Source organism: Pseudoliparis swirei, chromosome 13, assembly GCF_029220125.1.
Source record: "Pseudoliparis swirei isolate HS2019 ecotype Mariana Trench chromosome 13, NWPU_hadal_v1, whole genome shotgun sequence".
In the NCBI taxonomy this organism is placed as follows: domain Eukaryota; kingdom Metazoa; phylum Chordata; class Actinopteri; order Perciformes; family Liparidae; genus Pseudoliparis; species Pseudoliparis swirei.
Window position 1 is genome coordinate 19,057,465 of NC_079400.1, and position 114,842 is coordinate 19,172,306.

A 114,842-nucleotide genomic window follows, 5' to 3' on the forward strand; every position below is an offset into this window, starting at 1 on the left:
AGTCCCAGATTCTCCTCGGAAAAGTCTTTAATTGTCTGAGACCGGATGAAAACTAAACCAAGAACTGTAAAACTAAACCGAATACGCTTTTCAAAATGAAACAACATTAAAAGCTGATGGTGAAGGTCATAAAGGAAAAGTAACCCTGACATCAGCTCACATGTGTACAGTAGACCCGCCGGCCTCGGGGGCCCTCGGTGGCCCTCGGTGACTCTCTGGGGCTCTCGGGGGTTTCCAGAGTCCACATCGTCGTCATCGTCATGTTGGAAAAACGTCTGAAGAGCTGCACACGCTCCGGTTGAGAGCCGACAGACAGGTGGTTTGAATTCAGCGTATACATATATATATATATATTTATATATATGTATATATTTATATATATATTTATATATCTATAAATATATATATATATATTTATATATATGTATATATTTATATATAGTTATATATATATATATTTATTTATAGATATATATATATTTACATATCTATAAATATTTTTTTATAGATAGATATATTTTTATATTTATATATATATTTACATATATATAATTTATATATATATATATATATATATATATATTTACATATATATATGTATATATATACATATATATTTATCTTTATATATTTTTTATATATATATATATATTATTTATTGCAAGACTAATCATGGAAATGAGAAGCAGATGAGTGAGTGGATGGAGGTGGCCGGGTGAGGGGACTGATGGGAAATGTGTTGGATCCGTGAGGATGGGAGGAGTCAGGATGACGGAGTCAACAGACTCCAAGCCTCTCATTTGTAATTCCCTTAAACCCAAAACTCTGAGGAGCCATGAACTTTACTTTAACCTCACTGCTCATCAGTTATTTGATCGCACGCTGCAAAACGATCTGATATTTCTCAACATCGCTCACGTTTCATATCGGTTTAGTTTATCACTCACTTTTTTCTGATTCACTTGTTCAAATATATGCTAATATGTGGTAATATGCGCTAATATATGCTAATATGTGCAGGTCTGAACCACAAAAGACCTAAAACAGCTTTATCTTTATTTATCAGAAAATAAAAAGTTGTTTTCTCATGATCTGATATTTCACTCCATAACTTTTGGACATTTTGGATATAAATAAAGTCTCAGAAAGCCGGAGAGCGTCGGGTTGGATGTGAGTTACATCACTTAAACTTCCCCCTGAACACACATCGAGACTGATGAATACTTTCCAGTGTTTCAAACACACTATACTCATGTTCTGGGTTATTAAATAATGAATGATTCGTAAATACAGATGCACATGATGAATACATCATATGAGCGTATTCTGCCAGTAGAAATTGATCCTCGCCGTATGAATGGCGCCACACAGGTCACACAGCGGGAGCACTGCAGCTCTGGAGCTGTAACTGTGCCTCTTTACTCATATCAGGACAGTTCAACGTCTCCAGGGCCGATCCAGCTGTGACGCTTCAGAGGAAATGTGGATGGGATTAAGAGACTCGGGACCCAAAGATAAAAGATCATGACGAAAAAATGCACGCGTCCGTAGTGAAACGAGAACAATGAGTCTTAAAAAGGTGTTAAAATGCTCCGTGCAGCCGAGGGGAACTCCACGAGTCCATCCAGGGAAGTGACCAGGAACACATGCAGATGTTTCACATTAGACTGAGGGAGGGACGGTCACGCATGAGACTGACACATCAAAAGACACCAGATGAAATATGATATTAATATCGAAGGTCAAACATTTAGCAGGTTTCATTAAAGATGGTATTAGATCCTCATTGATATGTCGAAAAGTGCAAAACTGTCCTTCAAATTAAGATTAATCAGCACAACACGTTTTCTCCAAAAGCTTAGCGTCATGAAGTTATTCAACATTTTTGCATCGTTCCGTTACAGGATGCCAGAGGCACCACTGTGAAAGGCCTTCATTGGATTAGAGAGAGAGAGAGAGAGAGAGGATCAGAAACAGTGACTGTGGTCACATAAACTCAGCTTTAACTCTGAAGAAGAAGAAAACCCACCACTGTGCTTTCAGGACAGCTTTCCATCTTTCCAGTCCGCTGTTTGCACTCACAGCAGTTACCGTGGATACCGGGGGCATCAAAATACAGGCGCAATGACAAATACCAGCATCTGTGTGTGTGTGTGCGTGTGTGTGTGTGTGTGTGGGTCAGTGAGGTTCAGTCTGGGCGGTAATGTGAGACCGAGATGAAACACTCAGCCATCAGCACATTCCTATGGTTTTCTTCTGCATGGAGAGAGAGAGAGAGAGAGAGAGAGACAGAAAAAAACAAAAAATGGGACACAAAAATAAAAAGTGGTCAGTTTAAAAGCAAAAGAAGGGAATATGACAGCGAGCGAGCCGAGCAGCAGGAACATGTCAGCTGCTATCGGTCACGCCGCTGCCTCCTCTGAGTCGTGCGTCGGTCTGTCGGCGGCGTCTCTTCTCGTCATGAGGCGCTTCGCTGATCGGCCTCTCGGCCGCTCTGCTTCAAGATGGCGGTTGACGGTGGAATTTACTTCCCGCAAATATTGTCTGAATATCTGCGGACCAGACGAGAAACACGCATTGTGATGTGTGCTGCAGAACCCTAGAATAATAACACGCTCACTGTGGGTAATAGCCAGACTTTTGCTTTAATGAACGTTTATTTTTTGTTTGTTGACAAAAAATTAGGCTGCAGACAACTTTTAAAAGTTAAACAGCCTGAGTTTGAAAAGACTGCAACACGTTTCGGGGTTTTCAACACAGAGGACGAGCTAAGGAGCTAACGTGGACGTGGTGTTAGCTAACGGCGGCAGTGGTTTAGCTAACGAATTTTGAAGCTACCTGTCTTACTCAAGCTCACTCACAGCGATTGGCATGGGAGTGACGCAGCGATTCTTGTACGACATTTCGCATGCATTAAGAATGTCTTTTCTTCCTTTTTTTTAACGTGTCATTTGCGCGCCATGTAGCCCGTGCTAACTGCGGGGTTAATGCATCCGCGTGGTTACGCTACGTGCAGCAAAACCTGTGAGAGATGGAGCCGCTTACGGACGACTGGGGGAGTCCCGAAGTGTTATTTATTTGTTCTTAACTAATGTTAGTGACGTTTGTTTTCACCATCTTTCGGAATATATTTAATTAAGTACTAATCTGATGCCAACTTCCAGGGTTGGCCTATTAAAAAACATCACCCACGCAGCACGAGTGAGACAATAAATGGCGAAACAGTGAAACAAAAGTAAGTATCCCCATCATCATTATTTGGGATTTTGACCAGCCGGTGTCATAGGTTGTGGAATGATGCATTGTGGGTCAGTTTGTGACCATTGCAGTAAAAAGCTAGCAATCCAAGACTAACGGAGAAATGGAGTCAAAATACATTTTAAAAGGAGCTTTGAGTTGAGATCTGAGTCCCAGCTGCTGTTTTTCTTTCTTTTTGCTTTGTTCAGCTCAGTTTGAAAGACTGTCTGCCCGTCTGCCTCATTTTCTCCATTCTCTTTTTTTTCTTTTTCTTTAGGATTCATCCCACCCCTTTCAACCATCCCACATCCGCCTTCTCCTCTGCATAGAGGGGGGGGGGGGGGGGAGAATAAAACGCAGACTCCACAGTAATTATCCAGCTGGAACTGCTCATGGTTATTTGAGCTGTATTGAATTCATTACCGACCAGAGGAACAGATTGTGAGTACTCCCTCAGCGCAGAATGTGTTTTTATACACAGTATGCGACACCTCGGTTGATGGCATCCTTGGAGCTGGAAGGGGATGCCCAGATACACTTCGGCACACTTAAATTCAGGCCCAATGGTGCCATTATTTCCCGCCTCTTTGGTGCCTCTTTGGTGCCTCTTTGGTGCCTTTTCGGATAGTTGGGAGGTAGAGGTTGAAAGCTTGTGACCGGGAGATATGAAAACGAAGAAATGTCTGCTGCGATAAAAGCTACGTTAGCCAAAATGCGTGCATGGCTAGTATACTGGGCTAAACTGGGAACGGCACAGTTAGCTACTGGACAAATTAGCATGAATGGAGTAGACAGACGGGGACACCGAATCTTATCCGACACATGAGTCCAGGCAGAAATCCCACGCAGACACTCTCCGGTAGAAGCTTGGAAGTCAACCTTTATTGATACCGTTTAAAAAAAAGAAACAAGAAGTAAAGAGAGAATGATATACGTCTTTCATATTTGCTTCAGTTCTGCTTTTATACGTGTAAAAAAACACAGATTAACATAATGTATCTCATCTTGATTTAGGAATGACATTGAGCTCTCATAGCCACTGAAGAGGTTCCCCACTTCAAACTCTGGAATTACCGTTCTCTTGTAAAAAAACCCCTAAATATCTCAAATAATTGTTTAAAACCTTTAGTTTTTCACAATTTTGTGAATGCCCAAGTAAGCCATCTATTATCTGTGTGTTCTGATCAGAGCAGAGATCACACGAGGAAATCCCCACAGCGGAGTCCAAAGTAATAAAACGTTGCATTTCTTTCCAAAGCATTTTAAATACATTATTTTTAACGGAAGCTATCATGGGAAATGTAGTCAAGTGGGATGCTAGAAATAGCTAGCAAAACCGGATTGCCTTGTCCATGTTATGTATTAATGCTTCCCAATTCATTTATTGACATTTGTTTGACATTCAAATGTGTTCCAGCTGAGCCGTATTGGTATTTATAACAATTGTGAAGCTACTTTTAGCTCAGCTTTAAAGGCACTGAGAGCGATTATGAACGCGTGCAGTAAAAGATGACACGCTATAACTGATAGACGTACTTCAAAATGAAACAAACAAGAAACACAATTCCAGGAGGAAGTGGATAGAGGAGGAAGACCAGCGTTTTATAAACCTCTTTTCTACATGTCAAAATGTCATCGTTACATTTACGGCGGCCATTTCCCCTCCACACAAACTAGCATACTGCTAACACGTAGACAGCGGCGCCTTTTGCTATTAAGGTGGCAATTTCATTTGTTTTTAACAAATGAACCGTGTCGGGGTCACATTCCGTTTTAAATGTTTCTCCGTGTAGCTGAGGGGTTTGTAGAAACGCTGGTACGCCTTTTGTGACTTTTAACTGGCTAGCTGTTGCATTTCTAAATTCTGCGCACAGTGTCCGTCTCGGTGGTTGGACACCTTGTCGATATTAAAGTACTCCTCTATTTCTCTCGGGGAGTATAATAAATTATATGCTCTTTAAAACTGCCCTGCAGTTGCAATGTGACCGGTTATGATTAAACTGAAGACATAAAACACACATATATTGTTATTAAAGTACAGTTGCAGGATTGTGTGGGGAAAAAGTGTGAGGAGAGACGTGAACCGGATTTCTGGTTGTTAGATTTCAAAGTCCAAATGCGAACCCAAAAAATAATACACACTGTAGTATATTTAGCTGTTTTCTAAATTCAATTAAACATGAAAAGTTAAGGACAAAGCCTCAAAATTATCAACCAACGCATTTCAAAAACATATCTCAATCACATATTGTAAAAACATACGTTCCATATAACATCTGTACACTTCCCTCTCACCAACGGTACAAAAAGTGCTTCACAAAATCATGTAACTGTATAATTTCTTATAATGAAAGGGTGGGAATTTGTCGTATAGAAAAAACATCGTAAAAAAAGTTGAAGAAAGAAAAAATCCCTTTGTCACCGAAAACAATACTTAAAGTTCAAATTTCTTGCAAATTTGATATTTGACTGTTTTAACAACACCATCAATTGAAACTTCCGTGAAATCTTAATTCTCAAAACATCTGATTCGTCGTCACGGCAACGGAGAAACAGTTCAATCCATTCGAGGTTTTACCGGATTTACTCAGATTTTCATGGACAGCCTACTTTTCTTCGGGCTAACAATGGCCGCGCTCAGTAGTTCATCCACTGCAGTTTTCTTCTGTGGACTTCCTGTGCCTACTTGCTTTGCTGTCCAGCAACAATCCACCCTGATCTCACAAACGGCAACACCAAGTAAAATGTATGTGCCCGAATCACCCCGTTCATCCTTTGAATGGGACACAATGCCAAGTCAAACAGTGTTTTCTCTCAATCTGGGAAGGGGATGAGGGGATCCACTCGTAAACAATGACCAGATTCCCTGGTATTCCTACATTTATTCCTCCCTAGTGTATGTATTTTAGTTTGAAAGGCTAAAGTGACAGTTTGACTTGACAGTCTCCCATACAAGAAGAGGAACAAAGCACGACTGGGACTGAAAATACTGCTCATAGCAGCGAGGACCACCACCTTTATCAGAGCGGTCGGTCTGCGACATCAAAGCGGGTGCAATTTTTTTGGGGGGTGGGGGCGGGAGATTTTCTTTTTTATTTGTCCGTTCGATTCAGGGTCGGAGGCCGGGCGGGGGGCGCGACGGCGGTGCACAGGGAAGCCCCGGGGGTAGGCGGGACGGAGGCGGTCCTGGGGGCGCCTGGCCCGAAGGGGGTGATCTGGCAGGGGGGCTGGGGGCGGTGGGAGGCGGGGAGGTGGTCACCGGACCGTAGTCCGGTGGCGGGGGCGAGGGGGTGTGGATCGGGGTGCGAGGTGCGACCCTGGCCGCCGCCGCCGACTCTTCTTTCACTCGCGTGAAGTTGATGCATCGACCCTGAAGGGAAGGAAGAATAAATGTAAGTTTCATCTTGGACAACCTTTAGGTCCAAACTATTATATGTTAGGTAAAAATATAGACCTTTAGATGAATTATTATTACTGCTTTTAATATCATTGTTATTAATATCAATGAGATCATTAATAATAATAAAATATAATACAAAAGTTCAATATTAATAGCAACTATATCAATATTCATATTATGTTTTGATTCGTGTATTGATTTATCTTTTACAAATGTAGCAATTTATTCATGCGTATCTTTGCTAAAAAAAAAGATACGTTTAAAATGTAAACCCACACTTTAATACTACTTTTGACCAATAGAAGTAAGAGTGAAGAAACAGCGTTGCACACTTCCAGAACAACCGACCTCATGAGGACTGCAGTCCTCTGTGTAAACTCTAGGGGCGCATTCATACATAGTCACACAGGGTTTTGTCTTGAAAATATCTTTCATGGGGAATTCTTAGAAAACTGCATGGGGCATGTCTAGACACTGTTTTGAAGCTCCTGGGAGGGGTCTGACATTGGGGGACCTCATTCCCGGTCCCCACGGAGGCCCATGGGTCAGATAAAAGTCCCCACCGGGATAGAAGTACAAGAACAAACACACACACACACGTCTTGTCTGATGTTAAACTCAGACAAAACCGAAGTAATTTTAATCGGCCCTGAGCACCTCAGAGATCAATTATCTGGTGATGTGGATTCTGTAGACGGCATTGCCCTAGCATCCAACACCACTGTAAAGAATCTTGGCGTTATCTTTGATCGGGACTTGTCCTTTAACTCCCACGTAAAGCAAATCTCAAGGACTGCATTCTTTCATCTACGTAATATTTCAAAAATCAGGCACATCTTGTCTCAAAAAGATGCAGAAAAATTGGCTCACGCGTTCGTTACTTCGAGACTGGATTACTGCAACTCCTTATTATCAGGCTGCTCTAATAAATCTCTTAGGTCCCTCCAGTTGATCCAGAATGCTGCAGCTCGTGTTCTCACTAAAACTAAGAAAAGAGATCACATCACTCCTGCACTAGCTGCTCTGCACTGGCTCCCAGTAAAATCAAGAATCACTTTTAAAATTCTTCTCTTAACCTACAAAGCCTTGATTGGTGATGCTCCATCATATCTTAAGGAGCTTGAGTACCATATTGCCCCACTAGAGAGCTACGCTCACTAAATGCGGGACTACTTGTAGTTCCTAGAGTCTTAAAAAGTAGAATGGGAGCCAGAGCCTTTAGTTATCAAGCTCCTCTTTTATGGAACCAGCTTCCAATTTCAGTCCGGGAGGCAGACACAGTCACCTCGTTTAAGAGTAGACTTAAGACCTTCCTCTTTGACAGAGCTTATAGTTAGGGCTGAATCAGGTTTGCCCTGGTCCAGCCCCTTGATATGCTGCTATAGGCTTATAGCTGCCGGGGGACGTTTAGGATGCACTGAGTACCTATCTCCTCTTTTTTCTCTCCTTAAGGATGAATTTTCATCTCTCAATCACACGTTACTAACTCTGCTTTCTCCCCGGAGTCCTTTTGACTTCACGTCTCATGGGGTCATCGGACCCTATGAGACGACATAGATCCTATCTGCTGATGGATCATCGAGGTCTGGGTCGTGGAATTCCTGCTCCTGACTACGCCACTGTCCTGTTGAGACTCCGCCCCCTGTTGAGACTCCGCCCACTCCTCCTCCCCACCGCCATCTGCCTGATGGATCGTGGAGGTCTCCATCGTGGAATATGCCTACTATGAACTATTCATACACTCTGTCATATTCATTGAATGTATTTCAACTCTAAGTCTGTCCTTCTGTACACATTACACCTATTGCACCTGTCCATCCTGGAGTAGGATCCTCCTCTGTTGCTCTCCTCCAGGTTTCTTCCCTTTTTTCCCCCCCTGAAGGGTTATTTGGGAGTTTTTCCTGGTCCGATGTGAGGTTTTGGGGCAGGGGTGTCTATGTGTACAGATTGTAAAGCACTCTGAGACAAATTTGTAATTTGTGAAATTGGGCTATACAAATAAACTGAATTGAATTGAATTGAAGCACATCTGGGCGAAAAAGGCATCGGTGGTATAGTCACTGTCACTGCTCGGTGTGTGTGCGTGTGAGGGGCAGGCGGTAAAAGGTTAGAAGTCGAGTTGTAAAAATGTTTACCGTGTAAGGTCGATTTATCAGACTGTAAAACAAATTAATTGTTTCCGGCAGAAATCACATGTGATGAGCTGCTCATACAATATCAAACGAACCGCGAGCGTCACCACGGTTCACCGAGGTCGCCGTTACCATCGTAACGGCACTCGCTCCGGAGCTGCGTGCGGTCGGCGGCCAGAGTGAAGTGAAGTAATATTAATCTGTTAATAACCAGTGACGAGAGCCTCAGGACCCGGGGGTTTATTCTGTGGGAACTGATGTCACTCACAAAGCTGTGTGGAATGAGTCAGCTTAAAACTAAAACAATTTAAAACTCTTGCACCTGTGTTTTTATTACAAGCTTTATGCGAATGGAAAGGTCCATGGAGAAGAAGCACGAAGGCTCCTGGCAGGATTTAGTGAAAAATTAATGGATAATCGGGTTTTTCCCTTCTCTTTTTCACCTGGTCTGGGTGACCAATGCTAAGCTAAGCTAAGCGGCGACCACACGTTGGAGCGTACTTTGATAACCGCCACCTTTTCAAAGTTAATTCGATTACGAAGAAAGGGGCCTTTTTAAATGTGTGTGAACCTCGTTGCAGGTGATACTGAGAGAAATCTTCCACTGTTGAATTTTAAACATTAAATAGTGTTTGATAGCCGTTAAAAACCCAGCTTAGCTTCTATGTAGCCGCGGTTTGAATCTAGGAAAATGTTCCTGGACACTCACTTGTTCTTTCTCACTGACCTCCTCCTGCAATTGTCTAGGTCTGGGCAAGACTTGCGGGTGTGTGTTGGTGTGTGTTGGTGTGTGTGTGTGTGTGTGTGTGAGACATGGTTGGTCGGTGGAGACAGCCCCTGGCAATCGCAGGTATTACCTCATGTCCTTTAGCCGGCTAAATGCTTCCAAGGGGAGGCTTGTGTTTGGTGAGAGAGAGGGAGAGAGAGAGAGAGAGAGAGAGAGAGAGAGAGAGAGAGAGAGAGAGACTAGCTTGTGGACTAGCTCCACCTCATACTGGACTCTCTGACGTCAGTGGAATGGATGTGGTTTTGTGACACACCCGCACACACGCACACGCACATAATGGCTAGCTGATGCCTCGAATGTCGATAACTTCATCCTTGTGATTTACAATATACACACACACTCACACATACACACACAGACAGACGCACACACACACATGCTAAACGCACAAAATACACGCCGTTTGGAGTGTGAGCCAAACCATGAGATTCCTTAAGCCTCACATACACACACACACACTGACAGACATACAGACACACACACATTCACATAGACAGACAGGCAGACACACACACACAGACAGGCAGACAGACGCACAGACACACACACACACACACATTCACACAGACAGACACACACACACACACACATTCACACAGACACACACACACACACAGCTCTATATCATGCTGTACAGAGCCTATACTGAGCAAACAAGAGGAGGGGTTGTTGAGTTCATTGCTGGAAGAAAGAAAACGTGTGTGTGTGTGTGTGTGAGAGTGTATTCATTACAGTGGATTGGACAGCAAGAACTAACTCCCTCACTGCAGGCCGCCGGCGTTCAGGGTGACGTTGAGCTGTTGAGTCCGAGCTGAACCCGGTGATCTCGGCCTCGTGTGAGGAGCGAGCGGCGTTCCCCTTTCGCCCCGACGCTCCGTCACGGGGTGCGACTGCGAGGCCGTTAACACCGACTCAAAGGTCGTCACGGTACCTGGAAACGAGTCGGCCCGCTGGCCCGGGAGACGGTTCTACCGCATCGTTAGCAACCGCCAACGACTCGAGGAGGTCGCCGTCGTTCTGAGTGGAAAGAGCGGCACGGCGTCCTCGGGGAAGCGAGCGTTGCGTCATGCAGACGTCGCTAAAAGGAGACGTTTATTTACTGAGTGAAGCCACGCACAAAGCTGTTGTATCTGACCTCCAGTTGGCTTTGGTGGAGATGTCATCGTTCAGTGTTTTCTACCTGATTTGTATCGGGGAAAGCCCGAAAGCCAACGACGCCCCCGGGCCAAGAAAAACAAACTCTTAAACGTGGAATTCCCATAATAATACAAAAATAAAAGTACAAGAGGAGTTCCGTTACGTGTGACTCAATTTGCATATGCAACACGTCGTTAGAAAGCCGTAAGTCTAGAGTAGACGAAGGGATTGACAGTCTAACCTAACTGTTACGAATAAAATGTAGTCAAACAAAAACAGAGCAAATCACCGTGTTCATGGCCTGGCAAAGACAGCGCGGTCTCCTGGCTTCAACACGTTACTGTCAGTGAAGACACAACGCACCAAAAAAAAAGTTTAAAAAAAAAACTTTTTACCATTTCTGATTCCGCTAGCTCGTTGCTAACTTCCGCTAGTACTTCCGCTAACACCTCCGCTAATACATCTACTTAGAAAGTGTATTCTGTACGTTTTCTCCGTCGAAATGTTGCAAGACCCGACTTGCTGCGTTTATCGCGACTTTAGACATGGTGTGTTTGGGCTCCTCTTGTGAAAAATGATTACGAAATAAAAGCACATTTATATTTTCTTTGCAAAGATGAGGATGTGTTGAATGCTGGGATACCAAACATGCCCATGTTTATTGACGTGGTCTGCGTGAGCAAGCCGTTTAAAGGGAAGGGGAGGGTCTTAAGGACGCCGGCGTCCTCAGTGGAGTGGAAGAGGTTAAGGGCCTCCGTTTTTATAAAAATCACGTTAAGAAAAAGATCGCGGCCACCTGCGACGAATCTGTTCCAACTCCGTCTTCCCGTAGCGACTCAGCTCGCTTGGAACTTCGACCGACGTGGTACCAAAACAGAACCGGGGACTAGCCGCAACTTTTGCCGATAGAAAACCCCCCAAAAGGCCGACAAAGTCGAGCCTTTAGTGGTAGTTTGCTAATTGAGGGCGTACGTTTTTTATAAAAGTCACGTGAAGAAAAAGATGGCGGCTCAGCTCAGCTCGCTTGGCACTTGGCCCGGCAAAGACAGCGTGGTACCAAAACCAAACCGGGGACTAGCCGCAACTTTTGGCGATAGAAAAAAAGAACGTCGCCAAGCGGGTCGAGTAATTTGTCTTTAGTGGTAATTTGATGAATAAACGCGCCACTAGCGCGTCTAGAATCCAAGTTTATATCTCTCGTTGTTCATGTTCCTCTGAATTACAAAGTTTCCATCAAAAACCAGTGAAGTTGGGATTATAAATAAATCTCCAGAGCACATTTAAACCTTTCCCGACTTTGCGCGTCAGAGTGATTTAAAACCTCCCCGGAGAACCGTCTGGACTCAGTGACCTCACATCCCTCCAAACTCTTACCTGGGGGCTTTTTAAATTTTTTTTAGACACAGAGGCTACAAGCATTACAACTAAACCATGTGGCTGATACGAAGAGAGGGGGGGGGGGGTTACCATCTCACACACACACACATCAGGAAACGCTGCCGTCGGGCTACGAGGACGCCTGGGTGCGAGCTGCGGTTCTGCTTTGTGTTCTGGTTTATGGGGTCTAATGTGAAGCAGGCGGGGTGGAGGTGGGCCAGCTAAGGTGTTACATCGGGGGGGGGGGGGGGGGGGAGACGGAGAGACAGATGGAGGACGAGATGATCAAAAGGGTTTTCAGACTTTTACAACTCAGCCAGTTCGAGACATGATGCAGTTTTAAGATAAAAAAAGATAAGCCCCTCCCCCCAAAGGATGGATGATTGGCTCCTCCAGTGATGACCTCACCCACCGTTATACTTTCAAGGCCAAGGAAGCTTTTCTTACCACATTACTATTTTGGGGGGTATCAGAAAATAAAAAAAACCTTCAAGATAGCACATCAGCTACGTAGCTTAACAGCATTATATTACATTGAAATATGAGTCTGGACATTTTTGTATTCAATTTACCCAGGAAAAAAATCCAAGTACAGGTCATCAGAGGTCAAAACACTGTGGGTGAAAAGTGGTGAAACGCAGCACTCACGTGGTCCCCGGGCTGGGGTCTCATCAGGGAGACCTGGTCGTAGCCGCGGCGGAACAGAGCCCAGATGGCGTCCAGTTTACCCTGAGCAGGGCAGAAGGGGGAGCGGTTCAACATCCCATAAATACGGGTTTCTACTGTTTTTTAGTCCCAAACAAAACGCCACAGCAGCTGATTCTACTGATGAGTTCCTTCCTGTCCGGTGTAAACGCTGCTGATTAGTCACCGTGCATCTCTGGTTCATGTCTGCTTCATTATAGACGTGAACTTTAGTTCCCTCGGATTCATTTCCTCTGCTGCTGTAAAAAAAACTTCAAGGTGAATCTTTTGGTTGGACCAAAACAAGGCCGACCCCCGAGCCTTGAGAAGAAGTCTCTGAACTACCGAAATATAACGACATCTTGTGCTCCTTTTTTTCCTTTTGTCAAGACACAAAAACAGGAACTTGAGACATAGTTCCTGAAACACGACCTCACACAGCCTGGAGACTCTCTCTGTGGACGATGTATGATAAACATCGTCTGTACATCGTCCGTACATCGTCTGCTTTACGCTGAAAATCTAAAACACACCTTTTGGTTTTACTTCTAAAACACACTTTTTAAAACATAAAACACACTTTTTAACTTCTAAAACACACTTTTTAACTTCTAAAACACACTTTTTATTTCTAAAACACACTTTTTAACAACAAAAACACACTTTTTAACTTCTAAAACACACTTTTTAACTTCCAAAACAAACTTTATTTTGTGTTTCACTGTTTTATGTTGTATGGAAACTTTGTTTAATGTGCTCCTGCTTAAATGAATACAAAATTAATAAAATTACTGCAATCAAAATGCAAATTCTTGCGTTCTGAAAAAGCGGCCATTTTGTTTTACGGTGCAGCAATTGCTAAATGAATAAGTGTGTGTGTGTGTGTGTGTGTGTTTTGAATTCTGTGTTTACCCGGATGGGCGTGTACCACTTCCGGTCCTGAGGCGCCTTCTTGCTGTGATGTTTCCGCGGTTTGGGCTCGAAGGGCTCGTACTCCTGCTCCGGCATTTTCACCACGGCGTTCTTCGGCTTCTCCAGCTTGGCGCCCTCCTCGGTCGAGCCCTTCCCCCCCCAACGCACCTTCATGTACGCAGAGCACATGCGGGGGCGTGAACAAAGATAATAATGGAGGCAGGAAGTGAGACTCCCCTCAATTGTGATCGTTAGCGTCGGGCGTAGTCGTCACCTCCATCCTCTTGATTCCTCCGATTCCTCTTCCTCCGTAATAAGAGGCGTCCACGGTCGGCCATTTCTTCTTGGGCATGCCGTCCTCGTCATCTGAACTCTCCTAAACACACGAATAAATGATCAACTCCAAATAGGAGAGATGAACATGAAGGATTGCTTCGATCCATAGTCGCTAAAAGAACCATTTTCACCCAGAAATTGACTACTAATGTTTGCGACCGTCTTAGCTAACGGGGGTTTGTAATCCTAAATAAGTCCGTTAGCGGTGTAAAATGTAAAACGTCCCATATTAGCAAAATAAATTATGAAAGACTTCTTGCAAATGTGACCCAGATCGGCTTTTCATCCATCCGCACGACGACGTTCACAAGGTTTAAGTGGGGGAGGCAAACTCACTTCCTGGTTTCAAAGTGGGCGTGGCTAAGCCGTGATGGCCACGCCCACTATGAAACCAGGAAGTGAATTCACGAGTGTTACACGATACTTTTTAAAATGTGTTAATTTCATTGTCGCTTTTTAAAAACTGTACTCCACGCATCAGACACATAAATAAATATAATAAAAAAATATATTTATACATAAATACATTTATATATATATATTTATATATAAATATATATAAACATCAAAATAGTCTCCTGTTCCGCCTTAACAAATATATGTGTATATATATATATAAATATATATATATATAAATATATATATATTTATACATATATATTTATATGTATAAATATGTATAAAGATCAAAATAACCTCCTGTTCCCCCTTAATCAATATATATATTTATATATAAATATATATATTTATACACATATATTTATATGTATTTATATGTATAAATATATATAAAGATCAAATTAACCTCCTGTTCCCCCTTAATAAATATATCTATTTATATATGTGTTTATTTTATATATTTATACATATTTATTTATTTATATGTATTTAGATGGATTATTAAAAATATATATGTGTGTGTGTGTGTGTGTGTCTTTCTACTCACAGGCTCAGGAGGAGGTGGAGGAGGTGGTTCTTTGATCACCTGTGGAAACAAAAAGAGTTATGACAGTTATTCACACACACACACTCACACACTCACACACACACACACACACACGTTTTTCCCATCACCTAAAGGTCCGTTTGTTGTTTTTTTAAGGACCCCTAAGTTGCCTAATGCCTCCTTTCTGAAGCTCTGGATCACTATGATTTAAGTGCGGCCCACTTCCTGAATGTCGCTGCTCACCAGAGTGCAGCAGAGCGGCCAGAACCACCACATGAAGAGCAGCGCCAGCAGCAGGAACAGCACCAGCAGCGTGATCAGGAGGATGGTGCCGTCGAACTGGGGAGCGGGAAACACACAGCGGGACGTTACAAAGAGAGCCTCAGTCCTCCATACTCACCCTGCGGAGCAGCAGGGGACCTGAGGAGTGGAAAGGGGAGGGGCCACAACACGGTAGAATCACTGCATGCGCAGTGACAATCATTTTGGGAAAAAAGGAGCAGCAGGAGTAGCAGTGGGACGACGTAATACCCCAGAGAGAGAGGGAAACCGCTTCAAAGAGCATGGTTCTGTTTGTTTCCATGAGTTCCAACATATGTGATGATTTTTTTTTTTTTTTTGGGGTGTGATTTTAATTACTTTAAAATTGCTTTTAAATGGCATCTTGTTTTCATGAGGGATGATAAGTTACGTTCATCCAGAGAGTCTCAGAGTCTCGTCATCGAGGGGAAGAGGCTTTGCACAAGGGCACACTGGTGGGATTGAACCGGCAGCCTCGCTCCCCTCAACCACCTCGTCTCCTCAGAGGGTTCTGAGGATGTTTTTTGGGGGGGGGTGGATCGCTATACTATAAAACGAGGAAAAAATAACTACGAATTGAGAAAAAGAAGATGAAAGAGGGGGTAAGGAAACTCACGGCAGAGAAGAAAACAACGAGAGAAGAGAATAGAAGAAGAAATGGAAATACGACAAAATCTAAATCTACGATTATAGTTTTTAGATGGAGGTCACACACGGCTCCATGTTTATTACCTTCGCATTGAAAATGTTTTGATCGCTGTGTATTTATTTATTTATTTATTTGTATGCGTGTTATTCGCATAACTCAAAAAGTATTAAACCGAATCGCATGAAATTTGGTGGGATGATTGGTTATTATCCGGGGACCATTTGATTAGATTTTGGGATCGGTCGGGTCAAAGGTCAAGGTCAAGGTCATGAACAGGTCAAAATCTTCTTTTTTCCAATTGGCATGCAACTAATGCCAAAATGTTCATCATTCAATGCCTAATCTTGTGATATGCGACGGTATGCGCTCTACTGAGTGCCCGTTCTAGTTTAATAATGTCTCTGTTAGATGAGTTTAGACTTCCCATGCATGCGATCCGGCTGACTTACACACTCCGTGGTGGTGATGTGCACGTTGCTGCTGATGAAGGACAGGCCGTCGTTCATGCTCACCTGCAGGTAAATCACCCTGGAACACAGCAACACAACACACTCATCGTGTTTGACCGGGATGACGTCATGTGACCTCCCCTCCCCCCCGCCCCCAACGACCTGCCGGGCCAACTGTGAGGTTGTGTGTTTAGAAGTGAGAAAGCGAGACAGGAAACAACCAAAGTAAGAGAGGCGGGTTCTAATCAGAGTTCCCTGGACTCGGATCGGTTCTGCACGTCGTGGGTCCAACACAACTTTCTGTTTTTTTTAGAGCTCGTGTCATTTGTCATCAAGCGAGCCGAGACCCAAATGAACCGAAGCGTCTTCCAAACGGGTCTTCGATGGTCTGAAGAGCCCCTTCCTCCTCCTCCTCCTCCTCCTCCTCCTCCTCCTCCTCCTCCTCCTCGTGGGGAACTCATGTGAACTGCGGCGGCCTCTTTGGAGCCTGTCGTCTTCCAGCTCTTCAAAAACGTGTTGATCAAAAGGCGAGCATGTCCCCCTCTCTCTCTCTCTCACACACACACACACCCCTACACACACCTCACCACACCCACCCCCCCACGTCTTCTCCAGTGGATGGCAATGAGGCCTGGCAGATGGAAATCTTTACTCTGATTCAGTGAGATGTCTGTCTGGTTTGGAAAAGAAAGGAGGACGAGAGAGAGAGAGAGAGAGAGAGAGAGAGATACACCAGGCATCTCCTTTGTGTTGTATAAATGCCGTTTAGACAATTTCGAAAGTATGTTGAAAGTATGTTTCTAAATGTCGCGAGAATTAACAGCTAGAAAATAGCAGCTAAACTATGCTAACAATGCTAGCTCTCGGTGTCATGCTAGAGAGAGAGAGAGAGAGAGACCTTCCTGGTGACGCATCGTCATCTCGTTACGTTTTGATGGAGGAACACAAACGTGACGTAGATTTTAAGATGAAACAAAAAGAGGAACCTACTTCCCGACTTCCTCGATGACGGGAGCCGGACACAAGAGGAACGTGTTCTCCACGTCGGCCGGCTTTTCATCTGGGGAGCAGAGGCGACACTTTAGAAGCTGACACTGGAAACGGAGGACCTGAAGCTCGATGCAGGAAAACACGGGCGTCAAACTCATTTTCACCGTGGGCCACATCGGCATCATGGCCGCCCTCTTAAAGGGCCGGTGTCACTGAAACATAGGAACTATAAAATACTCCCAAACATATTGTTGAAAACTCTCGTGGCATTTGATTATTGAGTGTTGTGTTTATTTGAGTGTATAAATATTGTCCATAAAGAATATTTCTCTCATATTATAACATAAATCTATTTAATTTGAAACCTTCAAAATAAAAGCACACGATATTTGAGTATAAACTACTCCCGAACACACTGTTAAATAACTATTTGCATTTAATTGTTTACTTGAGTGTAGAAATGTTGTACATAAGAAGATTTCTCTAATATTATGAGATAAGTCCATTTAATTTGAAACCTTCAAAATAAAAGCACAGGATATTTGAGTATAAACTACTCCCGAACATATTGTTAAATAACTCTTTGGATTTAATTGTTTGCTTGAGTGTAGAAATATTGTACATAAGAACATTTCTCTAATACTATAACATAAATTCATTTAATTTGAAACCTTCAAAATAAAAGCACAGGATATTTGAGAATAAACTACTCCCGAACATATTGTTAAATAACTCTTTGCATTTGAATGTTTACTTGAGTGTAGACATGTTGTACATAAGAAAATTTCTCTAATATTATGACATAAGTCAATTTAATTTGAAACCTTCAAAATAAAAGCACAGGATATTGTTCCTTAAATATCTTGAAGAAAAGGGGATCGTATGTCTTTCAAACCGTCAGGGGCCACATGCAGTGACGTGGCGGGCCCGGTGTTTGACGCCTGTGTTTGAAACGGGCTCAAAGTGGGCGTGTACTCACTGACGGTGACGGTGTCGTTGATCTTGAAGCTGCAGAGCACCTGGTTGATGTCCCTGGCGTTCAGAAAGCCGTTTCCTCTCACCACCACCTGGAAAGACTCTGGTTGAACACACACACACACACACATGTTGTTGTTGTTTGACATTCCATACTGCATGATGTTCAAGGCTAGTATTCGCTTTAGTCTGTGTGTGTGTGTGTGTGTGTGTGTGTGTGTGTGTGTGTGTGTGTGTGTGTGTTTTCAGCTCCCCACCTCCTGCACACACGCTGGAGGGCTCAGCTGCCAAGATCTCAATGCAGGACTTCTCGATGATCTGGAGAGTGAACCGGGAGAAAGTCTTTGATTTTGTTCTCCTCTCACAGATGCAACAGGCAGGTGTGTGTGTGTGTGTGTCGAGATTTACAGCGATGAGATATTCACTCAGTAATCACTCCGTATCACTTTTTGAAAACGTTCCACTTCCAGAAAGTGATACTTTAAAACACATCAGTCGACTCGAGCGGTAAATCCGTCACACTCGTGGAAGATCGCATGACAGGGGAAAAAAAAAACTAAGACTCAAGGAACCCGATGAACATACGAGCTACACACTCACGAGCCACCTACACACGAGCTACACACTCACGAGCTACACACTCACCAGCTACACACTCACCAGCTACACACCCAGCCTGTACTGTACTCTTTAAATACCTCCACGAGCCCTCTGCGCACAAAGACTCACAGTCCTGCCTCACGCCCACCAGAACAACTCTGTTGGAGTTGAACCTTCAAAATAAAACGTGTCAGCGTTCCTTCTGCGACCCGATGTCTGATGAGCAACGAGGTTTTCTGTGCATTCATGTTTGAGTGAGTGTCATACCCTCCCCCCCCCCCCCCCCCCAATGCAGGACAGACTCGAGATAAACTCGTGAACGTCGTGAGCTTCAGGGGAGTTCATTTACCGAGTCGATGACCCCCCGGAGGGCGTGGAAGCCGCCCAACACAGGAAACACGTGCTCGATGGTGTCTGCAATGGTGGCCAGCTAAAGGAGGGGAGAGGGGGGGGGAGGAGAGAGAGAGAGAGGGAGAGATAAGTAGCTAAACTGAATGATGTTGGATAAGTTCATCGTGGAGAATAATGTACGATTAGAGAGACGTCTAAAACATTTAGATGACAATGATACGTCATAACGGGCCCCGATTGGCTCCACGTGTACTGGTGTGATGGACGACATGGACGACATGGTCTTTATTTCAAACCCGGGGGTAAAGCAGGTAAACACACACAGGTGTGTGACGTGGGCTCTACCTGCGTCTCATTGAAGTCTTTGACGCCGACGCAGTACACGATGGCTCCGAGAGACCGGGCTCGCTCCGCCTGGTGGACGACACAAGCCATTACAACCCGAGTACCATTCAAGCAGAGGAAGTGTGTTCAGGGTTCGTACGCTCATGGACAACCTGAACAGTCTTGGAATTTTAAAATGGATATTTCCAGGCCTGGAAAAGTCCTGGAAAAAAAATATCCAGAAAAGTTTGGGAAAAGTCCTGAAAATGTGTTATATGTTCATTTACGCTGAGTTTTAAATAATTAATATGCTTTCTAAAAGATACTTTGCTTTTTAAGAGTACTTTTCATACTCGCAGCACAGATTTTTCTCGCTGCAAGTGAACGCACCTGAACTGAAAAGACATAAATGTTTTATTCTTCTTATCAAACTGTTGTCTCTCATCCATTTGTGTCATTCAAGGTTCAGACTGTATGCTTTGGAATTCTCATTGTTAGTTTAAATACGACATTTTCTCACTTTTTCATGTATAAACCCATTTCACAAAATGTTTGGTCATGGAAATTTGGTTGAAAGTCCTGGAAACCCATCAACATGTGTATGAGTCCTGTGTATGAGTCCTGTGTGTGAGGCGTGTGTGAGGCGTGTGTGAGGCGTGTGTGAGGCGTGTGTTAGGCGTGTGAGCTACTACCTCCTGCTGCGCGGTGACGAGCTGATGTTCCTGCAGCTCTCCGTCCGTCAGCGCGATGATCACGCTGGCCGGGCCTGGAACGAAGCACGCAGACACGCTTTAACCTCGAGGTCATGAAGGAAGTGTATCCACAAGGAGAACGATTAAAAAAAAAAAATTTGAATGCGTACCGAAGTTCTCCTGGTGGATCTGCTCGTTCGCCTTGAAATGAGAAAGACATTCTCGTGGTGAGAAAAGACAGGAAACCAACGCTTCACATTTAAAAAAAAATTTTATTTAAAAGTTTGGGGTCACTTCGAAAATGTTCTTGCTGTTTAATGAAGTCTCTACAGAGGTGTGTAGAGGCCCATCTCCAGTGTTCTAATGGTACATTGTGTTATCGCCTTAGAAGACTAACGGAGGGGTAGAAAACCCCTTTTTATGTGAGCGCAGCTGAAAACAGTTATGCTGCTGGGAGAAGCTATAAAACCGGCCTTCCTTTGAGCCACAAGAAAAACAACATTAATATGTACACTAAAAATCATTATTTCTAACCTCATCAATGTCTTGACTAGATTTTATATTCATTTTGCAATTAATTTGAGAAATAAAAGTGTGAGTTTTCATTGACAACACCAAATTGTCTATGTGACCCCAAACTTTTGAACGGCAGTGTTATTTCTGGACTTCTCACCAGGTGCAGGCCGAGGTGCATGAACGTGTCTCCACCGGGGATCTCGTTCTTCAGAGCGTTCAGCCCCTTTCTGATCTTCTCTCTGCAGAGAAGAAAGGAAACGTTTTAAAACTGCATTTCTCTCTCCTCCGTTGTAGAAACTAATCCATATGACTGCAATTTATTGTGTTTTGCCTCTTTTGTTTGTTTCCTATTCCCTTCCCTATGTGCACAATGTGTGTCCTGTGCTCTGTTTTAGTCAGTGGAGACCCAGTTCCTGTGATCCAGGGTCAGCATTCAGCTCCATGTCAGCTCAGAGAGCATCTGCTTCCACTCTGTGCAGCAGTTGGAGTTTTCCTTTCTTTACGGAGGATCAATTCTTCTTGTGTGAGAAGAATATAACAACATGTATTCATAACAAGGAGAATCAGACTCGGACCGGTCGGTCGGAGTCGAGTCATCGCGTCAGTCGACACCGACGGCCTCGGCCAGGACTTTGTTTACCTGTTTTCCGTCAGCTTCATGATGGTGGACGCTCTGGAGGAGAACGTGATGAAGGACATCCTCAGCATGGGGCTGGAAGAGGACAAATTAAAACATCACACATTCACCAATTATTGATGATATGTGCCGAAAAATTAGTTTGATTGCATTTGGCTTCACGTTTTAGTTTATTCCACTTTGCACAAAAATAATAATAAAAATGTTTCGACCATCAGAAACAATTTTGTTTCCAAAGCATCTTATTGTTTTCCTCAGAAACATGAAACAACCGCCCGTAATGCATCATGTGCTTTACGACGCCAGACAAACACAGTGCGAATCATTACGAGGAAAACAACAACTGCGTGGCTCTCTCTCTCTTTTTTGGGGGGGGGGGGCCCTCTAACAGAGTCCGTATGAAATGCCTCGTCGCACCACGACATCCACGGAGTCGCCGGGATTCGAACCTTCTGCGTTGCGTGACAACGACTCAAAATAAGCGTGTACTCGAGCTGCATCGCCGAAGCCCTCAGATGTGGAGCGGCGCTTGTTATTTGTGTGTTTGTCGGGTGACATTTAAGGATTTACACGCCCGTAAACACGCACGCACAGCCCGTCCGAGGTGAAACACAAAGAACGTGTCGTTTTATTTGTGAGAGAACGTAAGTGGATGCAGATTCGCCGTTTTGTGAGACGCATCTCGTGTTTGTGAACAACAGAGGCTCCGGGGCGGCTTGGCTCTGACCGCACAGCTCCAGGTGTTGTTGTGGCCTTCCAGCGGGAAAAACAAAGCCACCCACAAGCTGAAGGCCAGCTGCTGAATTTTTGGCATTTTATACTCTATTGAAATATAAACACTTCATATTTTAGCCGTGCGAAGGTGCGGTCGTCTCTACAGCATCTTCTGAAGACAGTGAAACATCAGCTCCCATGCCGAGTGACTAAGCATATGGCCAGCTGCCGCTGTGGGGACAGATGTATTCATTTTACTGCGTAAAGTGTGTATTTCTCGATGCTCCAGGAAGTCCAGAGGCAGTGAAGTGGTTTGAGACTTAAAGTCCGGCTGTGAAACCTTTCCAAGCCTTTCAAATGTTTCACTATACAGTCACACACACCCCGACACACACTGCTGTGCTCTTCTTGACGGCTCCATCGTGTCGACGGGCGTGTTTGCCGATGCGTGACTTCTCTTACCTTTTGAATTTCTCAGCTAAATTCTCCACAAAGTAGTAGATTTCGTCCCAGTGATTCTTCACACTGCCAGACCTGAGAGACACAAAATCAAACAGCAATCAACTTCATTGACTTAGAATCCCAAAGGAAAACAACAGATTGATTGCTCATCAGGTGGCGAGCTGCTAATTAGGAAAGGAAGACTCTTGCAGAACGAGCAGAGCGTCGCACCTCCGCCAAAGGTAAGCGCTCCAGGTTCCCATGCGGGTAATATCTAGACCCTTATCCTCCGAATACAATAAAAGCATCCAAAATAACATACTTGTAAAACATCCTGAGTTGTGTTCAAATGAACACGGGTAGGCAAGAAAAATAATGTTTCCTAAATGGTTCTTTAAAAGGCTTTGTGGTTCTACGAAGAACCATCACCTACTGAAGAACCATTTTTTCATTTGAGACACCTGTATAGGTTCTTTGAAGAACTCTTTAAGGGAATGGTTCTTTAAAGAACCCTGGTTTGAAAGGTTCTTTGTGGAACCAGAAATGGTGCCTTAAAGAACCATTTTTTAGGGTTCTTTGAGACTAGGTTCCTTGAAGAACTCTTCAAGGAAATGGTTCTTTAAAGAACCCTGGTTTGAAAGGTTCTCTGTGGAACCAGAAATAACCAGTGTGAAGGTTCTTTGAGACACTTTTATAGGTTCTCTGAAGAACTCTTTCAGGAAATGGCTCTTTAAAGAACCCTGGTTTGAAAGGTTCTTTGTGGAACCAGAAATGGTGCCTTAAAGAGCCATTTTGTTAAGGTTCTTTGAGACACCTTTATGGGTTCTTTGAAGAACTATTCAAGCAAATGGTTCTTTAAAGAACCCTGGTTTGAAAGGTTCTTTGTGGAACCAAACATTGTTCTTCTATGGCATCACTCTGAAGAACCATTTTCGGTTCCAGATGGCACCTCCGTGTTTCTGTGTAGGCAAGAAAAGTAGCTCAAACCTAATCAAAATACAGCTAGCATAAAGGCTAATTCACCCTGAAGATAAGCGATAGCTGCAAAATATGATTTCTGTGTGATTAACACATAAAAGACACATACCACATCACAGTTGTTCAGCTCAAACAGTCAGAATACTGAAGCGTTAAGTGATCAGACACTAGCGTTGATAGTTTAGTCATACTAGATAAACACTGCTCTGCTAGCCAAAAAACTAAACAAGGGGCAGAATCATGAGCTCCAAAACAAGAACCGGCTGTTTGTATTCTGGACCAAACACAACTCTTTAACTTTCTGGCGACATTATTTGTCACGTTCAGTGAATAGAAGGAATATTATTGATACTACACCGTTTCTATCTATGGCTAGAATGCTATGTTAGCCGTCTAGCTAGCAACAGATGATAGTCAGCAGATCCTTTATTAACGTTTACGTATCCTAAACACCACTGGGACTTCAAACAATGAGCCCGTTCTCTACATTGGGGGCCTGTTGAGATAAAAGAGGCCGGTGGTGTCGGGTCGGGGGGGGATTTAGCACCTGAATGAGGCCCTGAAGGCTGAGGGAATAGGTCCCGATCTCCCCAGGGGAAACTCCATAAAACTGTTGTGAAAAACTCCTGAAGGAGCTACCTTCATTCCCTCTGGACAGACTGTGTTTGTGTGTGTGTGTGTCTTAGTGGTAATTTGTATTAAGTGTGAGGAATAACAGGGAGGTCTTCCGGTCGCCTATGAGCTGGAGAGATGAGACATGGGAAATGAGCTGTTTGACCGCGGTCACACTCGAGGCCTCTTGAGAGGCTTTCTTAGAATAAAGAGTAGGCTGACTCAAAGCTATTCTAGGTGCTGACTAACCTGGCCAGCATTGATGCGTTGAAGGTCAACCATTTTTTTTTTTTTACATTGCCATGGAAAAGCCAAATGTCTTTTTTCTTTCTTTTCATTGTTAAAATGGTCATGTTGAAACAGTTGCTTGTGTTGAAGGTCACATAAACCAGACTAAACATGGAGTCTGTTATCCTAGCTTACCTTCACAGGCTGTTCATGCCTTGTCCAGTAAATATCAGTATTAACAACGCTTTTGTTTTTTTGATTATTTGGATATTTGAAGATACACGAAACCTTGAGCCTTTTGAAAACAGCACCTGCTCCAGATGACTTGTGATTCATGTTATTGGCCTTGCCATTGAGTGTCTCAGAGGTTACACCCTAAGGTGTTTTTGAGTTATTGCTTGGCAGAGGAGGGGGTAATTATTTGGGTCAGGCCTCGGGAGGGTAGACACAGCCAAGGGATTTTTCCCATCATGCCTCAGTCATTCAAGGCTCTTTATCCTCTTTATACTCTAAATACTCGGATTGGTATAGACTGAAGAATACTGTGTGTTTGTAATCTTACTGTCTCCATTTTTTCCACATTTAAAGAGGCAAAAAAAAAATAAGTGTACTGTCGCACAGATCAGAGGTCGATCGGGTTGTTGATCAGCAATTACTGTTGCAGATGCTGAACTCTTAACACCTACCGGCATTTCAAGGAGAATCAACACAAGCAACAGGAGCTGAAAAGAGCGCCAGCTCATATTCAAACTTCATTGACTTAAAATCCCAAAAGAAACGACAGATTGATTTCTCATTAAGCGGCGAGCTAAGGAAAGAAAGACTCTTGCAGAACGAGTAGAGCGCTGCACCTCCGCCAAAGGTAAGCGGGCCAGGTTCCCTTGGGCCACCCATGCTGGTAATACCTAGACCCGAATCCTCCAAATACAATAAAAGCATCCAAAATAACATAAACTTGTAATGTAGTATTCTGTGTTTGGGTGGACTGAACACCTTGGCTCAGCCTCGGGCTGATTGTTGATCCGCTGATACGACTCCTTCTCCCACATCAAGGCTGACCGAGCAAGAAAGAAGACAAGCTCAACAAAAACCCTCCCGACAAAATAAAAAGCATGAGGTGAAGAAATGTTTGGCTTGGGTGTTCAACAAAATGTGCAGCGAAAACACAAAGTCACAAAGGACACACACACACACACACACACACACACACACACACACACACACACACACACACACACACACACACACACACACACACACACACTGACGGCCTCTGACCTGAAGTAATACTGTTGGAGGAGGGGGAGGAGAAGAAGGAGAAAGTCTGGTGGAACGTTCCTGCAGCTGATCGTCACATGGAGGTTGTGGGGAGTATTTATTTAACACTGGGGTGAATCTGAGGACTCACAATTTTTTTATTATTATTTTTTCATCTGCTCATCTTTTCTTCCTGAACCACAATGGCTTTCGTTTGCGTTGGATCGGCTCGACTGACCGAGGCGGCTGCAGCCGTGGGACCGAGACCCGAGCTTGCAGTTTTACTCACCTGTCCAAACAGCATTGGTGAAAGGAAGTGGGCCATTTCATCTTAGAACTCGTCACGGAACTATTTTATGTGGTGCCTATTTTATTTTTGTCTCCCTCCTAACTCCTTTGATCTAATTTTTTTAATAGTCTGAGTGGAGCCCTTTCGAGTTCAGTGTTTTGGGTTTTTTTTGGCCACGTAAAATAACAGGTTTCCAGAGGTGATCGAGAAGTTGCGTCACAGCAAAATCGGCAAAAAACAGCCGAGCGACAGTGTTCTCTCTTCGATTGGACCGGTTCCCTCGGAGCGGGATGAAGAGCATGTGTCTGGCCAGGCTCCCATCCGGGAGGGCCGGGAGGAGGAACAAGAGAAGAAGAAAAAAAGCTGGAAAGATGAAGATGGTGAGATAATGTGAAAAATCTGTTGGCTCCAACGCAAACCTGTCCGCCAGAAGGAAAACATGTCGGTGATTCGACGAAAAACCGTCGGGCCAAGTTAATTTTTTTCTCCGCCAACACAGCTGGCGCACACACAAAAAAGCCCGAAAGCGACGACACCACGCGACGACCAACGCGGAGTGTAAACAATTGATTACATAATGTGCGGTTAACGTGGCCTCTGGGTTTTATAAGGCCAGTCGGTCGGCGGCCATCTTTCTCCGCCTCCTTCTCTATTATCTCTCTCTTACATGCACCCCGCAAAAAAATAAAGAATATCCAAAAAAAGCTGGAGTCAACCTTGTGTTTCCATGTGGATTCTCATTTCTATGCAACCTATGCACTGATTATTGTTGGTATTGTCCGTTAAGATGTATCCAGGTAGTAAGATGCCAAAAAATATATTTAAAAAAACCAAACTGTTATTAATAAGACATTAAGGCTCCTGCTGAGGTCGGGTTTGCTTCATTGACCGATCATTCGACTGTAACTGACAACAGGTTTTGGCCTAAATTAGACAAGGTTTTGATATTTATGTCCCTCCGCTGCTCCACCAGTACATCCCACATCCAGGGTCGGTGATATACTGTTTCTAAATAAGCACAAAGCGAGGTTATATGCATCGTTACTGTTCGCCGATGCCAAACAGATGTCAAGGAGAGAGACAAGGAATTTGCAAGATGGTCCCCAATGGTCCAAGAAGACCTGAAGAATAAAAAAACAACACTTCTTTTTGTTGTATTAATGGTTTTTACTGCTGACTGGATGCTTTTGAAAGAGCTGGTCCCGCAGAAAATGAATCATACGTGTGTGTGTGTGTGTGTGTGTGTGTGTGTGTGTGTGTTGAGGGTTAAGGGGTGAGACAGAAAGACAGACAGAGCAGGAAACAAGAGAACATTTACTTTAAATGTACTCGGACCATTTTAAGATACTGTCAGGAGCTCCTGAGTTACGGGTGTTGTTTCTCTCTAACTTTCCAGTCGTTCTATGTTTTTTAAATTATTTCCATACAGCATGGAAATCAATTAGCGGACTCTTGAAGCATTCTTGTACTGTGCATCACGTCTTAAAGTGGGCTAGATCCAAATTTACGTTAACTGGCGTTATATTATTATAAAGCAATGAAATACAGCGAATTAAAAAAAGACTTTGAGGCCTTTCACATGAAGAGTTGCAGCCACATTACAGCGGCTCTATATAAACGTAAGCTCATAGTTTATATGATGTTCCACGTTAGACTTCTAACATTTGGGCTGCAGCAAATAAAATGTACGTGCTTTTTGCTCTTTACGGTTATTGCAGCTGCTTTTTAGTGAATTAAAAGAACTACTTTTTTTACGACCAATACAACTGAAAGAAAAACATTATATTTCGATGAGCTTGCCATTTGCTATTTGGGATGCTTTAACAAGCGTTCCACGTCATTACGCTGTGAAGGAGCCTCCAAAGGAGAAATCATCACTGATCGTGAAAAACGGCCATTTTGAAAGTCATGGATTTGTTGAGTATCCCTGTAATCCCTGTAATCCCTTAACTCCAGCACAGGATATTACAGCTGAAGCATGTTTGATATCAAGCCTTCTCTCTTTAACCACCCGGCAAGCTCTTCTCTCCCAGAGGGCAACAGGGATGACGGCACGTGGTGAAAAAAAAGAAAGAAAGCTCCATCGCTCTAAAGTCTCCGCGCTCTCGGCTTCATTCTCACGGTTCTGAAGTGTTGACGGAGAAAAAAGAAAGAAGAAAAATAAAATAAAAACTGTCTGCCATTCCAGCTGGGCCTATGCTACCCACACCACCCCGAGCCCGCAGCCAATGCTGCTGCTCCAATTGGTCTGACTGGGCACAAGGATTTGTTTGTTTAAAACCACTAACCTACTTTTACAGCCGCTGTGGAAGTCAAAGTCGTTACTGCGAGCTAATGCACGCACTCCTATTCCCAAACTGTGGAAGGATAACTCGCTGGAGAGAGAGGCATGTGAGATATGTGTAAAGATTATTCAGAGAAGATCCAAACTACATTGGTAGAAATTGCTTCATGGTGTGGCCAGGAAATGAAGAGCAATGACCTGGAAGTCTGATTCTTATAGACAGATGCTAAGTGGAAATAAACAGTTGTACCCCTCTTGAAAAAATGTCGTATAGTCTTAGAAAGAGATACAAGTTATTTTTGAATATCTAGCAGCCTTATTTGTAATACATGGATACATGCTAACGGAACCGACTGTAAATATTTGGAGCTCTGAATGATGCACTGTGTCATTGCGGTATCTCTGCTGTGTCATCATCCTATGCACCAACCTTTTATTTTTTCTCTTTCGGTGGGGGGAATTATCTATTTACGTTTAATTTTGTACTTGTGTGTTAATTTTTTTTTTTCTTTTCCGAACTTGCTGTGTAATTTTCTGTTTGATATGTTTAATGTCGTATGCTCTGCATGAAAATATTGTGAAAATAAAATATTACAACACTTTCTATTTAGAGTTAGTGGCGTTTTGACCCTCTGGTCTCGCCCTCGTCCTCCGGGGGGCTTCACACTACACGCTAATATTGAGCTCGACATTTATTCCCGCTCAAAGCGTCACGAGTGTCATTCCACAGCGACAACGTATTCCACTGAGAGACATATCCAAAATATTTATGCACTGCAGCTGCGAGTCTTGTTGTTTTTTCCCGCTGACGGTGGGCCGACCGGTGACTCCATCAATAACAACGTCTGATCAGCCGTGATTGGGTGAGATGGAAATGACAGTGAGTTGGCCTGAGAGAGGAAGATGACGTGATGAGGAACACGGATGAAGCACGACAGGGGAGTGGAAAGAGTGCAGCGTGTCGCCACACCTCCACGTGAGGGAGGGAGGAGTAAAGGGAGCCGGGTGGAAACAAAAGACAGAGAGCGAGAGAGAGAGAGATAACTCGAAAGAGAGAGAGAGAGATAACTCGAAAGAGAGAGATATAACTTGAAAGAGAGAGTGAGATAACTCGAAAGAGAGATATATAACTCGAAAGAGAGAGAGAGAACTCGAAAGAGAGAGATAACTCGGGAGAGAGAGCTGTAGAGATATAACTCGAAAGAGAGAGAGATATAACTTGAAAGAGAGAGTGAGATAACTCGAAAGAGAGAGATATATAACTCGAAAGAGAGAGAGAGAACTCGAAAGAGAGAGATAACTCGGGAGAGAGAGAGAGCTGTAGAGATATAACTCGAAAGAGAAAGAGATATAACTTGAAAGAGAGAGTGAGATAACTCGAAAGAGAGATATATAACTCGAAAGAGAGAGAGAGAACTCGAAAGAGAGAGAGAGAACTCGAAAGAGAGAGATAACTCGGGAGAGAGAGAGCTGTAGAGAGATAACTCGGAAGAGAGAGATATATAACTCGAAAGAGAGAGAGAGATAACTCGGAAGAGAGAGAGATAACTCGGAAGAGAGAGAGAGATAACTCGGAAGAGAGTGAGATAACGTAAAAGAGAGAGATATATAACTCGAAAGAGAGAGAGAGATAACTCGGAAGAGAGAGAGAGATAACTCGAAAGAGAGAGAGAGATAACTCAAAAGAGAGAGAGAGATATACCTCGAAAGAGAGAGATGTATATAACTTTAAAGAGAGATATAACTTGAAAGAGAGAGATTTAGAGATATAACTCAAAAGAGAGAGAGAGATAACTCGGAACAGAGAGATGTTTATAACTCGAATGAGAGAGAAAGAGAGAGAGAGAACTAACTCGGAAGAGAGAGAGAGATGTAGAGAAACAACTCGAAAGAGAGAGAGAGAGAGATAACTCAAAGGAGCCCTACGGAGCGTCAGTGACAACTTGAGAAATGTTTATTTTTGTTTTATTGGACAAATTGCTACCGTTAGCATGCTCCTATCAGCCACCGTTAGCATGCTAACGCGCTAAGATGGTTGCCGCCTCGGGAAGAAGCTCAGCGTAGGCTGTGGACGTCCCGTCTAGGTTGTGTCGGACTTTATTTCGGTCGCAGCGGCGGTGACGTCGGTTAATTGTGCGTTGTCGTCTCACGCAGCGTAACACCGCAACACAGGGACACACGCTGCTAACTGAGGGCTGGCAGGATCAAAACAACACTCGTTAAAAACCTTTTTGCTAACGGTTTGGAGTTGAAATCCACCTCTTTGGGTTTGTTTACTGTGTCATTTTGACCCAGTTATTCGTCCTATGGGTTAGCGTCCTCTCATTTGCTCCGCCATCTGTATCCTATGAGTCATTCGTACATTAAAGTCACAGTTTAGCACGTGTGTGTGTTTCTTGGACTTGAAGGGAGAACCAACCTCTACATTTATTTCATTCGTCCAGACACTGGATGTTGAGGTCCTGTGGGTAACGTCACTCTTTTCCTCTATTACGTCATACATAACTATAAAGGGCACTTCGCAGTTGAGGCTAGTGTGTCTCACTCAAACCCACATTTTCCGAAACCCAGTCCCGGATGTCCTCGATTCAAACTGGGAACAGTGGAGGCATTAGCCACCTCCTCCGGCCTGCAGCCGGCCTCAGAGAGCACTGTCCTCCACGGTGGAGCCGGGACATGTCGTCATCTGCCCGGATCTGCGATGAAGGTCTTTTTGGAGTTCGATGTTGAGAGCCAACGCAGCGGTTATCTTTTCTATTTAAAAAAAACAAATGAACCAATTCCATCGGCAGTGCCATGTTTCTGTGCGCGTTCTTTCCAGTTCAACACGACCAACCCCCGTCTGCAGACAGATGATGTTGGGACAATACTGCAATTTGAGAAGTCGGCAACTAATTGTCGGCCTTTGGTTGCCGTCGGTGACAAATTCCACCAATCGACGAGCGATGCGGCGAGTGTGAAGCAGATCGGATGAACGCTTCATGAAATGCGAAGGACATCACCACCTAAAGACGGACAGAGATTCCTTTCTGTATCGTAACACGTTAGCATTCTGACGTTAGCATTCTAACGTTAGCATCTAGCTCAAAGCACCGGGCCTCAGTGTACGGCCTCACAGAGCCATGACGTTATGGTTTCACCACATGAAGGCAACACGTCGGCCCCAACGGGCACGAAACACGCTCATAATGTCATTCGTATGGCGACTGGATCGGAAAATAGCCACGGCAGCTGTTTTCTGATTAAAACCGCCTCAACCACAAGTAGCTGATAAGTGACGTCACCATTTTGCGGCTCATAATATTAAAAACCCTCGGGCGTGTTTTCACCAAGTCAGTCAATGAACTGCCTGTCCTACATCCAGTTGAAACACATCCATGCAGGGTTGAAGTCCGATGATTCAAACTATCCCCAAAGTAGTCGTGTGTGCTGTACTTTGATGAAGTACCACCCCGCGTGGTTCAGGCTGTGGCTCGTCAACCCGACTCGGGGCCCGAGGGTTTGGGGGGTTTCTGTGAGGCGGAGGTCTCTAATGAGCTTCCTCTCTAAACCTGGTTAGTCACCCCCCAAGAGCCGGGCACCACTGGAGTGCCACGACATCTCTGCTGATACTGTGGGGAACATCTGGGGCGGAAGACGACCATAGAGCCATACACCCGAAATGGCATACGAGACGTTATCTAGTCGTCAAGGATGCTAATCTGCAAGAGATTTCTCATGTATACCTCTCATATCCTCACGGATGAAACCCCTCCCCCCTCCCCCTATCCACCCCCCCCAAAGAAAATGAGTTTTTAATTTAAAGGTGCTGCGTGCAACATTTTCTTCTCCAAATTAAGAACACATTTTCTATAAATGTGGTTGCTTCCTGTCCTTACTTGTCTCCCCCCCCTCCCCCCCTCCCCATTTCCCGACAACGCTCCATTAATGCGAGGAGAAGGATATACGAGCCGATGTCCAGCAATGTCCAGGACCGATACGCAACAGATCAGACGGCTGAGATGTGATGAAGGAGAGGTTCCCCGTCAAGTTACAGCCTCATGGTCTGACCACGGTGATGGATTGTTGGGTTGCATTAATTACAGTCATCATGTTTATCTTTGGGACGAATACACTATGTTATGTGTCCACTATGGCTTCCTGTATCCCATGATGTATGAAAACACACAGTTACATGTGCTTGAATGTACAGTGAAGACATTTAAAAGGAAACTTTTTCTCTGACATTATATTCTTTCTCTCGGGCTGCTGTCCAGCGCTGAGATGTCACAACCACAGCATTTTCCCTACGTGGGCGTAAATGAAAGAGTGGAAATGAAAAGAGTGAGAGAGAGAAAAAAGTCCCTTTGGGCCTGAGTTGGGGGGGGGGGGGGGGGGGGGGTTAACAGCCAGAAACCCAAGCTTTTAAATCTGCAGAGAAACACAGAGATATCATCATGGTCTCATCCTTCTTTTCGCTTATTCAGCAAACTGTACTCCGTCAGTCAGCCTCCTTTCCTGCGTCATCGCGCGCATGCGCACGAGCACGCACAACGGACCAAGTAGATTGCAGAAACTTTCCCAATGTTCCTACTTTTTTTTTAAACAAAAACAATCGCTTTTGGAGTATGACACGTTGGTGTCGTTCACCGTGTTTGGAAAATAAGTTTTTTTGTGCATGTCTTCAATAACATAATTAAATAAACGTGCAGCAATAAGAGGATTTAACATGAAAAATAAATGCAGGTGTTGGCTTATTTTTTGTGAGTTTTGCGAGTTTAGAAACTTCTGCATGGTGGTTTCCAAATGGTGTTTCTATTATGATAGAATTTTTATATATACATGTTTCCACTTACTTATCAAGCACAAAATACAGGTCAAAAGCGCCCTGACATGAACTCTCCTCCTCCTCCTCCTCTTCGTCCTGCTGCTCCGGCTCGGCTCGTGTGGATGGAGGAGAGAGCAACAATAATCCCAATAAAACCAGAACAACACGCATGTGCAATTTAAGTTTCGCCATACTTAAAAAAAAAAAAAAAAGTTAATTCCTTTTGGGGATTAAAAAAGAAGAAGAAAAAAACCCCACATTTGAGTGTCTTCTTACATCCCGGAGACAGTTATGTAATGAAGGAGATGCAACAAAGACAAAAGAGAGAGAGCAGTCCACGTCTCTTGTGAGTGAGCTCAGTTCACAGCCAGCAGCGTCCCGCAGACACACACACACAGTCCGGGAGAGTCCAACATCCACGTGCAGTTAGCACAGAAGGAAAAAAAAGTTTTAAAAAGCAGCATTTGCAGAAACCCCCCCCCCCTCCAAAAAAAGTCCAAACCCGCGTCGAGAGGCAGAGCGCGCGCTCCAATGGGTCGGTGGGGAGAAGAGAATGAAATAAAACAAAATGTATAAAAGTTTCCTGTCAAAGTGTCAACACGGAGAAAGCCCAACATGCAGCTGGGTAACGCGCTCCAGGAACTGTGTGTGTGTGTGTGTGGAGGGGGGGGACTGGACCAGGTCTCATGTTTCACACATGAGGAGGAGAGAGAGAGAGAAACGGGGAGGAACGTGGATCATGTATGCGCCTCCGTCACGTGGCAGACTGGCGCATGTTCGCAGGATGCGATGATGGTGATGATGATGATGATGAAGAGCTCATATGAACATACATGTCCCTCTTGGATGACGTCATATGTTGGTCTCCACTCCACACGCGTGCAGCACTTTGCCCTCGTTGCTCACTGTTGGCTTTTCTCTGGGGCCGTGAACAGCATCATGAAGCAGAGAACACATGGAACAACAACAACAACAACAACAAGCAGACACACAGTGGTGTTGTTGTTGTTGTTGTTATTCATCAAACCGATGGAGGTGATTAAAACACTGCTCATCAATTTTGCTGCGTAATGTTGATTATATCTTATTAAAAGATACTATAGTTGTGTTCCTAATCCCACGGACATCTAAACATGTATTTATCGAAATGTATACGACGAAAAAATATTACAGGCACATCATTTGCACGACTGTCCTCATAATATCCTTTGAATGATCCTGTACTGCCCCCAGGTCTGCTGTGGGGATATCTGTGATGTATTTCATGCTTTGAACTGTAATCCACAAGATGTTTCATCAAATGAAACCCTTATTTCAGTAACAGCCGTTGATTGTTATTGAGTCAGGATTCGATGGAGCCCTTCAGATCCTCATGGTTTACACATTCTACACAGAAACATGAAGGTGCCATATGGAACCAGATATGGTTCTTCAGAGTGATGCCATAGAAGAACCATTTCTGGTTCCACAAAGAACCTTTCACACCAGGGTTCTTTAAAGAACCATTTCCATAAAGAGTTCTTCAAATAACCTATAAAGGTGTCTCAAAAACCCTTAAAACGATAGTTCTTTAAGGCACCATTGATTAAATAGTTCTTCAAAGAACCATAAAAGTGTATCAAAGAACCTTTAAAAATGTTTTTTTAAGGCACCATTTCTGGATCCACAAAGAACCTTTAAAACCAGGGTTCTTTACAGAACCATTTCTTTAAATAGTTATTTAAAGAACCTATAAAGGTGCCTCAACAAACCTTCAAAATGGTTCTTCAAATGGTGCTACACAAAGCCTTTCAAATAACCATTAAGAACCATTATCTTTCTGTGTGTAGTCCAGTGCTTTCCAGTCCCCGGCTCCTGTCTCACATCCAGTATATCTTCATAGCCACATGCTTACAACACACTCATAAACACTCAAGTTCAGTGTATACAAGAAATACACTCATTACCCCCCCCCCCCCCTCTAAAAAAAACAGTCCTGGCTTTTTCAAGTTCATCCTAAAACAAGATTATTTTGGGGTATTTTTGGATTGAGAAATGTCAGGAGCTACAATCTTTACTTCTCCTTCCTGTTAACCAGAGAAACCCAAACACACCCAGTGACGGAGCATTTACTGTAACACCCGGTTCCGTTTCTCCTGTGTTCCGTGTCTCTGTCTCCTCTGTGTCTCCTCTGTCTTAATTGTTTAATTCCCTGCACCTGCCCTCAGCCACTCTTGTCTCGTTAGTCTGATGTCGTACACCTGTTTCCCCCCCTATATATTGTGTCAGTCTTTCTCTTTTCTGCTGTCGGATTGTCGTCTCTAGTTCCGTGTCCTTTTCCCGTCGTCCTGTCCGTGTTCCTGGTTCTGCCTGTTGACCCGGCCTCCCCTGAACCTGGATTCTCTGCCTGCCCCTTTTGGACCTTGCTTTTTGTAAACTGTTTTGCCTCATTAAAGAGTGCTTTTTTTGTTATTCATATTGCGTCCAGCCTGTCATAAGAACCTGACATTTACACCAACATGTTATTGTTATATTTGGGCTTCAACTCGTTGAATCTCGCCCATCTGATTATTAGGATGTGTGCACGATTAAACTAAAGTCTTTCACCATTTACAATACAAATTGTAAGCTACGGCTAATTTAAAAAGACACATGAGTTGAAATCACGTTATTTAATAAAAAAATATATTAAAAGACTTAATGTATGGATTGAGGTTGAAATATATTCTTTCAAACACTTTGTTTAATACAAACATGTGCTTTTTTATGGCCTCCAGTAAACACAACGATGAGTTCTTATCTCTTTTTTTTATTGCACTATAAAAAAAGACCACATGGTCCTTACAACACGAAAAATCTAAATTTATCCAAGACCAATCTTCTCTTGTCTGTTGGATGATTCCTTAGGGTACCAACACTTTCTTTTTGTGGTCTACGGATAAAGAAGTTATTAATGTTATTCTTTTATTATTATTTTACAATTTTACAGATACAGATTTTGTTTTCTCATCCCAGTTATTAATTAAAGGAAATTTCTTGCACAATTAATAGAAAAAGGACTTCTGTATTGGTACAAACTGATATGTTTGTGTCTGTCTGATAACCTTTTCTTCTTCATTTAACCCTCCTGTTACCTCCTGGTCCATTTGACCCCATTCAATGTTTAACGTCTCTAAAAAAAATGATTGACATCATTTTTTTTGCTTCATATTTCATGACTTTTCCTAATTTATTGGGGACAACTGGGAAAACATAAAATTCACATGATGATATGTTTTTAATGACCTGTAAACAACTTGTACGCATCGGTGTTCTTTGGGCTCAATTTGACCCCAGGCTGTTTTTCACTGTGTAAAACATATAAGGAATATCAACTTTTTAATTTATTTAAAGGGCTATTTAGGTAGTCAACAAACAAACATAAAGTACCTGACACTTAAACTCGGGAAACGATAATAATTCTAATAATTTTCTGGAGGTTTTAATTTCTGAGGTCAAATTGACCCCAAAGGTAAAAGATGTTAGTAAATTTGAAGGTAACAGGAGGGTTAAAACATGACCGACACACATTCTTTTTGGTCTTTTTTATTGTGCCTCACCACAGGAAATGATACAACCCAAGCAGGCCCACGTGGCATAATTGTATGTTTTTCCCATAACACGACGAGGACATTGCTCGATGGTTTTCGGGACCAAAGCAACAAGTGGATCACTTCACAGAGGGTTCCGATTCCTAAAAAATCCAATATAATGAGATATAAGAAGAGCAAACAAAGCTTGAAAGTAATTCTTCTGGTTTCACTCAATTCGTTTCCTATCATCTTACACGTGAAAAAAAAAGTACATTTTTAAAGTTGTTTTGATGTTACAACTTCTCAAACACGTCTCTATTCTAAACCTTCAATCTATTTGGCTGAACGAAAGCCCCCCTTGGGTTTTGTTCTACTTCTGGCCTGCAAAGTGCTTGTTGAAGATGCTCTTGGCGGTCTCCAGGGCGGCGTCAGCCGGGACGGGGATGTGGGGTGCGACGCCGGCGCCCTCCCAGGCCGGCCCGGCGGCGGTGTCGGAGTGCACGGTGGGGATGCCGAGGAAGATGCCGGTCTCGCCAACGGCGAAGGTCTTGGGCGGGTGGGAAGCCCCGGCGGTGGTCTCCCCGACGATCATGGCGCGGCCGAGCTTCTTCATGATGTAGACGAACTCCTCTGCGGCGCCGGCCGTCGCTCTGCTGGTCAGCATGATCAGGCTTTTCTTGGAGCCGTACCTCGAGCCTGAGGAAGAGGATACGACGGAGGCAGAACGAGGGTTAAAAGAAAATGTGAGGTAGACGAGTGACGGCCGGGTCGTAAACCTTGAATTGAAGAATGAAAGTGGAAAAAGGAGTCATGGATGAACATAATGATACCATTAGGGTCGTGAATCCCCGAAAGAAAAAGTCAAAGGTTGAGTAAATTAAGCTTTCTTGTTAACCGATGATGCCTTAAATAGTGACGACGACAAACATGACGACTTTTAAGACCCATCACTGATTCAAACAAAGCATCCAGACAGCTTCATGGCTTATAAAACAGCATAGCTGCTTCAATGTTGACCCTGCACCACCAACTCCTATCACATATATACTTTGTTCACTATCTAGTCACACTTTATTTTAATTACCTGTGAGTTCGGGTAGGGTCCGGAGCTCGGTGGTGGTCCTGGATGGTCTGTCGTACAGCTTGTCCAGCACAATCTGCTTGTCGGCGTCAAAGAAGTACGAGCAGAAGCCGGCGATGGCTGTCGTTGGGCCGCCGATGTTGTTCCTGCGACAAATCGGTGACCGGACAATCAGAGAAAAGGTTAGTTTTCCGATGGAATTGAATGCTCCTCTGGGGAACTTTAAAGTATGCAGGCATTGATGAAGGTTTTCCCATGTTATCTCATGTTGGCTGGGGGGGGGGGGGGGGTAAGAAGTTAAGTTCAAATGAATCGATACTCTAGATCGGTTGGTTGTCCATATTTGACGAAGTCCTTTGCCTCTTGAATAAGAAGCTTTTTTTCTGGCTCGATGAGCAGGATTACCCACCTGAGGTCCACGATCAGAGCATCAGTGTGGACAACCTTGTTCCACACGTGCTCAACAATAATCTGGGCGATGGCCTTGACCTCCTCAAAGTCTCCGAACATGTCGAAACGCAGGTATCCGATGTTGTTCTCATATATGTCAGTTTGGAAGGAGACTTTGATCAGCTCAATGAGCATCTCTGGAGAATAATCCTGAGGGTGAAACACAAACAACTCATGGGCAACATGTCTCAGTAAAAGTACATTCTTCAGATTTTCACATATGTATTTCCGATATAAAACATATTTGAATTGCTGCATGTATAATGTTAATATCATATCCTCCGTGGATTATTCCAGTGCAAATCATCTCCCCCACATCACATTGTTTTGTAGCTGTACAAGTAAACTATAAATGACAAACCCAAAGACCATCATCTCATGTACAAGGGACTCACCATGGGTGGCAGGGCTGGGGTGTTGCTGGTTGTCTTCAGGCTCTTGTCCCCAGACAGGGTCTTCAGGTCAGCGGAGAGCTGCACCTCCAGTCCGTCCATGGAGACAACCTTGCTGTACTCGCCGTTTGCCAGGAGCCCTTTCAACTTTTCCGCAACGTCGGCGCCGATATCTTCAAAGGCGTAGTTGTCGGCAATCAGGGCCGCCGATCCCTTAATGATGGCTGGGACTTGGGCACGGAGGTTGAGGATCTTGATTGCGGTGGCGAGGGCGTCCTCGGCGTTGACCTCCACATCAGGGGTTACGCCTGTAACCTCCCAGGTGGAGCCGGTGATGGGGTTGATGGACTTTGCAGTTGGCACTGTGACGTAAAAGTCAGTGTCGCCCACTTTGATCTTATCTACTTTCACCGAGCCCCCAGCGGTCTTCTCGCCCACAATGGTGGCCCTCTCCAGGTTCTGGAGGCAGTAGGCGACATCCTCGGCAATGCCCTTGGTGTTTTTGCTGGTGAGGATGACGAGGGGTTTGGTGATGTTGTATCTCTCTCCCAGCAGCGCTGAAATAGAAAACAGCTTTGTGCTGGTGTTTGAGGGACGGTCGTACACGGTGTCGATATGAATCGGAGACTCGGAATCGGTGAAGTAAGACACAATGTAGGGGATTCCTGAGATGTCCCCGCTGCTGGTGTAGCGCAAATCAAAGATAAGAGCTGAGGTTGGCAGGATTTTATTCCAGACCAGGTCTAGAAGCAAAGGGCCAAACTTGTCGGCGACCTCCTCCCCGAGGATGTGATCGATCCTGAGGTAGCCAATGTTGCCCTCCAGGATATCGAGCTTGATCGAAGTTTGCAAGATGGCAATTACCTGGTCGGGGGGCAATGGAGGCATCTTCGGGGCAACCACAGGGACATAGTTTGGCTCATAGGAGACCATCAAACGTGGGTCACTGACTGTGGTCTGGACACCAGCACTGAGCACATTAGCCAAGGTTTCAGCGTCCGGGATGTTGAGAACCTCCGTGTTGCTGCCGGCTGCTTTGATTGCCTCCTTCATCCCCGCCAGCTTCTCTGGTGAGCAGTAATTGTCGATGACGATTTTTGCTATATCTACGATGAGGTTGGGGGCAAACCCGGCATGGCTATTGAAAACATTCACCAATACAAGCAGAGGTGCCACTAGGAAGATTAGCTTCGCCATTTTTTCGTCCGTTTAGCCGGACAAGAAACGAGTAGACGGAGAGTGGATGTCGTTGAGCCGAACCTTCTCCGCAGAGGTGCTTTGTCGAATGGCACTGTTTTGGCTGTACGGCCTCTGTTAACACATGCACACATAAGAGGATTGGCCCCACAATAATCCTCTAATCGCATTATTTTGAGTGTTTCTGGAAAGCGATAGGAACCTAGCCAAGTAGGTGTAGTAACAAAGAGATGTTGCCAAAGATAATCGTCTTAGTTTTACACAAGGTATCATATGCGGTGTCATATAAGGCCAGCTTTGTACCCAATTATCGGGGAAAGAGTTTGAAGTTCATGTGGGTTCACTTATTAATCCTCTTGGTATTGGTATTTTTGAGTGGAAGTCATTTTGTGCCATTTTTGAAGATGAAAACGCAAGAAATTGTTGAAATAGAGCATGTGAAAAGTAATGATTGCCAAAATGCTGCTCATTAATTTCTTCATGGTCAAATGTTCCTATCGATGTCTGGAAAGTAAATTAAATCTAAAATAATTCCACCAATAACCACCACTTGTATTGTCTGTTTTATACATTTCATAGTTCAGTTCGTGGATGTAGTCTCTCTTCGGCAGCTGGTTGAAGGGAACAGAGTCAGTTTAGGTTTGTTTGGTACTTCTTCCCTCTGCTGGTAGGTGTGCAGTAATGGAACAGGGAAGCTGAAACAACATTACAGGATACTGAAAACCCCCCAATGCAGACAACTAAATAAGCGAGCAATCACATTTTCCTATCAATGACATGATAGATTGTCCAATATAATGAACAGAGATTTACATAATGATCAAATCATTGTCAGAAAACGACGCTGTATCGTAGCTAGGCAACAGGTTAAACACCACGTAGGCTGGGCCTGCAATTCCTGGCAGAGAACTATATTATGTTGTTGTGTTCTGAATTTGGTCATACATTGTGGAAAAAACGACGTCTGCAGAAAGGACAGTATAAGGCCGAGAGAGGTAGATGAGCCACCACGGTGATAGCGTGGATCCATGATCAGGTTGTTAGTGCCTTTGAGGAGATTCGATACCTTTTTAGCGATGAGCTCTGCTAGTTTAGGCCCCTGCAGACGACTTGAGAAATGTGTCATCGCCAGTAATGTGTGGATTTTCCACTTTGATCGTTGTTTCTAGCAGTTATTGTATTGATTCTAAATCCTCTGGAGAGTCAGCAATGGCTCTTCAGACATAATCTGGAGGTCCTGGTTAAGTGTGACAGCTATAGTTCCTCCTCAGATAGGACAGAGAACAATTCTGTAGGTTGCAGATGTTGAAGGAAGTGTTTAAAGGCTGGAACTCTATAGGTGAAAGCATAGAACCTCCCGGTTCTGTTGGCGGTTATATATATATATATATATATATATATATATATATATAACATGTAAATAGCTGACCATTTTCTTTTAGATACAAAGTAGGGAGAGGTCACATGTATTAGGGGTGGACTGATTGATACGAAGGCCTGGTCAGAAACTCTCACGCTCCCTCACTCCCCATGTTTGTTCTGAAAGCTTACGGTGGTGTGTTCAGGTGCCCGTTGGTAGCTTTAAGGGTCATGTCTGGGCCGCTCCACTGGTGACATGATTACAGAGTTTACAGACACGTGGCAAAGTCTTCTTAAAACACATGCAGGATCAGAATGGGGAAAAAGACACAAAAACACACAAACACACTGGATATAAAAAGAAACAGTCTTCATCTGGATTGAATGCTTTGTCATTTGCGTATCTTCCTTTTTTCACCCTGAGTTGTTCTCCTTTCACAGTAGTATTGTTAGTTTTTTCTTTCTTTCAATCAGAATTATTTATTTTTCATTTGGTGGACCGTGAAAGAAAGAAAAAGTCTTCCATTTTCCGTCAGCCAAAGGAAAGTCCCAAGTTGACAATGAACTCAAACTATATTTGCTGAAGTGTTAAAAAAACTATACTTTTGAGGTTAATAATGAGTGGTACCCTAATCCAGGCAATTTCGCAACTCAGCATTATGCAGCCAGACGCCATGTCCTTCCAGATACGACAGCGCACTGTGCTCGGCTAATCTCAACGGCTTAACTTTTAATATACTGCCTCACGCTTCACATAATACGTCCTCTTTGCCAACTCTCAGGACACCGATCTAGTTGAATTGTAGCTGTACAAATATTCTCTGAAGGCAAAGCTGAAGTAAACTCATTGGATGATTTGCACAGTAGCTGGCAAGAACAGCTACCCGTTAGCTATTTCAGTAAGCTAGGTAGCCTGCAGAGATTCCAACATCATAAATTCAATAATAAATATCCCCGGCTCACAACTTTACCGCTCTAATCTCATCAGCATCACATTGAGTCAGATTTTAGTGTAAAAAAATCACCTCAAAAATACTATACACTCCCTGTTTATGCACAGCTAGCAGCTAGCTTGTAAATATTGCGTAATTTTTGTTGGAATTTAGCTTCGCTGTCTCTGTGTCATTTGTGTACATTCTTATTTCTTCTTAACCAAATAAACCACAATGTGGGATTATTTAATCAAATTGAGGCAACACATGTCCATCTTCTGGGAACGCTTTGATTACATTGAGAGACGGAATTATATCTTGTGTGCACAAATTCGTAAATTGAGGCCTCAATATCAATTTCTTCTCTCTCTATGGACACTTCAAGGTCATAATTTGTAACTTTTGAGTCTCTGCTTCTCTCAATTTGACAACAAAATTAAATGAATGCAGTCTTATGATGTAATATTGTACTGCAAATCCAGACCTTCTGTTGTCACAAGCTGGTGGGGGCAAAAGTCAACCGAGCCAATTATTTTCTGGGACATTGAAATAGTATTGCATGCCTTGTTACTGATGCTATTTTGAGACGAGAGCAATTATGGGTCACCCCAGAAGGACGCGCAAGTGTCTACATGAACTTGCCCCCTCGTTGGTCTTATCGCAGAGTTTTCAGTATGTGTCACTGACTTCAAATATTTACAAAATTGACACTGTGCATTAACACGGAAATATTTGGTCCGATTGAAAATGAGTTTTGTCATACTTATATGTACATGTGTTTCCCTTTATGTGGTACAAGTCCTGTATCACATATGATTTACAGATTTAAGGTGATTCAGGATTTGATTGGATATTGTGAATGATAAACGTGCAGATTATATTCATAACTTTTCTGACCTTATAAAATATTGCAAATATTCCGAATACTAAAAAAATCGTACATCACAGAATTCAACATTTTGCAAAAATTAAAGGCTAAAAGGAACAATCACAATGCAGACAAATACGCATTTACCGTACATATATTGTTCTTAACTGAGCCATTCGGACCGTTGAGCTTATACAGTACAATAACTTTGCCAATTTCACAGAATGTAATCTGCCATATAGTCATTTGTCAGAGTCCAGTCACTGCTGAACGCTGTTTTCACTTATGCTATTTTCACTTATGCTATTTTCACTTACGCTAGTTCACTTACACTATTTTTACTTTCCCTATCCTCTAACGAGCAGCTATGATTCAATACACAAACTCAGTAATCCCAACTGCTACTGGCATTTATTTACTTTGAAATGCAAAAAAAGAGCTCCCAATCAACTCACTCTTCCGATGCAATTGTTGTATTAGCTTAGCATCTTTTAAAGTTATGATTGGCGAAAGTATTAATCAGTCCTGTGAATCTGGGTTTATTAAAAGCAATGCTGATAGTTGCCTACAAGGTGATTATTGTCGACTTTAGGCAAGAAAGCCAGTTGCATTTGGTCTCACTCGTCTACGGTGATGCTATTGGTTGGAGTAATTGGACAGAAAAAGACATTCAGTCATGCAAAACAAAGTTATTGAATGCAGTTAATGCAGGATGAGCTGAGAAACTCAAATAAGATGTCCTTTTGTGACAAGATCTTTTTATTCATTTAATGGGAGGAAAGCCTCAGAAACAAATGGAGACATCATGAGACACACAGTACAATACAATCTCTCCACTCAGCAATGTATGTATGCATGTTTAAGCTGAACAGTGATTTACACAATACCACTAAATATATATGTATATATATTAATATAAACAAATTACATTTCCAATGGTAATGTACAGATTTACACTAAAACTAGTACATGATTAACAGGTCAATTAATTGATTAATTTCATAATTGTATAGTTTCATAGAGGTCTAATAACATAAAAAAACTTGCATGCTTTTGTTTTTAGATTACATTTTTACGAAAATATTTCGGGGTTTACTTTGTTTGCCCTTTTTAACATTATTCACTGCATACAATTACAATTATTAGTTTTGTATGAAACGTATTAGACCAGTGTACGGGCAAGCTTTTTTATGTACATATTATCTAGTATTAAATACACAATGCAAAGATATCGGTCTCCTTTTGGCTTCCTGCTGGGTGGTGGATCCCATGACTTTGCATCTAGCGCCATCATCAGGTCAAAAACATCTTTTGATTTATGGAAAATCTACCTACAATAACTAAATACCTCAGCTGTAACACCAGATCAACATGTCCAACATCATACCTGTAACATATACAGTTGCATGGGGGAGGAATATACTTTTATTAATCTACAACCTTTATCAAGAAAATAGATAGGTAGGACGCATCCATGCTTCAAGAACTCTTTTCTGGGGTACCTTTCCTCTAGAGCGGACCAATCCTCTCCGACTACCTGCAACCGCACTCCGCCACCTTCATCTCCTCATAAAGGTATCTAATCGTGAGGCGTCCGTTCTCCTGATACATGACCGTGATGGGGTCCAGTTTGATGGGGACGCAGCATGCCATGTTTGCCTTCTTGGGGTTCCTGATGTTCATCAGCGTCTGGATGAGGGCGTGTTTCGAAGGCGTCGACTCGTCCGTCAGCGGGTGGTAACACAGGCCCCGGCATTCGAAGGCGTCGTATTCCGGAGGCGCCACGATCCAGCTGTCCCAGCCGATGTCCCTGAAGTTGACCTTGAGGGAAGTCCGCCGACAGTATTCCATCTCTGCCTTTCTTTTCGGTCTCCGTGAACGCCGAACGTCCGGGATCTCGTTCGACAGCCGTCCTCCTTGGTTCCAGTCGGCGCCGGAGTGCAAGATGGTTTCTTCTTCGTGCAGGATCATTTCTTTTAATTCCTTCTTTGTTTCCCTCCTCCTGCTGCCCAGGTCATCCGAGAAGACGATTAAAGCCGCCGAAGTGTTATCTCCGACGGACACGCTCACGTTCAAACAGCCTCCGCCTTCGGAGGCGCCGCAATTCTTCCGATCCATTGCGATGTCAAACACAGTCGCTCCGTGGCCCGACTCGATCCATCTCTGAATAGTGGCGGTTACATCAAACGTTTCCCACGTGCCCTCCGATCCTCTCACCTCTTTGCCAACCAGCAGTTGGGCGGCCGACGCGAGATCGTCACGATCTACCTCGTAGACTTTGATGGCGGCCTTGGACGTGTGGAAGAGGACCTTTGATCTGGCTTCTTCTGGGAAGAAGAAGAGCTGCAGTTCGGCCGTGGTGACCTTCTCGTGGTTGGGGATGCTGATGTTGAACCGCAGCCTGTGCTTTGACTTTGTTCCGTTTGTCACAGAGAGAGGGATGTCTGTTGGATAGAAACCAAGAGGTTAGAGGGGTTTATATGAGTCAGCTGCCGCCTGTCTGAGGTTAAAGTCCCAATATTCAATTCAATTCATGTTATTTTATATAGCCCAATATCACAAATTACGATATAAACGATATTTATCTAGTTTGTTTTATATCAGTTTTTTAGAGAATAGGGGGTCAATATAATATATGTCTATGAGAAAATGACTCTACTTCTCTCTACGTGACACGTATGTACTGTCCATGAGAAAATGACTCTACTTCTCTCTACGTGACACGTATGTACTGTCCATGAGAAAATGACTCTACTTCTCTCTCTAAACATTGTAAACATGAGTTTATGTTCTCAATCTCTAGTTTAAAGTCTTCTTTAATACAGCATGATGTTCATTTAGATAAATCATGTTCCCATTTAGAACAAAACAGACCATAAAGCAGAGTAGGCTTTAGGGGCGGTCCTACCTTGTGATTAACAGGTCGCTCCCGCTACATGCCACTCTGACGTTAGCCAAAACGGCTCAACTCATGGCTTCAAAACGTCCACAAACCAACAGTTAATGTCTACGTCCACCACTTATTAACAGTCTAGGAAAGTAACCTACAAAGTAGTTTTTCACAATCACAACTAAAAGAGAGACTTGTGTTAGACTGCCTGCTTTCTATGAAATTTGTGCTACATTTATCAATCTAAGCTAATTAGCTGTTGCTTTTAGTTAGCCTAGCTTGAGTGAAATACAGATTTATTCACGCAATGGAACCCTCCATTTTTAAAGGTTGCCAGATCTGAATTTGCTAATGTATGACTACCAACACTAACATGGGTGTTTTTATCAATGTTTGAGTGCAGTTTTACAACTATTCAAGACTAAATAAATGGAAATCAGTCAATAATTTAGCTATTCAGGGACAATATATTACTGTAATATATTATTTTTCTATGAAAAACATGTTCTGAGACACTTTGGAGCAGTGGTGGCAGGATTGTGGGCCCCCACAGAGATACTCAAGGAACTGAGGAACCTAAAAAAAGGCTTAATTCTGCTTCTAATTCTGTTTGCAAGTAAACATTCGTTCCTTTTAAATGGGTAACAGGCCAACAATTGGTTTAGAGTTTTACATACTTTAAAATCCGCACAAAAAAATCAATAATTGAAGAATATTACTATCAGAGAAACTACTGTATATAAATTTGAAAATCTAGATATATCCATTGTACATGTAGAGACGTTCAAATATTGAACTCTGTGACTATTGGGATTACAAATGGATAATAGAATAAAACTCCCGTAATTGACTTTCATATCATACGTTGCATGACGAGTTAAACTCATGTACCTTGGACTGTGAAGCTCCGAATGACATCCGACTGAGGGTTCGCCGAGCTGTCCGAGGCGTACTTGTTGTAGAGCTCCATCATGAATTGAGGAGGGCAGATCTTGCTGTTCTCCTGAGGAACATCCGACAGGTTGAGTTTCCTCAGAAAGCCCTCCTTCATTGTCCCCAGGAGCTTCTCCACCCTGGATTCGGCATCTCCCTTCTCCAGAAGGTCCTCCTCTGACAGCTGGGAGTAGAGCTCCTCGCTCTGGATGTCGTTGCCGAGAGGTTTACAGGTGGAGGAGCCGATGGAAACCGCCAGACCCAAACACACCTGGAGCACGAAGGATCTGGAGCTCTGCATTTTGAAAGTAGATCCTTTTTTCTAAGCCCGGCGCAAACCTTACCTTCTGCCCCCGGGCCTAAAAACAGACTTTGCGTCGGCAAGGTTGGAAAATGGAGATCTCCAATGCGAGGACCGCGGTCCTGACGTCCGCTCCCATGCTCCCAGAGTAAACAGGGGGGGAATGGTGTCAACCCAAATAGTAGCGTGGCCGAGCTTATCGCTGCCATTGATGCCTTCTTTTTGAGCGTCGTTATCGCCAGAGGGCCGGCCGCTAATGAAGACTCTGTAAACACTGGACGGCGATAACAGGGAGGCACTGGATACTGTGAGGTTACTGACAAGCAGACCCTTCCATTGAAATAGACTGTTCCCAGCTTGAAGGCGACAGCGTTGAGGCTTAACACTCGTGTTTGTGTCAACTCACATCCAGCCACTGTACATCGCAGACAGCAAGATGTCTGATGACCTAATGAACCCTAATATATAGCTATATACAAACTATATTTGACTTGACACAAAAAATTATGAGAATGTGAAAATTAAATAACCTTGTAAACCAGTTGGTGACAAAAAGCAGTCACAAGTAGCACTGTTAATTAATAATTTCAATTCAGTTTATTTTGTATAGCCCAATATCACAAATTACGAATTTGCCTCAGAGGGCTTTATGATCTGTACACATACAACATCCCTGACCTTTGACCTCACATCAGATATGGAAAAACTCCCAAAAAATAGAAAAAAAACCAAAAGGTGGAGAACCCTTCAGGAGAGCAACAGAGGAGGATCCCTCTCCAGGATGGACAGAAGAATAGATGTCATGTGACCAGAAGGACAGATAAGAGTTAAAACACGTCCAATGAATATGACAGATGATATAGCTAATACCAAACACTATGAACGATAGTGTTTCCACCGTTATTGAGGCCACACATATGATGCTCGTCAATTTAACAGACATACACACATCTCTCGCGGTTGATGACCATCTTTCTTCGTGGATCTTTCGGTTCCCCTTGCAAATGAAATAAAGGCATGAGGATGGTGGCCTTCACCACTACATCCTGTGTGTCCCAGATGGATGACGGAATCTGCACCCTTGTTGGGGGGGGGGTTCACGAGCCAATGTGTCGGGGGACGTTGGCCCAAGTCCGGCCTTTCTTGGAATTCCTGTCTTTCACCAATGCAGTCGCTCAGTACTCGGTTTCTTAAAAAATGCTTTTCATTACGGCCCGTTCATTAAGACCTTACTGGCACGGACATGGCCGATAATGTCGGAAAACAAACACAGCAGGGAAAACTGGACTGAGAACTATGTGTTGTGAGACTTACCAAATTACTGTGTTGAAAAATATGCAGTAAAAAAAACCTGTACTTTAATTCTACTCGGGGTTTGGCATATGTGCTCTTTAATGGCTGATATTGACGAGGCTTGTGATGGATAATGTCTGGTGCAGACGTTTCTGTTTCCAAGTCAAGAAATCCAGAAGAATGAAAGTGTTTCATCCAGAATTTCTTCATCAGGGTGAACAACGCTTTGAAAACAACGGTTTTAATATTCATTTTTTGGGGAATTCTCGGGCTGAGGAACACGACATTGACTCGTTATCACCGCGTGTAATTGATTTGTCCAACTGGTAGCAAATAGTTGCTTAAATCCAAATCCAGCAGACAATCTGACAAAAATATGTTCAATATTCTACCGATGAAGTGAAGTGGGTTTATCATTTAAAAATATATATATATGAAAACAGCTGCTTTCTGTGTGGGCCATAAAAAAAGAAAGAAAGAAAGAAATGCAGCTTCAACTATTATCATTCTTTCAACAAAGTCGGAAAACAAATGGACATTAAACTATATTAAATAAACAATATAAAGAATAAATCATCACGATCACGCCACTTCCACAGACCCAATACCTGTTATTTTACATCTATACGTATGTGAATGCATGTGTGTGTCTGTGTATAATGTATGTATGGTAGCAAGGTATATATAATCTAATGCACACAATGTCTGTGATTTATATTTTTATGAAACCCAAGGAAGTCAGCAAAGTGTCTTTAACCGTATGTACAATTCAGTTTTATTTCCTTCCCACTCACACGTCATGACGTCTACGATGTGAGCTTCACATCACACGACTATTCAAATACACTTTGAGAAATACAGTTATAACGTCGGATACATTTATCCCTTTTTACTTATTATGGAAATCTACGTCTCACCTTTCGATAAACAGTATTTATGTAACAAAGGGAAATAGGACGTACTAAAACGTTCTCCTTTTTAAAAGTTCCCACAAATGCCCAGCAGGTGGCAGCCACGCACCGCTCCTTCCGTCTCGGTAGGTGTCCAAACACACTCGCTCCATCCAAGACAAACAAATGGCTATTGAACTACAAGGAAGATGTCGCCTCTCATGCATGAACGACGCTCCTCGCTGACATACGGGAGGCGTTCCAATGGCAACAACGCGAGACGTCGCTTGAGAATGAGCACCGTTTAGTGCGCGTTAGTAACGACAGTATTTACACGGCGAGGGGTGTATCGATGCAGCTTCCGGGTCCCTGGGGACCCTCCAGAGTCCGGGTGTCGGCGTGTCCGAAATGTCCGCTCACTCCCGGCGAGCGGCGGAGGAGGCGGATGGCCGAAGGTTTCAGAAGGCTTTTGAAAGCCGGACGTTTGAGCTTCGTCGAGTTGGAAGCGTTTCCAAAAAACCAGGCCTGAGACCAAGGATCAAGTCTTATCTCGTCTGGTCTCGAAGCCGGAGGGGAGATCACTTTATAAAAGTGTACGGGTGCTGAAGTAGACGAAAAGGACTATGAGAGATCAACAGAGATGAAGATCTACCACCAGGAGGTGTTTTCAACATCCAGACGGTCAACACGTTATACATTATTACATATACAGGTTTGCGTGTGGGCACTTCTTTAAACTGCTTTTTGGATGAAGGGGAGAAAAAAGAAATGGACGGCGGCGAACCCGGGTGGAGGGAAGCTCATTGACCAACTATTCGTCAACGAGTCCGAGTCCCGAGCTCCAACAGCAGAGTTCTCACACCGAGACGCACGAGTCCCTCCTCTTCATCATCGCTGGTCGTCCTCTTCAACGTGGAAAAATACCACCACCTCCGGCATATACGCTCCCAACGTGTACGTCCTCCTCGCAAACCTTTCCGTCTTCTTCATTGATCGGACGTGGCGGCGGCGGCGACGGTCGCCCTACCGACAGGCGCAGGTATCCACGGACATGCCGGGGTAAACCTTCAGCGCCATGTTCCTGTCGGTGTCGAGGAAGAGGACGCCGAGGGGGCTCATCTTCTCCGGGACGCAGCACGGCTCGGGGACGCCGGGCACGATGCCCACCGCTCGGACGATGCTCTGGATGGTGGCGTGATTGGAAGGACGCGCCACCTGGGGGAGAAAACGGGAATCAACGTGGATAGAACTCACGATTATAACTATAAAGATAAAAGGCACGAGAAAATCAATCGGGATCAAAATGAAGAGGTACCTTCGGGATGGGGAATCCGCAGGCCCCGGCGCAGTAGTAGGCGTCGAAGGACTTCGGCGCCAAAACCCACTCGCTCCAGCCGATGTCGGCGAAGTCCACCCGGAGGTAGCGCCTGGAGCAAACCCTGGGCTCGCTCCACTGCCTCCTCCTCGCCTTTTTCATCGTCCTCTCATCAAAGCTCAGCACCTGGGGCTTCCCCGGCGTCTCGCCGCTCCCCGTGCCCGGCTTCCTGCCCGGCTCGGCGCCCGCTTTGGCTTTCGCCGGAAAGTACGTGTTCTGCCACAGCTCGTGATTCTTCAAGGTGTCGTACGGGACCTCCGGGATGTCGTTGGTCTGGATCCGGAGATGAAGCTCCCTCCGGATCCTCGAGGCCGAGGTCGACGCGTCCTCCGCCGCCGCGGGGGAGGGCCCGTACCTCTGGAGCGACGCGGCCACGCTGTTCGGCTCGTCGATGGCTCGGTCGTCGGCGTAGAGCACGATGTACGGCAGGTTGGCCGGAGAGAGGCGCTCTTGGCTCCTCTGCTGTCCCCGAGCCGACCCGGACCCCATTTCGAACTCCGCCGTGACCACGAGCTGCTCGATGTCCCTGGCGCGATTCAACGCCGTCGTCACATCCCCCGTTTGCCAAGAGCCTTTCTTGAAAGGGGTCAGAGTTATGTTCCCCAGCGGAGTCGTGAAAGAGGAGTTTGCGGAGGACGATCCGTGGAGGACAAGCCGCGGGGAGGGAGGGGGGTGGCGAGGCCTTCGGAAACGCCACGGCTGCTGCTGCTGCTGCTGGTGCTGGGGGCGGGGCCTCTTAAAGAGAAAATGAAAAGAGGCGAGGAGTATGACCTCCGACTCTTGGAGGGTGGATAGGTTGAACTGGAACACGTCTTTGCCATCCATGACTCCTGGAGAATTTGAAAAGACAAATTGGAAGACGGATGAGAGAAAAAACAAGCTCTTCGATTTCAGAACTTCGGAAGAAGACGACGCTTATTATCTTTCCATGCTTTTACAAATGTATCTGACGGCTTTCAGAGATCAAGTTGCCCTTTCTTTCTTTCTATCACATCATTTTGGCACATTTCACACGAATATCAGCCTCCGATATACGTTTTCTGCTCAACGTTGCTCAACTAGTCGGGCGTGAGCCGCAGTATATGGAAAGCATTAAGCGCGGCACGCTTAAAGACCTCCTGGTCGGCTATGCGTGCTCGTGAAGTTCGCCCCCTCGTCTCCCTCACTTCCACCACAGCCTGAAAGACAAACATGGGATCGGTGCAGCAGGTCCGTCGCTGGCATATGGAAACGCTTACAGCGGAAAGAGCTCCTCTGAGGCTTCTCGCTGTGCCGTCGGTGTCTGGGTGTGATCATAATAAGCTCTCGTCTAACACCTAGAGGCGGTCGCAGCTACCGGAGAACGAACAGACTTAAACAGAGGAGCGTTTGGGGTGAAGACGTTTCGGCCCAAAGGGAAAGCGAGAGCAGAAACCTTCTAGAAACACCTGCGTGTGGGAGCTGCACGGATGGTTATTATTAATAAATAAGGGATCACTTTTCATCACGTTGGACTATTCAAGTTTTTTTACACAAACTTTCAGCCTGTTCAACAGTTGATCTGTAATGAAATGGACTCCAATAAAAGTGGAGAAGCAAATTTTTTTTGGATTATATGACATAAGCAGTAGCATAACATTATAAAAATAAAACTTGGCGAATATGCTCGTTCACCATGTTCTTGAGGGAATAAACAGTTTGTCTGTTTTCTGAAAGCTGTGATGATTTTTTTAAATAATAATGACCACCGACTGGGTATCAGGTTATTCATTTTAAGATGACATAAACATTTAGAAGGGGCAACAAAAAAGCTAATTTAGACTTTTTAACAAGATGCCCAATCAATAGATGTATTGTTCTATAATATTACCATAAGCGAAACATATCTGATGGATGGTTAACCATTTAAATAAACATGTATCTATTTGGACACACTTTGGCTTACTAACTCGCACCGTGGTGATTATTATTGTGTCAAGTCACGTGGATAAAAATAAGGCTCGTGGTCACTCACTGCGGACGGCCTTAAAGCTCCTCACGGTGTTCCCGTCCCTCTGGCTCTGCGGCTCTTTGCTGTACTTCTCGTACACTTTGAACATGTGGATGGAGACCGCGTCCCGCCGGTTCGCGCCGTCGTGCGTAAAGACGCGCGGCTCCCCGGCGACGGAGACCTCTGCGCCTGGACGCGCGGCTCCACCGAGACCCCCAGATACCATTTTACCCCAGCTCGACTCCAGCACGAGCAATATGTGCAGCGTGTGAAGAAGCCGGCTCGCCATGGTCAGTGTTCTGAGAAGGGATTAACAAAAAGGAAAAGCCAATATGAAAAGCAGCGAGAGGAGTCGCTGTGAGCCTCTCCGCGTCTCGCGCTGCTTGATGCCCACCCAGGCTTCTCCAGCCGGTATATAGGTTATCCTGTCCGACCCGCGCTCCGCGGTTCACGGTCTACAGCGGTTCCTACTATGGGAAGGAGACGGGAGGGGAGGACTCATGCACGGAGCTCCGATGGTGACGCCTCGGCGCGCGCAGCCAACGAGAGACACGCAGTGAAAGCAGCTTCCCACGAGAATAATAAACCTAAGTGCTGGGAATATGCAGCACCCACTCAGGTGAAGGACCACCTCCTGTTAGAGGTTTTAAAGCTGCAGAGGTCAACATAGAATCACTAACACGACGACACTGTGCCAGAGTCAGATATAGTCATACAGCATCTTCTTAGGCCCTCCTCTGCAACACAATAGTTTCCCTGTGAGAGAGATGGCAGCAGGTTAGAGAGCCACGGGTCGGACGGCGATTAAAATACCTACTGGTCCTGAGGGGGTGGGGGGTCACAAGGGGCCCTTTGACACCGCCGTGTCTTACATGGGATATAAAAGGACTCTGCTGGGATGGCTTCAACGAAAGAGCAGATAGCATCTAGGAACTGCTTCATCACTCACCGTGGGCCCCGCCTGATGGGTCCTAATGGGTCTGAGGGTCTTCTTTTGATGGTGTTTCAGTCTGAGGGTCTTCTTTTGATGGTGTTTCAGTCTGAGGGTCTTCTTTTGATGATGTTTCAGTCTGAGGGTCTTCTTTTGATGGTGTTCTAATCTGAGGGTCTTCTTTTGATGGTGTTTCAGTCTGAGGGTCTTCTTTTGATGATGTTTCAGTCTGAGGGTCTTCTTTTGATGGTGTTTCAGTCTGAGGGTCTTCTGTAGATGGTGTTTCAGTCTGAGGCTCTTCTTTTGATGGTGTTCTAATCTGAGGGTCTTCTTTTGATGATGTTTCAGTCTGAGGGTCTTCTTTTGATGGTGTTTCAGTCTGAGGGTCTTCTATTGATGGTGTTTCAGTCTGAGGGTCTTCTTTTGATGATGTTTCAGTCTGAGGGTCTTCTTTTTATGGTGTTTCAGTCTGAGGGTCTTCTGTAGATGGTGTTTCAGTCTGAGGGTCTTCTGTAGATGGTGTTTCAGTCTGAGGCTCTTCTTTTGATGGTGTTTCAGTCCGTCCTCACCGCCATCAATAATGGCGTCCATTATTTGATCGGACACTCAAAAAAAAAGACCAACGCTCGGGTTTTCCGAACTTGCGGTAATGCGAATAACGACTTCTTCTCTTTCAGAGGCTGATGGTGACTGCCCCCCCCCCTTATGAATGAGGTCTCTCCCTCCATCTGGATCCGTCTGGGTTCTTGCGTTCCAATTTTATGCATAAATAGTCATCGTATTTCTCTTATTATTGCTCACTGAAGCCACTATCTTTGGTTTTTAGAGACCATGCCTCGGAGACCCACAGTTCGTCTCGTCTTGTTTCGTGGCCCCCCGAGCCAAAACTGCCCCTCCATAGTCATTCGCCGCTACTTCAAAGGTAATTTAAACCCGTATATGAGTACCTGTCACACCCAGACACAAACTTCACAAGACCTCTGACGGCGTCACCCGCTATGAGAGACGTGGAGAAAATGTTTAATTCGATTTGAAAACCGCTGAAAACCGTTGAAAACCGTTGTATCCAACGAGCATCAATTCTCGATGATCTTAAACGTCACCTCATTATCGTGGCTGAGTGGAGAGGAAGTGAACCCAGAGAAATGGTCATTAAGTGTTGAAGCTCAAATAGTAAAACAAGGCTGTGGCTTTATGTTCCGCGAAGACATTTTAAATATCTCAGCTCATCACGTTCTCTGCGTTGAAAGAAAAAGCTCAACACATTTGAGTAATTTATAGTGATTTAAAGTTTTATTTCAGAGCGTTAGATGAGAACATCGATTCCACCCAATTATCTGTCCGTTGAATAGGTAGCTAATACCAGTAGCTAGTTAGCTTAGCTTAGCATAAGGTCAGGAAGTGGAGGGAAACGGCTTGAGCGTATCAAAACCTACCGACACAAACATGCTTGCTGAGAGGAAGATTGAAACACTCCCCATTTCTATACACAAAAAATAGGGATGCAGCTAACAGCTAGTTAGCTTAGCATAAGGTCAGGAAGCAGATGTAAACGACTTGAGCGTTTCAAAACGACACCAGCATGTTTCCTGAGAGGAAGATTCGGACACTCACCATGTATGTTCACTAAATATTGGGATACAGCTAACAGCTAGTTAGCATAGCTTAGCATACGGAACTGGAAATGGGGAAACAGCTAGCTTAGCTTTGTCACCTCCCAGCGCCTCAAAAGCTCATAAATAACCACGTTATGTTTCATGTAAAATTGGGGTTAAAGGAGAGATAAGGATCTAAAAGCAGCCACTGTTCCACCCGTCTCCAGGCTTCGTGCTAAGCTACGCTAAGCTAAGCTAAGCCATTCGAGCCGTGTGGTTTTTTCCATTTTTAAAGAGCTTTTTCTGGACCACGCACACGAGTAACACACCGTCACTGGGCTCTTCTTCCAGCTCTGTGGTTCAGTACCAGCAGAACCAGAACCACGAGCAGGCCAACGCACACGTCCTCTATTACACATTGAGACTCATTAAAACAAAATGTTCATCTCGTATGACATCATGAGATGAGTCACCATCTCCTTCACCTCGCAGGGGGAAATGGGACTTCAAGCACCCCCCCCCCCCCCAAATGCTCTCATTCACAGAATATTTGCTTGGGGTGCTCATCAGGACAGGGAGGAGGACGGCCGAGACCGCCGTGTTTCTTTTGGCCCGAGACCCCATCCTTCATCCCCCCCCAGGCCCCCCTCCCTCCTCTTCCTCCCTTTGACTTGTTTTCATACTGCTGGCTGGAGCTGAATGACCATTCATGCTCACTGCAGTTGGATATGGATGTTTATGTATGTATGTGTGTGAGAGAGAGTTTGAGGGGCATGACATCCCCTCATCTGATGTCTGCCAAGCCATCACACACACACACACACACACACACACACACACACACACACACACACACACACACACACACACACACACTCCCCTCCAGTCTGGATCCTGTGCCATATTACCTCCCTCATAGAGAGCCACAGTCATGCCACTTGAGCTCGCATCAACATCCCTCAACCGAGAGTGACAGGTCCACACACACACACACACACACACACACACACACACACACACACACACACACACACACACACACACACACACACATCCATCCCTCTCGCTCTCTCCGGGAGACATCCGGCTGTCTCATGCCTCAGTGTTGCGTGTCGCTTCAGCCGTCAGAGGGGAAACGGTACGACTCCAGATCACTGCACATCTGAAACCAGAGACATCTGATGAGGATGAGGACACACATCTTCATCCTCGCAGCACCTGGGCAACTTAAGCTAGCGATAAGTTACACTTCTTTGGAGCTTAAACAATCTGCAGGATATCAGGATAGTTTGGTGTCAACAGGTTTTCTGCAGAAAACTGGGTATAAGATGCAGAAGCGCTCCACTGTAGGATCACGGACGCTCATCATCCATGTCGGTCGCTCTGCTCGACCCTTTGAAGGCAACGACGACTTGATGAGACGTGCTGTGGGAATATTTTGGGGATCTCAGCATTACTGGTTCCAGTAAGCAGGGAAAGCGTGCGTTGGTAGTAAAGTGACGTGCCGGTGATACACAGCGATGTATAAGTGGTGGAACACGCAGGGCGTCTTAGAAATGTGAACGAGAAGTTATCCTCTCAACAACAACGCCACATGTTCACACATCTCCTGCTGCCAGAGAAGACGATGGAGAGACGGAGAGACAGAGAGACACAGAGAGATAGAGACAGAGAGAGACAGAGAGATAGAGAGAGACACGGAGAGACAGAGAGACACAGAGAGACACAGAGAGATAGAGAGAGACACGGAGAGACAGAGAGATAGAGAGACACAGAGAGATAGAGAGAGACACGGAGAGACAGAGAGACAGAGAGACACAGAGAGATAGAGATAGAGAGAGACACGGAGAGACAGAGAGACAGAGAGACACAGAGAGATAGAGAGAGACAGAGAGATAGAGAGACACAGAGAGACACGGAGAGACAGAGAGAGGAAAGGAGAGGGTGTTCTCGCTCGGCCTCAACCCGCCGTCCTCGTGTCGGCCTCGACCCGCCGGGCCGCCACGAGGACCGGGCTCATTCATCATCCGTGGAGCTGATGACTCAGCGAAGTGTGTGATGAGGGCTTCTTCCGGAGATCCAACTATAGCATGTGCAGGATCCAAAACCACAAGAAGAACCCCCCCCCCCCCATGCGGCTCTCCACGCAGACTAGGCCAGCAATCAGCGTGATGGATCAGCTCACGACGAGCTTCTTTTCCTCCAGCGGCCCAATTAGGAAAAACAAAACAAAACTTTCCTTATTCTTTTTTTCCGCTCGTCCTTTTTTCTTTCTAACAAAAGCTCAACGTCCTCGTCGTGTCTCCGACCGTCGGATCGTGCGGTCGACGAGCTGTCGGCCTCAGAAGATGGATGTGAGCACATTTTGTTTCATTATGGTAAAGAATAAGAAGTAATGGGGGGGCAGATCTCAAACTCACAAAAACCCCAAAGACACGCCGGCTAACAACTTGCAGACAGACCAACACTCACTTTAAAAAATAAAAAAAACACCAAATGTGCCGCGCTCTCGGACGGCGGGCATCCACGAGGAGTTGTAGCCGACGCCCACTTCGCTCTCGCTAATCATAAGAAAACATGTCATGGAGGAGCCTCTTCTCTACGAGGCCTCCTCTCGACGAGGCCCTCACCGTCGGGGGCCTCTCTAAGCCTCATGTCGGCGTGTGCCCGGCTGACGGATGAGCCCGACGCCCCCGAGGAAGAGCTTTCATTAGCTCACCGTCATCACTCTCCTCCGGCGGGTCCTTCGAGAAAAAAGCGGACTTGTTATTTGGCAATTCCTCCTGGGAGCCCCCCCCCCCTCCCCCTTCCCCAAACCCCCGTCTGAGAACAATCATCCACCGCGTGTTTGTCAGTTATTTGAAAAATTGACAACGATCTCAAATTGCACCTATTTTATGTTCTCAGGCTTTCTGGAACAGCTGCATTTAAAAAAAATTTGAGTTTTTTTTCCAGCCACGTCTGTGTGCCAGTAGAGGGAAACGGGACGCGGCCCACGCCACACGGAGGACCCGCTCGCCGTGGGCTTCACCTCCAGACGACCATGCGGTTGTTGTTGTTGTTGTTGAGCAAATCTAAACCCACCAATACATGCTAAACGTTATGTCATCATCACGTATGACCTGGAGACGCTCGTTCATCAGGACGCAGAATGAATGGAAATGTGGATCGTGAGCGCGTCGACGTCCTGGCCTAGAGGTCAATATGAGCGACCCCTGGATTCACATTCTCATGAGCACATTTAGGCGTGAGTGCTGTCCGGTGATTAGAGCGTTGACTTTCAGTAAACTTCTACGGTTTTATTCTCAAGTCTGAGCAGACTCCGAAAAGTTATCTCACGGAAACAATAGCTGACGCACTCTGGATCGGTTCGGCTCGGTATCTCCTTACAGGAAAGCCCCCCTCCGATCCCCCCCCCCCCTCACCCCCTGTTGTTTATGCCTGTAATGAGCCGAGGGAGCAGGAACCGGCCAATCGAGTGCTGCGCTCCGTCCTCGCGGCCATACATCACGGAACCCTGCAGGAAAAGAGCCATTTCTCCACCACCGTCCCTCCGTCAGGGAGGCCGTTACTCTTCACCGGACTGACGACTGGCACCGAGCGCTCTCCATCTAACTGCCCCCCACCGCCCCCCCTCACTCTATTACTTTGTATACTTTCCCTCCCATCCCCTCTCTCTCTCTTTGCTTCACCCTTTCCTTGTTGTTTTTTTCCGGCGTCTTGGCCGAGCTCTCCATAAATCACTTGTCATGTGTCGCTGTGGCGTCCCCCCACTGAGGCGTGCCCACAGTGCCCCCCCCCCCACTGAGGCGTGCCCACGGTGCCCCCCCCCCCACTGAGGCGGCCCGCGGTGCAATTGAGCCTGGAGTTGATTTGTCGTGCAGTGATGATCTCTGCGTGACACAGCGGGCTGTTTTTTCTCCATATAATATATTTTTTTTATTGCTTGCTTGACTTGGTTTTTGCCTTTGTTTAAAAAAATAGTTCATTATGGACGCGGCTAAGATTAAACTCACACGACTGAAACGCCTGTTTCCTCCTTTACAGACACATCCCATAATGTGAGACTGCTTGTCATCCGATGCTGAAATGAAAAGAGAAATGCAAAACCAATTGAAATCCCAGAAGCTCCACTCTTGTAGATGAGTTAGAAGGTCGAGTCGACCTCTGCTCAGTTTTTTGTTTACTGGCTGGTTTCCAGACATGTTCTTATTTTTTGTGCGACAGAAAAATAAAATAAAAATCGCTCGACAATTCAGTTGAAAACGTTGCTGTGATGTAAATGTGAAACGTGACCAATTGAAGCAAATTCCAGAAGATCTTGCTCCATTTTCCTCTTGTGGAGGAGTTATTTAGAAAGTCGAGCCGACCTCTGCTCATTTTCTGTTACAGCCTTTTTTTTTTTAGGCGGCAGTTCAAAAGTTCGCCCCCCAAAAAAATCGCTCGACAATTCAAAAGAAAACGTTGTTTCTGAAATGCACGTTATCACGTTCGGGGAATAGGAAACACACAAGCGTCTCCGTGTGAAGTTGCAAACCAAACAAGTCGAAAAGGTAATAAAGGAGTGATGCTTTGCGTGACAATCCGCCCCCCCCCCAGCCGATGAACTTTTCATTCCCCCCTTTTTCACGCGAAAGAATGGATCTAAGTCGGCGCGCTACAGACTCGGGTTCTTCTGGCCGCGCACGTTGTTTTCTTTGGCCGTCGCTCTTAAAGTCTGCGGAAGGCCTTTTACTCCATGTCTATAAATGGGCTCTTTTCATGAATCCATGAGGGAACGCCGGCTTCTTTAAGAGATTAAAGCGGATACTCTCGACTCAGTCAGGGGGCCTGGGGGGTTTTCTGCTCCGTATTCACACACTCCATCATACCGAGGCTAACGCGGCTAGGCTCGCCCGTAGAGATATATATATATATTTATATATGAATCGTCATGGTATTTATTTGAAAATGGCCGGAGACGGGGGGAACAGCTGGAGTGGTGATGAGAGGGGTTAGTGAATTACTTCCTGTCCTTCCAGAGCCGACGAGTGAGAGAGAGGGGGAGGCGGCTTCGGGGGGGAAAGGCCTCGCCGCTTATCGTTCTGCACTTCAACGTCAACGCCGTGAGAAAAAAAACACAAAGAGATCTCGGCGTTGACAGTCAGCGTCCAGCCGGACGGAGGAAACAACTCACACTGCAACCTGTTCCCAAGATGGCTGAATGGACGAGTGAAAAGGAACGAGTGTTTCCTTCAGGCTACACGCAGAAGAACCGATAAAGAGTCTCAAAGAACCTTCAACACATGGTTCTTTTAGGCAGCATTTCTGGTTCCACGAAAAAATATCAAACCAGGGTTCTATAAAGAACCATTTCCTTAAAAAGTTCTCCAAAGAACCTATAAAGGTGTTTTAAAGAACCTTTAAAATGGTTCTTTAAGGCACCATTTCCGAGGGTTCTTTAAAGAACTATTTCCTTTAAGAGTTCTTCAAAGAACCTATAAAGGAATCTCAAAGAACCTTCAAAAATGGTTCTTTAAGGCACCATTTCTGGTTCCACAAAGAACCTTTCAAACCAGGGTTCTTAAAAGAACCATTTCCTTAAAGAGTTCTTCAAAGCACCTATGAAGGTGTTTTAAAGAACCTTCAAATTGGTTCTTTAAGGCACCATTTCTGAGGGTTCTTTAAAGAACCATTTCCTTAAAAAGTTCTTCAAAGAACCTATAAGGGTGTCTCAAAGAACCTTCAAAAAATGGTTCTTTAAGGCACCATTTCTGGTTCCACAAAGAACCTTTCAAACCAGGGTTCTCTAAAGAACCATTACCTTAAATAGTTCTCCAAAGAACCTATAAAGGTGTCTCAAAGAACGGAAACACCTGAAATGGTTCTTCAGTAGGTGATGGTTCTTCGCAGAACCACAAAGCCTTTTAAAGAACCATTTAAGAACCATTATTTCTCCGTGTGTAAACAGATAACTGGCGTTCGCCTCTAAAGCGTTATATATAAGCGTTCCAAGATGGCCGATACTCTTCCTCTAAGAGGCGGAAGGTGCAGTGAGTTGCAGAACGTCGTCTTTTATGCGGCTGCAGATTATTTTTCTTTTCTTCTTCCTGTGCTGGAAAAAAACAAGTCAACGCTCCAAAAGGTCCGACGCTGCAGGGAGTGATGGAAATGGGAAACAGCTCTTATGTTATATGAAGTTTTGTTTATCGGAAAGTTGACCACATCTTTGAGTTCTGTGGTTGCGGTTTGGGGCGTTGTGTTACAGTCTTCACCGTCCTCTACACACATGTTTTACCGTGTCACGTTATTCCTGCTCTCATTATATTGTCTGACTGCTATTAAATGTGGTTTATGTACTACTTATTGTTGGGAGTTATTTGGGGGATTTCATGGTGAACCGGCATGTAAGTGGTCCGTTGTCTCGTAGACGATGAGTCATCGCACTGCTTCGCTAACGGGGACAATTCTGTGGCCTCGTCTTCCTCGTGGTTCATCCTCAACTATTTAAGTGTTTTACCATTTAACTTTTACGACAGTATTTTATTAAAACATACTCGGAGTCATAAGCCGTTTTATATTCGCACCGTTTTTACAGTTTTCTTTTGTATAGTAATATGGATTCTATCTTCTTACCTTGAATTGAAGTCTTGCCACGCTCCGATGACAATAGTGACGATACTTGTTTTACACTTTTATGAAGGAAGCCGACCCCGACTGTTGGAGCTATTTATTTGATATTTGTATTCAGTTATTTTATTCACAAGTAGTATTGTTTATTCAGCTTGTTTGAATATTTAGGTTATTTTGATATATTAGAATATTTTTTTTCTCGTGAGTTTTTGGTTTTGTTGTTGTTGTTCAGATATATTTAGTCTTTCGATTGTTAATTTTTTCACAAATTGGGTAACATTGTGGCTATATGTAGTAGGCAGGTACAGGACCAGCATGTACCTGGGTAGGCCTCTTGTTTGTTTGTTGACCAGAATTAGGAGTTATTTTGTTCTTTTGTTTGTTTGTTTTAGTTAAATAAATTATCAGAAAAACTGATTCCTGAATGGACATTACTTTATTTAGTCTGCGTAAATCACAAACTCTTTGATTTATGATTGTTTTTTATTTATTGGACACATGACCACGACCCTGACCAATCGGCCCGACTGATTGCGCAACACCGTGGAGCCGTGTTTGTGTCTTTAGGCTCATTGTTTTAGTTTTATTGGCCGACATTTTTTATGTTTTGCTTCAACCAATTATTCCCAGCCTTCTGGTCTCCGTCTGGACTTCTTGGACTTGATTCAGTTTGCACTCTTCAACTCTTTGTGTGTTTTTGGTTTAAAGTGACACGTTAGCAGCACGCACTCTTTAAAAGAGACACGTCGCGCTCACTCTCAGGTTCACGCTTTTTTAAATTTGGGCTTTCTACGAGAACGCATCGACACGCTTTACCGTTTTATTTATTTATTTTTCTCTCTCGCAACGTCTGTCTGAATATACCTGTGTTCAACAGCCCAGTCTCATCTGATTGGTCCGCCTCTTCTCACCTGTGACTGTACAGGTGTGACATCACACGAAGTCCCTCATTTAAAGACGTTCTGAACACAGGGCTCACACACATGTTGATGGGTTTTCAGGACTTTAAACCAAATTTCCATGACCAAACTTTTTTTTTATATCAGTGTATACATGAAAAAGTGAAAAAAAAGTCGTATTTAAACTAACAATGAGAATTCAAAATTTCAGTTACGGTGCGTTCACTTGCAGCGCGGAAAATGTATAAGTATGAAAGAGTGTATGTCGGCTTATATTTTGAGCGTAATTCTTTTTTTAAATTTCCAGGATTTTTCAAAAACTTCAAACATTTTCTTTTCCCAGTTCTGGAAATAACCATTTTAATATCCCATAACTTTTCCAGGTTTTCCATGACCGTACGAACCCTGTGAATACCGTCTGCGTCCGGTTCCTTAGTCTGGATCGATTTCGCGGTGTTTCATAAAAACCACAGATCTGCTTCATAATGAAAAAAATAAAAAACTCCAACTCCTACGGGGAACTAACTTCTAACTTTGGTGCAGCTGCATCTCGAATCAGCGGCGGCCGGATCACATGTGACGAAGCCCAGACCCGATCATTCCTGCTGGAGTCGCATCATGTCGGCATTTTTGCAGTATCGTTTATGATAGTTAAACGTGAGCAGTCTCCACTTTCACCGACGCTAATTAACCCAAAATTCTACACACACACACATTCTTGTCGGTAAGCCAGCGAACTTCTGGATCCGACTGAATGATTTTCTGAAAATCTCCCCCTCCCGCCACACAGGCCGATGATGGAACGACCCGACCCTGAACCTTTGACATTGAAATGCTTCATGTGTTAAAGCTGCATTCTCTCTACTCACCACCAGGGGGCGACTCCTCTGGTTGTGTAGAAGTCTATGCTTCTTGTGTTAAAGCTGCATTCTCTCTACTCACCACCAGGGGGCGACTCCTCTGGTTGTATAGAAGTCTATGCTTCATGTGTTAAAGCTGCATTCTCTCCACGTGTCGGTTTCTCAATTAACCTCAACGTCGGTGCCGCCACTCGCCCGATCCCCGGAGGAGAGGAAGTCGCGTCGGAGCCAATTATGAAGACTGAAATGTGTGACTCGTGGAGGGGAAATCTGATAAATACGACGGTAAAAAAAGTGGAGACGCTTGTGACATATTTCCCTCCTGCGGGATTAGAAAATAACTCATAAGGACACCAGTGGGAATAATAATAACTGTTTTTATATCGCACCTTTAAAAAGAGAGTTTACAAAGTGCTCTACGGAGAATCAAGGCACAAAATACTAAATAAAGAACGACAGACAAACTAAATTAGGGAACCAAAGAACTGCGTAAAAGGATGACGTCACTTAACCCTTGTGTTGCCTTCGGGTCATTTTGACCCGATTCAATATTTAATGTCGGTGTTCTTTCGGGAGTCAACAAACAAACATAAAGTACCTCACACTTAAACTTGGAAAACAATATTAATTCTAATAATTTTCTGGAGATTTTAATAGCTGGGGTCATATTGACCTCAAGGGTAAAATATGTTAGTAAATATAAAGGTAACAGGAGGGTTAAACATTGAATCGGGTCATATTGACCCGAAGGCGACAGGAGGGTGAAACATTGAATCGGGTCAAATTGACCCGAAGACAACACAAGGGTTAAAAGCAGTTCTATAAAAATGGGTTTTAAGAATTTTTTTTTTTTTTACTGTTCCAGAACACGAGGCTGCAGTAAAAGTGTACCGCGCCTCCCGCACGGCGGCCGCCAGACGGCGAGCGCCGGAGAGGCCGAAGAATCTCAGTGAAACCCTCGGACTGCATCGGAGGGAACGGGAGACGCCTCGGGGAGCTTCGTTTGATGGGAGTGTCGGGTTTTCACGCGGCTCCCGGGCCTAGAGCTCTTCTTTTTTTTGTCCAACATTCACATATTTGTATTCGGGGGACACGTGTTTTCAGTTCCCCCCCCAAGGCCGTAAAAACGTGAAACCGAGAGTCGCAAAACGAAAAGACATGCGAGATAAAGGTGGTGCTTCTTCGGATATAGAATATGAATATAGAGACGATAAAACCAACATCCGCGTGGGCAATGACCCAGAAGGAATCCCGAAAAGCTGAGGGAACCTGAGCCTGTGTGTGTGTGTGTGTGTGTGTGTGTGTGTGTGGACGAGAAAAAGAACGCAAATAATAATAATGATGATAATAATTCAAACTATTATAGCGCTTTTCTAGGTACACAAAGGCGCTTTACATCGAGGACAAGAGACAGGGACAAACGGAACAAAACTAAAATGGAGAGAAAAAGCAAGTAAACAAACAAACGGAACATATTTGGTAACAAAGAAAGAGAGGAAAGCTGTGTGGGTCATCTCGGAGGTTGAGAGTGGGAAGAGGTGTGTTTTGAGGGCTTAAACAATGGTAGGGTGGGAGCCTGATGGACGTGGATGGGGAGGTACACACAACTGGAGTGTTTCTGAATCACGCTTCAAAGCCCATAAAAAGATTTGGTAATTGAGTTAAAGTGAATTGAAAGAGAGACAGAGGGAGAAAAAGTGAAAGCAGGAAGGTGAAGAGACCCAGATCAAATCCAGGTTGAGTGACAGCCGCCATCGGCCCTCTGCCAAATGGCCCTCCAACACAAAAAGGCTTCTGTCGTTTATAAATCGCCGTTAATTTTGTGCGACTCGGCGGGAGGAAGCCTGCGGTTGGAGAAAAAAAGTTCACATTTTGACCATCTGATATACAAACTTGCGGTTTACCCTGAGAGTTTGGACCCCCGGACCTAAAAACGGGGATGAAATGTCCCGAAACCCCTGGCGGAAGCCTTTTGTCCTGCGTTTGTCATCCGAATAATGAGTTCAGCGACTCCGCGGCGTAGAAAGAAGTCAGTGTGTGTTTTAAACTGCGATCAAAACAGGTCACGGGAGCAAAAGTGCAAATGTAAATCAGAAGGTAGGATTTACACAGCGACGCAACATTAAACTTTATGGATCCCGGCAGACGCAACGATAACAAAGCAAAAGCCGAAGAGGCAGAAGGAAAAACTCCACTTGTGAAAATAAGTAATATCTCCCCCCACAATATTTTCTTTTCTTCTCTTCATCTTCGACTCCGTCTTCTCTGTTGTGATTGGTGCGTAGATTCCAAGCAAGTAGAAGTCACGCTTGGCCTTTATTTTCTCAGCCATCAACTCGTCTTCCAAGAAGCCTTTTTCCAAAAGCTCTGAGCAGATCCCGTCAACGGCGCCGAGGATCCCCGTGAAACGCAGTTTATGTTTTTAAAGACAGTCAAGGGAAGTCAAAACTACTTCTCCATGGTCGAGAATGAGCTCAAGAAATGGAGATCTATCTCCGACCTCCCCTGAGATACTGGGAGTCCAGGGATGAGAGAGTCCTCTTCAACCTGGAAGCACTCTTTACTATCACGGGAAAAGGGGAAATTCTGAACTCTTCGATTTTAAAGCGTGAAATAAATCCCACATTTTCAAGCAGCTGGTTCTTCACTCTGTTCACGGGTCCGCGTACGAGTCTCCCGTCAGGCCCGTGGACGCGGTCGGAAGGACCTTTCTTTGGCGGTTAAGTGTTTTCTCAGTAGTGTTTGTCTTTTTTGGGAAGAGGCTTTCAATCCGTCTTCATGCTCCTTAGCAGCAATGTTGCATCCATCAGAAACCTCCTGCGGTTTTTAAACTCGGCTTCCAAAAACACGTTTGAGACTTTTTTAAACACACTAACCAGATTTAAGAGTTTTACCGAGGAAAGAAAATCCACCTCTTCGCCCATTGGTTTGGGGATTAACCGTGAGTTACGGTGCGTTGCGAATGGTTGGCGCGGGTAGATCCCATGAGCAAAGTCAACGTACAGACGCGAGTGGTTAAGATAGATGCAAATTCAGATATTTTGCCGTGTCACTGCTCACCGTGGAGGACGTTACTACAATGCATTGTGGGAAGACGTATACAACCAATGGTCACTGACCGGTCACCGTACGCCACCGCGGCGGTTCTCATTGCTTTGTTTCCAACAGACAGGAAGGTTGACTAGTGAAGCGTTTACGAGCTGTTTAAAGGCCTAGCTAACGGGACTAACCGTAGTCAACTGAAAGACTATAAAAGAATGGGGTTTTTTTGGTCTAACTTTATTGATAACGTTTAATAAACTACGTGCTCATTTTAAAAATTAAATTCTAAAAAAATCTAATTCATAAGTATACAATTTTATTATTAAAAAACTCTTAATAATTGGGAAAAAAATCATTAAATGTTGGTAAAGAAAAGAAAAAAAAGTAAATATATTAATAGATTTTGCTAAAATGTTAGTCCGGTTAACTGGTTTCATTTGCCGAGAAATTAAATGACGTAAATTGTGTGAAGAATTAGCAATATATCAAAATGTTAAAAAAGATTTTCATCTAAATCAAACCAAAGTTGTATATGCATATATAAACTTTATTTTCGTCTGCCGTGTTCGCTAATATGTTGGCTAATAAATAAACTACAAGATAATGTCAGTTACTGCAGGTTTGACTTAAAAACTGGCGGTAAACGTCCCCAAAAACTGTTTATATTGAACTCAAACTGACTTCAACAGTTGTTGTTTTTTCCCCCTCAAAGATGCTTAAAGTTTCACCTTCAACTTGTTTATTTCTACAGGAAACTACATAATTATTCTATATTTCAAATGACAGCTGTCCACTCTGGTCAGCGCGGGACTCCCAGATCTGTATATATATATATATATATATATATATATATATATATATATTATTTTATATGTTCACAGAGACCCTGTTACACTTTTTTTTTTCTGTAAACACGGTAATGAAATAATTGGCGGTGTCACTCCGGCCTCATCAGAGATGGAACTCAGGAAAGTCAGCGTGTCTCCCTAACTCACCTGGGAACCATTACAGGTGTAGATCTGTGTTCACCTTGTTCATCACTCTCCATATTAGACGTTCACAGTTCATTGTATGTGTTGCTATGATTATTTATGGCACGCGTGCTACATTTTCCTTTCTCACCCTGTAATATTCCAGCAGCGTCAGCAGCTAAATCAAGAGGTAAATGAAACCTGGTTTTCATAAAGCGAAGAACAACTACAGCGCACGATGAAAACCAAATCTGAAGTTGATTATGAAAAGTAATGAGTTGTTTCAGGAGCTGCTTTTAATTTTTTTTTTTTACAACCAATTGGTATAGCGGAGCAAATTCTCCCCGGCCAGGTATACGCAGGCCGGTTTGAGGCCGCAGGCGTCGTGAGGGCTGAATAATTACATCGCCTAAAACGTTATTTTGGCTCAAAGAATGGAAGATTAGCTCCTCAGAGAGAGTTTAAAATATCCAACTCTCCCAACCCTGCTGGCTCCCGGACGAGAAGAAAAAAAAAGTCTCTTTCTCTCGATTTGAACCATCGTTTATTGTTTAATATCGAGTTATTGTTGACCCCCTTTATGCTAAGTCCCGCCCCCCTCTAAACGCAGACCAATCACAGCATAGCAACGGCCCAACAACCACACGGCGGTATTCCGTGTCACGTAATTGATTGATAATATATTCGTTTTCAGGCTGTTTTTTGTGGATTTTAAGTCGTGGCGCTCGCAAAATGTGCACTTTTCTTTCTTTTTTTCTATTTCCGATTTAATTTTCCACGAATTCAATAAAGTTGTTTTCACTTTTAGGTTTAAGTTTCAAAATGGTCTGTTTTTTAATTGGGTTCATGATTTTGGCCCTGAGAACAAGAGCACTGATGCGTTGTGTTTACCGATGTCGTTACGCCACCAGCCTCCTGGTTCATCATCCTAACACGCCGTTTATAATTCCCGATCGCTCAATGTTGATGTAGGCGTTTTAATCACTTCAAGACCATGACATCATCATCCTTTTTATGAGCCGAGGGCACGGGGTCGTGTCATTGGGCAGGAAGCACGAAGCGACTTTACCTCGCTAACTTTCAATTTAATAGTCAGCATCACCTTTTATTTTGAAATTTAGACCTCAACTCCTAACATAGCCGTATGTGTTCTGTTTTTTAAATGTGTGTGTGTGTGTGATGGTGTGGTTGATAGAAAAATGGTCACAGACGCCAACGTTGAGTAAGTGTTTTTTACAGCAAATAGTACATACAAAATATTTTTTTAAAGGGGGAGGGGTCGTTAAACACTTTCTGTAGGATATGGTGATTCTGTATTACTTTATGTATATACCACACTCACGTCCTATAGGCTCAAACTCATGTTTACTCTATTTAAATGGTTTACATGTTTTCTATTTTATACACAAACAACTGTGAGAATGTATATATATATATATATATATATTATATTTAAATATAAATATATATATGTATTAATATATATATATATATATATAAATATATGTGTATATATAAATTTATATATATATGATGATGCATTAAATGTGTGTGTGTGTATATATATATATATACACACACACACATGTAATGCATCATCATATATATATGTGAGGAAATGTGGAGACAACGGCTTCTCTCCACATGGCCAGTGTAGTAAGGTGTGTAACAGTGGTTCTTTGTTAGTGGACCGAAACACTCTCCCTGTGCGATCAACGCAGGATGCAGGCCTCATAGAAACACACACACACGCACACACACACACACACACACACACACGGGGGAACTTCAGAGTAGTCCCCCTCCTATGAAGGTTTAATAAGCGAGGATAGGGGCCAGTCAAAATTTGCGCATGCAAAATTAATGAGGGGTGTCTCACATGTAGTGCTTCAACTGACGTCAGGAATGGTGGGAGAGGGAAAGGTGTGTGTGTGTGTGTGTGTGTGTGTGTGTGTGTGTGTGCAATGGGGGTTTTGAAGGTGTGAATCAAACACTTAACTAATCTGCTCCGCTCACGCTTCCCCAAGACTTACACAAACACATTAAGTGTATTTAAGTCGTATTTCTGCACGCTCACAACGGAACTGGACTGGATGTCTCGGGCCCTGCGCGGCCCTGATTGGTGTTTGTAGCTTTCTAAACACTGCGGTGACTTAGTGACGTTAGACATTTCAAAAGGTCGATACATCAGCACATAATCAAACATTAATTGGAATCTAAATACCACATGTATATATATGAATATATATATAATCTAATTATCCTCTGTCTGAATGGCCATCACCCTCCACACGGTAGCAGCTCTGCAGAGTTTTGTGGTCAGCTCTTCACAAAACATTATCCTGAAGAGGGGAAACCAGTTTCATCTGTTTCTACCCGTCACAGTTATGTTGATGCGTATTTACCCCCCGAAAATACTCGACGGGTACTCCCGACCGGTCCGTGTAGGAGACGGGAAGTTCGGCCCGAGCTTCTGACTCGTCAACGACGTCTGGAGGGAAAGCCTCCCTTTGAAATAAAGATACAAGACTCAGTATTTATTCTCTCTTTTACTTTCCATGTTTCTCTTTATGTCTCATCACAAACCAATAAAGTTCAGAACCTGAGCTATAAAACTGGATATAAGTGTGTGTGTGTGTGTGTGTGTGTGTTTTTAATCTTCTTTCCGATCTCTGTTCAGCTGCATTGCCACAAAAATGGCTTTTCACTTTTCTGTAGAAAACATTTTCATCAAACTCTCTTCGCCGCGATGGTGTTCCATTACTGAAAAACGAATAATGCTAAACAGGATCACATTAAATAGAAAAGCAAGTCAGAGAGCTGTTTTCACTAATGACAAACGCTTATAACTGTTTTTTATATTACACATACATGTTGCTATTCTGTTGTGTTCAATGTCTTCTTTATATTCATTCTAGTATTTGTAAATTCCATGTATGTATATCGGGAGCGTACGTGTAACCATCAAATTCCATGTATGTGCACACACATGGCCAATAACGCTGGTTCTGATTCTGAGTCCATGTTTAATCTCCTTTGAGCTCCGCTTTGGTCTCCACCAACTCTTTTCCATGTACGTTTCCGTGGTCCTGTGCATGATGACCTGCGAGGCCCCGCGGGGATGTGAGTCCTATAGTGTGTGGAGGAGACTCAAATCTAAATCCAAGTTCTCACCTATTTAAAAACGAGAGATCACAACCTCAAAGGGAGGGCAAAACCCCCTCTAATGGCGGTTTAGGCCTGTGGCAGACCTCCACACAGACACGGAGAAGACAGCCGGAGATGAATTGTAGTCGGGGAAAACCCCTGCTGTACGATCCGGATCCTTCAAAGGCAAACCAAAAAAACAAAAAACCTGCAAAGCTCTTCAAGGCATATCCTCGGAGCAGTCAGCGAGGGCTCGCTTTCACCCAGTAAAGAGAATAAAAAAACCAATGAGAGCACTGGAAAGTCGCTCAGACACTTTATTAAGATCTCAAGTCATAAAGTCCGCTGGAAAGCCATCGGGATCCACGGCCATTTGGGCCGCTGTCCTGTGGACGGCAATCAAAACGCACATCTGGGAGAGCGCTTCAGGGAAAGAGTCTCTCTTTGGTGTCCAGTTGAGAAAACAGTTGCACCCGATGTTCTTTGAGAGCCAGCGCTGTTTAGTCCTGGAGGTTTTCATCATCACTACCTGCAGAAACCTACACTCTTTGTTGCATATAGCTGACCCAAGGGAACATTGGACACGGTAGAATGTAGGTCCGAAAAAAATAAATATTGCCTCCTCAAAGTGTCACCAGACAGTTGCCAGGTAGTCGTAAAGCGTCAACACACTGTGTGCGGGTTTGGAGACTTGTATGTTTCGTCCAATCGCACTACACATTTTGATCGCGATGCTCAAATTGCATGACAAAAATCTGGGAAAGTCGGGACAGGGGCTGGCCGATATGGAGAAAATCCTAAATCACAATATGCTTAACCGAATAACTCCAAATCGATATATATTGTGACGAGATTGCCGGACGTTGACCCATGAGGCGGTGTCCGGTTCTGCCAAGTGAAGCCAATGGGAAGTGTCTTTTAGACGTTGCATTCTCGCTAACGGACAACAGGGGGCGACTCCTGTGATTACGAAAATAAGTCAGATTATTTAGAAGTCTATGACTAAATTACTCTACTTCTCATTTGGGTTATTACCTCAGTAAACATTGTAAACATGAGCTTATGGTAGTTTCAACTCTTCTGCAGCACGATGTTAATTTAGTAAATTAAAGACCTTAAAGCGGATCTTTTCAAAAATACAATTTTCAAAATGTTCTATAGTTTTTACATCACGCTGTATTGAAGAAGGATTAAAGCTAGCAATCGAGACAATAAACTCAGGTTGACAATGTTTATAGGGCAAGAAGTTGCATAAATGTTCTGATAAACTTCTCTGCTGCAGTGGACACGCGCCCCCTGCTGGCCGTTAGGAAGAACGCCGGTTCAAGGCACTTGCGTATCAGGCCCAGAATTTTTCCCTCGGGTACGTTAGCTATGTTTAGCGCACAAGCTCACGGTCCTTCCTACGTTACCCGTAAATCAGTGAAACAGCAAGATGGTGGAGTAAGTTTCTGGTGGATTTAGGTAACAATGAACCACTTGAATCAGTGTCAAAGTTACATTACTGTGTACGTTACAGCAGTTCTAGTACGTGTAAATGTTCTAAAATCCAAAACTCTTCAGCATTCTGAGGCTCTACCACTAATATAAAGTACAACAGATTTAAAATGGGCAAAATAGGGTTATAAAGTTTGTGTTAAGCAAGGTTGTTTCGTTTGAAGACGGGTGTGTGAAATGCGTCCTTGTTTTTCAGAAGACGTGGGGCAGTTGAAACTTCTTAATGATGTTTTCAGTTGATCGTTTAGCTCATGCGTAATTACAGCAATTAGAAAACTTCAAATTAGGAACTTTTTGCTCCCCTTTAGCGATCTATACCGGTGACATGCCTGTAAAATGAACAATGAAATGGTCTGTAAATGAACTTCTGTGCGATATCTACAACCAGGTCTTGATCATGAGGTATCCGGTGGTCCTCTCCGTCTCCGACATGTTCCCGTGCCTCAGCAGCGTCCGTTAACACTTCCTCCGTGCTCTCTAGGGTTACACAGCTGTCCCGTAAAGACATCCTCTTCCTATTGCCGTATAATGCGTCTTTTCTTTCACCGTGTCTCTCTTGTGTGTCGGGGGCTCGTAAAGATGTACTTTTTACCAGATGCTCTCAGCAGCCCGCTCGTCCCATTGTAGCTCAGCTCATTTAATAAGACTCGCATGGCTGAACGTGAAGTCAACAATTCGAGAAGCTACCCCACAACTATGTGCGGCGGGGGTTCGATTTCGTCGGAGAGTTTTTTTAACGCACCGCCGCTACGTTACCCGTGTCTTCCTCTTCCATGTGGACGGACAATTTTCCAGTCTGGTTTTTATAATCAAAAATGACTTTTCCACATTTCGAAATGAAGCAACTTGAGGTGATACAATGAGCTACTGTTGCACCTCGGGGGCTTTTAGAAGTTGAGTGAACTCGTGTTTATGGTTAGGGATTTGTAAAAAAATAAAAGACTTGTGATTGTTTTGAGTTGTGTATTTTTTTATATACAAAAACGACATATATTTAGGTTTCACTATTGGACACAAGCAGCTATCTATTGGGTGTTGCATCACCCGTGGTAATAACTATGGCCACTAGAATGTGACATCTAACATCAAAAGTAAATAATGGTCATAATAATAATAATTGAAGGGACCGTTGTATCTCATAATATTGGCGCTATCATTCACAAGCTAACGTAACTAGCTTCCTCTTTCCGAGTGCACAGCGGCGGAGCTTCCTAGCTTCTATTACCGGAATATTTCCAGACATAGAAAGTGAGAATTCAAAGTTTGACTTTCAACACTGGCTGACGTTCAACTCAAGGGGTTAACATTGTTGTAATTCGAGGAGAATGAATGTGGTTCTGTGGTTTTAGGAAGTGATTTCATACGTGTCACGTATAGAGAAGACTTTTTACCATACTCCATATTATTTCAGATTAATGCACAAAGTAGCAGATTAGCCTCAGGTTCCCCTTTCTGTTTTCTTTCTTCACCCTCAAGACATCGATGAAACATCGTCTGAGAGACTAAATGTGTCACTCGGGGATATTAAAGGTTTCTAGTCTCCCGGAGCACAAGATGCTGTAAATGTCAATACAATCCCCTCAGAATCTACTCAGCTGCAGCCTTATACTTAAACCACCAGGACTCTTAGAGGTTTGCCACCCAGCCAAAAACAGTCATTAGGGGGGAGAAGTGCGTCGGTTAGAGGGGTAACCGCAAACCTCGCTCTGGCTGACCTCCAGACCTCCCGTGTGAAGATGGGAGAAACCTCGCAACGCCATCTAACGGCAGGGTGTCGACCACGAGGGAAGCCACGAGAGAAGCCTCTCTTCAGCGAAAACGAAGCTTGGAGAGTGTAAAGAAAAACAAAAAACATCTCAAATTGAGAAGGTTCTGTTACCCGAGTGGCGCCGGAGCTGAAGCTCTCCGCAGGGCCCTGAAACTAGCTAACCAGACAGGTCTTAGAGGTTCTGCAGAAAGAACCTGCAGAAAAAAAAACCAAATCTAGAAGTGCTGTTTAGTCTCTAAATACTTCTGTAGAAATAGATTTATAGAAAATAGGTCATATATAGACACTTTAGAATCATAGTGGAGCACTGGGCACATTGGCCCTGTCTTGCCCTTACACACACACACCGCACACACACACACACACACACACACACAGGCCCTCTCTGACGGCTCACACACACACACACATGCACACACATACACATTGGCCCTCTCTCTGCCACCCCCACACACACACCTACACTGGCCCTTTGTAAATATCCTGGGAACGACCTTCTAGCCACAGCTCGTCCCATCCCGAAAGAGATAGCACTATCTTAAGACTCCCGAGCCCGGTAGAGAATCTTCAAAAAGCAACAAGTGAATCATGTCTTTGTCCCGCACATGAACTCTTCAAGCAGAATCAATTAACCCCATGGACACTGAAATGAGGAACAACATGCACACACTACTGATGGCTGGAGAAGGAAGACCTGGGTGGGGCCTAGAGGGTTGGACTACACCCTGTGCTCCAATGAGGCTCCTAAGTATAAACCACGGGCCGCCTCCTACTTATTATGCGCATCCAATCACAAATGCTCTTAAAGACTTTATATGCATAACTAATCTTTTTAAGTTTCAGTCTGTCAGGAATGGAGCGAGCGGAGTTCCTTCCTACAGACCCGTGTCCACGTATTCAGCTTGTGTGATACTCTGATGAATAAACCTGATTGAAGTTCAACTAAAATCCTCCTGCAGTACGGCTGGTCTCTCCTGCACGCCTCGTCGTGGATTGGTTAAATCGCGACACTTCCGTCAAGTTTTTGCTCTTTATTACATTTTGCAGATTGAAATCCGATGTTTGCTTTGTCGTTACTCGTCCTACATTTTGGACATGACCTTTTATGGCGTTCCAGTAGACAGTGAGCCACATGTGGTTTCCGGCATTCGGGAACATGTATTGCCATTTCTCCGTGTGTTCGGTTATTGGGTGTCCTCGTCTGTTGATTTTTTTTATTTTATTTTTACGACTCCAGTCGAAAGATGATTTAGAGATTAAAGAGACAATAAGATATAATACGGTATTTGGCACGTAAGGTGTCGAGACACATTTACTTCATACAATCAACTATGAAAACAGATTTAGGATAGGAATTTATAAGCATTTTTTTGCTTCTACCTATACCTTTTCAGTCTTTCTCTTTTGTATATTATATAGGATAATATTGTATTGTATTTGATTTGATTGACTGAATAAAATACAAACAAACAAACAAACAAAAAACGTCTTTGTACCTTCTGGTTGGATCTCAAACGGCGTTTACCTTCACCGATCAGCTCTTACTGGTTTCACTGGTTTTACTGGTTACGGTAACTTACTTTAACATCCGCCGCTTTTCAGTCACAGAAGTTGAGTGTCTGGGATTCAAATTGTATATTCAGTCATTTGCATACAGTCATTAATCCCACTACATCGATTGGTCGACATGGAGTTCGGCTTGTTTGGTCATTTTCTTTTTCGTCCGTTCGGGGAGAGATTGATTTCAGCCGTTCACATCCTTTCTTTAAGTGGATGACCCATCGCTGTCAGCCTGGACGGTTGATTTATTATGGGTGGAAAGCTTGAAACTTCACCTCAAATATATCTTTGACTGTTCCCTCCAATGCAGGAGCTCGGCACGCGAGAGCCAATCGGCCATTCCAGCTGTACAATTTCTTTGGATCTGACTTGAAAAAAATGACTTACATCACTGGTCAATAACCTTTAGTTTTGGGGGGCGTGTCTTTGAACCCTCTAACATTCCTTCACGGCCCCTGTAGCTGTTGTCTCCGTCTTTTCCTGACTCCCGGGAGGCTGGCTGGTATGAGGGGTGGGAGGGGTGCCGTCGCTCTCGTTAGCATTTGTGTGCCATTTAAAGCTGATTATATGGAGCTGGCGGCGCCATAAAGCTTCCCTTCATGAGCCATCGCCACCCGGACAAACGCCGGACCGTCAATATGACGGCTGTTGCCCCGGCAGGCCCGACACAGGCCGCTGGAATGCGGGTGTTTAATCGGGAAGACAAGATGCCATATTTTGAGCAGTTTGTTTTCACGGCCAGACTATGTGTGTGTGTGTGTGTGTGTGTGTGTCCTTTTGAATTTGTGCTCGCATAAACATGCATTGAGCATAAGTCCATGTTTCTCTTTGTTTCTGTGCATTTACTGTATCCGTTTTTGATGTTTGAGAAGTTTGTTGCAGAGTAACGGTGGCGTGTATCTTCCTGTACTTGAATAAACCCGTGTGCGTTACAGTGTGTGTGTGTGTGTGTGTTCCTTTCAATTTGTGCTTACATAAACATGCATTGAGCATAAGCACTTTCTTCTCTTTGTTTCTGTTCATTCACTGCATACTTTTTTGCGTGTATCTTCCTGTACTTGAAGAAACATGTGTGTGTGTGTGTGTGTGTTAGAGAGAGAGAGAGAGGTCGTGCTGTATACCACAGGGCGAGTTAGCGTTCGTGTGTGCGGTTGCCAAAAGGCCCGGCGTGGCCACCCATGACGGTTGTGGCGCCTCGGAGGAACACAACTTGAATCAACAGCGAGACAAAAAAAGGCATTTTGAACCCCGCGGAGCTTCTCCACAAGGGGGCCGGTTATTGGTCCTGAAAACACACACACACACACACACACACAAAACGCTCAACACACAGTGGCAACCATTGTGTCTCCTGCCTTGCCGCTTCTGTCTTCAATTCAGAAGATTGTTATTGATAAGGAGAACTTAACGCATCAACAAGGACCTGAGAGTAAATGTCCACTGGGGGAAAACTGGGCCTTGATTCAGTTAACATCTGACCGTGAGTCCTGACCTCTGACCTCTAACCGTGTCTTAATACACATTAATACATCTTAATATATCTTCATATACCTTTGTATATCTTAATATATCTTAATATATTTTAATACATCTTCATATATCTTCATATATTTTAATACATCTTCATATATCTTCATATATTTTAATATATCTTCATATATCTTCCCCCCTGAGGTAACCGGCTCTCATGCAGCAGGAATGTCATCCTGTATATGCTCCAGTTTCTTTAATGCTCGGGGAGGGGGGGGGGCTCTACAGTTAAAGGCCCAGAGAGTAGAATTTGTTGGTTGCGGTTTGTAAACAGATCCTTTAACGTGCATCTCATGAAACACATTTGCACAGGATGAATGAAAATGTGGCAGAGATTATTCCTAAACCTGTCGCTGCGTCTCGTTTTCAGACCAGAGAAACACAAACTCTCCGTCTTCAAGTTGTCTTCATTCACAACGAGGGACGTCTGTCTCTGACTAAATATGAGGGCGCGCAAATAATAAATATACGGCCGATTTTGCACCAGATTAAATTCATACTTGACAGATGCAATTACGACTTTTTGGGCCCGAGATATTCGGAGGAGACCGTGCCGTTTGTTCCAGCGCTCGCGAAATATGGAGGATAAATAAATGCACAAAGGTTTTCAAGGTCAGAAGGCCGTGTTGTGTCTCACGTGCGTTTCTTTTCTTCTTCTTTCTTTCTTTTAAGCAGTATAGCTGCATTTTGTTCTGTAATTTGTTTGTTGAGAGGAAATCTGCGTCTGAATCCGCTCCACACAAAGCCCACGAACACTATTTAGCTTCATTACACACAACACACTGGAATGGATGTGGGTGACGATTGGCTCCTCCCACTGAGGCCGCGTCACGTCCTCCAGACCATAAACTGTGCACTTCATGTGTTTCTATGTCCCGAAAAGGCCAAGAAACGACTCCTTCCAGAACAACCTCTTCGGAAATGATCCGAGGCCTTCGGTAAATATAAAAGAGGACGACACCCACCCCCCCAAAACACTTGGAATGCCCAGTTTCAGTGAGCGTATACTTATATTTCGAAGAATAATAATACATTTATGCATAATTCTAATGGTATTCCTGTATTTTCTCCTCCTGGGTGTAGTTTGTTTTCCTCCTCCAGAAGAAGCCACTCGGTCATCATCCATCACAACAACCACGCAGAGAGGTCGCCGTGGCCTCTCGCGGGGCTGTGAGTCGTGTTTTCGTATCACTTCTGCGAGACGCTATATAAAGCTCTTCCTCTTCTTCCTGCCACTCGCTTCGTGCCCACAGGAAGAAACGGAAGCTCTGCAGGAAATTATCCGTTAGAAATGTTTTATGTCTTTATGGATTTTGGCACATCGAGGATCCAAAAGTGTCATTTTTTTGTATTCAGAAAAGAAGAAAAAAAGCCTGCAAATGTCATCAAGTCATTACCAAATCCGTAAGAAGTGGAGATGAAATGTTTTTATACCTTTAGTTATTGCCATATTATCTTATATATCTTCAATCTTGAGCCACTTGGGTTAGTTGACGTTAGCTAGCAGACGCTAATGCAGCTAAAAGGACGCCAAAGAAAGTTAGGTTGAAATATTCCGTAGTACTGAAAGATAAAGCGTTAATAAAGCTAAGCTATTATTAGTATTATTCAGCATTTGTACGGTCATGGAAAACCTGGAAAAGTCATGGAATTCAAAGGGTGGAAAGTCATTTAAAAAAATTTTTAAATCCCAAAAGATTGGAAAAAGTCATTGACATTTTTTATATTCATATGTTCATTTACGCAGTTTGCTTAAAAGAATGAAAATGTATATAAATATTTATTCTTATAATCAAACTATTGTCTCTCCGTTTGTGTTATTTAAGGTGTATACTCATGTATACACGAGGATTTCACAAAATGTTTTGGTCATGGAAATTTGGTTTAAAGTTCTGGAAACCCATTGGTCCACAATGATTATGAAACCCCGTTTAACGAGACATCATGACATTTCATACACGGTTCTGCATTCCTTTGTTTCATTGTGCTTCTCATAGCGTCTTGTCTTTTGGCCGCGGGCAGCACCGTAACTCCGTGACACGGTAACACCGTAACTCTGTGACACCGTAATACCGTGACATCGTGATACCGTAACACCGTGACACTATAACACTGTGACACCGTAACTCCGTAACTACATGACACCGTAACACCGTAACTCTGACACGTAACACCGTAACTCTGTGAAACTGTAGCTTCGTAACTCTGTGAAACTGTAGCTTCGTAACTCCGTGACACTGTGGCACCGTAACACCATGACACTGTGACATCGTGACACCGCGACACTGTAACTCTGTGACTCCGTAACACGTAACACCATGACACTGTGACATCGTGACATCGTGACACCGTGACACTGTAGCTCCGTGACACCGTAACTCCGTGACACCGGCTCTGTTTGGTTTAGATTTTGAAATGGTGCGTGAACAGAAAGAAATCTGTGCGCATTGAAGAAAAAAAACATTTAAAAAGTTAGAAAAGCAGAGGTGGGGTAAATGGCCCGTGTCGCTCCTCGACACTGATACCCTTCAGCGATGTAAAAATAAATGGCTCCAGTAATGTCTATTCAATGTTTCGCTTCTTTTTTTTAAAACAATTTTTTATTTTTATTACCAAAAGCCAGGAAAAAAACCCACACACGCAGTCGTCCATACAGGATCCAGTCCATATCTAAAGTCAATATAGGGCTTATTTTGAACGGCAGTCGAAGGGGATCATGTTGTGTATCCCACTTAGCGGTTTGGAGAGAGAGGGGAAGGGTTGAAACAAAGATGGTCTGTCTCTCGTATCGTCTTCTCTCTTTTGACGGGGAGAAAAAAGAACGTCTGAGAGTTGTGATTAATGAAAGTACGGCGAGGGTATACTAAGTCAGGAAGCACGCACAAACACACACACCCACACACACACACGCACACACACACAGTCAGCTCGGGCACCTGGAGGAAGGGTGGTAAAACATCCATCGAATTGAGAAAAGATTACACTTTTTTTATTTTTTGAAGTGAAACGTTAGTCGAAAACCAGCCCAGATGCTCAGATGTGTGTGTCCTGGGGCATTCGTCTTTGACACACACACACACACATACACACACACATACAGACGCACACACACATACACACTGACGCACACACTGAAGCTGGATGAGCTACCATCAAAAGTTGAGGATGGAATCTTAGTTAGTGAGAATAACGTTAGAGTCGTTATTTCAGTGAGGTCATGGCAGATGGAAAAGCCAATGTCACACACACACACACACACACAATACGCACTCTAAGCCACTTTACACCTGTTCACGTAGACACACACACACACACACCCAAGAGTCGCTGCCTGCTCTGCAACACAGATGAGGGTGTGTGTGGGATTTATATAAACCTTTATTCTCACGTGTTTGTATCAAACGACAATCGTTTTGACCGGTGTGCATTCGATGTGCACACTTTGGAGAAAAAGAGTGCACGTAGTAATCTTTCGTTACTATAGCGACGACGAGAGAAATCGACCAAGACGAGTTTGAAATTTGGATTTTCGGTTTCTCTTTTGGTTTCATATTACTTTACACAACATGCATATCTTATATCGTCTGTGGACACATGTGGTCCTCACAATGATGCACATGTGCAACTACCGTCCAACACACCACACGCACACACACACACACACACACACTGGCAGGGTACATTTGAGCAATCTGATGGTCTGTCTGCTCCGGTAATAGCCAAGCAGACACAGACAGAAGCAGACTGATTCATCTATAATGATGGACACATGCACACACACACACACACACACACACACACACACACACACACACACACACACACACACACGATAGGATGAATAAAGCAGATAACACATGGGTGGGTAAAGCTCTCTCTGAGCAGGTAACAACAGATTCCTTTAAAGACGCCATCACTATGACATCGGCCCCTGGAGGCGGAGCTTCTCATGACTTACAATTAGCACTGAAGGCCGAGGAGCCCCGGTGACACCAACCGAAGCGCTGCACTGCCATCTTCTGGCTTCATGAGCCCAACGAGCGTTTCAATAAACACTAATATCGTATATTGTTCGGATCTTTTTTCCAAGCTGCGTGGACGAGGTATTTAAACGCGTTTTAACTGTGCGTGATTATATCTGGACGTGATCATATCTGGACGTGATCATATCTGGACGTGATCATATCTGCGCGTGATCATATCTGGACGTGATCATATCTGCACGTGATCATATCTGTGCGTGATCATATCTGGACGTGATCATATCTGCTCGTGATCATATCTGTGCGTGATCATATCTGTGCGTGATCATATCTGGACGTGATCATATCTGCACGTGATCATATCTGGACGTGATCATATCTGCACGTGATCATATCTGGACGTGATCATATCTGCGCGTGATCATATCTGGATGTGATCATATCTGTGCGTGATCATATCTGTGCGTGATCATATCTGCGTGATCATATCTGGACGTGATCATATCTGCACGTGATCATATCTGGACGTGATCATATCTGGACGTGATCATATCTGCACGTGATCATATCTGCACGTGATCATATCTGGACGTGATCATATCTGCACGTGATCATATCTGGACGTGATCATATCTGCACGTGATCATATCTGGACGTGATCATATCTGCACGTGATCATATCTGGACGTGATCATATCTGCACGTGATCATATCTGCACGTGATCATATCTGCACGTGATCATATACAACACATTTAATCTGTGTTCCTATTCACAGGGTCAGAGGTCAAGATTCATGAATGTTTCGCAATGTGCTGGAAAAGATTTGTTATTCCTTCACATTTTGAAAAATAGTGACGGGAGACTAAGAATAACAGGCGGAGATAATTTGATGAATCTTATACTTCGAATCATCAAACAAGATGGAGCCGGCACTCGGGGGAGGATGGTTTGCAAAATACGTGGCAACACAATTATTTACGGGGATCCATGCCCACCCAAAATATACATATTATTTAAACATTCAAAAGGAAAGGAACTTGAGTTTTTTTTACTGCTACAAATAAGACTTTTTAATGTGAAGTGATGGACGGACACAGAGCTGAGAGTTACGGCTCTGGTGTGGCCGGCTCGTCTGTAGGGATGCATTAAAGGGAGGGATGGAAGGAGGAGGAAGAGAGGAAATGGAAGACAGACAAAAAGAGGAAAAAGAACGCTGCATCCACAGCCGTTAGCTTAGCGCCGGATAGAAAAGAGCGGCCATTTTACACTCCTCAGTCTCATCTTCAATTCACGTTAGCAAAAAAGTGAAAGCTTTTGTGAGTAGACGGATATATTCATGTGTACATCCCACATGTTTTTGATGCTGACTTCCTGGGTTGGTCTACACCAGGGCTATTCAACTTCAGTAGCAAGTGGGCCAAATAAGAAAATCACAGGGGGTGTGAGGCGAGGCAGAATATTGATGAGTTGTTGGTGGGGGGGTGCTAGTGAGAGGCGCGCGCGAGCCAAAGGATTGTGACGGCCTACACAGATGCATCATCCCAGCAGCGCTCTATTAATGAAATAAAACTAAAACATTTTAGGGAGTAAGGCGGCCGTACGACAAAGGGAACGATGAACAGAAAAAACATGGCGGACGGGTTAAAAGCGAATTCATTGTGTTTCCTGTGCACCTGAACGAGGACCGCAGGTTCCCCTCCCCCGCACGCCACAGCACATGCTTATTTTACACTCATTGTTTGGGGTTTTGGTGCATGTCTATGTGTGTGAGTGTGTGTGTGTGTGTGCACATGTGTGTATCGTTTCCCCTCTTTCCCTGCTATCTGCTGTATGTTGGACCGGTATAGGAAGACTGAGCCAGACATTAAAAGCTTTTCAGCAGCTTTCAACGGTTTAGAGGACATAAATCTGAGGACGAAGCCGCAAAATTTACGACTCAATCTCGGGTTGGTTAAGATTTCTGACCTCGCCAAGTTTAAAAAAAAAATCCGGCTGATCTTTTAGCTCCCGCCCGTCATAATGGTTTTCTGTCTCCCGAGCAGCTGTTGCGTAAAAAATAGGAATATTTCTACAGTAAAAACCTCAGTTCCAGAGCGCTAATAGGGCTTGGGGGAGTGGTCCAGAATGGGGGCTTTTCGGGGTGGGGGTGGAAGGGGGGGGCGCTGATGGAGGGACATGACTTGTAAAAAACCTGTCTGGGGGCTGATGGCGGTCTCGCTGCGTTTCACGGAGGCCGATGTTAACTGCTGCGGCGAGGTGGAGGGTCCGAGGGTCGGTCTGTTTATCCTGGACAGGAAGGTAGCCAGGTGCAAAGAGAGAGAGAGAGAGAGAGAGAGACTGCAGATGGGTGGGCTTTACGGTACGCGTGAGGGTCGTAGCGTGGCATGCACCCGACTGACGGAACGATTATTGCCTTCACGATGTACTGGCACGACCACGAGGGACTCTTCACGTACGTAACTCCACCCCCGCACCGTTAAAATCCATCATTTGGCGTTTGCCATCGCACAGAAAACACACATCGTCTTCACACCTGAAGGCCAGCTCCGGTAGAAGGGGTCCCTGTCGTAACGTTTAATTTTTATTTCGCAGGATAAGTGCGTTCCGCTTTTTTATTTTTTATTTTGCCTCCTATGCTGTACAACAACTTGATTTATTTCCCTCGCTCGTGATTCTCTCTCTCATATCTGGGCGTTGCACTACATCGGGGTTCAAACCTGTAGAGTTGCAATGGAGCGTGAACAAGTTGGTCCATTAGAACATCTGTTCAACATCCCTAATTTATCGAGTAATGATTACCACCGCGAATATTATTCTCCCATACTTCTACAAGCACAGAGGTCACAGAGGTCACGTAGGTCACGTGGTCACATGTCAGTCTCCTTCAAATTGGCACGTCTGCAATTAGTTTTTTGTTTCACGGCTTTTTTTCCTGCTTCTTTTTTGCAGGCCTTCATTGGCAATTATAACTTAATTGATTTTTTTCTGTCACCATTTTTTAATGCACATTCAGAAGCCTCATCTCGTCACATGGCAGACTGGAGGGAGAAGTCTTTGTGAGTATTATATAATAATGACATTTATGATAGAGACTCTCACGAAACACAGACGTGGAGGGGGGAGGGGGGGGATTTCTAAATTACACGAGGTCCCAGGATAATGCTGGTCCGGTGCAAATATATATATTTTTGGCTAAATGAAACTTCTTCCCCCTTACGTAAGCCTCATTAAGGCTTTTGGGAAAATGACTTAATTTGACGCATCGTACCTCATCCTTCTGGTCTCATCATCACCGTAAAGGGATTCGGGGAAATGGAAGTAACAAGTAACATTCTTCCCTCATTGTAAGTCCATAACCAAAATTCTTTGGCCTTGAACTACGCAGAACATCGGCCTCTGGACTAACCGCCGCTGCAGGGAGACTGAGCCTCTTTCCCTTTTGGCCCGTTCCCTTTGCACAGATGGTTTTCCTCAGCAGAGGGTGCCGAGTGAGAAGCTGAAAAACCAGGATGTCTGGCATCAAAAGAACCTGAGAAGACCGAGCGCTCTCTCTCTGCGGGAGAATGAGCGAACCAAAGGGATCTGAAGGTAAGGAGAACTGTGCAGCCATCACCACATATTAAGAGGATTTTTTTGGTGAATTTCACAAGCATGACATTTTCAGAATAAGTTGTAGTTTGGTTGTAGCTCACGGCAACGTGACGCCCCTCTAAATGAGAGATGGTTGTAGTAATGTTTACAAATTCGAGCTATTACTTTAAATCTTACATGATTTGGTGTAATTACCTTTACAATCATTTATATATTTGGATATATTAACATAATTAATTAATTAACTGTGATTAAGATTAGGTCTAGCTAACGTTTAGCTACACTTTGAAGCTGAAATCATCTCATTGGTTGAACGGAGATCAGTCAATAGAGTCAAATCCCATTGTTTGTTGGGCTAAATTTAAATGAGTATAACAATAATAAGTCTACAATTAATAAAGAAGCCATGACAGTGATAAATCTAATCTATACTTGCAAACACGCGAGCTGGTGACAACCGGCTCCATGACATCAACAGTCCCACACACCGAGACTCCTTTATCTCCACGAGGAAATATCGCAACGCTCGCTAGCTTTAGCGAAAGAGGTCAACAAAGACGATAAATACCAAAGCAATACTTTGTGATGAGCACATTCAACTGAGGATTTTTTTGGAGATTTGCAAAAGAGATTTAATAATTCATGTATGTGTTAAACGTGTAGAGCCAGAGAAAGGTTTGCTGTCGGATTGGCAGAGCAGCGTGCCCAGTCGGGTAGCGATAGCTGCCGAGCGCCTAGCTAACGTGGCTGATTGGGCACGTTAGCTAGCTTAACAGCCATCGCTACCAGACCGTTGTAGCGGTTCGTGGCTCCCAGATGTACGGCGGTGTGTGGAAGGCTGTTCCTGAGGAAGCACACCACTACATGAGACACATCACTGTCACCTTCTCCCAGGATATCGGTGGATCCCCGTGAAATACCTCAAAAGTTCCTCCGGGTCAAAAATGAGTATTTATTTCAAAGAGAAAAGCGGAGAGAGCTGTAAATCTCATCTAATGAAGCGACCACTGGCATCAGTCAGACGCCGTATCAGCCCCGGGCAGACGTCTAACGGGGAAGTAAAAACATGCCAAATTAACCTTTTAATAAATACCGAAGTATCGGATTCCTGTCGTCAAAGGGAGGACATCTTTCATTTCCAGCCCTCCCCCCCCTGAAGCGACGGAGATGTATGATGAGGATTTCCGTTGAAAGGGCCGTTGAAGTTCTCCCCCGTGTGCTCGGCAGCTTCCCCCCCCGGGGGGCCGACCTCCCACGCCGATCGGTGTTGACACATCAGGCGCTATAGCTGGAGAACTCTCCCGTTTCCTTTGATTTTTTTTCTCCCACATCCCCCGAAGAGTGTGAGCGTGCGCACACACACTCACACCCTCCGGTCTATTTATCTATTGGATGCGTCAAGCGCGTTTTTTGGACTCCTTTTTCACTGACGTCCCCTCACTTACCTCCTCAGGACGACAATGCCGTCTTGTCTCGCCCAGAAAAGGTGGAATTATTCTCCATTTAAAATGCGCAATTATCATTGTTTTCATTTTTAAATATCGACCATCTCGGTCAGGATATAATTATAATGAGGACGTTCTTCGCCACTCGCCAGTAATAAGTCACATTTGACGAGTTTGTGCCGCCGGATGCTCGGCGGCGGCTGCGGTGATGGATTTGAGGCCCTTCTCAAAAGAACAACACGGCTTACTTTTTTTGGGTGTTTTTTTGTTTAAATCGTTGGCCGTCCACTCTGTACACATTATCACAATCAATTTAATTGGTGGGGGGAAATTGCCGAGCGAGAGGTGGCATCGAAAGCAGCCCGACGCACGCAATTACCCAGCAGCCACTGTTGCACGCGTGGCTGTGCGTCAACCGGCGGCTGCAGTGGAAAATGTGAATCGTTCGCAAAGCGAGAGAGAGAGAGAAAGAGAGAGAGAGAGAGAGAGAGAGAGAGGTCTTTTGAGGCCTGCCAAACGGCATCACTGTGCCCGTTTGTCTGGGTGGTGCTTTTTTTACTTTTGGGGGGTCATGGAGCCAATGCGTTGGAGAATGAAACAATGGGCCACGTTTGCGTTTTTTTTTCTAAGAGCCAGATCCTCACGTCACGTTCCCCTTGCTGACATCAAGGTGAGGACAAGGTCACACCAGACCTCGTTGGGAGTCCCCGTTGCGGGATAGTGCTGCTCTTTGTCGTAACTGAGGACAATGCACAGTGCCGTCCATGTGGGCGGGACACGGCACACCAAAAAGGTAAAAAACTGAAAAAACAATGAGCAGAAAAAAGGTTGGAACCGTGGAAGTCTGACAGGATGGCGCGACACGACGCGGAATAAAATACACAACATTTCCCGGCGGGTTTGCTGCAGCACAACGTGAGATTAGCCGCGGACAGACACCGCGGCGCGCGGTCACTCGCGCGACTAAGCTCACGTCGAAAGTCAACCAGCCAATGGGTGGCGCTCACCTCTCTCTCTTTAAAAATAAAACGTGCTTTTCGTTACAACACAACATTTGGCGTGGTCGACGGCGGCTCAGTTTCCAGCAAATTAATCTCCGGTGAAGTAGCAGAGAGAAAAAGTTCATAATAATACCGTGTTAGCACTAAATGAAAATGTTCCCCGGAGTGTGCAGTCACGCACGCGGGGGCGAGCGAGCCCGTCCGCACAGCGTGCGAGCCTTTAAACGCTCGGTGAAAACGAGCAACACGTATTAAACATGACGCGGGCCTGAGCGCTCGGCTGGCCGGACGTCGGCTGCACGAATGCAGATGTTCGGAAGGTATTTTCTCCCCGTGGATGAGTCCAATAACCGTCACTCAAACATATGGTTGCGTGATATCTTTTTTTCTTCTTCTTCTTCATTTGCACAACTCGTCCTCAGAGCGGCGGCGGTGGAGAGAATCCACCTCTCCGCCTCCGTCGTTCACTCGTCAGTCGTCACCGCGGTGACCTGAGCAAAGGCCGCAGAGGTCAAGCCCGCGCTGTCTGTCTCCGTTACCCAACGTCCATGAATAAACAGAGGCCGGCGGACGGGTGTGTGCGTGGCCGTCAGGGCGATTACACACACACACACACACACACACACACACACACTTGAGCGCTCACGCAGCCTCGTGCCGACTCCACTGGCATAATTAGAAACATTTGGGATCATTTGCAGAGGGAACACGAGCTCTGATGGGATCCAGATGCACTACTGGGTTTCACCGAAATATAGGAACCCTTATTTACGAGAGGCCATTACTGGCTCCTCACCCAGGGAGGCGAGTGTGTGTGTGTGTGTGTGTGTGTGTGTGTGTGTGTGTGTGTTTCGTCCAGATACTAAATTATTGTTTGTTGGTGGATCATCAATATTCAGGTCAGACTCAGTTTAACGGCTTTTGTTTTTGTGGGAAAACGAGGGTTTGAGTTCACGGCCTAAAGGAACTCGACGAGAAGCAGGAGAACAACTCAGGAAAGTGAATTTTCCTTTTTAATGGTAGAGAAATGTCTTTTTATTTGAAGATGCAACGCACTGAAGTGTTTTGCAGTTGGTTTTAGTCTTCTTCTTCTTCTGTGTCAACAAAAATCCTCCTCTGGATTTCCTATGAAGGAGGAAAAAAATCACACTATTACCTTGGTTTAAAATAATACATTTGTAAAATGCGTTTATTATTTTGTCATTTTTTGTGTGGCTCTACTAACTTAAAAATAAATCTTAAGCATTAATGTTGAAGCATTCTAATAATTAAACATTTTAGGCGGGTACGCAACACAGCGGTAAACAAATCAAACGCTATTCTTCTATAAGTAAGTGTTCAGTATAATAAATGTTATATAATGCTGGTGGTTTAAACAGGACGCGTGTCGTCACTTCTAGCTCTCTGCTGCCACCTGCTGGCTGGGAGATGAACTGGTGCTAACAGGCGGTGGTTTATTTGACAGCAGCAGTTTAAATGAAAGTATTGATCTGAATTGTTCCGTGCTATAAGTTAAAAAAAAATATATAACTATAATTTAGAAAATGTACACACAGGTAAACACCTGGTTTGAAATGGTGCCTTAAAGAACCATGTTTTAAAGGTTCTTTGAGACACCTTTATAGGTTCTTTGAAGAACTATTTAAGGAAATGGTTCTTTAAATAACCCTGGAAAGATTAAGGTGCCACCTGGAACCAACAATGGTTCTTCAGATTGATGCCATTGAAGAACAAAGAACCTTTCAAACCAGGGTTCTTTAAGGCACCATTTCCTTAAAGAGTTCTTCAAAGAAAGAACCTATAAAGGTCTCTCAAAGAACCTTTAAAACATGGTTCTTTAAGGCACCATTTATGGTTCAACAAACCTTTCAAACCAGGGTTCTTTAAAGAACTATTTCCTTAACTAGTTCTTCAACTAACCCATAAAGATGTCTCAAAGAACCTTAAAAAATGGTTCTTCAGTAGGTGATGGTTCTTCGTAGAACCACAAAGCCTTTTAAAGAACCATTTAAGAACCATTAATTTTCTGAGTGTAGATCTCACAAAAAACACCAACTTCACCGCCTAATTATCCAGCTACTCACATTTATTTTACGGCGTCGCCTCCATGAATCCATCCACGTTCAGCCGCCGCTCGCCGCTCGCCGCTCTCCCGCCGCATCGCCGTGTCTTCGGCCTGGAGAACGGGAACAGAACCAAACCTCGCGGTCGGTTAGGAGCTCAAAGACAAAGCAAAGGGAGTCACGTCCAACATGTCGCCGCTGACCTTTCAGCAGAGCCGGAGGCCATCGACGGGATCGGGGGTTTCCGATGCACCCGATGCAAAACGCACCCGGAGGTCAGTCCTTCCTCCGTCTCCATCGCCACTTCCTGAGCGAACAGGAAGCGCAGTGTTGCTTCTGAGCATCGCCGTGATGCCGGTGCCGTACGACACGCCGTGACGTCGCTCAGGTGCCAGTGAACTGGTCGATGGGCGGAAGGATCCCTACGGGGACGGACACACGAGGAGACGATGTGGCCGTTAGCCGGGAGTTCAATTACTGCACAGGTAGAGTAAAGTGTGAGGGGGGCCGTGCCCTTCCTCACAGAGGAACAACAAACAACCACAAGGAGACACAAAGAGACTAAAAAGAGACACAAAGAGACTAAAAAGAGACACAAATAGACACAAAGAGACTAAAAAGAGACACAAATAGACACAAAGAGACTAAAAAGAGACACAAAGAGACTAAAAAGAGACACAAATAGACACAGAGACACAAAGAGACTAAAAAGAGACATAAAGAGACTAAAAAGAGACACAAATAGACACAAAGAGACTAAAAAGAGACACAAAGAGACTAAAAAGAGACACAAATAGACACAAAGAGACTAAAAAGAGACAAAGAGACACAAAGAGACAAAAAAGAGACACAAAGAGACTAAAAAGAGACACAAAATTTGCACAAAGAGACCAAACAATAAAAAATGACGAAAAAGCGGCACAAAGCAACTACAAAGAGACACAAAGAGACCAAACAATAAGAGCAAAGCCACCACATGACTCAGAGACACACAACACTACACACAAGCACAATAACCACAAAGAGACACAAAATGACTCAAATGAGACATAAAAACCACAACAAAAGAGACTACAACTAAGAACAACTAAGAGGTCTTATGTAGGACATGTGGTGGGGCTGTGTGTGTGTGTGTGTGTGTGTGTGTGTGTGTGTGTACCTGGAGCAGGGCGACTGAGAGTCAGTCGGACCTCGAGCGTTGACGTCTTGAACAGCTTCAGCACCCTCTGCAGAGCGGAGAGACGTTAATACCTCCAACGCTCCAGAGGTAAAACCTTTGTTACATACGAGTGTCGAGTTATCAGGACAACGCAATCTAAATGATTACAAGTAAAGAAGGAATTGTGCAGTTCAATGTCATATAATGAATGAATAAATACTCATTATGCATTAAAAGTTATATTTTATTGTTGTAGATGTTTACGGTTGTGTTAATATTCATTAATTTATATACTGTTGGGTAGTTTAAGCTGCAGCAATGCACCATGGTCTATAAAATAATCCTAACATGGCTCTACACACATCTCTAAAAGGGTATTTTTTTTAATTAATGTTTTACTTGTTATGGCCTCAGAAAACAAAACCCCCGTTTTCAGCTTTGTGACAACTGATCCAAAAGGGTTTTTAAATAGTTTGTATGGCTTAAGAAGATGAGAATGTTCTTCCGCACATAAAGGAAACCTTCCTCCTTCAGTTTATCAGGAGAAATTAATAATTCAAAATCCCCCCCAAAATCTGGAGAAACATGCTTTTCACTGGAAAAGATGAATCAGAAAATAATCTGAAAATAAACTGAAATGTGTCCAACATGAAATAAAGAAAAACTCAATTTTCCTTTGAGAAGTTTACAGTTGATTAAAATGGAAATACTCAATGTGTCAAACTGGTCAATAACACCCAGTAAATGGAAGCATAATGAATAAAGACATATGAGAGAATTAAAAGCTGCACAGACGGAGTAGGGCAGCTCCTTGAGCGACTGGCCGTCGATGGCCAGCAGGACATCGCCCTCCTGGATGCGGCCGCTCCGCTGGGCCGGCTGGCCCGGGTACAGCTGCTTGACCCGGACCAGGCTGCTGAAGTCCGGGGTGGGCGGGTCCAGCTCACACATGAGGAAGCTGAAGCCCAAGCCGTTGGCGCTCTTAGTCAGCGTCACTTCCTGGGTGTTGTCTAGGAGAACAAGGAGGGGATGGGAAAAGAGGGATGGAGGCCGATCAATTCACTGCGATTTAAACTTTAATTCAAAACTGCAATATCGGCAAAATGGATAATAAAGGAAATATATATATATACATATAAAATAAATGAAATAAATAAATGAAATAAAATAAAAACACATTTGAGATAAATAAATCATTTCTTGCACGTCCTCTTTATCCCTCTTTTAGCGTCGGAAATACACAAGGTCAAAAGGGCAAAACTGCCGCTAAGAAATATAATGTTGCCCCTGATGTCACTAGAAGGGGCAACAAATGCCCTCATGATTTAATAGCGTTTTTAATTTTTAATTTGTTGTGTGTGTCCTGTCTGTACTGCCTGTACTAGTTATAGGTACACAAAAAATAATCAATAAATATAATTTTAAATTATAAAAACACAAAGAAAAATAAGTTATTATTGTTAATAGTTGTTTAAAATATTTAATAACAATAAATAACCACAAAGAAATAAGAATAAATTGGAATATGATTGTTTATGTTTTTCGAAGAAAACATAAACAAACAATTGCTCATATTCTGTAAGCCTAAATAAGTATATTTATTATTTAAAACATTTTTTTAATGTTATTTTACAAGTTTCAAAAAGTGCCCCAATTTCTTTTTAAATGCCCCTGGATGAAGTCAGTGGGCGGAAAAACTGCCCCCGAAAAAATATGTAAATGTCCTCCCCTGCTCTCCGTAGGCACGACGAAAGGCAACAGCACATTCAATTGTACCATCGTTTACAATAAATAAAACGTTTGAAATCGCGATATATCTTTCAGTTATAGAAACGTAAAAGAGCGACAGCATAGCAACCGACATGAGCGGGATTAACGTTGCGTTAAAATAACCGTGCGAGCTGCCCGCCCGTGTGAGAGGAGGCATGTGGAACGACAGATATAAGAGGACAGGCCGAACGGATCAAGCGAGGCCGGGGGGGATAAGGAGGGGAAGGTCAAAGTCAGTAAGGAAGATCAGGATGAAGAGAAGGAAGTGTGTGAAGGTTTAAATAACTTGTTGTGACTCATCCAGCTGTGCTTTTTAAAATAATAGAATAAAGAAAATTGCAATCACGTAAACCAAATGTGCAAATCACTTTTGAAAAATGAAAATAATGTTCTATGTGCAAACAAAAACCCGGTACAGGCATTTCAACATGTATTTATTAATGATTTAGTTTTAGGGCTGTGTACTTTGAACTTGTATGTGAAGTTCTCAATAAAAGATCTGTAGTAACACTGCGCCCCACTAGAGGGGCGCGCCCCACAGTTTGAGAACCACTGTCATAATGGGAAGTTGGAAGAGCCCAAAATGCTCTCAGCTAATATGTCTGAGCACCAGAAAAGAGACCCTGGGTTCTGTTAGGCTCCAGGTCCATTGGGTTTAGACCGAGTCCCCTTACCGTCGGTGACGAAGCTGTAGTCCCGAGGTCGGTCAGAGGTCACGCTTGACGCGGTGCTGACCGGCGAGCAGCTGTTGAACCTCAGCAGGCTGGCGGCCGGGCTGGCGGCCGGGCTGATGCTCTGATTGGATACGCTGCTGAGGGTTTCTGAACCCCTGGGCAGGTTTACCAACACCCTCTCCACGACCAAGGTGACCCGCTAGAGGAGAGGAGTAGACGTGAGACTCCCTGGCGACGGCTTTGTCGTGTTCTGGCCGCGCCCCGTGAGGTGAGGCGGTTTGTATCCATGAGGCAGAACAAAATGGAGTCGATGCCAATGTGACGGTTGTGAGAGTCGCCTGAGCCAGAGGGTGAGGAGGGCTTTAAGCTCAGGCTCACAATTACAATGCTATCATTAGCAGGTGTGATTTAGTTAGCATCCAAACACTCGCTAATTAGCACAAAACGTACGGCTGAAAGCAAAGTTTTGGACGATTAAACATTTTTACGTGAATCCGCTTTGACCGACTTTTGTGGCAATGCATCCGGGAGCCGTTAAAAACCGTAAATATCGATCTTCCTGGTGACGCTGAAGTCAAGTCGTCATGAAAGTCATAAGCGTCCCGGAGCCGTAAAACGTAGCGTCTAAACTTTCGCGTGCCGATCCATCTCGTCGGTAACGATCACCGCCATCGGCGCATCGAGCTGACCGTGGGTCTCCGTTACCTCCCCGGTGTTTCTCAGGCGCTCCACGGCCTGCCGGTAGCTGAAGCTCTGGAAGCTGACCCCGTCCACCTCCAGCAGTCTGTCCCCTGAAGGTTTGAGACACACAAAGAAACAGATTCATAACGGTTGTCATAATGATTGACTCCATGTTCACGCCTTAATGAGTGATGAGTTTCCGTGACACGGTGTTGTGTGCGCTCTGGAAGCTGTTATGGCTCCGGGGAAGATGCCTAATAATAAATGTCATGTGTTACATTTAATTATTTACTGTATGTAAAAAACTAATTTAAATATCATTACATAATGTGTACCCTACCTTGTGTTTCTCCCTCTTCTCCCTATTTATCTGAGTGTGTCGTAGGCCACTCATTATTGTCGGCCTGTAAGTTGAACATGTTTTCTATGCGTCAACCGGAAGAATGACGGATAGCTTTATCTAACATGCTCCAATAACTTCCAATAACTCCCAATAACTCAAAGGGATCAATAGGTGGCCTCGCTGGGTGAGCTCCACGTGACTGTAATCATATAATAAAGCACTTTGGGTAATATTGCTCTCCATCATGTTCGTGTGTCGCTGCCGTACCTGAACGCATCCGCCCGTCTCTCTCCGCGGCGCCTCCCGGAACGAGGCTCCTTATGTAGATCCCTCCATTGGGAAGGATTGTGTCCACGCCACCCTGAAGGATCCACGACGACACTTTGACTCAGAACACATCTGGGCTCTACTGATGTGCCCCCCCCCCCCACTATTCTACATGTTGTCCATGTCAGTGACATCACACGTCGGAGATGTTTCGTGAACTTACGGAGAAGCTGATGCCCAGACTTCCCGATGTCTTTCGGAGCTCCACGGTGATCTCCTCCGGCCTCGTGCAGTTCAGAGGGACGGACAGAGAGTCCTGAAAACAACACGGGTCGAAGAAGACGCTCAACTTCAGGCCCTGTGTTTCTGTATGCGACCGTATATAGATTATATACGCTATCGTTCAAAAGTTCGTGGTCACTTAGAAATGTCCTTATTTTTCAAAGCACTGTTTTTTTCAATGAAGATAACATTAAATGAATCATAAATCCTCTCTCTACATAGTTAATGTGGTAAATGACTATTCTCTGGTGTGTAATGAAGTCTCTACATACACTACCATTCAAAAGTTTGGGGTCATCCAGACAATTTTGTGTCTTCCATGAGAACTCACTTTTATTTATCAAATGAATTGAAAATTGAATAGAAAATATAGTCAAGACATTGACAAGGTTAGAAATAATGATTAATATTTGAAGTATTCATTTTGTTCTTCAAACTTCAAGCTCAAAGGAAGGCCAGTTGTATAGCTTATATCACCAGCATAACTGTTTTCAGCTGTGCTAACATAATTGCACAAGGGTTTTCTAATCAGATATTAGTCTTCTAAGGCGATTAGCAAACACAATGTACCATTAGAACACTGGAGTGATAGATGATGGAAATGGGCCTCCATACACCGATGGAGATATTTCATTAGAAACCAGACATTTCCACCTAGAATAGTCATTTACCACATTAACAATGTATAGTATGTATTTTTGATTAATGTTATCTTTATTGAAAAAACAGTGCTTTTCTTTGAAAAATAACGACATTTCTAAGTGACCCCAAACTTTTGAACGGTAGTGTAGGTGTATAGAGGCCCATCTCCAGTGTTCTAGTGGTACATTGTGTTATCGCCTTAGAAGACTAGCGGAGGGGTAGAAAACACTTGAAACCCCTTTTTACGTGAGCGCAGCTGAAAACAGTTATGCTGCTGAGAGAAGCTATAAAACTGGCCTTCCTTTGAGCCACAAGAAGAACAACATTAATATTGAATATTTCGATATTTTCTATTCCTTTTGCAATTCATTTGATAAATAAAAGTGAGTTTTCATGGAAAACACAAAATTTTCTGGGTGAACCCAAACTTTTGAACGGTAGTGTAGATTAATGGCAGATATTAAGCCACAAGTACAAAAATTAACCAGTACTAAATAAAGAAAAAGTCTCATGTCGGAAGTAGAGTAAGTTAAATTGTAGACATTAATTCTGCATATATGGGGTCGAATTGAGATTTCTCAATTACCCTTTTCTGGATAAATACTGATACTTATATGAATAAAGACAAAAGCACCTGTCTTCATAACTCTACCTGTGCACCGAGGAAACAGGCTTCTCGGGGGACGTGGAGCCTGTTGCCGGTCTTCGGCGTCATCGCGACCGAAACAATCTCCTCTAAGCTGTCGTCCGGCGATCGGATGTCCGCCATCGTGGTCTCAGTGGTCTGAGACTCGTAATGGCGTTGCACGGGAGAGCGCACGTTGCTGGGGCCGAGGGCCACTGTGGAGCGAGTCGGTTAATGTTACACCTCAAGATATGGTAAGAGATGCTGACTAGTCTCTTTTTCTTTTCCTCTGAAGTTGTGAGTATGCTTATTCACTCTCATATTGATGATCCAACAAGCACCTCTGAAGGAGTACACTGTCCCTTTAACCCTCCTGTTGCCTTCGGGTCAATTTGACCCGATTCAATGTTTAACCCTCCTGTTACCTTTATATTTACTGACATATTTTACCCTTGGTGTCAATATGACCCCAGCTATTAAAATCTCCAGAAAATTATTAGAATTAATATTGTTTTCCAAGTTTAAGTGTGAGGTACTTTATGTTTGTTTGTTGACGACCGAAAGAACACCGACATTAAATATTGAATCGGGTCAGTAGTCAGTAAGCATAGCTTAGCAGCAAGACTAAAGAGGAGGAGGGGGGGGGGGTTACACCTAGTTTTTGTGCAGCTTTAATATATTAATAGAATATGTTTAACATATTTAAAATACAGATTGTGTGATTTCTCTCATCTAACGCTCGGCAAGGGTGTCAATAAGCATATTTTACATTCATTTTAACGACTATATTGATGGTGATTTCAGTGAAAACATTGTGATATATGCTGTTTGAGCATTTTAAATGCAATAATGGGATGGAGAGAACACTTTCCTAACACTTGGAACAAGATGTATTGAACAACAGATGGCTCTGAAGTTCTGAAGCAATTTTTGCAAAAGACAAACGAGTCTTAAAACACTCAAATGTTCTCCATATTATTTCATATAAGAATAGAGGGCAACACAATACACCCAGGGAGGCTTAAAAACAACAACAAAATGCCACCATGCTGCACATGTAATTCAGAACAGGTGCATCAGTAGAATAGGATAATCACTGGAGGTAACACACACACACACACACACACAGTAACCACACACAGCACCTTTTGGCTGTGAGACGATGAGCTGCACCTCCTCGGGGCTGCTCTGCATGACCTCTGCTGCCTTGCTGAAGGTGACGCCCTCCAGGCTGATGTGGTTCAGAGAGATCAGACGACCACCTGCAGGCAGAAGGTCACCGTGAAACGGTGCCGGGTGTCCAGTATCAGTGGAGTCCGAAAGACCTGCACCACCACCTCTGAACCCACGTGTGACCCCCCCTCAAAGGCCCTGTGACCTTATCAAACAGACCCCTCCCATTCCCTCCCTGTCCTCCTTTGCACATTTCTCTGCATCCATTTCCTTAGAAAACACGACGTTGGATGAATTCAAAAGAAGATAAAACTAATGATTGAACACACGCGTGAGGGGCGCCGCACCAAAATGAAGCAGCCACCCATTGAATTAGAGACGATACGTTTGATTTCTAAATTGGAAAAGCAGTAAGACATCGAAGGTAGAGACGTCTACCTGTTTGGATGCGTCCGTCCTTGTCAGCGGGTCCATCGGGCACAATGGACTCAACGAAGATGCCCAAGTCATAGTCGCCCACGGTGTCCTCTCCCACTATCACGACGCCTGTGAGAGCACGAACCCCACGGGTGTGTTGAGAGAAGACCAAAATGCATGAGGAGAGAGAGAGTGCGCAGGGCCAGAGGCTTTGTCTAGTCCAGCCTGACTCCTTGATCCTTTATCTGACTGGTTTGGGGTCATATCGATCGTCTCTGTCGTGTGCGACCAGCTCACCCAGGCCGAGCTTCGGGTCTTTCTTCAGGTTAACACACAGGACTTCTCTCTCTGGCGATGACTCCAGTTTTGTCGAGCTTCCTGTAAGACACAAAAAGCAGAACGGCAGGTAAAAAGAAGACGTCGTCGATCGCGCGACTCGTTCGTGGGCAACCTGGGAAGCCCGATCGACCCGCGTACCTTTGGCCGCCGAGGAGCCGGAAGGGGCTTCGGATCCGCTCCTCAGAGAACAGGCCGGGGAGCGTATACCGGTGCTGCTGCGCTGACTGCTGGAGCCGAAGACAGAAGTGTGGGGGGGATGATAAAGGATGGAGAGTCATTTACGCAATTCTGTCTTCTGAGAACAGGAAGTGCTTATTCTTTTTTGTTCCGACCTGGGCTCGGTGAGGAGCTGCTGTTTGATGCGCGCCTCGATCCGGGCGGTGACGTCGTCGCACAGCTTGTTCAGGGACCCGTCCTGAGGCGTGGTCAGGCCGCTGCTGTCCTGCGGCGTCTCGGAACAGGAGAAGGACTTGAGCCGGCCGCCCCGGGCGCGGCACGCCGTGGCGTACCGCGCGACGTTCTCCTCTGGAGGTCACGGAAAAAAGAGACAGGGAGGAGTTTAGAGGACTGCCTTCCAATGATGTCTTCTGGGGGCCACAGAAAGGAAATGGCGACGGCACTCGGTCTACGACTCAAGAAGCCGGCTTTGGCAATGGTCCCGGTGCAGCAACTGACCTGAGACCAGGTTGTGGCCGAGCTGCCGGGAGCTCATCTCGTTGTTGAACTTGTGTTGGGCGGAGCAGAGGTTACACAGATATTTGGCTATCTTCGATCTCTCGGCGATAAAGATGTGCTTCTTTTTGCTGACGCGGCTCTCCACCACAAATTTCCGCCTCTGCAGGAAACCAGGGAAGGAAAGTTTGACCACGCAGAGCAAAAAATGACGAATGTCACCAAATTGAATCTCCGTCGCTCACATTAGAGGAGATGGTTGCTGCCTCCCTCCAGTAGAACGTCTGGCTGGTGGATCGGCAGCCATCTTTAACCTCGAAGACGATGACTCCTTTGGCGCAAACCCCCAGCGTCACCTCTCCTTCCAAAGGCTTTTTCTCACGTATCGCGCGGTGGAACATAACGCCGTATTCGGGCAACTGTTGACACGCCTTAAAAATAAAAGGGGGGACAAACATGGCCGTCATGGTCACCATTACCACCGTATGTTCATTTTCTCATCATCAAATTGGACGATTTTGCCACCTTGAGGAACTCGAGCTCCGATTCGTCAGCGAGCATCTGAGCGTTGTTGGCGTGAAGTCGCAGCAGCTCCCCCTGGATGTGAGGCAAGGCGCGGCGCTCCATCACGCTCTTGGAGACGTACTGGTCAGGGCGGTAGTAGTTTCTACCGTACAGCTAAAACACAACGGATCACAACCTTTCATGTGGAGACACTCGATCGGTCGCCTTCCACAGTTATTACGCCGTGTCATTATACATCAATGTTTAATTTGACATGTTCTGCATTGTCGGAGGAACAATCCTAACCATTGTCCTCTTATGTCATGATAGCTTGTGCAACTCTTCTGATATACCGTGTGTGTGTGTCTGAAGAACTAGGACAGGTTCAAAGGTGACGAGACACCACGATGACCGACATGTCCTGGGTTCATCTTCATGGACTTAAGACACCTTGTCCTATCATTGAGCTCCGTTTAAGTCGATGAAAGACAGATATTATTCTACTGGGCTTCTGAGAACGTTTAAAGGACGGAAGACTTCTTGCTTGATGGCTCAGAGACTCCGCCTCCATCCATGAATGTTTCATGACTTGTTTCTACTTTAGCTAACGGTTGATTCCTGGTAAACTTGTCCCTGAAATAAAGTGTTAAAAGACAACCGTGCTTGAACTACTCTTGATTTCTCTCAAGCTAACGGAACATTCATTTCCACCACAGGCATCAGGTTTGTTGGTGGCACAAACCTCCGGCATGCATTCACCGCACTCCGTCTGCAGGGCCAGGGCTCCGAGGTGCAGAGCCGTCTCCTCGTGGCAGGACAGCCGGTCCTCCAGGAGGTCCCTCCGGAGCTGGAGGTAATGCTGGTGGCGGGTCTGCCGTTGCCTAACGAGAGAGGAGGGATTTCGACTTTGTCGCTTTTTTTCTTTGTAGTAATGCAAGAGAGAGAGAGAGAGAGAGAGCAATACTCACAAAAGAGAAATGTCATTGACAAATAATTTCACCCGAAAAAATAGGACAAAGGGGTTTGTAGGCACTTTCTTCCAGCTATCCGGGGCAACTTTGGAAATCTTGGTGTCATTGTCCACGAAGAAAAACTCATTATCTAAAAAGAGCCCAGTAGGAAAAAAACATGAGTCAACAGAAATAATGTATGAAACCACAGACAAATGGTCTTTTTGGTTTGTGCATGTCTTCCGTATGACCACAAAATGCTCAGTGTGTTCACATAATTTGCTATTAAAAATGCAATAATCCCTCCAGAAAGACTCTCTCCTCTTTTACCGTCAATAAAAGCAAGGCCAAAGTAGAAATGCTCCACCAGGTTGAAGTGAGCCACAATCATGTCGAAGACGTCCCCTCCTCTGGTCTTCACCTCACACTTCACCAGGATGCTCTGGCCGTTGGGCATCGACACACTCAGCTCTCTCTGAGTGGTAGGAGATTTCCCTTTCTTTGACTACGAAAGGGAAGAAAATGATGTCGTTATCCCCGCAGCTGCCTCTTCAAACCACTCACGGCCGAGTCCATCGACATTTCTATTTTCCATAACTCACCACGATGGATGCGGGCAGCTCCAAGACGACCAGAGGCTCATCTAAAATTCGAATAAACTCCGGACCCGCGTCCTGCAATAAGAGGAGGAACCACAAGAGACACGTGATGAGCTACATATGTTATTATTACGATGTGACGTGACACAATGACCCCGACTCACCTTGGCCTTCCGGTCACTGAGGTTCATCGTGGATCTGGAGACGGTCTTGCGGCTGCCCCCCGTGTACGGGCTGCAGGGGTGCAGCTGCTGCCAGCTGCCGTATTTCTCCCTGTGGTGACATCCCGAGGGAATCCTGGGAAAAAAATAAGAGTTTTCCATCTTCAGTCTCATGGGAGCCGAGAGCTATCACTCAAACATCGCACATTTCTTTTTATGGCTGTTTATCTTTTTTAGCAACATGTCAAACTCAACTTGAATTTGGTTGGTTTTGAGGTCATTTTATTTTTACTGTGTCTTCTCATGGTGCCTTAAAACCTGTAAATGGGTGAATGACAAGGTCCTGTGTGCTAAAAGAATGTATTGTATGTATAATAACGTTAATGCTTCATACGCGGACGGCTCCGGATAAGATGCTCCCGAGAATTTTCTAGGAATCTTCTTGTTCTGCGCCCATGAAGAGTTATTGAAAGAGCCCCCTGAAAAACAAAATTGGTATGCAGCACTTATGGATGGAAAATGTCTAAAAACTTAAGGTTTTTAGAGTGAGATGAGAAGATTGTTACAACCTCTTCTCATCTTACTCTGCGATAAAATGCTGAACTATTGCTTTAAATTGCAAAAGTGCAAGACAAAAGGCGCGTGTTCATGTTTTCTGAGTTATATAAGAAGCACAATGGTGTTTTTTCCAGACCAGCTTTATGGATGCTGCAGCACACAGAAAGAAATGAGATGGACTTTAAATCTGACGGATTTACAGTTTTCTTACTGTGTAATCTGTCCCGGATCATTTGACTGCGGTCCGTCAGCCGGGATCCGTTTTCAGCCATGGACACATGATCGACCTGCAGAGACACCACAGTCCGGGTCAAGGAAACAATCAAAAACATCTCAAAACCCAAACATGGCCTCCTCACCCAGCCACTGACCCACCCACTCACCCACCCACTGACCCACCCACTCACCCACCCACTCACCCACCCACTCACCCACCCACTCACCGAGTTCCTGTACACGTCCTCCACCAGCTGCCTGACGAGCCGATCGGCCGGCGGCAGCATCAGGGCCTTGTGGTGGAGCTCGCAGGTCTCCTGCACCGTCAGCAGGTCGGTCCTCCGGATCACCATGTCCTCGCACATGCTCAGCAGCAAACCCTCCAGCTGCGCACTCAGCTGCACCGGCTTGGGGGGGGGGGGGGGGAAACATGGCCGATGATGCAAAAAGGTACTGAGAATGTGCGAAGAGTTATAGCTGGAGAGAGGTTTTATGCAAGTACCTGGTTTTGAGGGAGATGATAATCGACACACCAATAAAGAGTCATCCCCAGCGAGTACACAACCATCTGAGGAGAGCCGGAACAAGGAAGTGATTCAGATGTTAATACCTTGGACTATAAGGATGCTCCTTTACATTTCATACAGTCTTTTGGGACAGTTAAAAATCCTCAAACATGGGATATTACTCGTCTCATGCAAGGATACTGCGGACTCCTTAAAAATATCAAGTTACATGGACCTGACTTCTTATTACCTTCGCATTGAAAATGCGGAAGGTAATGTTTTGATCGCCGTGTATTTATTTATTTGTATGCGTGTTACTCGCATAACACAAAAAGTATTAAACCGAATCGCATAAAATTTGGTGGGATGATTGGTTATTATCCGGGGACCATTTGATTAGATTTTGGGATCGATCGGGTCAAAGGTCAAGGTCAAGGTCATGAAAAGGTCAACATCTTTCATTTCACTGCACACCCTGTGTGTGTATGTGACAAATAAAACATCTTGAATCTTGAATCTTGAATCTTGAATCTTCTTGAATCGCATGAAATTTGGTGGGATGATTGGTTATTATCCGGGGACCATTTGATTATATTTTGGGATCAATCAGGTCAAAGGTCAAGGTCATGAAAAGGTCAAAATCTTCTTTTTACCATAGCACGGTCAATTTTGCGAATGTATGCGCTCTACCGAGTGCCCATTCTAGTTTCATGATGTTCTGGTGCTCAAACCTCCTGAAACAACGCATCTTCTATCCCACTAATCATCTCATGACCCTCAGGGTGATCTCGCTTTTCTTGAACCTTTTCGGCTGCAGTCCTGGAGGAGGCCGCCTGGCCCTGCTGGATCTCGGGAGCCGTGAAGGAGGCCACGTCTTCGTACCGGGCGCAGCTCTTGAAGGCCAGGCTCCCGTTGGCCGACAGCAGCACCGAGCCGGGGCTCAGCACGCTGCACATGTTGCCCGAACCTGAACGGGGGAGGGGCGACACAAGGTGGTTCACTAACTCATCATGAGCCATGTGCACCTGAGCGTTCAGGAGGAAATGGGAGCTGGTGAGCGGTTACCTTTCTTGGAGATGGCCAGTAAGGCGTCGGTGGTGGCGAGCAGCAGACACCAGACCTCGTCCTCATCCAGCTTCGAACCCCGGCCCTCCAACACTTCCGCCAGGGTCACAAATGTACCCATCCTGCTGGGACACACACACACACAAAGAGGCTGAGTGTCCTCACAGGCTGGAATCCCACTGTACTTCTGGCGCAATTAACGTTCAGAGGTCAGAGGTCGGCGTTTGAGATAGACGAGCTTAAAGGTTGAGTGGATTTAGATTTGTAAAAATCTGACAGTTTTTTGGGGTTTTGCTTTCACGTTCAGAACACCAACTTCTCTATCAGACCACGTTGTGATTCATTCCACAAAGCAACGGCTCCCTTTTTCTGTTCGACCAGATTAACGACGACAGGATCACAGAAAACTGATTATATTTGTGCTTTTTTTTGTTTGTTAATTTGTATTTGCATCCGTTCCATCTGTTCCCGCCGAGCACAGAAACAACAAGAAGAAGGACGAACAGATTAACAAATCCCTCCGAAGCATTAGCATGGTTCTCGGTAACCACGGCGACCCTGGTGGAGTTTTTCATTCATTATTTCACGATCAGATTAACATCCATCTCATTCCTTCTCATATTAGAGGAACAACCAGACAACGGAAGGATCTTTATTCTTGTTCCATTTATTTACTGCTTTAATTCATTTTAAATTTATCACAACTTAATTTAACGCCGCTCCGATAATGAAGCGCGCTTTCCATTCACCCAATCACTAAAGGCCTTTTCCACAGCAGACATTTTGCACTCGTCACCGCTGGTAAAAAGCACACGTGTGTGACGGCGTGACGGTGAGCCTGAAACGCGAAGCAGCTAAATGTAAATTCAGCCGTTCATTTTGGGATATTACCCCCTCGAGCTTTTTGCTCCTGTGACACGTCAAAGTCACCACAATTTGAATGTAATCACACAAAATCAAATTAGGGATTATGCCACTCGTGTGTGTGTGTGTGTGTGTGTGTTATTAACCATGTTTCAGTGCGGCTTTGTGCCGTTTGTTTCCTTCATTTAATCCTCTCCCTCGGTTTGAGTAAAAGCGATTCGTTACAGTCTCCTTCGGTTGCGTACTGCTCGTCCACATTACAGGAAAGTGTGTCGGGATCCGTAAGGAACGCTGGGTCTGCAATCACATATTCTCTGGCCCACAGGTGGTGGGCCAGAGAAACTACAAACCTAAACTACAAACCATTACAACTTGACACGTTAACGCAGGGTACCTTATTTCATCCGGTATCCGGGAAGAATCGCCTTGAAATTCCTTCAGACGTCTGCCACTCTGGACCTAATCCTTCTTCCTCTCATTGCAACCGCCGCTCCCTCGTCCCGGTGCTTTACTGTCTGTCATGGCAGCTTGTCACACACACACACACACACACACGGTCATTTCGTCATGGACGGATCAATCGTCTCAACGCAAAAAAAGGACCACGCATCAGCTCCGTCACATAAACTGCTCACAACTAATGACGCATTGTTTCTGCTTTTTTTTGTGGTGCTGTTGCTTAATTTGAACTATTTTTAGGCCGGGGGAGGGCGTAAGAACATAATTGGATTTGCAGGGCGTTGGGAACGGCAGATGGGGCAGCAACGGGCCGATCCATTGAGCTAATCTGATGTTTCACCCACAAGTGACACGATAGTTGTCCAACTTTCCATCAGCACCGTACATAGATTAAGTTCACAGATTGTATAGCTTTTATGTAACCTTTCCAATAAGCTGAAACATTTGAAATGTTACTTAACAGAATGTTAATGCTAATGTAGAAATAATATATGCAATATTAGAAAAGTAACGTATTGAATGTCAAATGTCATAAAGTATCAATGATAAAAGTACTTCTATGAAGGATATATCTGGATTTGCTGTAACAGGTGACATATTTGTATTAATATTCTATATACATATATATATATAATTTGTATTCATATTATATACTTATATATAAAATATATTATTTGGATTAATATTATATATATTACATGTATATAATATGAATACAAATTATACATATTATATATATAATATGTATATATATATATATATACATATTATATTAATACAAATATGTCACCTGTTACATCAAACCTAGTTAAACTCCATCCAAGAACGAAAGTCGGAGGTTCGAAGACGATCAGATACCGTCGTAGTTCCGACCATAAACGATGCCAACTAGCGATCCGGTGGCGTTATTCCCATGACCCGCCAGGCAGCGTCCGGGAAACCAAAGTCTTTGGTTGCAAAGCTGAAACTTAAAGGAATTGACTCTCGACGGAGGCGGTCGCACTTTTCTCCCCCTCTCCTCCCCATGACCTTCCCCTCGCTGCTTGGCTCTCTCGTCATGTCTTGTCTGTCTCTATACTTGTGAGACTCTCTCCGCATCGCTCTTCGAACTAAAAACCATGGACGTAATCAACTGGTCCTTAAACGCAATTGACACCATCTTCTCGACGAGAAGCCCGGGTTCGGGGGAACCTGCCTGTCCTGCTGGGACGAATGTTGCTGGATACACGATGGACGCACGATGGGCGAAGTGGCGGGTCTTGTGCCTAGCACCACTCTCCGTGGAGGACGTAGAAGACATCTACATATTCGGAACTTTGATTACAGGATTTCTGCTGTTTGGATTTGGCGCTGCCCTGGCTTATCGGAAAATTAAGGAAACGGTGACAGCCGTTAAAAGCCCCCTAAGGCTGCCCGACATGCGATTTGAAATCCTATTGGCAAACGGGAGGAAATTGGAGGAATAGTGGGTGCGAAAAACTGAATTGCAGCTACTGGAAGACCAAACAATCCCAATCTTATCTGCTTTCGGCTCCCTCTACCAGGACGGGCCCAAGGCCGTGACTGGAATAACAACTCCCCCGAAGATCACTGAAGCGAGACTCTCTCATTCCCATTCCCTTCCCCCTATCCACAGACACCTGTGGTTGTTTTCTCCCCAGGCCCCTTCAAGGCCATCTCCATGGCAACGACCATCTTGTGGACTGAGAACTTTGTCTGTTGTGGACTGGGGGAGGACGATACACCGGGCCATTCACACACGAACTTAACAAACTGAAATGCACTCACTAACCCCCATCCCACGCCTCCGCCTGCTTTGCCCCCCCAGGGTGACAGGACGGGGTCTGCGTCCGGCGCCGTGACGGCGATGGACCGGGCTGGCTGCTTGTCGGTGCTGGTTACCTTCTGCCCCCAATGACGGGGCTATCGCCCAGTCTTTGGATTACCTCCCCTCCCCCCCTTCCTACTCGTTGCAAGTCATGTCTAAGATGTATGTGCTTATGTGCAATGGTGTTTTTTGTTTCTCCTGCTCCCACACTGTACCCCTCTAGGGGCATAGTCGGGGGGTGGCTTTTTCTTTTTCTCGCCTCTCTTCCCTCATGTTATGCTGTCATCCTTCATCCACCCTTTCCTAGATGGCGCCGCGGACGGCGCCTCGGTGTATTGGTGCGCGATTCTTGCACCTTCCGCCAAAAAAAGTTCCTCGTTTGTTTGTGTTTTTAATATGAACATTCTTTGGCAATAAACATGTTTCTGATTCTGATTCTGATTCTGAGGAGTGGAGCCTGCGGCTTCATTTGACTCAACACGGGAAACCTCACCCGGCCCGGACACGGACAGGATTGACAAGGGGGGGGGGGTGCAAGTGACTTTTTTTCATCCCGATGTGCGCGCACACGCCGGCATCGGAGCTCTGCGGCGCGCGAGACGGAGAGCCGAGTTCTATGAATGCGACACGTAGAGACAGAAATGACATGCTGCTGGTTAGAGACGACCAACAACAGACGTATTGGAAGCTTCTTTCTTCTTCTTTCTTCTTTCTTCTTTTTTTAACGGCGGTTGGCATCCATATAATTGGTGCATTACCGCCACCCTCTGGAGTACTATTCCGTCAGTTGACGCCTTACCCCCAAAACCAACAAACTCCCCCCCCCCCCCAAATAAATCAAATTATATATATATATATATAAATAAATAAATAAAAATAAAATATATAACAAACCAAAATGTAACCCTCATCCCTATATTTCAACTATACCCTATAATAAACCCCTGTGTCCTTTAAGAACGTGAACAGTACTCTAATCTGTGCTCCCCCCATGCTCAGTATTCCCTTCAGTGGACACTCACGCACCCCCAATTCCCCCAGTTTCTTCCTCATCACCTCTCTATGAGTCTCATGCGCCTTACAATTAACCACCACATGCTCCACTGACTCCTCTTCTCCACATCCTTCACACAGCCCTGTCTGCTGTTTCCCGATCATTTTCAGTGTCATGTTGAGTGCAGTGTGGCCCAACCGTAGCCTTGTCAGCACCGTTTCCTCTCTCCTGTTCCAACTTCCCACCCTGGTTGCCGTAACACTCCTTTGAATAAGATACAAATGTCTCCCTTTCTTCTCTCTGTCCCACCTATTTTGCCACATTTGGTTGACGTTTTCCCAGTTAATACTCTTGGCCTCCGCCTTACTGATGCTAATTCTCATTTCTATGTCTCCTTTCTTTAAAGCCCTCTTTGCCAACTTGTCTGCCCTCTCATTCCCACTCAGCCCTATATGTGCTGGAACCCACATGAATGTCACCTGACCTCCCTGGTTGGTTACGCGTGAGGCCGACTGAAGGACCTCATAGAGTATCTCTTGCCGGCTGCTTGAATGAAAAGATCTGAGGCTTGCTAGGACTGAAGCTGCATCGGAGTATATTATTACCTTGTCCTGTTTTGCCGTTTCCACCCATCGTAACGCCACCAGCACTGCCACCATCTCCACTGTGTCGACCCCTAGCCTATCAGATGTTCTCCAGTTGATCCCTACTCCTTTATCTGGTATTGCCACCCCAAACCCTGTCACTCCTGTCTCAGGTTTCTTAGCACCGTCCGTATAAATCATAGTATATTCACTGTATAGTTTCATTTCTCGATATTCAAATGCACTTAACAAACCCCCTTTTCCTTTCTCTTCTCTTTTTAAATCTAACAGATACCAGTCTACTTCAGGCCACACCAGTGTCCATGGAGCCACCACCGGGTAAACCACAGAGGGGCTTATTCTTATATCTAACACCTTAAACTCCTTTGCAATGTCATTGCCTATCCGACCAAAGTTATTTTTCTGGCTCCTCCCATTCTCCCAGACCGCCTGCAACACTCCTTTTGCAGGGTGAGCATTATTGTGTCCCTGCAAATTAGCCCAGTAGTTTGCCATTAGTTGCTTCCTTCTTAAATCCAGCGGCATTTCTCCCATTTCCACCTGCAGGGCAGGGATTGGCAATGTTTTAAAAGCTCCACTACAAACTCGTAATGCCTGCGCCTGAACCACATCTAATCTACCAATGAAAGATTTAGCTGCTGATCCATATGCTATGCTTCCATAATCCAACACCGATCTTATCAAGGCCACATAAATAGTTTTTAAAGCTGAACAGCTGGCTCCCCACTCCCTACCACTCACACATCTCATCACATTTATTACTTTTTTGCATTTTTCCTCTACTCTCCTGACGTGATCTGCCCATGTTAACCGTGAATCAAAAAGGACCCCCAGAAATTTAAATGTGCCCACCCTTTATAATTCTTTCCCATACATCGTAAACTTCATCCCATCCTTAATTATTTTCCTGGTGAAAAAAACCGTTTGTGTTTTTTCCACTGAGAACCTGAACCCCCAATCATATCCCCACTCCAAGTTTCAAGTTTCAAGTTTCAAGTTTTTATTGTCACATCCCCTTTTATACAAGTATAATCGGTTCGTGAAATTCTTATGTGCAAAACACCCGACAGCAGTAGCAGACTAAAAAAAGAATAAGAATGAGAATAAACTATACAATATCCACACAAAAAAAAGAAGAAAGTATTAACAATATATATATAAAACAATGTAATAGAATATACATCATGGCAATATATATATATAAAACAATGTAATAAAATATACACTTTTTGAGACTATATATATATATATGTATATACATACAATATATATATACAATATATATATATATAAACAATGTAATAAAATATACACCATGGCCATAGATATTCACAGAATATGTTCTGGTGTGTAGTGTTAATGAGGGTCTCAGTCCTTGTTCAGCAGCCTGATGGCCTGACTGAAGAAGCTGTCCCTCAGTCTGTTTGTGCCGCACTTGATACTGCGGTATCGCCTGCCTGACGGTAGAAGGGTGAACAGTTTGTGGCCGGGGTGGTTATTGTCTTTCATCATCCGTTTGGCCCTGGCCACGCACCGCTTGGTGTATATGTCCAGGATGGAGGGAAGCTCACCTCCAACGATGTACTGTGCCGACCGCACCACCCTCTGTAGTGCCCTACGCTCCAGGGCGGTGCAGTTCCCGTACCAGACGGTGATGCAACCTGTCAGAACACTCTCGATGGTACTGGTGTAGAATGTTCTGAGGATGCGGGGCCATGTTGAATTTCCTCAGTCGCCTAAGGAAATACAGGCGTTGTTGGGCCCTTTTCACCACGTGAGTGGTGTGCGTGGTCCATGTGAGGTCCTCGGAGATGTGCACGCCGAGGAACTTGAAGCTGCTGACCCTCTCTACTGCAACTCCGTCTATGGAGATGGGGGTGTGCTCTCCTCTCCGCTTCCTGTAGTCCACGATCAGCTCCTTGGTCTTCTTGACGTTGAGGACGAGGCTGTTCTCCTGGCACCACTGTACCAGTGATCCAACCTCCTCCCTGTAGGCTGTCTCGTCGTCATCGGTGATCAGCCCCAACACTGTTGTGTCGTCAGCAAACTTGATGATGACGTTGGAGCTGTGCATGGCCGTGCAGTCGTGGGTGTACAGGGAGTAGAGGAGGGCTCAACACGCATCCCTGAGGGGCTCCGTGTTGAGGGTCAGCGGCTCTGAGGTGGTACCGCCATCCTCACCACCTGGCGGCGGCCCGACAGGAAGTCCAGTATCCAGCTGCACATGGTAGAGTGCAGGCCTAGACCTCTGAGCTTGGTGTCGAGCTTGGCGGGAACAATAGTGTTGAACGCTGAGCTGTAGTCCACAACCAGCATTCGCACACAACAGTTCCTCCTCCAGGTGGGAAAGGGCGGTGTGAAGTGCCATGGCAATTGCGTCGTCGGTGGATCTGTTTTGACGATATGCAAATTGCCATGGGTCCAGCGTGGCAGGCAACATGGAACAAATGAAGTCCTTGACCAACCTCTCAAGCATTTACTGACAATCGAGGTGAGGGCTACGGGTCTCCAGTCATTCAGGCAGGTTACCTTGGGGTGTTTGGGGACAGGCACAATGGTGGACATCTTGAAGCTCTCAGGAACAACAGCCTGGGACAGGAGAGGTTGAAGATGTCTGCGAAGACTCCTGCCAACTGGTCTGCACATGCTCTGAGGGCGCGCCCGGGATGTGGTCGGGACCTGCCGCCTTCCGGATGTCCACCCGCTTGAAGGCTCTGCGCACGTCAGCCTCTGAGATGATCAGCAGGCTGGTCTCCTCGGCGGCGCTGCCTTGGCGGGCTGCCGCTCACGCCGAACCGAGCAAAGAATGTATTTAGCTCGCCTGGGAGGGAGGTAGAGGAGTTCTCTTCACCGCTGGTTTTCCCTCTGAAGTCCGTGATTGTCTGTAGCACCTTCCACACACCTCTCACGTCATGGCTCTTGAGCTTTTCCTCCACCTTGTTCCTGAACTCCCGCTTGGCAGAGCCGATGGTCTTACGGTGGTCGTAGCGGGCTCTTTTGTATTCCGCCATATTCCCGAGTCAAAGGCGGTGTTACGCGTCGGAGTGCAGCGAACATCGCCATTTATCCACGGTTTCTGGTTGGGATAAATCCGAACCGACTTGGTAGGAACAACGTCATCTATGCATTTCTTGATGAACCCGGTGACTGAGGACGCGTACTCACTGACGTTGTTGTCCGACGCGACCCTGAACATATCCCAGTCAGCACGTTCAAAACAGTCCTGTAGCATAGACTCCGATTGGTCCGACCAGCGTTGCACTTCCTTCACAGCGATTGGTTGCTGCTTCAGCCTCTGCCTGTAGGCGGGGAGTAGTTGGATGGAGCGGTGGTCCGATGTCCACCACCTCATCGATTGCTTTTTGAACTTTTCTGACTGCATGTTCCATGTTCCTTCCTTTCTTCCATAATGCCCCATCATCAGCAAACAGAGACCTACCGATATCTATTGGTACCTTTGTGAATATGTCATTAATCATAATGATGAAGAGTAGCGGGCTAATCACACTGCCTTGAGGCGTGCCATTATCGACTAAGTACTGACTTGACACGTCTGACCCTATCCACTTGAATTTTCCTTCCAAACAGAAAATCCTTTACCCAGTTATAGACTCTCCCACCAATTCCCATGTTGTGCATCTTGATGAGCAAACCTTCCTTCCACATCATGTCATAGGCTTTTTCAATGTCAAAAAACACTGCAATGACTGCCTCTTTATTTGCCTGGGCCTTTCTAATGTCAGTCTCTAGCCTTATCACTGATGGTGTTTCTACCCTTCCTAAAGCCACTCTGAAAACTTGCCAGCATTCCTCTCTTCTCAAGTGTATATGAAAATCTTTCCGTTATCAACCTTTCCATTACCTTACACATATTAGATGTCAGTGATATTGGTCTGTAACTGGTGGGTTTAGATGGATCTTTGCCATGTTTTCTAATTGGGATCACTATTGCCTCCTTCCATACGCTCGGTAACTTTCCTTCCTCCCATACTCTGTTATAAAGGCACAGCAGCTTAAAAAGTGCTCCCTTTCCCAAATGCTTTAGCATGACGTAGCATACCTGATCGTCCCCTGGCGATGTTGGCTTTGATCCATTTATGGCTCTCACCATCTCTGCCAGAGTAAAGGTTCATCAATGTTATCATGTGTTCTTTCCCTCCTATCGAGCACACCTGGATGCTGGTTAATTCTACTCTCCCTTCTCCTTCTTTCTTCTTCCGACAACTTATCTGAACCATGAATCTTCACAAATGCTTTTGCCATTATCTCTGCTTTTTCCCTATTGGAGACCGCCGTTTCCTTGCCAGAAGTCAAAACTGGGTATTCCCATTCCCTTCTATCTCCTCCCATCCTCTTTATCATTCCCCATACCTCTCCCACAGGAGTAGTTCTTCCTATTTTATTGCAAAAATGTCTCCAACTCTCTCTCTTAGCTTATCGTATTGTTCTTCTCACCACTGCTTGTGCTTTTTTGTATTGAATCAAATGCTGCATGTTGTGGGTTCTTCTGACGAGTCTAAATGCTTTGTTCCTGCTTTTAACTGCCTTGCCACAGTCCTCTGTCCACCAAGGAACAAGTGTCTTACTTATCCGATTCTTACTCCTGGGTATAGCTCCATTGGCTGCCATAATAATTGCTGAAGTTACCTGGTTGTTTATGTCGTCTATGTCTCCAGAAATGTCAATCTTTGTCATTGTTCCCTCACTTAATGTTTGAAACTCCTCCCATTTTGCCTTTTGAAAGATCCATCTTGGGATTCCACTTCCTGGTCTAACTTCCACTTTTTCTCCTATCAAACATGATACTGGATAATGATCACTGCCTACTGTTGTAGCTGTCAAAACTTCCCATTTACCTACTCCAGCCAATGTATTGGACACTAATGTGATATCTAATGCTGACTCTGCACCTGTTTTTATATTGATCCTTGTTCCTCTACCATCATTCATACAGATTAGACCCCTATCATCCATCAAATCTTCAATTACCCTTCCATTTGAATCTGTTTGCATACCCCCCCACATTGTACCGTGAGCATTGAAATCCGCACACCATACAATTCTATTTCCGTTTTGCCCTTGAATTTTTTGCAGGCTGTCCAAATCCAGCCGTCTGCATGGATTGTAATAATTAATTATAACCACCTGCTCCGCTTTTTCCCACACTTCCACCACTATATACTCTTGACTGTCTCCCTTTTCCAGTACCCTATATGGAATATTTTGTTTAATAAATGTAGCACACCCTCCCCCCACCCCAGGATCTCTGTCATTCCTAATTATTGAATATCCATGCATTACAAAGTCTAAAGTAGGTTTCAACCAAGTCTCCTGAACACACATTACATCTGGTTTTACACCCATTTCTTTAATGAAATGCTTGAATTCTTGGCCATTGGCCAGTAGACTTCTGGCGTTCCATTGTAGTAATATAACCATTACCAGTACTAACCAACCCATGGTGTTTCCTGGCTTGACTGATTCGTCAGGTTCTCCTCACCTCTTCCCATGTCAGTCCCACTAATCCCAAGTGGTTCACTGCTGCTTTGACAATCAGCTGGATTTTATCATTTTTGGATTTAACTTCTGCCGTGCTGTTAATCACTCCTGCAATGAAAGTTACGAAATTCTTCTTGTCCACATATATCCTGTCATTTACTTTCTGGAGCTCTTGATCCCCTTGTCTTGCTTGACTCCTGGTAACATTGTTCCTTACTTTTGTTTCTCTTTCCGCCTCTGCATAAGTGATCCTTCTTTCCACTCTTAATTTTTGGATTTCAGTCTCCCGTCTCATCACTTCACCCCCCCGTATGCCACACTATGGGCTCCTCCAGTTACAACATTGTGGCTGTGTCCCTGTTCCACACTTTCCATACTCATGGTCGCCACCACACCGCGCACATCTCCTCTTCTCTTTACAGTTGTTGGCTATATGCCCAAACCTCTGGCATTTAAAGCACCTCAGTGGCTTTGGCACATGCACTCTCACTGGGTAACTCAGATAACCCAGGAATACCTTGTTTGGCACATTCTTCTCTTCAAACTCTATCAGTACTGATTCACTGTCCATTTTCACTCCCTCTCTTGTCATTTTCATCCTTTGAGCATTCACAATGGCTCCTCCTTTGAGATTCCTCTTTAGTTCTTCCATATCAACACTCACTGGCACCCCTGTGATAACTCCTTTACCCCCACCATGTTGTGCTCCCACCCTCCCTGTGCTCAACACCTTCATTTTTACTATTTCTTTCAGACCGAGTGCTTTCTCAAGTTGTTCTTCATTTGCACACCTCACCAGTAAATTGCCATCACTTAGAACCTTTGCATACATAATCTCCCCTAATTTATTTGCCAGAGCTGTTGTTAGTACAAACGGACTGATTTTCTTCATGTTCTCTTGATCCTTCTCATGAAACCTTACTATGACAATACATGTATCTGTTTATACTCTCTGCCCTTGCTCATCTCCTTCTCTCTCACTTTCCGAATTATTATTGTCGGCTTTTGTTTGTTTATTAGTGTGTACATACTTGCCTCGACCATTACTTTTCAACCCCCCTAACTCCCCCTCTCTCTTCACTCCTATGACCACACTCCATGTCTGCCCAGCTGCCTATGCCTGATACCTTCACGGAGCACTCATGCCCAACTGCCTCCAAAGAATCTGTCTCCTCTTGATTCAAATGTCGCTCAACCTGCCGACTAGCTCTTCCTCGTGCATATCCTAGATGGCGTCGCCATCTCTTTCTCTCGATCACGGTTCCTACTTCGAGAGCGCTCTTTTCGGTAACTTTGCAGGTTTGTCGACACGTCACCAGGGCTCTCAAGTTTTGAAGACAGGCAAGAGTGACATTTCCATCAGCACCCCCCCCCCACCCACGCAGAACGAAATTTTCGGATATCAGTCAGTCGCGCGCAATTCCAGGAAGCTTTATTTTCATTGGTTGCTGGATTACATCTTACCCAAATACAACAGATACGGGTTTTTTTTCTGATTGGCTATTATGTAGCCCATTTCTTTTTTTTGATTGGCTGATAAGTGTCTCCTCACAGCAGAACTCCAGGGGAGCGCTTGATTCCTCCACGGTGAGGGCAGCGCGGCCAGCTCATGTTTGCGCGCTGCGGCACATTAAAACATTAAATAGCCGAGAGGTTTTTTCAGCGTGAGAAATACGATGTGTGGCGGGAGTGCGTGACTTAAGACCGAAATGCGTGAGTCTCACGCTCAATGCGTGACACTTGAGAGCCCTGCGTCACCCCTCCCTCCACCTCTATCTCGGGGACGCCCCGCCATGTTCTCCACCTCACGCACACTTCTTTTTTTTTCAACCGGGAAAAAACCTTGCGTCGTGGGTCGCGTTTGTCAAGCTGTACACCCACTCCCAACCTCTCCTTCTCCCCACAACACAAACGCCACTGCGGTGAGCAGACGCGAACCCTGATGACGTCAGATCTCCGAGCTCGTATTGG

General features: G+C 44.6%; 5 protein-coding genes across 8 annotated transcripts; all 5 read right to left on the reverse strand.

Annotated features, from left to right (window-relative positions):
• Window positions 1-4,099: 4,099 nt before the first annotated feature.
• antxr1c (ANTXR cell adhesion molecule 1c) lies at window positions 4,100-33,990 on the reverse strand. The gene is made up of 18 exons (XM_056429463.1): window positions 33,070-33,990; window positions 22,608-22,679; window positions 21,435-21,506; window positions 20,952-21,033; window positions 20,449-20,479; window positions 20,279-20,352; window positions 19,608-19,676; window positions 19,261-19,341; window positions 18,569-18,629; window positions 18,316-18,414; window positions 17,337-17,406; window positions 16,347-16,425; window positions 15,192-15,287; window positions 14,949-14,987; window positions 13,941-14,042; window positions 13,667-13,834; window positions 12,719-12,799; window positions 4,100-6,607 (listed from the first exon to the last, which is right to left on the reverse strand). Exons 1-18 carry the CDS (start codon window positions 33,231-33,233, stop codon window positions 6,347-6,349), a joined length of 1,701 nt encoding a protein of 566 aa, XP_056285438.1. The 5' UTR covers window positions 33,234-33,990; the 3' UTR covers window positions 4,100-6,346.
• A 2,599-nt stretch (window positions 33,991-36,589) lies between these two features.
• rbp3 (retinol binding protein 3) lies at window positions 36,590-39,788 on the reverse strand. The gene is made up of 4 exons (XM_056429462.1): window positions 38,519-39,788; window positions 38,083-38,273; window positions 37,677-37,819; window positions 36,590-37,288 (listed from the first exon to the last, which is right to left on the reverse strand). Exons 1-4 carry the CDS (start codon window positions 39,710-39,712, stop codon window positions 36,963-36,965), a joined length of 1,854 nt encoding a protein of 617 aa, XP_056285437.1. The 5' UTR covers window positions 39,713-39,788; the 3' UTR covers window positions 36,590-36,962.
• A 3,830-nt stretch (window positions 39,789-43,618) lies between these two features.
• Window positions 43,619-47,070, reverse strand: gdf2 (growth differentiation factor 2). The gene is made up of 2 exons (XM_056429468.1): window positions 46,653-47,070; window positions 43,619-45,315 (listed from the first exon to the last, which is right to left on the reverse strand). Exons 1-2 carry the CDS (start codon window positions 46,993-46,995, stop codon window positions 44,405-44,407), a joined length of 1,254 nt encoding a protein of 417 aa, XP_056285443.1. The 5' UTR covers window positions 46,996-47,070; the 3' UTR covers window positions 43,619-44,404.
• Window positions 47,071-49,035: 1,965 nt separating this feature from the next.
• On the reverse strand, window positions 49,036-52,817 carry gdf10b (growth differentiation factor 10b). The gene is made up of 3 exons (XM_056429472.1): window positions 52,547-52,817; window positions 50,494-51,383; window positions 49,036-50,393 (listed from the first exon to the last, which is right to left on the reverse strand). Exons 1-3 carry the CDS (start codon window positions 52,809-52,811, stop codon window positions 50,202-50,204), a joined length of 1,347 nt encoding a protein of 448 aa, XP_056285447.1. The 5' UTR covers window positions 52,812-52,817; the 3' UTR covers window positions 49,036-50,201.
• A 35,134-nt stretch (window positions 52,818-87,951) lies between these two features.
• frmpd2 (FERM and PDZ domain containing 2) lies at window positions 87,952-104,132 on the reverse strand. 4 transcript variants are annotated; one of them, XM_056429456.1, is made up of 30 exons: window positions 103,881-104,131; window positions 102,623-102,744; window positions 102,361-102,524; window positions 101,554-101,619; window positions 101,279-101,458; window positions 101,047-101,122; window positions 100,672-100,756; window positions 100,281-100,413; window positions 100,120-100,191; window positions 99,848-100,022; window positions 99,536-99,668; window positions 99,310-99,448; window positions 98,589-98,741; window positions 98,309-98,494; window positions 98,067-98,226; window positions 97,724-97,916; window positions 97,530-97,618; window positions 97,350-97,430; window positions 97,074-97,181; window positions 96,608-96,724; window positions 95,490-95,677; window positions 94,137-94,229; window positions 93,914-94,007; window positions 93,328-93,413; window positions 92,623-92,821; window positions 90,974-91,188; window positions 90,179-90,245; window positions 89,223-89,441; window positions 89,041-89,132; window positions 87,952-88,081 (listed from the first exon to the last, which is right to left on the reverse strand). In XM_056429456.1, the coding sequence occupies exons 2-28, from the start codon at window positions 102,741-102,743 to the stop codon at window positions 89,404-89,406; spliced, it is 3,411 nt and encodes a 1,136-aa protein (XP_056285431.1). In that variant the 5' UTR covers window position 102,744; window positions 103,881-104,131; the 3' UTR covers window positions 87,952-88,081; window positions 89,041-89,132; window positions 89,223-89,403. The 4 variants fall into 4 exon arrangements, with proteins under 4 accessions (XP_056285431.1, XP_056285429.1, XP_056285430.1 ...); XM_056429454.1 differs by lacking the exons at window positions 87,952-88,081; window positions 89,041-89,132 and having other exon boundaries at window positions 89,410-89,441; window positions 90,179-91,188; window positions 102,623-102,747; window positions 103,881-104,132; XM_056429455.1 differs by lacking the exons at window positions 87,952-88,081; window positions 89,041-89,132 and having other exon boundaries at window positions 89,410-89,441; window positions 90,179-91,188; window positions 97,530-97,615.
• Window positions 104,133-114,842: the final 10,710 nt, after the last annotated feature.

Bases quoted from the DNA above. Each gene is read 5' to 3' on its own strand.
- antxr1c (XM_056429463.1), bottom strand. From the start codon at position 33,233: ATGGCGAAACTTAAATTGCACATGCGTGTTGTTCTGGTTTTATTGGGA. The intron at 21,507-22,607 runs GTAAGAGAAGTC...GTCCTCTTCCAG, and splicing joins TTAGCTGAGAAATTCAAAAG to CCCCATGCTGAGGATGTCCT. The intron at 6,608-12,718 runs GTGAGTGCTGCG...CCTTCCCTTCAG, and splicing joins GACCCCAGCCCGGGGACCAC to GGTCGATGCATCAACTTCAC.
- rbp3 (XM_056429462.1), bottom strand. From the start codon at position 39,712: ATGGCGAAGCTAATCTTCCTAGTGGCACCTCTGCTTGTATTGGTGAAT. The intron at 38,274-38,518 runs GTGAGTCCCTTG...TTTCACCCTCAG, and splicing joins CCCCAGCCCTGCCACCCATG to GATTATTCTCCAGAGATGCT. The intron at 37,820-38,082 runs GTGGGTAATCCT...GATTTGTCGCAG, and splicing joins GCTCTGATCGTGGACCTCAG to GAACAACATCGGCGGCCCAA.
- gdf2 (XM_056429468.1), bottom strand. From the start codon at position 46,995: ATGCAGAGCTCCAGATCCTTCGTGCTCCAGGTGTGTTTGGGTCTGGCG. The intron at 45,316-46,652 runs GTACATGAGTTT...TCTATCCAACAG, and splicing joins TCGGAGCTTCACAGTCCAAG to ACATCCCTCTCTCTGTGACA.
- gdf10b (XM_056429472.1), bottom strand. From the start codon at position 52,811: ATGGCGAGCCGGCTTCTTCACACGCTGCACATATTGCTCGTGCTGGAG. The intron at 51,384-52,546 runs GTGAGTGACCAC...CAAATTCTCCAG, and splicing joins GAGCTTTAAGGCCGTCCGCA to GAGTCATGGATGGCAAAGAC. The intron at 50,394-50,493 runs GTACCTCTTCAT...TTTCTCCCCCAG, and splicing joins GCGGATTCCCCATCCCGAAG to GTGGCGCGTCCTTCCAATCA.
- frmpd2 (XM_056429454.1), bottom strand. From the start codon at position 102,743: ATGGGTACATTTGTGACCCTGGCGGAAGTGTTGGAGGGCCGGGGTTCG. The intron at 93,414-93,913 runs GTACGGCAGCGA...TCAAACCTTCAG, and splicing joins AGACGGGCGGATGCGTTCAG to GGGACAGACTGCTGGAGGTG. The intron at 92,822-93,327 runs GTAACGGAGACC...CCTCTCCTCTAG, and splicing joins GCCTGAGAAACACCGGGGAG to CGGGTCACCTTGGTCGTGGA.